The 144179-nt window shown below is 32.9% G+C and overlaps 8 protein-coding genes, 1 long non-coding RNA gene and 1 other non-coding gene across 23 annotated transcripts; 6 read left to right on the forward strand and 4 right to left on the reverse strand.

Annotated features, from left to right (window-relative positions):
- Positions 1-23059: 23059 nt before the first annotated feature.
- On the reverse strand, positions 23060-29663 carry LOC104644504 (uncharacterized). 3 transcript variants are annotated; one of them, XR_003244357.2, is made up of 4 exons: positions 26281-29661; positions 24974-25167; positions 24472-24795; positions 23061-24008 (listed from the first exon to the last, which is right to left on the reverse strand). It is a non-coding gene; the product is annotated as an uncharacterized lncRNA (long non-coding RNA). The 3 variants fall into 3 exon arrangements; XR_738396.4 differs by having other exon boundaries at positions 23060-24008; positions 24472-25167; positions 26281-29663; XR_002026083.3 differs by lacking the exon at positions 24974-25167 and having other exon boundaries at positions 23064-24008; positions 26281-29640.
- A 15025-nt stretch (positions 29664-44688) lies between these two features.
- TRNAT-AGU (transfer RNA threonine (anticodon AGU)) lies at positions 44689-44762 on the forward strand. Its single transcript has one exon. It is a non-coding gene; the product is annotated as a tRNA-Thr (tRNA).
- A 2165-nt stretch (positions 44763-46927) lies between these two features.
- LOC101265699 (probable magnesium transporter NIPA4) lies at positions 46928-60020 on the forward strand. 3 transcript variants are annotated; one of them, XM_004250332.4, is made up of 9 exons: positions 46928-47432; positions 51687-51743; positions 53392-53482; positions 53566-53726; positions 53850-53977; positions 54142-54279; positions 56474-56566; positions 59136-59241; positions 59326-60020. In XM_004250332.4, the coding sequence occupies exons 1-9, from the start codon at positions 47267-47269 to the stop codon at positions 59424-59426; spliced, it is 1041 nt and encodes a 346-aa protein (XP_004250380.2). In that variant the 5' UTR covers positions 46928-47266; the 3' UTR covers positions 59427-60020. The 3 variants fall into 3 exon arrangements, with proteins under 3 accessions (XP_004250380.2, XP_010312833.2, XP_025884051.2); XM_010314531.3 differs by lacking the exons at positions 59136-59241; positions 59326-60020 and adding an exon at positions 58159-58771; XM_026028266.2 differs by lacking the exon at positions 51687-51743 and having other exon boundaries at positions 46958-47432.
- A 5059-nt stretch (positions 60021-65079) lies between these two features.
- Positions 65080-65538, forward strand: LOC104644556 (uncharacterized). Its single transcript, XM_010314623.1, has one exon. The coding sequence runs from the start codon at positions 65080-65082 to the stop codon at positions 65536-65538; it is 459 nt and encodes a 152-aa protein (XP_010312925.1).
- A 6567-nt stretch (positions 65539-72105) lies between these two features.
- On the reverse strand, positions 72106-72720 carry LOC138339694 (uncharacterized). The gene has a single exon (XM_069291595.1). The coding sequence runs from the start codon at positions 72718-72720 to the stop codon at positions 72106-72108; it is 615 nt and encodes a 204-aa protein (XP_069147696.1).
- Positions 72721-76689: 3969 nt separating this feature from the next.
- LOC101265988 (uncharacterized) lies at positions 76690-88167 on the forward strand. 9 transcript variants are annotated; one of them, XM_010314535.4, is made up of 11 exons: positions 76690-76856; positions 79736-79865; positions 79969-80029; positions 80969-81039; positions 81444-81508; positions 81708-81752; positions 81832-81912; positions 83596-83663; positions 84480-84528; positions 84842-85002; positions 85344-85780. In XM_010314535.4, the coding sequence occupies exons 2-11, from the start codon at positions 79757-79759 to the stop codon at positions 85408-85410; spliced, it is 777 nt and encodes a 258-aa protein (XP_010312837.2). In that variant the 5' UTR covers positions 76690-76856; positions 79736-79756; the 3' UTR covers positions 85411-85780. The 9 variants fall into 9 exon arrangements, with proteins under 9 accessions (XP_010312837.2, XP_004250381.2, XP_019066780.1 ...); XM_004250333.5 differs by having other exon boundaries at positions 76724-76856; positions 79713-79865; XM_019211235.3 differs by having other exon boundaries at positions 76771-76856; positions 79969-80034; positions 85344-88167.
- On the forward strand, positions 87213-88070 carry LOC101266292 (protein BPS1, chloroplastic). The gene has a single exon (XM_004250334.5). The coding sequence runs from the start codon at positions 87213-87215 to the stop codon at positions 88068-88070; it is 858 nt and encodes a 285-aa protein (XP_004250382.2).
- A 694-nt stretch (positions 88168-88861) lies between the features above and the next one.
- On the reverse strand, positions 88862-105172 carry LOC101266589 (probable hexosyltransferase MUCI70). Its single transcript, XM_004250335.5, has 7 exons — positions 104229-105172; positions 99796-100584; positions 97897-98246; positions 91248-91459; positions 89706-89962; positions 89438-89616; positions 88862-89352 (listed from the first exon to the last, which is right to left on the reverse strand). Exons 1-7 carry the CDS (start codon positions 104494-104496, stop codon positions 89266-89268), a joined length of 2142 nt encoding a protein of 713 aa, XP_004250383.1. The 5' UTR covers positions 104497-105172; the 3' UTR covers positions 88862-89265.
- Positions 105173-107792: 2620 nt separating this feature from the next.
- LOC101266895 (uncharacterized) lies at positions 107793-112673 on the forward strand. Of its 2 annotated transcripts, none has more exons than XM_004250336.5 (3): positions 107793-108028; positions 109760-109830; positions 111907-112673. In XM_004250336.5, the coding sequence occupies exons 2-3, from the start codon at positions 109762-109764 to the stop codon at positions 112483-112485; spliced, it is 648 nt and encodes a 215-aa protein (XP_004250384.1). In that variant the 5' UTR covers positions 107793-108028; positions 109760-109761; the 3' UTR covers positions 112486-112673. The 2 variants fall into 2 exon arrangements, with proteins under 2 accessions (XP_004250384.1, XP_025884047.1); XM_026028262.2 differs by having other exon boundaries at positions 108012-108156.
- A 24404-nt stretch (positions 112674-137077) lies between these two features.
- LOC101267190 (snakin-2-like) lies at positions 137078-138774 on the reverse strand. The gene is made up of 4 exons (XM_004250337.5): positions 138537-138774; positions 138411-138437; positions 137969-138026; positions 137078-137518 (listed from the first exon to the last, which is right to left on the reverse strand). Exons 1-4 carry the CDS (start codon positions 138687-138689, stop codon positions 137337-137339), a joined length of 420 nt encoding a protein of 139 aa, XP_004250385.1. The 5' UTR covers positions 138690-138774; the 3' UTR covers positions 137078-137336.
- Positions 138775-144179: the final 5405 nt, after the last annotated feature.

Here is a 144179-nt window from a genome sequence, read left to right on the forward strand (position 1 = left end):
ATACAACCCAAACCTACTTGAGAAGTGTTACAATACACTACGAACCCTTGGGTATCCTCCAGTAAGGTCAACATCAGAGCGGAGGTAAGCTTATCTTTCAAATCTTCAAAACTTCTTTCACAAGCTTTCGACAACTCAAACTTAACTTTCTTTTGGGTCAAGGATTTCAAAAGAGAAGCAATTGATGCGAACCCATCAACAAATCTCTTATAATACCCCGCTAAACCCAAGAAACTTCAAATATCGGTTGGAGTCAAGGGTCTAGGCCAATTGTTAATTGCTTCTGTTTTCTTCGGATCGAACTCTATACCCTAACTTGAACAATGTGACCAAGAAAAGCAACATATATCAACCAAAATTTACACTTACTATATTTAGCAAAGAGTTTGTGTTCCTTGAGGACTTGCAATACCACCTCCAAATGGTCCATATGCTTATCCTCACTCTTAGAATATACCAAGATATCATTAATGAAGAAAATTACAAAGCAGTCAAGGTATCTCGGAACACTCTATTCATAAGGTCAATAAAAGTCATCGTGATATTAGTTAGAGCAGAAGACATAATTATGAACTTTTAGAGACCATACCTAGTTCGGAATGCCATTGTATGTCATCACCTTTTACCCTAAGTTGGTGATACCCCAACCTCAAGTCAATTTTTGAAAATTAGTTTGCACCTCGGAGTTGATCAAAGAAATCGTTGATCCTAGGGAGACGATACTTGTTCTTTATGGTAACATTATTTAGTTGATGATAATCAATACACATCCTAAGGGATTCATCCTTCTTCTTTACAAACAACACCGGAGTTCCCAAAGGAGACATACAAGGTCTTATGAAACCTTTGTCGAGTAAATCTTTGAGTTGAAGCTTTAGTTCTTGCAACTTAGTTGGAGCCATCCAGTATAGAGGGATTGAAATATGTTTTTTATTCGACAATAAGTCTATGCCAAAGTCTATTTCTGTTCAGGAGGAACTCCAAGCAAGTCATTGGGGAAGACTTCCGAGAATTCCTCACTACGGGTACTGACTCTAATGGAGGAATCTCGGATTCAAGTACCTTGACCCGGAAAACATGGTAAAGACACCCCTTAGTGATTATCTTACAAACCTTTAGACACAAACCATTCTAAGATTGATTCATTAGGAAATTGGAACTTCATTACCCTTGTCCTATAATCAATGGATGTAAAAAAAACATGTAACTAATCCATCCCCAATATGATCAAAGTCCAACATATCAAGCTCTATAAAATCGACCGAAGTAACTCTATTGGGCAATACTATGGGACAACTCCTGTTGAATCTTTTAGCAACAACTGAGTAACCCACCAGGGTATTAACCGAAAAAGGTTCAATTATAACATCGAGTAACACATTAAGCTTTCTAGCTACTAGCTACTAAAGGAGTTATAAATTATAGAATAGCACTGGGATCTAATAAATCATAGTCATTAATGAAGAACGCTTGTAACATACCGATGACAACATTAAGAGACTCCTCTTGATCACCCCTAGAGAGGAAAGCATAGAAGTGATTCTTCTTAGCAGTATCAAGATTAGGAGACTTGTTTGTGCTTGAGTATTTTCTCTTCCTTGAGCCTTCATCATAGGACAATCCCTCTTTATGTGGTCACTCTTACCATAACTATAGCAATTTCCCGTGCCAACTAAACATTTGTCATCATGATTTCTACCACACTTAAAACAATTAGGATTCTCAACATAGGGACCACTACCTTTCCCCTCTTGAGGCTTGGGTGTAGACCCACATTTGTCACATCCGGGTAGAACCCCCTTAAAGTAACATGGCATACTTGACCTTTTAGAGATATTATACAAGCCCATAGTTATTTTTTATCACATTGACACAGTAAATTTAGCGGAAAATTTAAACTTTTCATAACACATCATATGCTAGAAACTTTACTTTATATATATATATATATATATATATATATATATATATATATATATATATATATATATATATATATATATATATAATATCATATTAAATACTTAGACCTTAATTCTCTTTACCATCTTAGACTCACACAACATTAGAATACATTAGGGACACGACCCTTAAGACAAAATCGTAAGTACAATATTTAAACACTTTACAGTAACTATTTAACATAGGAGATCCTTGGACTTAAGGATTCCTTTCATTGAGCTTGGGAATCATTTATCAAACTCTTCACCATTCAAGACATTCTTTAAGCATCTATAACCTACCTTTGTTGATCCTTGGGGTGGTAGAAGGTTTTTGATTTTGGAACCTCTTCTTGAACATTGACTTATCTTGCATTTAGAAGAATTTTCATCTTTGGCCCTTGTCTTCTTTAATTCCTTAAAAACTTGATTAAGTTTTTGCTCCTCAATTTGTTCGGCATAAACCATAAAATGAGAGATGTCCATGCTATGAATCAACATAGCCGCCCTACATTCATTAACCACAAGATCGAATATCCCCATAACAAATTTGTTCATCTTAGCCCTAGAATCTGCCATAATAGTGAAAGCATACTAGGATAGTTGGGTGAACTTGAGGCTATACTCCTTCACACTCATGCCCCCTTGGCGAAGCTTGATGAATTCTTGCATTTTCCTCACCCTTATTTCTAAGGGAAAGAAACTATCAAGGAAAGTTGTCTTGAAAGCTCGCAAGTAATTCGTCCTTCTCTAACCGACCTCTCATCCTTCCATTGCTCATACCAAACTTGAGCCACATCCTTGAGTAGGTAGGCGGCTACTTACGCCTTTTCTTGAGAAGACACTCCCATAGCATCTAGTACCTTGAAACTTCATTAATGAACCCCTGCGGGTCCTCCTCCACTTTCAATCCAAAATAAGTAGGGGGACTCATCCTTGTAAAATCCCTTATCCTTGATGCGGTGGTGCTAGCATTGGGGTTTACTTGAAGCCTAGCATCCCTAGAAACTTGAGTAGCCAACACTTGATTCAAGCTATGAATGGTGCCTTTATCTCAACATTAGACATAGCCCCTAATTCAATAGGAACTTGGGATTATGAGAAACATGAGGGGAAACCGCCTCTTTCACATTCTCCTCTTCAGCCCTTCGAGCATTGTTCTTTCTTGAATTCATTACTTATAAGCACAAGAAATGTATTAGAAATTAAGGACACGTAGAGTTAAGACTCTAGAAGCATAACTTCAAGAATAACAACTAGGTGAAAATTTCCTAAGCATTACATAGCCTTTAATTCATAAGTGTGGCGCACTTCACAATTATGAATAAGACTCTACATAGACGGGGTTTAGTGAGATAACAATCCTAACATTATTCAACCTCGGCTTTGATACCAAGTTTTGTACTGATCGGGGAGCACCCCCTAAACGTAACTGTTGTCTTCGTCCTCGAAGAGGAGTTAAACTATCACCTAGCATACATTATCTCATATCATACTTAGAAAATGCAGAAAATTACAAAAACTTTTACATAGTGAAGTATACTTAGACTTCTCGCTTATCGTATTTGGAGTTTACATATACTTCTCTTTATGAAGTGTACATAGACTTCTTGTTGAGGCAATATAGTCAACTCATATTAAGAAGTTATTTAATAATTGTCTCACATATAAACCATCTATCATAGAACATAAGAATTTAGGCATAGCCCTTATACTATATAATATGTCACATATAGGCTTACAACAAAGTCTCCAAAAGATAAGGAAAGGAACAATTGTCTTAGACATATCCAATACTAATAAAGATAAATAAGTGGCACCATCCTCGGACTTGAGCATTCACCAACAACCTGGGAAAATGTCTAAGTCTTCCTTGCAAATGGCATAGAAACTCTTCAATGGTTGGAACCTAATTGTTTGGGAATAAGGGAAAGAAATATGGGTTATAAAAATCACATGTACTAAGTATGGAGCCTACGCATAAAATAATTCAATGCATGATTAAAGGCGCAATTTAGTCAAAACCATGCTTAGTATCAAATAAACATACAAGGAAACATCATAAGTAAACCCAACATGATATTAACCCAAGATATAAGCAACCCAAGCAATACTTGTGCATTGCCAAGAATAGAACCCCATAATCCTATTCAAAACTAAGTATCACATTAAATCACCTGCTGCATGCATACAACATAACCTCATATTCTTAATAACATGCTGGATTCATAAGATCATAGATAACTTGACATACATAATATGTAATCAACTTAATCATAAAAGAACACTACCAAAACGATCCCTTAGGATCCACATGTGCAATGTGTAAGAAAAGTCTCATAACCTCCCTCACACTATGTAGCAACCTTTAAGAAAAGCACTAATAAGAGTTTATGTACTTAACTTGTTCATTTACTTTTACATTAGTGAAAGAATTTCAATAACCGACATTAGACTATGTGAGCTACATGGAATCTTGTGTTCTACTCCCACACGCAAAAGAGAGGGTTAACACTTGCCTAAGGTGTAACCTTTCATACGTAGCCATCTATGTGGATCCACTAAACTAGAGTTCTATGTGGACACATAGTTAAGGGTCAAGGAGATTGTTACTAGAAACCTTGAATTGCTATACATGGAGGTTTCTATCTCATGAGACAACATATATCTTGGAATACGTACTTACTAAACGTGAGGAAACCCATGTGGGGAGTCAGAATTACCAAACGTGAGACCCTCATCTCATTTACATGCCCTTTCGATGCTAAGTATTTATTCCGTTTAGTAGTAATCATACTTATCATACAAGTTCACATTAGTCTCTTCTAGACCCTTATGTAAAGATATCATCATAATAGCTCATAGGTATTCATAAGTGAGAACTATCCTTTCACTTTAGAAACCACATACAAGTGATTAAGCCTTTCACTCAACACTCTATTATAATCATGAGGAAATACTTTCAATCATATAATAATCATATCATAACATGCATACATACTTCATAGCTAATTCAATTGTCTAGGGTTAAGGGTGAGGAATACTTTTTATCAACATCACAACCACACATTAGACATAAGAGCATTACTATTTAATTAACTCATATTTCATAATTGAATTCAAGACGAATCAATCTTCATACCTTTTTGCCCTTTCATTGTCTTCATACTTCAATTACCAAAGAATTCATAATCAATACATAAACAAGGTAAAGTCAAGAAGTAATGCATAGATTATCATTCTACAAATTTACATACTCCTCATCCCCTATAATTTTCATAGAATTTCAAGATATGATGGGTTTAGGAAAGAATAAGGGTCCAAGGGAAAATCCCTAGTGATTACTAACAGTTAGGAATCAATACTTAGTTAAACAATGATAAAAGACCATAATTCATCATAATTGAGTAACAATTTATTTTTTAAAAGAGGACCCATGTCTAGATTGCAACCCTAGTCATAAGGAAGTTTGAAAACCATAGTTGAAGCAGCCTCTTGTGGAAAGGATCCCCAAAGTGAAACAAACCATACCTTGAGGATGATTTCGCCACGAATTTGAGATGGATTCCTTTGATAATTCATTCTCTTCTTGAATATCAAGAGTTCCTTCAATGGAGGTTTGAGTTTGGGGAGTGATAAACTAGAGAAAAGTTGGAGTGATTTGGGTTTGGGGAAATTATGAGGTGTTAAGTTAGTTAATGACTTAGGATGGATTATATAGTCCTAATTAACTAATTAAAACCTTCCCAAACCATTAATTAATTAAAAAAAATTCTAAACCTCCTTAACAGAGAAGTAGACAATGAAGTGGGGTTTCAACTATGGAACCCCTTCTACGATTCGTTGACCAAACCACAGCGCCATATTGGTCGTTCGTGGTTCTGGTCAGAGAGTCCATTTTTTGTCCATTTTTGGAAAATGTATAAGTCTTCACCAATGACCACCATCGATGGGTCGTTGAACCATCTACAACTCGTTGTTTGGTTTATCGACTGTCACTGTCCAAAGATAACTTTTAGGGTCAAATGCAAAGGTCCTACTCAAGGACCCTTAGGATGGTCCTTGGGAGTCATACCCGGATGTTTTGACTTAAAGCACACTTTACTATGTGTTTAACACCTTTCTACCAAATTTGACTAAATTTCAACTCTTAAAATCCTTTGAAACATATGTATCAAGGCACACTAGCTCAACTTTCTAAAATCATCACACGTCATGTTCGTTTCTTGACATTTTGACTAACACTTCCTAATTGAGTTTATCAATTTTGTTTATGCTTAGTTTATCTAGTGAGGCTCTAGACCAAGTCATAGACTTTTCGAGTGTTAAATTTTAGTTGTGAAATATATAAATGTGGCGAATTATACAAACGTGACGACTTATACAAACATGACTATTTATACTACGGAAAGTCAGCCCAGTAATTAATGATTATTATTAATCGTGAGAGCTAGTTATACCAAATTATAGCTATGATGAGTAAGTATTATAAGTTTGCTTAACCAGGCAATTTTCCCTTTAAAAATTACTCCAAACTTACGGAAAAAGTTTGAGTTGTATTTTGATTCATAGAATTGAGAAAGAAGAAAAATTTGTGTCTAGTGGGTTATAATTATAATTGAATCAGTGACAAGTTTGACTATGTGATTAATGTATTTTATTGTCTATATTGTTATTTTGTTATTGTTGATTATTATCAATTATCTTATAAGGTTATTTTTAATTGAACATATTCGTTATATAATGATACTTTAAATATATGGATATTTTAAATAATTTTTAAAACTTATGGGTATAAATTATATTTTTAGAAAATTTTGGGACCAAACACATGGTAAATCTTCATCAAAAACTTTACATAGATATGATTTGCCAAGAATATGTTAGAACTTGGGGTCAAACACTCGCTTCGATTTGTTTGTCCATTTTTTATATGAGACGTCTTGTACATAATAAGTAGTTATTTTTTTTAAAAAAAATAATTTAAAAATAAAGATATGTTTATATTCTTTAACATTTTGTATGAAAATTGAAACTAAAGAATTCTCAAAATGGAAAAAATTATTTTCTTTTTGAACGACTAAAAAAATGTAAAACAAACAAAATGAGATGAAAAAGTATTATTTTTCAAATCAATCTTATCGTGTAATACTTTTTAAATATCACGCAATTCTGATTTTTTTTTATCAAAATAAGCCATTGTATAAATCAATTCACCAAGTAGTATGTTTTTAAATTTTTTTACAAAACTAATATAAATGTGGTTCACAGTAATGTTTATGCTTTATTTTATTTTTAAAAAAATTATGGGAAAAAAGTAAAAGTTCACGGAGCAAACAGACAATAACATTTCATACTTCGTTATCTCATATCACGTTTTAGAGGTAAAATGTTTGTAACGTCCCTCTTATTCGTTTTAGAAATTTCAACCATTATTTTTATATTAACCTTTTTAGTAGATTTTATAATTAATTTATATGACTTATTTTGTTGCTAATGATAATGGGAAAAAAATAAAAAAAATAAAAAGGAAATTAAATAAATTAAATAAATAAAATAAAATAAAAAGAAAAAAAGGGCAAAGTGCCCTAAACTTCTAATGCCTGTGACGGCTCCTATGAAAAAAAAATAGAAAGAAATGCGCAGAGAAGAAAAGAAAAGAAAAGGAGAAAAGAAACGAAAAAAAAGGAGGAGCAAAATCATAATTTTCATCTCAAGGCGTCAAGGTAATTATTTCCATCCTTTCTATTAAGTTTTTAATGTAATTAGGAGTAGATTTTAAAGTTAAAACGTGTATAATTTACACTAATATGTTAAACTAGTTTTTGATTTCGTGTACATATATGCACATGTTATTTACATATAATTATGGACTAGAGGGTATTAAATAAATTATTATTGTTGGTGGATGAAACAATACATGTATAAAAGATAAGTTTTATGTTGATTAATTCTTTTAATTCGTTAAGAGTTAGATAGGAAATCGAAGTGGGTTACTCTAGATTTGTAAAGAAAAAAGGATTTGTGAGTTTGTTTTGAAAGTTAATGGTAATGGGTGGGTACTAAATATATAGGTATTTAATGTGTGACATATAGATTCTGAAAATTTGTTGGGGTTTAATTTTCTTTAAATCTTCTTATAATTATTATGAAATTTGTCAAAGTGATAGTGTCATAACTAGTTATAGATATGTAATTGGGTTTTTTTTTTTGAAATTATTGATGGTGTTCCCTTTGAAAGTATGTCAAGATTTCCAATGGAATATTGATATGCCGTCAATAGGCATTTTGGGATAATAATTGGACAATTATATTATATGGAAACTATTAGGGTTGTAGTGTTTGGAGAAATTATGACTTAACTCTTGACTTGAAATTTAAGAAATATGAGATTTGACATATTAGTTAGAATCAGGATTGAGAAACTTTATTATAAATTTGGATAAATTGTTGGGTCAAAGTTAAATAAATAGTAATATGAGTGTTGTAAGATTTGAACTCTTATTGTGGTTATTGATTTGAATAGATTGTATTGATTTGAAAGTACAACAAAGGAGGAAGGCTAAAGTCCCGAAGTGATTGTTCGATAAATTGAGGCAAGTGGATTTCTAAACTCTTGTTAAGTGTATGAAATGCGTGTATATCCTTGTGGTATATGTTGGGAGTAACGGGATTGGTGATGGGTTGACTTGTTCACATTGATTAATTCTAATGATGAAAAGAATGGGGATAACAAAAAGGCAATGTGATTAATTGGTTATGTGTGTTGTGTTGAGAAAGGGTTGAAGGCTTGTTGAATCATTGTTGATGTAACTTCATGTTTGTCTAGTTGTTAATTGTGCGATGTTATGAAAATGGTCATCTCCTCATTATTTGTGTGAACTTTCCATCTGCATTATTCTGAGGCATTGGTTGTGACAAGTGTTATGTGCATTGAGAAAGAATGGGTACTTAAGAGGATGTACCATTTCGAGGGACGTATCGTGCGCCGCGATGGATACTATATTTCGAGGGACGTATCGCGCGCCGCGATGGATACTATATTTCGAGGGACGTATCGCACGCCACGATGGTTACTATTATCGAGGGTCGTGTCGTGCGCCGCGATAGATGCATGGACAGATATGTCCCCCATGGGTCCCGGACTGAGAGACAGCGGGTGTGTATCACTAGGTCAGACATGCATCATTATACTTGACATTGCATTCCATTGCATTGCACATACTTATCATTAGTGAACTTGATATCATATTTTGCTGATCTTCTAATTGCCTTTCTGCGGAACTTGTGATTGATCAATATTGAGCATGTTATTGCGGATATGTAATTCGTTGAAGTGTTGTTGTTGAGGATATGTAAATTGTCTAAGTGTTGTTGTAGAGCTACGTGCTATGTAAACTGTGAGCTGTTAGGTTGGGTTGATTTTAATGTAGGTTGTAGTTGTGGAGGTTTGGTTGGGGGTGGTAGGAGTACCCGTATTTTATCCCCTTAGCTTGTGTTTAGACGTTTTACTTGCTGGGTACCGTGTGGTTTGGTACTCAACCCTTGCTACTACAAATTTTTTTGTAGGTTACTAGCCCGGACTTTGTGATATTTCCCTTCTCCTTGTCTGAGGTTTCTTGGAGATTTGTCAGGTAGCTGTTTCCATCGCAGCAGACTTTCTTCTCCTTAATTATGATCTTGTTCTATTCTAGAAACAAGTTCATTTGAGACTTGAGTTTTTTTTCTTTTGAATCAATTGTAATACTTTAGAGGCTTGTACACGTGACTATCAGGTTTTGGGGGTTTTATTAAGTTACTTATATTTTATTTCCGCACTTTATTGTAATGGTTGAGTATTAGGCTGACTTCTCTTGGTGGGATAAGACGAGTGTCATCACGCCCATTTTTGGGTCGTGATAAAATGGTATCAGAGCCCCAGGTTCCTAGGTCTCACGTGTATACAAGTTGAGTCTAAATAGAGTCTCGATGATCGGTACGGAGACGTCTGTACCTATCTTCGAGAGGCTGTAGTGACTTTTAGGAAATATCTTTAATTCTTGGATCTCTATTGTGCGTACTTGGTCCCATTTGATTCTTATTGCTTCACTCCATTCGCTCTCATTTATGTGATGAATCGTGCGTAGTTCCTTTTGTGAATCAGTGGCATGTCGTGTATTGGTTTGATGTTAGATCTGGTATTGAGGTGGAAATGATATACTTATGAAATGAATGCGTGATCATATTTAAAAGAGTTGAGCAAGGTTAGTTATCATTGTAAAATAATAATAATAAATATAGTACTTATCTGGTATAAGCAAAATATGGAGTGGTTCGACAATTAGAAGTTAAATGTTTGAAGAATTAACTAGATAATAAATAGTGTAACCTTGAAAAATACAATTGATATAGTTGTCATACCATTAATGAATTGCTTAGCAAATGATGTTTCACCAATTCAGGTCAGAATCCTTTATGTGTTTTCACAGATTGAGTGTATACCAAAGAAGGTCATGATACGACTATTACAATGGTATTGATGGGTACTTGGTAGAATTATGGAGTCTGTTACTTTTGTTATTGACCTTGCTTACGAAAGAATACATATAGCTTGGGTTAGATACAAAAATAATCTGGTAATATTTTACAGCTATTTGATGGATAAAGTGTGTGACCTATTTGGAAATGATCTTCTCAATAGATATGATATGTCTTAGTGGTGGATGTAACGAATTTTCACGATGTGTTACTAGTGGTACATGAAAACGGACATGTTGATTGTTAAGTGCAAATACTAACTATTTAAGGAGATATCTATTGTATTACATGCTTATATGATAAGATTTGGTGTTGAATTTATATTCGAGATACCAACTAGCTTGTTAGTACGAGTGGATGCGTTAAGCAGTATTTATAAAGACGCTTTTAGTAGTGGATCTTTGGTATGAAATTGATATGTCCATATTGTGAAATGTATTTTATGAATTTTTAAATGAGTGGTGATTTCATCGTAATGTCCAAGAAATTGGATCAATATTGAATGACAAGCATATGGGTAAAGGAAGTCCTAAAGAGTATACTTATGTGAAGACAATTAAGAGTTTTAGTAAGGAAGTGCGGATAAAAGTGGGTTAGTTCTTTGGATTGGATTGGTATAACTGGGTTTAAGAATTCATGTTGATGAAACAGTTCGACTCGAGTGTGGTGATAAGTTCTTTTATAGTTTCGAATTTGGTAACGGCTACCATTGGATTTTTAAGAAAGGGTATGACAAGGTCGATGGATAGGCGATCAATAATAAGCTAAGATGTCCAAATATGTAAATATTTTCTATGTATGAGCTAATTTCAATAGATAAAAGGATTGAGTTACATAATTGAATTCAAAATTCAAGTTTTTCATTGTGAGTTTAGATTTGTGGTAGTGTGTTTTGTCAAGGTATGAATTGGTAAGGGGTAAGAAATGATTGATCACATTGAGTATGAAGCATTTAAAGGACTTAAAAATAATTTGAGTAGTAAATTTGGTTACTTTTGGTTGTTATACCTAAATGAGATTTCATGTAATGTTTTTATTTCAAGGATAAGATAAAAATACCATAGGTTGTTGGTCAAAGGATAAGATTGGTAAGCAAGTCAGCAAAGACAAAAAGAGTTTGGTGTATTGAAGAGTTCAAGGTATTTAAAATTTGTGCCATAAGAAGAATTTAAGCGAATCGAAAGAATAAGATCTTTCATATAGAATCTTGGTTTGAAGTTGAAGGACATATGAATTTTCATATATAATATCTAATATGACTATGGATGTGAATTTGTTTGGTATAGACTTACTAGGAATTTATCAGCAATTTTTATGAAGATTGAGTGTTGATTTGGGTAAAACCCGTGAGATGTGTAAGAGTATGTGTTATTATGTGGAGCTAAACGGTTCAGATTTTGTTAAGTGACTTATGCATACGTAACAATATGGACCTATAGTTAAACAGGGTTATTAAGGGTTTTGAGGGGATTGAGATTACTATTTTTATGAGACAACATAGATTGTCATGCTATGTTACATAGACATTTGACGGTGATTAGAGGTTAGAGCTTATAGTATACAGAATTATTGGAGTGACCACAGATTTCGTTGAGTTTTGGCATGAGGTACATGATGGTATGAATGGTAGTGGGAATGTATGTAAAATTATGTGCAAAGTTGACATTGGATGTGATTCAATTAGCTTACTTCGATGGAAAAGTATTTTGAAAATAGTGCTATCAGTATTAGGTGTGACTCATATATGTCATGTAATGCTTAAATGGAAAAAGAGAGAGAGAGCCAGATTTTGAAATTTGTAGAGGCTACAATGTGTTTTAAATGGAGATTTTGATACTAGGGACAGTTTCAGAGTAAGGTGAATGGTTGGTGTAGTTATGATTTTTGTTTGTTTTTAGAGTGTTGGCTTCAATGGAGTACTTGAAAAAGTATGTGAAATTTGATTAATCAAGCATTTATTATGTTGTGATGGGAGATCAGACTGGTTGATTGTGGGTGGTTAAAAATCAAGAGATGGAGTCAGATAAGTGGGATTTAACTTATAAGGTTCCTATGGAGGAACATCTTGTTTTATTCAACCTTGCTTCTATATATTCTTATGTGACCAACTACTTCATTCTGGACATGATTTAGAGTATGATTCTGATTCTATGTTCGTGTGAGTTTTCGCTTCTATGGGTGAATTCTTTGTGGTGGATCGGGTGTACCGATCGTTAGATTTTTCTCCTAGTAGGATGACATCCTTGGTTAAAAATTTTTATTTTAGATATGATATATTTGATGTTGTTTGAGAAAGTAGAAGAATACTATTGGTTCTACATGCACGCCATTGCGTATGAAATTTTTTTTTTATAGAGGAGCTTACATGAAGAGTTATAGTTATCTGACAGTGTTGTTAATGGTTTTGCATCCTAGAATGTACCATTTGTTGGGTGCTTACTTTATCTTGTTCTTATTTGATGGATACCCGATTTCTAAAGATCAGATTTTTATAACTTAAGCTTGTAAAAAGATAGTGTTGTGAAAAGGAAATCGTATTAAGAGGTGTGATGGTTTGTGCACTCTGAATATGTGATGATTGGTTCAAGTTCACTCTAATTGTAGCTAGTATCAATAGAATGTTATCTTTGCTATGTGAGAAAATATTTGTCATTATTGTTGTGTTATAGTCCAAGGGGTTTAAATTTAGATTAGGTTCATGGGTTAGTATGTGGCTTGACAATCACTTCTGATATGTAGATTTGTCAAATTCTCTAGAGTTCAATTCTTGGTAGTTGATCTTGATAGAATGATGTTAAAAAATAAGCTTTCATTGTGAGATGAATAACAACTCTGGAAGACCATACGTTGAATTTTTATAACATTAATAATTCTTCCTTCTCCTATTTTATGTTCGAGGACAAACATGATTTTTAGTAGTGGATAATGTAACGACCCTCTTATTCGTTTTAGACATTTCAACCATTATTTTTATATTAACCTTTTTAGTAGATTTTATAATTAATTTATATGACTTATAAGAATGAGTGACATGATTTTTAGATTTAATAAAAGATTATTTTGTTGCTAATGATAATGGGGAAAAAAAGGAAATTAAATAAATAAATAAATAAAATAAAATAAAAAGAAAAAAAGGGCAAATTGCCCTAAACTTCTAATGCCTGTGACGGCTCCTATGAAAAAAAATAGAAAGAAATGCGCAGAGAAGAAAATAAAAGAAAGAGAGAAAAGAAAAGAAAAAAAGGAGGAGCAAAATCATAATTTTCATCTCAAGGCGTCAAGGTAATTATTTCCATCCTTTCTATTAAGTTTTTAATGTAATTAGGAGTAGATTTTAAAGTTAAAACGTGTATAATTTACACTAATATGTGAAACTAGTTTTTGATTTCGTGTACATGTATGCACATGTTATTTACATATAATTATGGACTAGAGGGTATTAAATGAATTATTATTGTTGGTGGATGAAATAATACATGTATAAAAGATAAGTTTTATATTGATTAATTCTTTTAATTCGTTAAGAGTTACATAGGAAATTGAAGTGGGTTACTCTAGGTTTGTAAAGAAAAAAGGATTTGTGAGTTTGTTTTGAAAGTTAATGGTAATGGGTGGGTACTAAATATATAGGTATTTAATGTGTGACATATAGATTCTGAAAATTTGTTGGGGTTTAATTTTCTTTAAATCTTCTTATAATTATTATGAAATTTGTCAAAGTGATAGTATCATAACTAGTTATAGATATGTAATTGGGTTTTTTTTTTTGAAATTATTGATGGTGTTCCCTTTGAAAGTATGTCAAGATTTCCAATGGAATATTGATATGCCGTCAATAGGCATTTTGGGATAATAATTGGACAATTATATTATATGGAAACTATTAGGGTTGTAGTGTTTGGAGAAATTATGACTTAACTCTTGACTTGAAATTTAAGAAATATGAGATTTGACATATTAGTTAGAATCAGGATTGAGAAACTTTATTATAAATTTGGATAAATTGTTGGGTCAAAGTTAAACAAATAGTAATATGAGTGTTGTAAGATTTGAACTCTTATTGTGGTTATTGATTTGAATAGATTGTATTGATTTGAAAGTACAACAAAGGAGGAAGGCTAAAGTCCCGAAGTGATTGTTCGATAAATTGAGGCAAGTGGATTTCTAAACTCTTGTTAAGTGTATGAAATGCGTGTATGTCCTTGTGGTATATATTGGGAGTAACGGGATTGGTGATGGGTTGACTTGTTCACATTGATTAATTCTAATGATGAAAAGAATGGGGATAACAAAAAGGCAATGTGATTAATTGGTTATGTGTGTTGTGTTGAGAAAGGGTTGAAGGCTTGTTGAATCATTGTTGATGTAACTTCATGTTTGTCTGGTTGTTAATTGTGCGATGTTATAAAAATGGTCATCTCCTCATTATTTGTGTGAACTTGTCATCTGCATTATTCTGAGGCTTTGGTTGTGACAAGTTTTATGTGCATTGAGAAAAAATGGGTACTTAAGAGGATGTACCATTTCGAGGGACGTATCGCGCACTGCGATGGATACTATATTTCGAGGGACATATCGCGCGCCGCGATGGATACTATATTTCGAGGGACGTATCGCACGCTGCGATAGTTACTATTATCGAGGGTCGTGTCGTGCGTCGCGACAGATGCATGGACAGATATGTCCCCCATGGGTCCCGGACTGAGAGACAGCAGGTGTGTATCACTAGGTCAGACATGCATCATTATACTTGACATTGCATTCCATTGCATTGCACATACTTATTATTAGTGAACTTGATACCATATTTTGCTGATCTTCTGATTGCCTTTCTGCGGAACTTGTGATTGATCAATATTGAGCATGTTATTGCGGATATGTAATTCGTTGAAGTGTTGTTGTTGAGGATATGTAAATTGTCTAAGTGTTGTTGTAGAGCTACGTGCTATGTAAACTGTGAGCTGTTAGGTTGGGTTGATTTTAATGTAGGTTGTAGTTGTGGAGGTTTGGTTGGGGGTGGTAGGAGTGCCCGTATTTTATCCCCTTAGCTTGTGTTTAGACGTTTTACTTGCTGGGTACCGTGTGGTTTGGTACTCAACCCTTGCTACTACAAATTTTTTTGTAGGTTACTAGCCCGGACTTTGTGATATTTCCCTTCTCCTTGTCTGAGGTTTCTTGGAGATTTGTCAGGTGGCTGTTTCCATCGCAGCAGACTTTCTTCTCCTTAATTATGATCTTGTTCTATTCTAGAAACAAGTTCATTTGAGACTTGAGTTTTTTTTCTTTTGAATCAATTGTAATACTTTAGAGGCTTGTACACGTGACTACCAGGTTTTGGGGGTTTTATTAAGTTACTTATATTTTATTTCCGCACTTTATTGTAATGGTTGAGTCTTAGGCTGACTTGTCTTGGTGGGATAAGACGAGTGCCATCACGCCCATTTTTGGGTCGTGACAATGTTACTCAAAGTCACATTTTATATTTCATTACTGTAGACACGTTTTACCTAGTCACAAGCTCTGCAATTAAAGAATCGAATCCTGCACTTTACATATTATAAAATGTAACTGGCAGTCACGTTTTATGTATAAAACGTGATTGCAGTAATGTTTTATGTAGATTTAATTACGTATCATCGAATTCTTCAAATTAAGAAAAAAATCTTGCTACATTGGAATCTAATAGATATCATAAAATGTTACCGTTGATCACGTTTTTACATTAAATCGTGACTATCAATTACGACATTATGATAAAGTCAACTTCTTTCATTTTTTAAACTGACGACAAATGGTTATAAAATAAACCTTGTTGAAACAAATGTTCTACGCACTCCAACAATATTCAGTCAAATATTTATTTGTGTAACCCGATTTTGAAACAATAATCACAAAGGTATGAATTAAATAAGTCAAGTCAATATATCATATCGTGTTATTATTTTTACCATAGCTTTCAAATTATTTTTCTTATTTATTAATTAAAAAGATTACTTATTTTTATTTGTAGGAATAAAAATGGCAAATTTTGAGCATAATGTGATGGTTACCTTATACTGGGTTAGGAAAATGATTATTGAAATGAACGGATTTAGGTATACTGAATGTGCTATAATGATTATTAGCATGTATCTTTCAATAAACTATGTTGAATTGATTGAATTATTGCATGAAAAAATGGGTACAACTAGTGAAAATATTCAAATAGATATTTCCGAAAAATATCCCTACTCGATTCAAGGTAACCATATAAGGTTCATTGAGTTTAAAATTGAGGATGATCAATCTTTGCTATAATTTTTTTTACCTCAAAACTTTGCGATAAGATTGACATAAATGTTTTGGACATGTATGTAAAGACCAAATCAACAATTCAAAATAATATATTTCAAATTAGTGGTCAACATGGTTATCACATGAATTTATCGTCTCATAATCATGGATTTACCACGGTTAGTCAACCTCATTATGCAGAAATAATTGCTCAACCACCATTATAACAATTGTTGATGCGTGAACAACGATCATTTGACGAAGGTTCAAGTAGCCAAAGACATGTTGACAATAGCCCGTGGAAATATGAGGGCAGGTAAAACAATAAATTTATGTTTTACTGAACTTAAATATAATTAGTTGATAACATAATTTTACACATTATAAATATATAAACATAGATAGAAAATGATATTTTTGTGACTAATTACCTTCATTTTTTTAAGGAAATGAGTATAAATTACTAATTCTACTACAAACTTTTATATCTCATAATTTTATCTAGAATTTAATTGAATTTCTTTTTCAACAAAGAAAATTACACCGACGTTGATTCATACAGTAAGTAAATATTGAAATTAGTGAAGAAAGTTCGGAGAAAGATGAATCTTCAAAAGATGATGGTGAATATGGATCTGATGAAAATATCAATGATGCTAGAGATTTTTCTCAAAATGACATTGGTATAAATCTTACTAATCAATTTAAAAGGGATGTGTATGAAGTGCAAAATCATGATACCCTATTTTAGAACATCAGATAATGAGGAAGACATTTTCATATCTACATGTAGGGGTGGCAGCGGAACCGGTAATTACCGGTTACCAGTCCGTTCCACCCCCGTCCGTTCCGGTTCCGATTCGATACCGGTCAGTCCTGGTATAGACCGGATCTTTCCGCTTCCGGGATAGGTATCGGGATGAAAACCGTTATATACCAGTATTTCTCAATTCCGGAAATTATCGGTTTGGTCCGGTCCGGCCCGATCAATTTTTTTTTCTTTTTCTTTTTAAATATATCTGTTAATAGCCGTTGGATAACGGCTAGTGCCCTCCCTCCCCCTCCACGACTATTTGAGTAAAATTTCAGCGAATAGGAGTCCTACCCCACCCTAAACTTTTTTAATACCCTAAACTTTTAAAAATTACACTTTAACTCATTTTTTACTTATAAATATCCCTAAATTTCATTCTTTTAAATCACAAAATCATCTATTCATCTTCTACTCTCTCAACTCTTCACTCTCAAATCTCTAATTCTCTAATATGTAATATCTTAAATTTCGGTGTTGCCTTATTTGGTCTTTGAAAATTAGATTTGGAGCTTCAAAATTCAATTTTCAACTTTCCACGTTCGGCTTTTGGCGGTCATAAACGTCTACTTTTTTAAAGTAGACGTTCGGTACATTCGTTCCAACTTTTATTTTACATTTCATGTATATTTGAATAATTATTTATTTATTTTGTGATTTGTTATTTGCATTACATTTTTAGTATTATATATAATCTCACGTTTAATTTTTTTAATATGGATTTCGGTAAAAAAATTGTTCAAAAGGAAAGGGAAAAAAAAGTGCATTAGAGCGTGTAAATAATTTACATCCTCCGATAATGCAAAAACCGGTAGTTCTTCTAAATCAAAAACTAAAAAATCTACTATATTAAGAATAAATACAAATTATTATACACATGTTGATGATACGGTTTTTAATATTGATAGTAATTCAGGATTAGATCATTATCATGAACATTTACAACGTCGCTTTGGTAATTTTGATGAGGATTTGCCTAGTGATAATAATAATGATAATGATAATGATATTAATAATTATACTGATACACCTACTTTTGATGATGATGATGATGATGATGAATCTGAGCCACCTACAACTACTAATACTCTCAGTCCCGCTCTCTTTCATTGTCCTGCCCCTCTTCCCCCAGTACATCCTAGGCCTAAGGTAGAACGTGTTAAAAAATCGATTGTTTGGCAATTTATGACACAAAACGAAGATAAAACAAAAGCTATTTGTAATAAATGTAAACATAGATTAAATCATAAAACTGTTGGTAAATCTGGCGGGATGGGACATTTGAGTAGTCATTTAATGTCTTGTTGTAAAAATAAATTTTTGCATGCTAAAGCGGCAGCGGAAGCCAAAAAAAATGGTAACCCCCTTCTTGAAAATGTAGGAGTAGGCTGCCCTAACATGATACAAACACAATTAAATCCGTTTAATATTTCTGCCTCTAGTTTACGACTTTTATATAGTAGAGAAAAAGATCTTGAAGAACTAGCTAAAATGATATGTGTTATGGGTTTGCCATTTAGTTTTGCTGAAAATCCCGGTTTTATACATTATATTCAAATTGTATATAATTCAAATTTTAAAGGTTTTGGTAGAAACACAATAAAAAAGGTTGTATTTGATTATCATGCACAATATTTTCAATATCTTCGTTGTTTATTTTATTTTAATACTTGTAAAATAGTTATTACTTCTTATATGGGTCGTAGTGTAAATGGTAACGATTATTTGACTGTTACTGCGCATTGGATTGATGAAAATTGGTAAATGCAAAAAAGAATTTTAGGTTATAAATGTAGTCAAATGCAAAAAACCGGTAGTTATATTGCTCAAACTATTTTAGATATTTTACAAAGTTATGGATTATGTGATAAAATAAGTAGTATAACCTTAGATAATGTTCAAGTAATAATGTTGCTGTTGAATATTTAAATCCTACACTTTGTCCTTTCTATGGTGATAATTATCATATTAGGTGTACTGCACATATATATAATTTGATGGTTAGAGATGGTGTACATATGTATGATAACGGATGTACGAAAGTTGTCATTTAATATTTAAATGTCAAGTTAAGTCTAGGCGTAAAGATTTTCAAAATCTCTGTTTTGAAAATAATCTTCCACCTAGAAAAATTTCAAAAACAGTGGCTACTAGATAGAATACTTTATATGAAATGCTTGTAGTCACTTATGAATATCGAATACCCTTACAAATGGTTTGGAATGCTCATAATTGTGATATGACATATAGACTAGATGATAATGATTGGCGTGATAGAAATGAACTTATAGATTTCCCAAAAGTTTTTTACTTAACTACAAAAAGAATATCTGTACTTTATAATGCATCAATTTGTACTGTTTTGCCTGATATTTGTATGATTTCTTCTAAATTATATAAATTTAAAAATAAACCAAGTTTTCAACAAACCATTGAAAAAATGATTCTAAAATTTAAAAAATATTATATTCCTATTCCTCAAATTTATTTAACTGCATGTTTGTTAAACCCTAAGTATAAAGATGTAGGTGCATCAAAAATGGTTGAAAAAATGTACTTTAACTTAGATATTAATGATTTATTAGAAGAAATTCTTCGTTGTAAACAAGTTAAAGATAGCATAAAAATTGAAGCTAGAAATTGTATGATTTATATAATGCTAATATAAATTTATGAAGTGAAAATGAACCTCAAAGCTCTAGGAGTAGATTTGATGAAAATAATATTGATGATTATTTACAGGATTATCTTGAACTTTCTCACGATAATAGAAATGATTTTGATGTCTATGTTAATCAAAATACATAACCTACTGAAGATATCCGAGCATGGTGGAGAAATCGCGGCAAAGGATTTCCAAAACTAGTACTGATGGCTCGAGATATATTAGCAATGCAAGCGTTGTCGGTAGCTTCGGAAGGCGTCTTTAGTGCGGCAAGTTTCAACTTGGAGAAGATAGGCTCACTAGCAGCCGATAGCTTGGAGATAACAGTATTATTTCGAGATTGGATTAATGCCGAGAGAAGAAATTTGGGTCGTGAACCACTACCGACCAAATTTCAAGATGACGTTGATGAAGTAATGCAGGATTATAGTGACGACTGGATTGAAGCAGGAAGATATTTCTATTCAACCAATTTCTGAACATGTTACTAATGAAATGTTGAATGATTTACGAAGGGATTTATATGGTGGCACCAACTATTAGTAAAAGTGTGATAATTCGAGATTTAATTCAAACAGAACTCATCCTAGAAAGTGGTTGTGTAGATTAAATATTTTAATACTCTACTAATATTTTTGTAAATGTATTTGTAATATCAAATAAATATTAATAAAAATATAGGTTATTCGCCTTAATTTGTTTTTTAATATTGTTATATTAAATTTAATTTTTAATATTGTCAATTTGAATTTTATAACTTTAAAATTTGAATTTAAAATTTTCAAACTTTTAAAGCTTGAATTTAAATATTTCAAACTTTAAAAGTTTGAATTTAAAATTTTCAAACTTTAAGAGTTTGAAATTTAAATTTTATAATTTTAAATTTTAAATTTGAATTTTCAAACTTTAAAAGTTTGAATTTAAAAATTTCAAACTTTAAAGTTTGAATTCAAAATTTCCAAACATTAAAGTTTATAAAATTTAAATTTGAAACTTTAAAAGTTTGAAAATTTCAAATTTAAACTTTAAAGTTTAAATTTAAAAATTTCAAACTTTAAGAGTTTGAAATTTAAATTTTATAACTTTAAAGTTTGAAATTTTTTTTTTTTTTTAACTTTTAAAGTTTGAAAATAAATAAAGATTTCAAGGTGGTGACATCAAACAAGAGTTTATAGGTTGTAAGATGTAAGTTTTATACTTTATTGGGTTGTTTGTGATTTCTCCGAGGAAGAAAGGTTGGAGATAACCTTTAAAAAAATAGGAAAATCTATTGAAAATAATAGATGTGAGACTGTCGGATTCTTAATAAAATTCAAAAAAATCCTAGAAGTTTGGTGGTAGATGTCATTTTCATGGTTCACAAAAAATTTGGTTATAGAAAAGCGTGGTGTGGACGTCAACACACGTTTGAATTGGTGTATGGTAACTTTAAGAAATTATTTAGTGACCTAGCTAAATTTTTTACGGCTTTTTAACACTTTATCCATGAAACAATTGTGGAACGAAAACAAGAAGAGCCTATGAGTTCACTAGAAGTAAAAACTTTTAAATTTATATTTTGGGATTTTAAGTCATGCATAATGGATTTCGAACATGTCGCTCTGTTATTTCAGTAGATGGAACTCAAATATAGAGAAAATATGAGATCAAATTATTGATTGTTGTTGGAATTGATGGAAATGATAATATTCTTCCTCCAGCGTTTGCTATTGTAGACAAAGAAATATTGACTAATTTGCAGGAGTTGCGCCGATTTCAGAAGCCTCAAGTCTTCCATCGATATTGTATAAGGCATCTTAAGAGCAACTTTCGATCTCAATTTTAAAACAAGGATCTTAGTAGGCTGATGTAGAGGAATGCTTCAGCCCATCAAGTAAGAAAATTTGAATCCTTGATTTGAAAATTTAGAGAAGAAAATGAAAAAGCATATGAATATCTCATGGAAATCCCCTTGGACAAATGGACTGTTAGCCATGATAGTGAAAAAAAATGGGGAGTGTTGACAACAAATTTTTCAGAGTCGTTCAATGGAGTCTTGAAAAAAGCACGAGGTTTTTCAGTCACTGCTATGGTTAAACTTTCAGTAGAACTATTGAGCGATACACTCAAAGGTCTCAAAAAGCGCAATAACTTCTATAATAAGATAAATTGTGGACCGAAAGGTTCAAAATGAAGTGGGAGAAGAACTATGAAATTTTAAAAAAACACTATTTTTATTGGAATATACCCACTGGGGTATATGAGGTTAGGTCTATACAAGTTGATGGTACCGGTGGTAATCCTCATTGTGTTTCACTTAATGAAAAATAATGTGATTGTGAAAAATGAGTTAATTTGCATTTCTCATGTTCACATATCACGAAGGTCACTGATAGAACCGGAGGTCTAGCTAGAAACTTTGTTAGTTAACATTTACAACATATTATGGGTCCTTCTCACTGGTTATCCATAAGGTGAATTGATCATCTCCTAATTTTAGAATAGAAAGTAATGAATTCTATCATCGTCTCGATCGATCAAAAACAACTAGAATACCCAATGAGATGGATCCTGGTGTTGTTGTATATGAGCGAGCTTGTGGATTATATAAATAAATCGGACATGATAGGCGTCGATGTCCATATCATAATTAAGTTTGAGTTGGACAATTTTTTATTAGCGTAATTGTGTTAATTCCAATTGTAAGTCCATGTATAATTATGATAATTTTCTTTCAGTTAGCTATTGTAACATATTTCAAATAATAATTAAACTTTTATATATAGTTTTCTATTATATTCCTAAAATACTTGACTCCATCTAAGGTTAAGTGAAAAAATATTAACCACCAAAATGAAGTTCCTTACCGGAGTTTCAAAAACTAGAGTTAATTTTTACATTAGAAGAACAAAATTAGCAAAACTGTAAATATCCATATAAGAAGAATAAAAAATGAGCTCCAAGTTATCTTCTTTTTTTTCCTATATCCAATCTGCAATAGGAATTTCAAAATGTCAAGAATTGAAGCTAATCACCATTATGAAACTAAAGTAATGCATCTTAAGAGAAAAATAGTAAACTTTTTTTACCATGTTGATTAGAGCTTAATTGGAACCACGTGATTCATTCTTTGCCTTTTTTCTTTATCAACATAGAAAGTTTGTTATCATTTTTTTTTCTTTTGGCCGTGCTGATTAACATGATGACTCCTTGAAAATTAAGACAATTTTCAATTATTCAACTAAAAAGGAACACTTATGTCAAAGAATAATGTAAAGATTTTAAAGTACCGGTCCCACAAAGCTTAGAAAAAATTGTACACTACTTCTTCACTGATGGTCCACCACTTTGGCTTGCACCTTGATTTGCATCCTCAAATCATCACCATCTACTTCATTGTTAGAATCATTCAACTCATTACCTTCTACAGGCAATGAGAAAGTTTGGGACGTTGTCAAAATGTTGAGGTTGATTATTACCAAATACATTTTCAAGTGATGAAAGACTTGGATTCCTTTATATTTGTGGAGTCTGTGGTGTAATATATATCACAGTCTCAGTGTTTGTTAGTTCATAATCCGAGGCTGCTTGGAAATCTTGTGTGACTTGATCATCTTCACTCATTTCAATAGGCTCTCGACCTCTCTCAATAGCACGTACCTTCCTACCCCAACACCACCTTTTCCTCGATGGCGAATAGGGGAATGAAAATGGTCAGACATTAGCTCGTCTCTTCTATAATTGGCTTGCACATGAATTCTATCTGCCTCTTACACATATGACAAACAATTAGATTCTTTCATCCTGCATTATTGCACAAAACCTGTAAAATTCCTCCATTAATGAGTTATCATAGAGTGATATTGCTTTATTAACCATCAAGTGAATATGACGTGTTGTCCAAAATAAATTAATTCTATGAGGGAATCGGGTGCTGAAAAGATTGAGAAACATGGAGGCCAAGTTAACCAAGTTTGTAAACCACACAAAATTAATGAGGGAATCGGATTTTCAACATGTTGATTCAATTTTCATAAAAAATGTGGCAGACCAGTAAATAAGGACACCATGGAGAGAATGAAATCATATCCACAAATTACAAATATGAAGTACAAGTTAAGCAAACGAGGAAAACTTTGATATGTATGCTAACTGGACAAATCATATCCACAAATCCACAAATATGAAGAACAAATTTAGATAGAATTCTCATGAACCAGATTCTACTAATTCAATATGCTAACTAGACAAGTTAAAGTAAAGAAAAATTAAGTTATCAAACTTACCATTGTTTCGTATGCCGTCACATTAGGAACGTAGCCTTGTTGTTATTGAGGACTCGAAATAGGATTACCAATTATAAAACGAGTAATACGTCTACACCAAATAAGGTAGGGATCATCATACTGAAGTGATCCATGAAAGATTGGTGCACTCCATACATATTGCAATATGAATTCAAAAGTGCAACCATTATGCATGCTCTAACTCCCATCTGTGTTTGGCCTTCCTCAGTGATCGTAGTGAAAATACATAGCGTCAAATAGAAATGAAGATGATATCGCTTGTAACAATCCAAATTGCCTCATAACTCGATTGGGTAAGTGAACCTCAAAAAAATCAAAACCAAAAATTAGAATTCTATCACGCCATATATCTCCTCCAATGCGGCAATATTCGGGAAGACTCAATTATGTCAGAATATGGTTCCCAAATAAACTATAACAAAAAAGTGTTCACAATTACAATATATATGAATGTCAAGAGAAAACTAATACAACATCTTACCTGAGCTTCTGTCATGGAATCAAGTGCATCCCAGAAAACTCTTAACACGTGTTTTGTGGTGTCGGTCCAACTAAAATGTGCAAACCATCTAGTAGCATGTGGACCCTAGTTAAACCAACAGGGAAAATATTCTTTGTATCTCTTTGTGCTACAATATGAGGTCTAAGGACGGTAACTCTCTCCCATGTCCAAATCTGAACATAACAGATAATTATAAACTAGATAAAATTTCAATAAATACTAAGAGTAATTATTGGGTATACCTGAAGTAGTGGTAGGAATCTAGCAATCTCATTTTGGGTACTTTCGGAGGCTTTACAAAGAAAGCAATATAGTATGCAAGGTTGCACTACCTCAAGTGTAAGACCCTACTGTAATTATATCTTCCGGCATAGGAAAGTACAAAAGCTTAAAAAACCGCTAGATGTGTCTGCCAATAGTAAACCAGCTATCATCCAAAACATATAACACCTAGTCTTCTCGTTGTCCATATCATGTGTTGCCAAGTCAGGCAACCGTGGTTGAAGTTTCAAGTGTGGATTAAGCACAGAGATCTTGAGACTACTATGTTTAAAGTCTTCAGAGTGTGTAGTAAAACCTAATAATCTTTGACAAATATTTTGTCAATCCACGACAAACCTCTGTGTCTCATACCTAACTATCGGATTATCTTTATGGGTAAGCCATACAGTATCTCCACGTCCTGCTAGGTGATTCTAGTCTCACCATCCTAAAGTGGAATGTTTGAGTCTCAGGACGCCATCTCTCAACTAGTGCGGTGATTAAACTACGATTTATAACAGCATATAATTCGGATAATTTAATCACATCTAAGACTCGTTGATGGATGGGATGTTCATTGACTAGGTCCGAAAACTTCCCATAATATTTCCTTGTGTTTAAAATCATATAATAATTCCCTATCCATATATCTCTTAACCTATGCGTGAGTTTTCAATTTAATATACACAGATCAAGTGGACCGGGATGCAATTGGTATGCATTGTTAGCAGCCATAAAATAAATACATGTACAGATGTAATTAATACAACATACTTAGAAACTTTCCTCAAATACTTCATCACCAACATTTTTAATCATAGCAATTAAAACATAATTTTTTCTATAAGAGTCGCAACTGTTGGGAAAATTGAATATCATCACTCAAATATAGTTTCAAGTACATATAATTTCGTATTCTAAAAAAACAGGAAAAAAAAGAAACTAAAATATTATTTTTTAACAAAAAGGAAAACAACAAATTTATCAACTATAAGATAAACTAAATAAATGTATGACAAAATTACCTCAATCACAAAAAAAATCTTCTTTACCAAAGTTTTTGATCGTTTCTAAGCAAAATTGCATACGTCTTCAAATTTTTTAAAATTTCACCTCCACTCTCTTGCAGTGTGTCTAATCTACAGTACTCAAACAAAACTCTCAAATCTCTTGTATAAAGCAAAAGAATTTCAAATTGAGTAAATATTAAGTGTTAATTATGTAAGATTAAGAAGATGGATTTTATTTTATCGCCATAATTGCAACCTGAAGGTGGGTTAGGAGAAAGAAGAGGATTTTCTTGGGGGTTTTTCTTTCACAATTAGTACAACTGAATTAGGTTTTTTTTGTTCTAGGATAGGATTAAAAGATATATGCTTAAAACGTTATTCCCAATAACGTATTAGAGTTAAAATGTGATTCCCAGGTACGTATTATTATTTAACGCCGTTAGCGGTCCGTGCCTTTTCTCATTAATTTTTTCAAAATAAATTAAACCATAAAATGTTGCTTTGAACCACATTTATATTAGTTTTGAAAAAAAATTTAAGAACATATTATTTCGATGAATTGATTTATACAATGACTTATTTTGGTCGAAAATTCTACAATGCTCATCCAAATATCTATCAAAAGAGTGTTCCATTTCTCTTTAATTAAATTTGGACATTTTCTTTTTGAATTATTTTCTTTTAACAAAATTATTTGATTATACATTATACTTAAATTAGGAAGTCACAACTTACCAACTTGATAGTAAGCTCGTAAAATAAAACTTTAAATTTTACTACTGTTTCCGTTTATTTTAATTGTCATGATTTTTTAGAGTCAAATGATAATAACTTTGACTAATATTTTACGATATATTTTTTATCATATTGATATGTATAAAATTGAAATTTATAGTATTTTTCATATAGTTTTGAATATCGAATTTTTTAAAAAAAATTGTTGAGATGATCATAGAGAAAGGCTAATTAGACTATAAGCTGAAAATGTACAGCCGGCATTCTGTTATAACAGAACGTCCACTAGTTAATTAGAATGTTAATTGATTACTTAAATGTAGTTAGTCTATAAATACTAGCTAGTGCTCAACATGCAAATATCATTTTGTATTCATTATTTTCTATCAATATAACAAATAGTTATTTACTCTCTCTGTGTTAGCTCTATTATTGACCTAGAAGATCTCAAATTTACTCTCCAATGGTGAATTTATCATGGTATCATAGAACTAGGTTAGCTTAATAAGAGCTTAAGAACTGCGTATTAAAGTTTTTTTTTAAAGTTCTTCTTAGATCAGCAATACCGGAACTAGAGATTATAGATCCCAGATATCCATTTTGTTTGTTGCCATCATACAATCCTGGTAATGTAATAATCTCGATTCAGATCAATGGATCAAAGAACTATTCGATTTGGAGCAGAGCAATGAAGATTGCGTTGATAAGCAAACAAAAATTGGGTTTCATTGATGGAAGATGCAAAAATTGTCTGTATAAAGATGATTTAGCAGAGGAATGGGAAAAGTGAATGCAACAATTTTGACCTGGATTATGAATACAGTTTCGAAAGAGTTAGTGAATGGTATAGTGTATGCAAAAGATGCTCATGATGTGTGGATGGATCTGCAAGAGTGATTTCATAAAGTAAATGGATCGAGAATCTATAATCTTAATAGAGAAATTGCTACAGTTTCTTAGGTAACATATGATATCTCTGGGATATCATTCAGGTTTGCGATTGTTGTGGGATGAATATTGTTCATTAGTGCCAACAATATCTGGATGTATTGGATCAAAAATTTTAAAATACATCTAGAGCAACATAAATTTTTCACTTCATGATGGGATTTAATGAGTCTTACAATGCTATTAGGAGTCAGATTTTACTTATGACACTATCTCCCTCTGTTAGCCAAGCTCATGTTATGCTTGTGCATGAGGAGAGTAAAAGAAAGATCTGTGAGTCTAACTCATATACACGAAATGAGTTAAGTGAGAGTGCAACCCTAATGAGTATTCATGATAATCAGTCGAGAGCTATGAGGTTTAACAATTACAATAACTATGGGAACTATAGTGATGGTAACAACTAGAACAACTCATTTTGTGATATTTGTAAGAGAAAAGGCCACAATTAAGGTATATGTTATAGAGTGATAGGTTACCACCAGGTTACAAAGGCAAGAAGAAACATTAATCAAACTTGGTAATAAGGTCATGGGAGAGAATAATTGGGATAAATCACAAAGACAACAACCAAATATGGTTGTACATGTATATGCAAGTGAGAAGGAAGATGCTTATCAACAGAGAGAAATCCCTGAAAGTAATAATCAGAGAGCCAATATCACTTAGACTTCTGGAAGTAGTAACACTGCTCAAACATCCCAACATCATGCAAGAGTTGAGCCTAATAATCATAGCAAACATGGAAACAGAGGGCAGAATTACTTCACTGATGAGCAATACAATTAGATAATGCACATGCTTGATAAAGGCAAAGAAGTAGGGATGACAAGAAGCATGGATGATAATGCTACTAATAACTCCTCACCTATGCAGATGTGTGAACCTTCATGGATAATTGATAGTAGAGCAACAGATCATATGACAAATTACTTGAAATTGCTGAATAATTTGAATACATTGCATGATCCTATGAAGAATAATGTGCATTTGCCGAATGGTAAGACAATGGTTTTAAAGGATCAAGGAAAATGTAACATTTCATGTGATCATACCATTGATAGTGTGTTGTATGTGCCTGATTTCAATTACAATTTGATGTAAATCTCTAAGATGACTAGAGAATTTCAATGCTCAGTGCTTTTCTTTCCTACTTTTGTGTTTTTCAGGACCTATATACTGGAAAAGTGAGTGGATTGGTAAAGAGTAAGGTGGTATGCATCTTTTATTTCAAAAAAGCTTTAACGAGGTTATTGATGAAAGGAGAAGAATTAGCAGTCATGTTGCACAAAAATTACCTGAACATATACAAGTTTGCCATAAAATACTTGGTCATATACCAGCTGCAGTTATGAACAAGTTATTTTTCTTAAAATAAAGTGTCACTTTGTAGTTTAAATTATTGTACGGTCTGTACACTAGCTAGACAGACTAGAAAACCTTTTTCACTTAGTACTTCCAGCACAACTGAAGTCTTTCATTTACTTCATATAGACATATGGGGTCCTTATAAAATTCTCACAGTTATTGGTCATAGATTTTTTCTTATAATTGTGGATGATCATTCAAAAATGATATGGGTATTTTTGATGAAATTCAAAAGTGATTCTGTTGTTCTGTTTATTTCCATTGTTAAAATGGTTAATGTTCAATTTGAAAAGCAAGTAAAGATGATCAAGACAAATGATGAGTTTGAATTTTTCAGTAAAGAATTTTTTAATTTTCTAATTCATAGTGGTATTGGGCATCAAAGTAGTTTTCCCCCACACTCCACAATAAAATTGAGTGGTAGAGAGGAGGCATAGACATATCTAGGAAGTGGCAAGGGCTCTTAGGTTTCAAGGCAGCATACTTCTTTCATTCTCGGGAGATTGTGTATTAGCAACAGTGTATCTCATTAATAGATTGTCATCAGTTGTCTTAGATGGAAAGTCTCTCTATGAAGTGTTTCATGGAATCACTCCATGCTTGCATTACCTCAGGGTTCTTGGTTGTCTTTGTTTTGCTACTATCACAGCGCAAACAGATAAATTTTCACCAAGAGCAATTTCAATAGTTCAAATGGGTTACTCTACTACAAAAGGCTTACAGACTGTATGATTTCAAGTCCAGGAAATTTTTTGTTAGCAGGGATTTTACCTTCAAGGAACATGTATTTCATTTCTTTTTAATGAAAAGGAGAAATGACACTAACCTAGTTGAATTATAGTTGCTTGTACCAACTGAATTACCTCCCATTCCACAACTTAATCCTGCTCCCTCCATAGTACCATCTCAACCACAGTTGAGAGAGTCTACTAGATGGTCGAAGCCTCCAAATTAGCTTCAGGACTTCATTCATCTAGTGAAAGGGAATGTTGCTCGTGCTTATTCTATATCCAAGTTTGTGAATTATTCCTCTCTTTCTTATAACTGTCATTCCTTTTTAGCTGATGTTTCTTCTAAAAAGTTGAGCCTACATCTTATGAAGAAGCTTTAAATAATCCAATTTTCATCCATTCAATAAGAAATTGAGACCTTAGTTCAAAACCAAACTTGGAAGTTGTTTCACTACCTAAAGGAAAGATGCATATTGGATGTAGATGGGTATACAAGATCAAATATCTGTTTAATGGGGAGGTTGAGATATTCAAATCTAGAGTTTTTTCTAAGGTATACAACCAATAAGAAGTCTTGGATTATCAAGAAACTTTTTATCATGTAGTTAAGATGGTAACTGTGAGAGTCGTTATTGCATTAGTTGCTATGAACCAATGGTCCCTATTTCAAATGGATGTATATAATGCTTTCCTATAGGGTGATCTTGAAGAAAAGGTGTATATGAAGTTCCCTCCAGGATTTGGTAGCCAAGGGGGGCATCAGGCATGCAGACTCCTCAAATCCATATATGGTCTTAAACAAACATTTAGACAGTAGAACCTAAAGCTCACAAATGCCTTATTATCCGCTGAATTGTACAGAGTCAACAGGACCACCTTATTTATTTTAAAGAGACATTCTAAGGAGGTGATCATTCTTGTCTATGTTGATGATTTTTTAATTACTAGAGATGACAAAGAACTCATACAAGAGGCAAAAGATGTGTTACATGCATCCTTCAAGATTAAAGATCTTGGACCATTGAAGTATTTCCTAGGAATAGAGATATAAAGATCTCAAAAAGGAATTTTGTTGTGCCAAAGGAAATATGCCTTAGAACTTATAGTTGAGGTTGGTTTAGGTGGCTGCTGATACGCTCAAATTTACTTCTCTAAACGAAGTAAAAGAGGTCACATCAAGTAAAGAACCCTACTAGTAAGGTTGGGATCGTTCCCACGAGGAAAATGGTTCAGACTTAACTTTATTCTATTATTACTTCTATTTAGTCAAATATTTCCCGAAAACAAATAACTAAAGAGGGGTTTTGATCAATGAAAGCAATTAGCTAAATTAAAGTAAACAAGTGACAGGTTCAAGTATTGGAGTTTAATCAAGTAATGAGAGTAACTAGGGCATAAGTGTTCCCCACAAGCTCCTAACTCGGTAATTCTAGTATCTTGCATGCAAAGTGATAAGTTAGGTATCTCTAAATTCTTGGTACGACATCTAGAGATTTCACTCCGTACCTTGGTCCGGTTACGTGTGTTGCTTTACTTAACCTTATCTTTACCTCATATTAAGCATCATATTTGATATTTGACTAAGTTGTTACTTCGTACCAACCAACACTAGCCTATTAGATAGTATACACTAAATCTATGTTGATAATTCTTTTCCTATTATCTACCTCCTTGGTCCGGCAAGTAGAAATAAGGCGAGTTCTAACGTTGGTCATCCGTTAAAAGAAACTTCTAAGCGAAAGAATTATCATACATGTAAGACACTATTCTAGAATCATTATTTTAGCTAGGTTTTACCTTGTTATTTACCCATGGTTCCCACAATCCTAGTTATGGAGTTTAGTTACCCATGCTAATAATCACACAATTCATAATAATAATGTAAGAATTCATGCACTTACTTTGATGAGAATGAACAAAATCCGGAAATTTACTTGAATAAATCACAAAATACAAAGAATTGATTCCGAAAAAGTAATATCAAATCCCAAAATTGAAAGTTCAATACTAAGACAATAAAACTGAAAATTATTCAAGAGTTTGACCCCAAAAACGAGGTTTTAAGGATTATTTATAAGAAACAAAACCTAATAAAAGAGGGAAATTTATTTAAGGAAAAATCTGCCCAAAACGCGTCTGAGTCGACGACCCTCATGATGGACCGTCGTGGTCTTCCATCGCTCCATACTTAGCTCTTTTTCTGTTGCTTTTCTTCATCACATGTATGTTACCCTTGACAGACAAGTGTGATGGACCGTTTCAAGAACGACGGTCCGTCGAGGGGCTACGTTCCACGACACTTAGAATCTTCTGAAGTTGGGTATTGGGACTACTCTCTGTTAGCATTGACGAATGTGCAGGACGGACTGTCGTGTCTATGACGGTCCATCGTGAGCTTCCGTAGTCTCACACTTGGTCATAATTCCCTAACTGCCTTCAGGATCCATTATCTTCTCACGACGGTTGACCCCTACGGACCGTCACAGTCACGACGGACCGTCATGGGGTCCGTAGGTGGTCACTTCTGCAAGTTCAGCTCAAAATCATCGTGTTCTCCTTTGGACAGATTTCCTGTAAATAAATAGAAAACTACATCAAAAATCAATACAAAAAGGCTTTTGACACACACTAAACTTAACGAAAAGGCATTGACAGTGCCGTGAAACCATGATACATCAACACCATCAACTTAAATTCGTTGTTTGTCCTCAAGCGACGCATTATGACTCACTACAAAATCTTTGTACAAGAGTATCCGTATTTTAGCTTTAGCAATCATTTGGCTATAAATCCTGATTATTCTCATTATGTTCATGCATGCTATCACTATTAGGCTTAGATTATGTGGATTAGACCATGACACAGACTCACCACAAACTGACGCCTATCCTCTTCGATTCCTCACCTAGGTGCTAATTTTTTCGGCATTGCAATTAGTGTCCTCACTTCAAAATAACATCCTCATTTTTCACATAATGATTACAGTTTGAGTATAAGGATTACTTTTCAACACTCGCTCTCAGAACAACTTCACAACTCATTTACACATATTGTCATAGGCTTGCCCTTATTTTCACTCCTTGAAGTTCGCCATAACAACTCTTAGGATCACAATTGGACTTTCTTAGCTTGTAACATAGGCTTAGGGTCAGGTAGGGTATATTTAGGTATATTTTAGTGACTTGTTTCCCTCCTTGACATATCGGCTAAGCGTCCTACATTTTTATCATTTTATTTCGCCCTATTTCTCAATTTTCTTTCACCTTGCTATTCTCCCTTTCTTTACCTTATGTGTAAGTGACTCTTCTCTTTTCTTGTGTTTATTTTGTTTTTACTCTTGAGTTACTGTTGTTTTGTTCTTTCTTCCTCTTTATTCTTTCAACCCCACTTTCTATAGTATTCCTCGTAACATCCACCCTCAACTCATGGTTTTGCCATGAGTCAAGGTTCACAATACCCAAGATTGGGTCAGGGCCATGACAAGGTTGTTTTCTGCATTAACCATTTTCAACTTATGCTTTTGGCATAAGCTGAGGTGCACATGTCCAAGGAGGGACCAGGTCCAACACATTGTTCCCAGAAAAGATCAGATGGAGTGAAGAAGAAAGATTTATTTTAAGCTCAAACTATTTGGATCAATAAGGGATTACTTCATTTGGTTTTTCTGTTATATTAGGCTAAAAATGACTATTTCGAACAAGCGCCTATGATCCTTTCCTAATTGTCTATTACGACTTACTTTTAGCAGGACTAACCACGCAAGTTCTAGCTCAGTACCAATGGTGGAATATTCAAATTTTCCTCACTCTCACTTGGCATCTCATTACTCTACCAGATTATCAGACACCTAGTTTGAATCTTAGATTTAGGGTCATGTCATAGTGTGTCTCTATGTCATGCTTAGAGCCACACATTTATCAGTTATTATGCCTAGTCATGCATCATTTTCATTACATCAGGATATCATTTCTGTTTAGCCATCATGCTTCAGAGTTATACTATGTACACAAGATATAGACATGACGGTTCAATAATAAAAATAATCAGTCTCTTGGAGAAAAGGAACACAGGCAAGAAAACCCCAAAAAAAGATCGTGAGTTGGGCTACTCAGACTTCACCCTAGCACTCACTTTCCATTTACCCCACACCTCAAAAAAAAAAGATATGTAGTTGTCCCCAATACATAAAAGAATATAAAATAATTAAGTGGTAGGTGAAGCAAACCTGAGGTGCAAAGCGTCGGCGATCAACAAGCAGGTGGGTCTGGTGTCCCATTTACGGGTTTTGACGCGACGAGTCCTCGTCGATAGTCCATCGCAGGCTCGACGGTCCGTCATGGGGTCGCAGGCTCGACGTTTCGTCGTGGGGGTCCTTCATGCGTGCCCTAACTTAAAAATTTTTGAAAAACATACCTAGGCACGATGGATGCTTGCGACGGTCCGTCGCATGATGATAGTCCGTCAATGGGTCTGTCAAAGGGTGCTGCAGACCAATTTTCTGCAGATTTTCTGGTGATGTGATACTTGCAAATTTAACACCCATTAAGTTATTATTTTTGTATTTTTTGGACATTTTTTTTTGGATACAGACCCTAAAATATGCTCTAGCCAAAACTTCTAACAAAAAGAAAACAAATATTTAGACGGGACGTTTAAGGAAATAAAAGCAAAGAAACATGCAACTATAACTAGAAAATCACGAAAAACCTATAGTTGGCTAGAGGATACATATTGGGTTGCCTCCCATCCAGCGCTTGATTTAACGTTGCAGCACAATGTAGGACACTTGATTACTCAGACTTTATCAAGATGGTATGCCTCGATCACTTCATTCGTCGTTTTAGCGTGCCCCAGATTGATTTTGATTCACTGTCCGTTCACATTAAACCGCACACCCTCCTTGTCCTCCAACTCAACCGCTCCGTGAGGGATTAGTTGGGTGATCAAGTAAGGACCAGTCCATTTGGACTTGGGTTTGCCCGAAACAAATGCAACCTAAAATTGAATAAAAGCACCAAATCCCAAACCATAAAATCACGTTTCTCAATCTTTTGGTCATGGTACTTCTTCATCTTTTCTTTGTAGAGGGCTAAACTTTCATAAGTTGTTAGGCGAAAATCATCAAGCTCATTCAACCCATTTAACCTCTGTTCAGCAGCTTCATTCCAATCCATTTTCAACTTTTTCATTACCCACAAGGCTTTATGCTCTAATTCAACCGGTAAGTGACAAGTCTTCCCATATACAAGTTGGTATGGGTACATACCTATGGGAGTCTTGTATGCTGTTCGGTAGGCCCAAAGAGCATCATCAAGCCTCCTTGATCAATCCTATCTACTAGCATTCACCATTTTTGACAAAATCTGTTTCATCTCCCTATTTGACACCTCAACTTGCCCATTAGTTTGAGGATGGTAAGGAGTGGCCACATTATAGCGAATCCCATATCTCTCCAATAATCCCTTAAACAATTTGTTGCAAAAGTGGGATCCCCATCACTAATAATAACCCTTGGGGTGCCAAATCGGGAAAATATATTATTTTACAAGAACGCGGTGACACTCTTCCCTTCATTATTTGCGAGTGCGATAACTTCCACCCATATAGACACATAATTGACCGCTACTAGAATCTACTTCATCCCATGAGAGCTCACAAAAGGCCATAAAGTCAATACCCCATGTATCAAATAGCTCAATACAAGAATGAGATTTAAAGGGAGCTCTTGCTTTCTCGATATGTCAACATCTCTTGGCATCTATCACATGCCTTAGCGAACTCATGAGCATCTTGGTGGATAGTTGGCCAATAGTATCCACATTGCAAGATCTTGTGAGTGGTCCGGATACTACTAGCATGTCCACCTACGGGTGAAGAATGGCATGCCTCCAAAACACTCAACATCTCAACTTTTTGCACACAACGCCGAATAAGCCCATCGGCACAACTCCTATACAAGTATGGCTCATCCCAAAAGAACTTTTTCACATCATACATGAACTTTTTATTTTGATGAAAGGACAAGTCCTGTGGGACGATATCGCTAGCCAGATAATTCACAAAATCTGCGAACCATGGATCAAGTCTTAAGAGGCGGCCAATACATGATCATCGGGGAAAGTATCATCAATTTCAATCTTATCCCCCAACTCTCTCATTGCTTCATCTTATAAACGGGACAAGTTATCACCAACTTGATTTTCGGTCCCTTTTCTATCAATCACCTCAAAGTCAAATTCTTGCAATAGTAATACCCAATGAATCAACCTTGGTTTCGCATCCTTATTTTTCATCAAATATCTCAAAGTAGAATGATCAGTATGCACTATAACCCTAGTGCCAAGAAAATAGGAGCGAAATTTTTCAAAAGCAAAGACTACTGCAAGGAGCTCTTGCTCATTCTCGGTGTAGTTCTTTTGGGCTTCATTTAGGGGTTTACTAGCATAGTAAATGGGGTGAAGGATTTTTTACCTTCTTTGCCCCAATACCACACCAAGAGCAACCCCACTAACATCACACATTACCTCAAATGGCTTGCTCCAATCCGGCAAAATAATGATAGGTGCAGACACCAACTTTTCTTTCAACTCACCAAATACCTTAAGATAGGATTCATCAAAATAAAATTTACACTCTTTCTCAAGAAACTTGCACAAAGAATGCACAATTTTTGAAAAATCCTTGATGAACCTCCGGTAAAAACCTGCATGCCCAAGAAAGCTTCTCACACCTTTTACAGAGATAGGTAGGGAAAGTCTCTCTATTACCTCGACTTTAGCTCGATCAACCTCTATACCTTTCTCTGAAATGCGATGACCCAATACAATTCCCTCTTTCACCATAAAGTGACATTTTTCCCAATTTAGTACTAGATTGCAGTCTTCACACCTCTAAAGAACCTCAGACAAATGACTCAAACACCGCTCAAATGAGTCACCAACCACATAAAAATCATCCATAAACACCTCAATAGTATTTTCCACTATATCGGAGAATATCAACATCATACATCTCTGACATGTGGCGGGTGCATTACACAACCCAAACGGCATTCTCTTGAATGCAAAGGTCCCATATGGACAAGTAAAGGTGGTTTTTTCTTGATATTCCAGTGCAATAGAAATTTGATTATACCCCGAATAACCGTCAAGAAAACAGTACCACCCCTTTTCGGCAAGTCTATCCAACATCTGATTCATGAAGGGCATAGGAAAATGGTTTTTTTGGTCCATGCATTCAATTTCCGGTAATCCATACACACTCTCCAACCAGTCACTGGTCTCATTGGAACAATCTCATTTTTCTCATTGAAGACCACAGTCATTCCCCCTTTCTTAGGTACACACTGAACAGGGCATACCCAACTACTATCAGCGATTGGATATATCACTCTGGCATCTAACCACTTAATAATTTCCTTCTTCACTACCTCTTGCATAGGTGGATTTAGACGTCTCTGATGCTCAATAATTTGCTTATGATCGGGCATGAGTTGGATCTATGAGAACAAATACTGGGAGGGATCCCAATAATATCCGCAATAGCCCACCCAATAGCTCTTTTGAACCTTTTTAACACTTTCATCAAACTCTCAACTTGATGCACATTCAAATCTGATGCAATAATAACCGGTAAAATGTCATCTTTTCCCAGGAAAACATACCTCAGATGAGGTGGTAGAGGCTTAAGTTCTAATTTTGAAGCCTTCTCAATAGACGGTTTTGCGGGTGGAGATTCGCGATGTTGCATATCTAACTCAAATTTTTTTGGTTTAAAAGGAACATTACCTTGATCAAGTGCCGCGACCAATGACACATACTCTTCAATGCCATCACTATCAAAATTCATGATCACTGCCGCCTATGCTTCTACACCCAAACGCTCTGCAATTTGTACCTCATATGACTCTTCAACTTTGTAGGATATAGCAGATATCGATTGGAGCTCACCACTCCCTCATGGACCTACAAATGTTGAAGGTCACTTCTTCATTGTTCAACCGGAATTTCATATGCCCCCTTTCTATATCAACCAAGGCTCTAACCGTAGCAAGGAATGTCCTCCCAAGAATAACAGGCACCTCAAAATCGACATGACAATCAAGAATCACAAAATTGGTCGAAAATATGAACGACTCCACTTTTACTAGCACATCGTGGAGTATACCAATGGGCCTTTTTACCATTCGATCGGCCATCAGTAGCCGCATCGCAGTGGGCTTTGGGTCACCCGAACCCAACTTCTTGTAAATCGAGAGGGGCATGAGATTTATATTTGCCCCAAGATCACATAATGCTTTAACAAAATGTAATAACCCGAATGTACAAGGAATAGTGAAAGCACTAAGATCTTCTTTCATTTGCACTAGAGATCTTGTAGAAATAGCACTACAGTGCTGCATTTTATCATCATCCTCAAAAGTGACTGATCTTTTCTTTGTAACCAAATCTTTCATGAAATTGGCATAATCGGCCATTTGTTCAAGAGCTTCTACCAAAGGGACATTGATAGAAAGTTGTTTCAACATCGTTATAAAACGCCGGTATTTACCATTTTCGGTCTTTTTACTAACCTTTGTGGGAAAGGATGTGGTGGTCTAGGGATGGGGGTCACCTTTTGGGGCACCTCAACATCTTTTACCGTTTTATCTTCTAACTCACCACTAACCTCCACCACCGTATCATCATCTCTTATCACATTTTTTTCACTAGACGGCATAGGTGTATTAATGTTTTCTTACCACCCCGAGTAGTGATTGCCATACAACGCCCATCATTTTTCGGATTTTAGACAGTATTGCTAGGAAGAGTGCCCGGTTGCCGTGTGTTCACAGTTGTAGACAGTTTGGTCATTTTCAACTCAAGATGCTTAATCGAGATTGCATGTGTATCAACTTTCTGCCCTATACCCGCTAAGTCATTCCTTAACACTTTAGTGTGCTCATCACTAGCATTGAACCTCCTCACCATTTTATGCATCATATCCTCGACTCATGTCATACTTCCTCCACCATCACTAGGAGCAACTTCACGATTTTGAGGTGGAACATAAGGCTCACTCCTATCATTTCTGTTACCATAGTTACCTCGGTTGAAGTTGTTGTCGCGGTTGTAATTCCCACTCTCGAACATAATGACCCTCGCGGTTATAATTACCATAGTTTCGACCTTCGTTTCTTTGACCTTGGCACCAATATCCTGATTAGAGCCTTGGGCGTTCGGTCGGAAACCCCCCGTCTGATCATTCACCACATATGAGTCTTCCTAATAGTAATATTCATCATTTGGCGGTGGTGTTTCAGAAAAGTAGTTCACCGCATTTACCTTTTCCGCACCCAAGCAATATGTTTCAACACCAACCCAAGCTCAATTCTCATTTGAGCCATCTTCTCACGAAGATCATCTGCAGCTAAGTTGTGGTGCGGATCGGACTGGGAAGGTGTTTCTCCCAGTATCTGACTTCCTAGTACTCCAAGCTTTATTATTTCGGGAGATTTTCTCTAACTTTTCAGCAATCTCAGCATAAGGACACTCTCTATAAGAACCACCCACTATCGTATCCAACACCATTTTGTTACTATCTTCTTGTCCCCGATATAAATACTTTTTCAGAGACTCATCATCTATGCTGTGATTTGGGACACTTCGCAAGAATGAAGTGAACCTATCCCAAGAATTGCTAACTGACTTTCCCGGTAGTGCCACAAAGTTGTTCACTCTTTTTTTGTGGTTTAGTTTCTTAGACACCGGGTAGTAACGTGCTAAGAAAGCATCCCTCAGTTGATTCCAAGTGAATATTGAGTTATAGAGAGCTCAGTAAACTAGATAGTAGCCTCTCCCATCAGTGAGAGAGGAAACACTCTTAGCCCAATTACATCCATATTCAAATCGGGCCTCCCTACATAACTTTTGCACACTGCCCTAATATTAGCGATGTGGGCATGTAGATCCTTTGAAGGTAGCCCTGAAAATAAACATCTGGCAGTGAGCATTTGCATCAGACTACTAGTTACCACAAAAGTGTGGTCGTGTGGTAGAGGGGGCAAGACGAGTGGCCCATCAGAGTCTGTGATATTTTCATAGCCCCTATAGTACTCTTGAGGGCGTGGAGCGGGAGGTTGTCTCCGTATTTCATCTTCGCCACGAATATCAGGTAAAACAGGGTCATGAGCGTCGACCAATAGTGGAATTTGCTGGTCGACCACATCACCTTGGATGCCAAAATTCTAATTCATTCTTCTTAAAGTATGCTCTAGCTCGAGGTCAGGTTCAAATACGGGTATTTCTCTACTCTGTGTGTTTGGTATATAAGGAAGTTAGACCTGCAAGATATAAAAACAAAAAGAAAAAGTAAAATAAAAAAATGTTGACTATACTTCGGTAATAAGCTTAAAGTTAATCTAAAAGCCACTTTCCCCGGCAATGGCGTCAAAATTTGATACGCTCAAATTTACTTCTCGAAAAGAAGTAAAACGGTCGCATCAAGTAAAGAGCCCAACTAGTGAGGTTGGGATTGTTTCCACGAGGAAAAATGGTTCAGACTTAACTTTATTCTATCATTACTTCTATTTAGTCAATTATTTCCTGAAAACAAATAACTAAATGGGGGTTTTGATTAATGAAAGCAATTAGCTAAACTAAAGTAAACAAGTGACAGGTTCAAGTATTGGAGTTTAATCAAGTAATGAGAGTAACTAGGGCGTAAGTGTTCCCCACAGGCTCCTAACTCGGTAATTCTAGCTATAACAATCCTTTCCTAGTATCTTGCATGCAAAGTGATAAGTTAGGTATCTCTAAATCCTTGGTCCGACATCTAGAGATTTCACTCCGCACCTTGATCTGGCTACGTGTGTTGCTTCACTAAACCTTATTTTTACCTCATATTAAGCATCATATTCGATATTTGACTAAGTTGTTACTTCGTACCAACCGACACTAGCCTATTATTTAGTATATACTAAATCTATGTTGATAATTCTTTTCCAATTATCTACCTCTTTGCTCTGGCAAGTAGCAATAAGGCGAGTTCTAACATTGGCCATCCGTTAAAAAAACTTCTAAGCAAAAGAATTATCAATACATGTAAGACACTATTCTAGAATTGTTATTTTAGCTAGGTTTTACCTTGTTATTTACCCATGGTTCCCACAACCCTAGTTATGGAGTTTAGTTACCCATGCTAATAATCACACAATTCATATTAATAATGTAAGAATTCATGCACTTACTTTGATGAGAATGAACAAAATTCAGAAATTTACTTGAATAAATCACAAAACACCAATAATCGATTTCGGAAAAGTAATATCAAATCTCAAAATCAAAAGTTCAATACTAAGACAATAAAACTGAAAATTATCCAAGAGTCTAACCCAAAATCGAGGTATTAAGTACTATTTATAAGAAACAAAACCTAATAAAAGAGGGAAATCTATTTAAGGAAAAATCTGCCCAAAATGCGTCTGAGTCGACGACCCTCGTGACGGACCGTCGTGGTCTTCCGTCGCTCCATACTTAGCTCTTTTTCTGTTGCTTTTCTTCATCACATGTATGTTACCCTCGACGAACAAGTGTGATGGACCGTTGCAAGAACGCGGTCCATCGAGGGGCTTCATTCCACGACACTTAGAATCTTTTGGAGTTGGATACTGGGACTACTATCTGTTTGCATTGACGAATGTGCAGGACGGACCGTCATGGCTATGACATTCCGTCGTGAGCTTTCGTAGTCCCACACTTGGTCAGAATTTCCTAACTTCCTTCAGCTCTTTTCACGACGGTTGACCCCTACGGACCATCGTGAGGTCCGTAGGTGGTCACTTCTGCAATTTCAGCTCAAAATCTCCACGTTCTCCTTTTGACATATTTCCTGGAAATAAATACAAAACTACATCAAAAATCAATACAAAAAGGCTTTATACACACACTAAACTTAAGAAAAAAGCATTGAAAGTACCGTGAAATCACGGTACATCAACTTCAAACCAACAATTACACCTCTTGAACAAAATAAAAGACTCACAAGCTTGGAGTATGATCAACAGCATGGTCTGCAAGAAGATCCACCACTACAAGATGTGAGGGGTTATCAAAGGTTGATAGGGAAGTTGCTTTATTTGACACTAACTAGGCCTGACATTGCCTATATTTTTCAAACTCTAAGCTAGTTCATGTAGGCACCTAAGAAGTCTCATTTAGAGGTAGCACGCAGGGTAGTAAGAGACATAAAAAATGAGCCAGGACTTCGAATTTTAATCCATGCAGAAGGGAAGGGTGTATTGACAACATTTTGTGATGCTGATTGGGCAAGTTTCCCAAACTCAAGAAGGTCTATAACTGGCTACATTGTGAAGTTTGGACAAACCCTGATATCATGGAAGTCTAAGAAACAAAATACAGTAGCTAGAAGTTCGTCAGAATCAGAGTATAGGAGCATGGCCTTGACAGTATCTGAATTAACCTGGCTGGTTGGGTTGTTTAAATGTCTGGCACTGAAATTGCCACACCTATTAAGTTGTTTATAGATAGTAAGTCCGCCATACAAATAGCAAACAATCATGTGTTTCATGAGAGGACAAAGCACATAGAGGTAGAGTGTCACTTCATTAGATAGAATGTACAACAAGGGCATACCCAAAGCATATTTCAACAAGTGAGCAGAAAGTAGATTTGTTGACAAAAGGGTTTGGAGGCTATCAACACTATCATCTATGTCCAAGCTAGGAGTCTTGAACGTGTTTATGTCACCTAGCTTGAAGGGGGTTGTTGAGATGATCATAGAGAAAGGCTAATTAGACTATAAGCTGAAAATGTACAGCTGGCATTCTGTTATAACAGAACGTCCACTAGTTAATTAGAATGTTAATTGATTACTTAAATGTAGTTAGTTTATAAATAGTAGCTACTATTTAACATGTAAATATCATTTTGTATTCATTCTTTTTAATCAATATAACAAACAGTTATTTACTCTCTCTGACGTCTCTGTGTTAGCTCTAGGATTGACCTAGAAGATCTCATATTCACTCTCCAATGGTAAATTTATCAAAAATATTGAATCAATGCAATTTGCTTTAACTTTAAAATAGTCAAATTGACTTTTGATAAACGCAATATGATAATTAAAAATGAACAAAATGAATAAATGGATCTAAATAAATTTAAATTCTTTAAATACTTGATATAATGTTATGTATTATGAAGAGGTTCTAAGAAGATTTTGATAAAAAAAAAAGGATTATCAACAAATTATTTCTTCTATCAGATCTATCATTGTCATTATTTATAACATGTTTTTTAAAACCATTACTGCTATTAACATAATAAAGCATACCACCATTAGAATTATTAGTATTACCAACACCTAACATGTTTACTAGTATCACTACTATATGTTACGATTACAAAATTTTCATTATCAATCATCATTATTAAATGATCAAAACGATAATAATTATTTCTAATTACTATCATCAACTATATTTGTTATCAACGTCTATCAATATATCAATTTCTGTATTTTTCATTTGCATTTATATTATTATTCAATTTTTTAATATTTTAAACTCCAAATTTTAATCAATAAAAACAGCTAATATGTGTCTTTCCTTTTATTTCGTTTCCCTTAAATATTCCTTAGTTATATAATTATTGTTGTACCTCCTTTTGCTCATTGAATATGTTCTATCTTTTGTCAATTTATTTTCAATTATTCTCCTATTCTTTTTAACTTCACTATTTTTTTTCTTGTTACCTTCTTAAAAACTCAAATTGTTGACCTGTTGTTTGGTTGACTCCAAATATATAATAAAATATTCTTAAAACATCACATCCCTATTCTAATTATTGAAATTATGTGATTTAAATTTTTATTTTGTTCTTAATAAGAATTTTTTACAATTTTGAAGATGCTACAATTTTCACTCTTTAACTTCTTTTCAAAGATAAATTTGATGTAAAAATATCTAAGTTGACATATATATAAGACTTGTAAATGAGTTTTTTTTTAAAGAAAAAATCTTATTCAATATAAAGTTCAACTAAATTTGAATTATATCATAAAGTCTCACAACACTCCCTAACAAATTCGTATTCAAGAGAATTCGAACCTGACACATCTGATTAACGATGAAGAAATACTTATCATTCCATTATCACCCTTGTCGATAGAAATATTATGAGTTAATATTGATTTTATTTGTGTTAGCTAGACGTGTTAGATACATGCATGAAAAAACAAATATCACAATATTATATATTCTAATTCACGTCTAGCCAATTCAAATTCTGAAACAATAATGCTAGTTTTAATTTTGAGCTTAGTTTTGAAAGGATAATAGAAGTAACTTTAAAATTCAGAATTATAAAACCATTATATATCCAATATGTGAATGAAAAACATACAAGATACAATAAAGTAATATTCTCACTAATATTTATTAATTATCTTTAATTTATTATTTAATAACTTGCATTATTAGACACGATGCATACATATTGGATAAAACTTACATTTTTCCTGCTGATATTTGTTGATTATCTTTATTTGTTTATTTTTTACTAACAATCTTCTTAATTGTCACCAACTTTAAATAGATTATTTATTTGAGATTAGATATTTTAGTTAATCAGAACGTGCAACAGCTCTTGTAGCTCAGTTGGTTAGAGCACCCGTTTAGTAAGCGGGAGGTCTTGAGTTCGACTCTCAACAAGAGCATTATTTTTTTTTTAATTAATTATTTTTCTGTTAAATATATTATATCAAGATTAAATTGTATGAACACTAATTCTAAGTTCCAACACATAAAATAAATATTTAAGCCAAAAACATTTGATCTAATTCTAAGTTCCAACACATAAAATAAATATTTAAGCCAAAAACATTTGATTAAAACTTCAAATAAATACTAGGAAATAGAACTTTAAAATAGACAAAGAGGGAGTTATTTAAATGATAAATATTTTTACTTCCAACCTCGCATAAGAGAAATCTTAATTAAGACATATTATGCCATGTTTGGTATAGTGTGAGTCGAACCAAGATTTAAAATATGGGGCACATATATTATGCCATGTTTGGTATAGCGTGAGTCGAACCAAGATTTAAAATAAGACACAATCAGGATTTAAAAATTGTTAATCTTAATTAAGACATATAGTATGTCAATCTTAACTAAGACATATATTATGTCATGCTTGGTATAGTGTGAGGCGACTCGAAATTAATAATAAGGGACACCCTCAAGATTTAAAAGTTGCTAGGTGCATGCGTACCCTCAGCATGCATGTGGCCGCCTATGTGTTCAATGAATATAATTTGACTTGAGTTCAAATATTCAATAAGTGCCTATGCCTTCAATAAATATCACATATAAGATATGACATTTTTCGTGAATATCATTTTTGAACTATCAAATGTGTGAGTAATTTATATAAGAACTATCATCAACTGTTTATTGAAACACAACTCAATTAATATTTAATGATGTTTCTACTAGACTATTTTCTCTTTTTGTTTAAAAATAATGTCAAGTGATATTTAACGTGAATAAATAATTCATATTTAAATAATTATCAAATTAAAAGTTAAAAGAGTCAATATTTCCATATAATACCTTGTTATGATGGAAAATAATATGATTTGATGCTATTTCTTTATTCTTCGCAGAAGTATATGTTATGTTTTATGAGATCAAAATGAATTGTCACTTTATTAGAGACAAGCTCCATTTCACTTGATCACATTAATACTTGTCATCAGTTGGTTAACATACCATTCATTTAAATATTATATTTAATAAATATAACACGATAAAATATGATATATCATAAAATAATCGTTCAAACAGAGCATAAAATAATTTAAAAATATTTTCCCAAGAAAGGAATTAGTACAAACACTTAAAAAAGAAATAAAATCGTGCAAAAAAAAACGTATAATATTTAAATATTTTTTTATTTTAATTTATGTAACATATTTTATTTTGTGAGAATTAAACAATTGAAAATTTATGCATGAATTTTCAATTTTATTTCTATAATAAAATTTATATATCTATAAATTACATAAATCGAATTATACATGTTACAATAATTTTATGGAAAAATTGTATATAATAGCAAATTAATAACCTAAAATAAATGGAGTAGCTAGGGTTTGATTTAATTGTGCTCCATAGCAAACGTTAGTCAAAGTTTGTCAAGCGCCTCTCTCCCAAAAATCTCGCTCGCCACTCTCCCATTCTCGCTCGCCTCTCTCGCTTTATACACAGAAGTGTATAATTTCTGTTTCTGTTTTGTATAAAGCGAGAGAAAATTGTATATACATATGCAAAAACATATATCTTCGTGTTATACACTAAAATATACAATTTGCAAACATTTTACTTCAATTCAATTGTAGACAAATGCAAATTTTATACAAATATTGCAGAGAAAAAGGCCAACGAATTATACAATTGCAGTGAAATACAATTTTCTCTAGCTTTATACAACAGAAGTGTATATATTGTGTTTCTGTTTTTATATAAAGCGGGAGAAAAACATATATCTTCTTGCTATACAATTATAATTATGCAATATACATACATTTTAATTCGATTCAATTGTATGCAAAACAAATTTTATAAAAATATTGCAACGAAATAGACAGCGAATTATACAATTGCAGTGAAATAGGATAGTGAATTATACAATTTAGGCCAGCAAATTATACAATTTAGACCAGCGAATTATATAATTGTATATGTATAACGAATTATACAGTTTTATATTTGCTATGAAGCGTAATAATGCAAACTTTGCTATATCATACAAATATAAATTTTTTATTTACTATACGAAAAACGTTAAATAAATAGGACAGATAGTCATAAAATAAGAATATTTGCATGTTATTTGAATTAAATTGGCATAACAAGAAGCAAAAGGAAGATCGATCTCTGTGCTGAATCTCCGATCAAAGAAGAAACAGAAATCGAAGACTCTTATCGTCTTCTTCACTTTGATTCCTTCGTCCGTCCACACTTTGTTTTTTGAAAATTGCCCTCAGAATCAACCACTGACACTGTATTTTTTTTAAAAAAATCATATTTGGGGTTTTCGAGTTTCATTGTGTTAAGAATTGTGCCTGGGAAAATGGGTCTCTGATGGAATGGCAAAAGAAAGTTTATGTGTTACTGAAGCTTTTCGGTTATTGAAGAAGAAGAAGAAAAAAACTATATGGGGAGTTCACAGCAGTCCGGTAGCTTTGGGGACCCTCAACAAATCTCCTCTGATAATGTTAATGGTCTTTGCTTGGCTATTTCTTCTAGTTTATTTATTGGGTCCAGTTTTATCATCAAGAAAAAGGGTCTTCAAAAAGCTGCTGCATCTGGCCTCAGGGCAGGTATCTTTACTTTTTGGTCCATGTATAAGAAATTGCTAAATTGAACTTGGTTTTAATTTCTTTAAATATCTAATCTTTTTCATGGGATTTTATGAACTGAGTTGGAATTTGGGAAATGCACTTTATGTATTTATTGGTTCACCCACATCAGAAATGCTTGAAATTCAGCTGGGCTCTTTTTTTATAACCATGGTGTCTGGTGCAGCCTAAGCGCACAAAAATGATATCACGGATACATACCACCTTCCACCAGCAACAACTGAGAATAAATGTGTTTTGTCTCTACAAGTACTCAACCACTTCATTGACCGCTAAGCGTGACTTGTGTGTGACTTTTTCGTTATGTTCTTAAGACTTCAGGAAGTGGTATTTTTGTTTGGTTCAATTGTCATTTCTGGTGTCTAATTATATTTTTTAAATTGGTTGAATGGATTACTTTGGCGACAGCTTAATTTCTTAGTGTTACTTTCTTTTTTTCACTCTTTTCTTTTTTCTGTTTTACTTTATGGTTTTGCTGAATTTACTGATATCTTTGTTGGAGTACATTGTTCCAAAAAAATTCCTAATTTTCTGAAAAGATTAAGAATTTGTGATATTAAGTTGGCAGAAACAATTGTTCAGTATGTTAACAATGAGTTAGACTCTTGTTAATAAGATTCAACATATAATTAGGCAGTAAAAGTTTCCTGTTCTGAATTGCTTTATGACACTCTTTATTGTTTTAACATACCATATAGTGATTGCGATCAATAATTGGGAAACATTGACACTTGGTTTAGACAACAAATCTTTTGGCACTAAATATAAAAATCTTAGTGTGGATTTAAACCTATTATCATGTTTGGTTCTGAGATGGTTTGAAGTATATCCTTAAGATCTCTTTTGTTTAATATATAGTAGAAAACGAAAACCGAAACCGAACATAGGAGATTCATTATTATCTGGGAGACATTGTGGATGATTACAGAGAATATTGATATGAGATCCTTGTCTAGTTCTCATTGTTTTTGGGTTTTGTTTAGTTATCCACTATAGGGAGAATTAGGTGCTAAATTTGGTCCATAGCTTCACATATACTAGACGTATATGCTCAGTTGAGATATTTTACTTTTACCTTATCACAAACAATATACTATATTTATATGGTTAGTTTGGTCCCACAGCTTCAGGTTATAACAGGCCTATTAAACAACAGAGGCTTCACTGTTTGCTGCACTCCTGATAATTAAGGTTTCATTTACTGCAAAAGGGGATAACTACCTGTGTGCAGGATGTTTGTAAAATCAACTTCTTGACTCTATCAATGTCCACTTTTTATGAGCTCTCTTAGGTTAAAAGAAGACGTGACCCTCTTAAGTGGAGTAATTTGACATTATAATACCTTTATTTCATCCATAACAAGAGCATGTTGGATATAATTGTATGTTGGATCCATTGTAATTTAAACATCTTGGTAGGAGTGTTTTTCATGATAGCACCATCCTTGGTGATTAATTATCATGATTCTCATATCCTTTTTTGAGGGAAGACACACGTTAGTCAAAATAATGTCATCCGACTCTGCTTCGTTGGGAAGTTGCATATAAAAACTAGGTCTGGAACGCGCGTTGCGCGTATAATTCCTTTAAAGAACCTTAGTGGATTATACAATCAGTTTTTCTTTATTTTCTTTTTCCTTCCATGAATTATAATGCTTGTGTTGATTGCGATAAGAAAGAAAATTATAAAAAAAGCAAATGATAGACTTGAAGTTTTAAATGAGAGGCTTATAGGTTTAATTTACCCCAAAAAATAATGAAACTTGAGAAGACCAAACACCATGAATTTTTTTTATCCAAACCATCAAACAAATATATAGGTATGGGACTGGGCAGTGATAAAAATATATACTTGCTCTGATGCCAGATGAAAATAAGAATTGAAGTTTATTGGCAAAATCGAACTTGAGTTTCTAAGAAAAAAAATGCCAAGCAATCTGCCATACATGGGCAAAGAATAAAGGAACTCAAGTGAAAATGGGAAATGAGAGAGGAAAGTACATAAGATATATTTAGCATCTGTAAGTCTTTCTTCCCCGTTCACGGTGAAATTCCCCAATCATATAAAGCTCTCAACATTTTTAAATCATAAATAAAGTATTTAAGGACCATTAGGGGGGAACTATGTTGTTCGGACTCTTCAAATATGTCGTTGGGTGTGTGTTAGATCCTCCGAAAATAGTGCATTTTTGAAGTATTTGTCACGGGTGCGACAACATTTTTGGAGAGTCTGTGCAATATAGGTGGGGAATATGAATTGAATTATATTGGTTCATGAATCAGTCCTTAAGGTATTACATGAAATAGTGGATTAATAAATAGATATCATTTCTTGTAATAAAGGTTGACAGTCTAATTAATTACTCCAACAAAATAAATTTCATTAAGATAAAAAGCTTACTAGAGCTCACCATTCAATGAACCACATTTCTTTTGCTTATTATTTTTAAAATATTTATTTGAATGTATATTTACTTTTCTGAAAAGAAAATGTTATGAAAATAATGTTTCCTTGAAGGACAAAGACATCGTTCAATATTTGATGGACATTTTGGTAATTCAACTTTTAACTTTTTTGGTTCCCACTTTTAGAATAGTATAGAAGATATATATAGATAGATAGATGTGCAAAACAATAAATATAAATTAAATGACATCACTTCATGGCGTAGCCTGTCTTTGATGGTCAGTAGCGTCGACTTGTGTAAATGAGGTGGAGGTTTAAGACCTTCTGTGTACATGTTTTGCATATTTTCTCATTGTTTCAATCTCTAACCCTCTTTTATCAAACAAGAATAAAATACAGGCCTCTATTGTCTTAAACATAGAGGCAGTAATAATCAAACCCTGTCCTCCAGCAAAAAAGCTGATTAAACCAACACACCCACTAACATTTGTAACCACAAAGTGAAAATTAAATATTCAATCCCTGAAAAGTAATTATTTTGGTATAACATAAATGGATTTAGAACGATAATTTTGAAAGGAAGTTACTCATCCGTTTTTGTAACTTGCAACTTCTGGGTGATTGAAATTGCTGGTGTTGTTATTCTCAAACTTTTCATCTCTCATGTTCGTATAGTTATTTGTTCACTTCTTTATATGTGGACACTATTTACAAAAGATCATGGGTACACCATTGTGAGATAATATGTGTTCAAGATCTCATCTGTTTTAATCCTCCTGAAAAGATTTCATTTGAATCTGTCCATAGCTTTTGGAAGACAAGTAATCTTAAACTTTCATAAATGTGGTGTTCTACCTACTTTCAGAGTCTTCTCAAAGAAAGTATTATTTGAGCATGCTACAACATTTCTTCTGCTTCTAAAAAAATGCTTCCTTATTTCCCATATCTTTAGTACTCTCAGGCATATCTCATATCCTTGCCCATGTGCCTGTTCTTGACATGGATGCTCTCATGTTTTATCTAGAGCTACAGCTACATAAGCTATTTGTGAAGGTTATGGATAAAAAAATTGTAAGAATGCATGCAATGTGCATATAATCACTAAACCTTTTCCATTGTATTTCAATTTATATGTTGGTTTATTGGTCCCTTTTAATAAGTGGATTCATGATGCAACTGTGATTTATAGTTATTTTGGCATTTGCTTCATTTTTAATCTAATGTTTCATTCTTTTTGTCAAATGTGTGCTGCAGTAGAATTGTCAATCAGATTGACCCGCATATAATCCTTCTTTTTTCATCTGCAATTGTCCACATGACAAGTGCTTTATAAGAAGAAAATGAAGCGTCCCATTTCCCCTTAGCCTTTCCTGATTCTCCAAATAATTTTTTGTCCACAGTGCTTTGATCTAGTGGTAAGATTGTAACACGTGATGTCTGGGCTATGCGAATATCACGGGTTTGAACCCTTCCATAGACAAAAGCCATGTATTTAAGTGGAAAATGGTAGAAGGATGGATTAATTATTCGATATGTTTTGAATGGTCTGGGGCTGGCCCTTAAGGATTTCTCTGTTATCCTAACAGAAAAGGAAAAAGAAAAAAGAAGAAAAATGGATCATTGGTGGTGCTCGGCTTTCAAATATATCATGAAACTGTTGGATAAGAAATGGGTTACCACTTTAAAATCTTACTCATCTTAGATCTTGGCTTTAAACATCGTAATCTTGAATAACAACGTTAGCTTCTAAAGGTTAATTCAATTTCCATACCTAGAGATAATGTGACTTATTTTTACATGCTATGGCAGGCTCTGGAGGTTATTCTTACTTGATGGAGCCGCTTTGGTGGGCAGGAATGATAACAAGTTAGTTATCCTATCACATTCAATCTTCTGATATATGAGGATTTGTAACTGTTTCCTCTGTGGTCCAAAATAATGTCTTTTAGTGACTTGGCATGACTATTGAGATGAGAATTGAAATGTACTGTATTTAAATGTATATAAAAAGAGATTTTTTTTCATAACTCATTTTTCTTTTCTTTTCTTTTCTTTACTTTATATTGGCAAGGAATATGAAAATAGAAAAGTGGTGTTGCAAACAGTCAATTAATGGAACTTATGACTTGGTATCGGAAAATAAAGTTCATCAAGTAAGGGAACTCCTTGAGGAAGTAGATGCTATCTAGTAGGCTATTTTCTACAAAGTAGTGACTACGACATTGGATTGTTACGGGGACAGTATGTTCTTTATGCTTACTTTGCGTTTGAGTCAGTGTAATTGCTTGTGAAGTCTTAAACAGTATAGAGCCATGGTGAAATTCTCGTTGTTACCTTATAAAATTCAGGCATCTATGATGGTTCAAAGGGAAGAGAAAAAAGGAACTTGGCCGTTAAGGAATATGGACAAAATGACTCAGTTGATTTCAACTTATTTTGATAAGGTAAATGATCTTATTAATTTTGGGGGAATCCCCTTGTACAAGAAGTATACCAAAAGGTAGATGAACCTACATCAAAATTTGGTTCTCTATGGAAGTCACGCATTCATCTATGCAAACAAGAACCTCATGGGTGCAATAATATTAATAGCTGATCAAGGGGGAAAGAAAGGAAAAGGAAAGATCCGTCACAGAAAGTACTTGACTTGTGAAAGGCAACACAAAATTCTCGGTAAAAGAATAAGGATAATTTACGGTAATAGACATCTATGTCAAGGATAAATTATGCATATTGAGTTGTCTGAGAGATTACGGATGATATTTTCCCCCATAACTGTCCCTTTGTAGCTCCAAAATTCAACCAGCTAATGATTGGAACCACTTTAGACGCTGCCGTTTTTCATGCATGTTATATAAGCTGGTATTGCTGGTTTTCTTGGTAACTGAACTTATTGAATATGGGGAAGGATAATTTTGTATTCTCAATCCAGGATGAGTGAAAGAGGAATTGAGAGGTGAAAAGTAAAGGAAGAAAAAAATTAACTATATAAGATAGCATTAACATGTAAATTGTTGTTATTTTGCTTCATTAGTGTGAGAGAATAGAAGGGCTTCCAGGATCTAAGGAGCTGAGGGCTCTTTGAAGGCTATGAATATATGATATATCCTAATGTCTTAAGAAGTCCCACTGACTATTCAAGCCACATTATATTTGTCAATTTTCTTAATTCTCTAACCAATGACGCGAGGATATTTACTTCAGTTCTTCGCATTTGCTCTACTTTGATGTGAATAATATGGTCTTTTACTTGTTCAAAAGCCTAGATAGGAAAAAATACATGCATTTTCTGAAAATCTTTCCAATATTGCTTGTAAATAAGTTATATCTCTCTTAAGGCTTTTTCCTCCTCCACCTCTCCCTAAAAAGAATATGTTTTTATGGGGCTTCCATGCTTGTCGTTTTATTTTTATTTGAAGTATTTTAACCATGTACATGTTCTTCTCACCTCTCTATTTGAAAAAAAAAAGAGAAGACAAACAAGGTTGATGTGAGTGCATTGCTTCTGTGGCAGTGATTGTTGGAGAAATTGCTAACTTTGCAGCTTATGCATTTGCACCTGCTGTCCTAGTCACACCTCTTGGTGCACTCAGTATTATTATCAGGCAAGAGAAGGCTGGAAATGATTGTTCAACTTTGCTATTTGTTACCTTCGAGGCAATATTTATTTATTTATTTATTTTTGCAGTGCTGCACTTGCTCATATGATATTGGGAGAAAAACTGCATATTTTTGGAATAGTTGGTTGTGTTCTATGTGTTGTGGGCTCAACAACCATTGTTCTGCATGCTCCTCAAGAACGTCAAATTGAGTCTGTAAAGGAACTCTGGGACCTTGCCACGGAACCTGGTATGCATTTGAAGGCTGACAAAGCCGAGACCTTCTTGACATTTTGTGAGCATGGATGTTTGATTGCTTAGATTGTCAAAACTTCTTGCTGACAATAATTTGCTAATTTCTTACTCATGGCAGCATTCCTCCTATATGCAACTTTGGTAATAGTGGCAGTTGTCGTAATCATTGTCCAGTATGCTCCAAAATATGGACAGACTCATATAATTGCTTATGTTGGAGTTTGTTCACTCGTTGGTTCTATTGGGGTAGGCACTCAGCCATCTGGTTGGAGTTCGGCTTTTCATTTTTACCCTCCCCCATCCGGGTTCTCTTTTTCCCTAAGCTTGTAATTATCTCATCATTCCTACACGGGCTACATCCATGTGATCTAATTGTGATTTTTGGAAAAAAATCTTAAATGATTTGGCAGGTTATGAGTGTCCAGGCACTAGGAATAGCATTAAAATTAACGTTTTCTGGGACGAACCAGTTGTTGTATCCTCAAACATGGGTCTTTGCAGTTGTCGTAGTGACATGCGTGTTAACACAAATGAACTACTTAAACAAGGTAACTGGAATGTACTCTCAGTTCTTTTTGTTGTTATTTTAACTGGAATGTACTCTCAGTTCTTTTTGTTGTTATTTTATGCTTGGATAATATTAGTCATTTGTATGGAAGTTCTAAACATTAACTCGGTGTATCTTTATGCTCTTGGACTTTTAGGTGTCAGCCTATATCTTGTTGTTGTTGCAATTTGACTTACAATAAGGGGTCGTTTGGTAGAGTGTATAAGAATAATGCAAAATATAGTGCATTAGTAATGCTTGCATTAGTTATGATGAGATTTTTTTTTATGCAATGTTTGGTTTGGTCGACCAAAAATATTATGCATTACATAATCTTTTAGAAAAAAAATTTAGAGGATGTAAAAAAAGTTTTTGAGGGTAATTGTGTCTTTAATAATGTTAATGCATGCATTGGAACCCATTGCATTACTAATGCATAGAAATAGATGATATTAGTAATACACTCTTCAATAAACAATAGAGTGTATTACTAATACAAACATTAGTTATATTAGAAAAGTATATCAAACAAATTACTAATAATACATCAAGCTGATGCAAGCATTATTTTTTCGTGCTACTGGCTTTGAACCGGATTGCTAAAGAGCAGATGCCCTGTGCTCTATCAATCTAGTCCCAGTCTTTCCAGCAAGCGAGCGCTCCTATACACTCTATCAAACAACCCTAAGTGTGTTGAAGTTTGTACAGTTAAAACTCCTATGAAAAAATAACTAAAAATAACTTAAGCTACATCAGAAGCCTAGGCTCTCTCTTTTCATGCACACCTCTGTGTGGTCTCCTAGAGCACCAAGAAGGTTGCTTCTTCACTTGGCTAGTAGCCAAAGGGGCCATCCTTACATCTGAGAATAAGGAGGAGGAAGATGATAACATATGTCAGATGGTGTTACATGTGCAAGCAATCTTAGGAAGATGTGGACCAATTGCTTTTTTACTGTCAGGTAGCAAATAGAGTATAGACTATGATGTACTATGTTAAACTTGTTTGGAATACATTAGACTGGACTAGGTAGCTGCTATTAAAAATTTGCTCCTGAGTTGGACATTCAGGCGAAAATGGAGAAGTAGAGCACTGGAAGTAGCTCAATTAAAGCAACGCTAATCTGGATATATAGAAGAGCCAAACAAAAAAATAAATATGTAGAAGGGTTTCTTGAAGGGGTGGAAAATGCAGTTTTGTACAAATCAGGAATGCCTTTTGTTTCTTGTAACTTTTTTGGAGCATCTACGAGGTGCCAGTTATTACCGATGATCAGATAGTGTTCTTGTCAGGGGGTCTTTCTTAGAGACTCAACATAACATAATTGTGAGCACAATGACCTTGAGGAAACTAACATCTCCACGAAAAATAAAACCTTCATACGTTTGTTGTTTGATGGATGTTGAACGTTACTGAGAGATAGAGCTCTTTCTGCAGATCAGTGAACATTTCAAAATTTTATAATGAAAACTATTTGCATCTATCATTGCAGTGCCCCTTAGGTGACTATCTAGATGATTATCACAGAAATATGGATGCCATACAAGATTGGAAAGATCAGAAATTATCACATCACGACTATGCAAGAGGGAATAAGAAAGGGTCGTCTGAGATAAGAAATTTCCTTAAAGGACCTATAATTAGTTGAAATCAACGCAGACTCAACTAAGAATTGAACAAGATGGAATTAAAGAATCCATATAGATCCATACAGGCAAAGAGAACTAGTTTGGATTGATGCTTAGTTTATCGTTGCACTTACAATAAGTTGTTATTAGTCTTTTTAGTTTGGTAAGAGACTTGAATATTACCTGGGGAAAGTTAGTGGTTTAGATAACATCTAGTTTTCCTATTTACTATTATAACAAGGAAATTTGCCTGAGTAGACCCAAATGGATAGACACACATTCATTTAGACGATTTGGAATAGTTTGGGTTGAAGCCTAGTTGATTGATTTCCTTTTTGAACTTATGTTGCTCCATGACTGAGACTGACTACATAGGACTACATTTTTAGCTGCAGAACCTATTTTGGTCATTTGTTACTCAAAGGACATTTATATTTCTGATGATTGTTTTATCTTTTTGCATACCCTTGTCTTTTACTGGTGTTTTCCTCTCTGTTTCTTTCGGGTTGGGGATAAATCATTGTTTTTCTGTACCTTCAGACCAAATTTTCCTCACTTTTCAAATGCAGGCTCTTGATACATTCAACACAGCACTTGTATCACCAATATACTATGTGACGTTTACATCACTCACAATAGTCGCCAGCGTCATCATGTTTAAGGTGCAACTACTTTTCTTTACTAATGTTGTATCCATTAGCTAATACATCACATTGTTTTCTTTGAACTGTTCAAGTTGATTCAATGAAAATATTTTGAAGAAGATAGATCCTAAGATACTGAGCGACAGTTTGTATAGCTCGATAATAAATGATAGTCATAAATATATGCATAGTTGTTGATTTTTCTTTTGGACGAGAATTGAAAAGTAATTAATCTTCTTTTGTGGGTGAAAATTTTCTTTATCATCTCACCTAATTATTTTTTGCCCCTCTGAGATACTCCTATTTTTCATCTTAAATATGGACTTTTTGAACACCTAGTGCATCGTCAGTGATCCTAGACTCTAGTCATCTTTTCCGACAATTCCGCCACCTCGTTAGTATCATGTTACTCATGTAGTTGCCTAGGGTATGCATGAAGTCTAAAAATAGAATTCCTGTAAAGGAAACATAGATGAATCATATTGAACCTAACTAGACATAAACAGGATCAGGAGTGAGTAGTGACAATGATGCAGAGGAATGTGTGGTTGCTAGCCAATGTGAGTGGGGAATAATACAACTTTGTAAGTGTTGTATGAATGCACGCCAGGCTCTCGTAGACCTCCATTTTGGTGCATGAGAAACGTAATTGAAAAATATAAGGGTTGAACTTTAGAACACTCGTAGTAGTTGTACTATGTTAAACATTGATCTAGAGGGGACTGACCTTTTATGATTCCAGCGAGATGACTAGTGACTAGTTAAAGGAATAAATAATTTTACGTACTCCCTCCATCTGGCACTTTTCCGTTTTCGAAATTCAAATAAGTTTATCTTTGACCGGAGATTTTTCATATATCTTTTAATTATTTTGAATTGTCAATTATTGTGACTTATAGTACTTTTTACATAGTTTACAAATATATAAATTTCATTTAAATTTTTTTTGAAGATTCCACGAGCAAATTTCCGGTCAAATTAAATTGTTTCTCTCGAAAAGCGAAAAGTGTCACATAAATTGGGACAGAGGGAGTATTTAAGATTAGTCACAAATGAATAGAAATTTCTAAACATCATTGATGAAATTGGAGCTAAAATGAAAGCAACTATATTCTCTCTTCCTCCCCCTCCCACTGTTGAAATTGGAAGGGTGAAAAAGCAGCAATCTTTCTGAATAATTTTTAACCATTTTAATAATTCTTGAGGACTTCTCCTTTCCTTGATTTTCTGAAACTGCCTAACTAGTAGAGCTTGGCATATAACAGTTTATACCCTTAAACGTATCTAATCAGTAGTTCGTATCACGGGACTTCTCTAGTAATAAAGAGACAATTTGATCAAACAAGCCAATACAAATGAATTGCGAATATAAGTAGAGAATTGATCATCTAATGGGTGAGGGAGGAGACTTACAGTTATAGTTTATATGTTATTGATGGAGTAAAAAGATTTCATTCGAGGCATCAAGAAGTTGCAAAATAGCAAAAGTACATGTGCAAAAAAGATTTTGATTGCTCCTATACATAAAATTAGACTAGAATTTGGGAGCTTACAAAATCCAAAACCTGTTATGTGCTATTTATGAGAGAAAGTTTACACCAATTGAACAGATAAGACATCCAGCCTTGAGGGAGCGCATTAGAGTTGAAATTCCATCAACGCATCTCATGTTCCTCTATGTCCAAAATGCACCAAAAAATGCAGGCAGGTGCCATTCTCTAGATATCCGTGATGGTTTATCAACTCTCCAGACATTCCGGCTTTCGCATGCATTCTTTACACTGAATGGCATGACCAGCTAAGTCCAAAAATCGAGTGAAACATGCTCCAAAAGTCTGCTGCAACAGTACAATGGATCGCTGATGCTTTTCTGAGTTGGTCTTGCACTTGTAGCATCTGTTGACTATTTGAGGAATTCTTCTTGATAGATTATCCTGTGTTAGACAAGCGTCTTTTGAGACCTGTCCAACTGAAACGAAGTACTTGTCAGGCGCTTGGTCTTCCAAATATACTTCCAAGGCCATTTGTCAATCATAGGATTGCTGAAGGAGAAATTATATCCAGCCTTGACGGAGTATAGACCAATGTCAGAATTCCCCATTTCATTCTGTCTATTATCTGCAGCATGTTTACTGCACAACTTTCTAACAATATGAGTAGTTGTAGTTTATATATTTCTTTGATTTTCTGTTATATATTTAAAGTACATGGCAAATAAGTGACTATGAAGTCTTTTTGAGAAAGCAACTACCTATGTTCATAAAAATGGTCAAAAGCTGCATTATTAGGGTATTCAGTGCATTTTATAAAGCAATCATTCACATGCCTTCAAGCATGAAATGCTTATTTACCCTGGCAAACCCACTGGAGCTTGTGGTTCATGGATAAGTTGCAAATCTCTCCATCCTCTCCTGCTTATTGACCATAAGTGCTTGTCTTAATTACTGGAATAGCTGCTTTCAAGTGTTGAGCCATAGTGATTGACAGTAGTTAAATATTTAGATAAGTTCAACTTGCGTTTGAAAGGCATCCTCTATCTTCAACCATCTTATCTTCTTCTAAATTGTCCTTCGTGCTCATGGAACAGGATTGGAATGGGCAAACTGCAACTCAAATTATTACGGAACTCTGTGGATTTGTGACCATTTTGTCAGGCACCTTTCTTCTTCACAAAACCAAAGACTTAGTTGAGGGTATCCTTTCAAATTAACATTAGTAACAATATAATTCACGTTTTGTTGGTTTTGAGTTGATAATTATTTTTGTTCTGTTCACAGTTTCTTCACCAACTGCATTTATGCGATATCCTAAATATGATGGAGGAGGAGGCTCCAGTGAAGAAGGCATTCCTCTTAAGCATCGAGAATCCATGCGATAGCCAAGATTCAGTTGAATATCACAGTGTTTTTCTTAGGAGAGACGACAACTATTGATCCTTCCTGTTCTACTCAGGGATAGCAATAAGATGGAAGAAAGTGTTTGGCTTGCTAGCTAATGCAATAGTTGCTTTACACAGGTTAACATTAGTTTTTGTACATAAAACTACTCCAGGACAAAGTGTAAATGGGAGTCCAGTTACTGGTACATCACTCTTGTCACCGGTAGTGGAACTTACTCAGATACTCGTGACATCTCCCCAGAACTAAAGGAAAGACATTCAGGCAGGTGGTTGAAGAAATCCTCTAAATATCTTAGTTAAGTTAGATATGGATGCATTTGGGAATACCTAATTCTTTTTAAATGGAGAGAATCATATGGAGCTCTCCCATTCTTGTACCTATTTTACTTGTAAAAATCTCCAAATAGAAAGGTAGGGTAATTGATTCTCTAACACTGTTGGTCATCCAATTCCCTCATTTTTTTGTTAAGAGGATAGACCTTTTTTTTTTTGGCTAACTTGAGGCAGTGTACACACCATCCTCTTCAGACTCCACTCGTGGAATTATATTGAATATGCTATCGAGTTTTGAAATACTTGGTTCAAGTTACTAGATGCGAGCTCAAAATAGCACCTTTTTTTTTTGAAGTGTTATTTTGATTTGGGTAAATAATTTTTTTTTAAAAAAAACAAATGAAAAAAAAGTGTTTTTTTAATTGTTTCAGGTCAAATTATCCAAAAATCATCTTGGTACAAATAAACTTTGAACTCACGACTTGCATTTCTTTCAAATTATTTTTAAAAAGAATGAGTTTTTTTATCTTAGGATTTATTGGAAATAATTTCTCTATTTTTCACAGGTAAGAACATGGTTTCTATACACCTACCCATCGAGTCTGGAGTCAAAAGGATAAAAAAAATTGTCAAAAATATTGAAAGAGCATATCAATTTTTTTTTTAACCAGAAGGGTAAAATTGCTTCTGAGCGATTTTATTCTGACAATTTTTTTTTTTAATATCGCTGCAAGTGCAGCGTTTTTAAAAAAAAAAGAAGTTGAAATCGCTGCTTTTCATTAAAAAAGTTAATAGAGACAGACAACATTTTGGTCCAACATTCGGTTTGCCCCTACATCATTTGTTAAAAAAAAAATTGACAAGTCACTGCTATGGCAACGATTTAAGGAAAAAGAATTTGTTTTTCAATGAAATCGCTGCCATAATAGCGATTTTTGTGTTTTTTTTAAAAAAATTAACACGTTAAATTTGTCAGAAAAAAATCGCTCTGTCAGGAGCGATTTTGCCCTTTTGATTAAAAAAAAAAATGTACCCTATTGGAATTTTTAATAATTTTTTTTCCTTTTGGCTTCGAACTCCCTATCTATTTCAAACCTCATTTGTAAAGATAAATAGAGTATATTATTATTGTGTTTGATGATGAGATGTTCATTAGCTCTACTCGATTTGAGTTGCTCAAATTTTGCTCAACCAACTTATTTGACATCCTATTATGTAATATTATCCCTATTATAGTCATTACTAGTTGTGCATTGAGAGATGAAAAATTGTCTCATAGAGTAGCTTTCTTTGTATCTATAAAAACACACAAATAGAAAAATATGATTGTTAACAAGTAGATCCCAATCAAGAAAAAACTTGAGAAGTCTACACCCATACGCTAACCCCCCACCCCTACCCCTCAAATTCAAAAATTAAAACTCGATGAATTTATATAACTATTTCACGTAAATATTTAATAGTAACTAATATTTATAGAAATGTAATAAATTTCTCAATACGTAAATAAGATCTGAACAAAAGCTATTAAATTCAGGTGAACTCAATAATTAAATGGCAGACCCACATATATCCACTTCCAACCTTAACACCACCCTGCCCCTTCACTCTTACCCACCCCACCCCACTCCACGTCCCCCTACTCCCACAATTTAATTTGCATTACATAAATGTATGTAAAATAATATTTTATTTATCAAATACTAAAAATTATACTCTCTTTTTTTTCAAAAAGAATTGAATATTTTCCATGGATAGTTTTTTTTTTCCATATCAAAATCACCCTTAATAAACTTACTTGAAAAGTTACTAGTATTTTTTTTTACTATATATGGTAATATATACAAGAAATTAATTAGTGACATGAGGAAAAGAAAAAGGAGAAAAAAGAAGCAATATATGATTAAGAAGACTAGGGAATTTAGAGTATAAAGTTGCAAATCCAATCACTACTATATTGTTCGTCTAAATAGGTATATGAAATGTGTGAAACTTTGTAAGGTTCATAAACTATAGTATCATAGTCAGAAATTTAATTAAAAATATCTAAAAATAATAGTTTGTAGCAATCAAAATAAAATAAATAAATATTGTGTTATTTGAGGTTCAAACCTCAAATTTCTTCACTCAAACGGACGCCTACTACCCAGCGGTTGATCCACAAGGGGATTCATCCGAACCCCTTTCGATAGAAATTTATATTATCTATACATGGTTAAAATAATTTTTTTATGTATATATAGTAGATGTCGAACTCCCTTCGGCTACTTCGTGGATCTAGTTCTACAGATTTTGAACCCCCTTATTTAAAATTTTGGCTCCGCCACTACTACTACTACTGCTCCAAAGACATAACTTTTGTCAAGGGTGTTCAACTTTAAATATATATCCTTTTAATGTAGAATTTTACATATTTATACAACGTAATTTTTTGACAAAGAGTATCAAGTTAAACACCTTGGTATAGCTCTAGATACACCCCTGTCTATAGAGGGCACCCTGATTAGGTACCTGAATACTTTATCCTATCTTTATGGAGTAGAGAAGTTATTTTCGATAGATTCTTGATTCAAGAGATGTGTGTGTATATATATATATATATATATATATATATATATATATATATATATATATATATATATATAAGAGATCATAAAAAAAATGGAAGTTATTTGAATGTCTTGAATACGTACTCCCCGTCCATAATTACTTATCTGCTTTTGAATTGACATGCCTATTAAAAAATAATTATTGATATAGTGAGTTTATCATTTTATTTTTACTAATTATGAAGTGAATGTATTAAAAACTTAAGATTTTCAAAAAACTCTATCTATTTCAAAATAAGTAAATCAAATGAACAAATAATTAGGAAGACTAAAAAAGAAAAAATGAACATATAATTAGGAAGAGGGTATAAAAGACATATTTTGTTGCTGGCTCACATGTGAAATATTTTAAATATTTAACAATTTATTACTAGTATATCTTTAGACTTGTGAAACACGATATTAAGTAGAAAAAAAATTGGATTTGCTAATTGATCAAGAATTGGAAATATCCTTGTAATAATTTGCCGACTCTAAAACTAATTTCCATTCATATAAATATAATAATAAAAAACAGTGGAAGAGGTAAAATTAATTTCCATTCATATAATAATAACCAAAAACAGTGGAAGATGAATAAACTTTGAAGTATCAAAACTCATTAATTAAAATCAAGTAAAATAAATTATACACACACAAAAAAAAAGGTTAAATTTCTTGAAAATTGGAAATTAATTTGATGGCATGAATTAATAATCCGATAAATCCGGCAGTAATTTCATAAATGTTTGACCATAATTATATATGTTAGAGTTTAGTCATATGAAAGTCTTTAGATAGTGATTGATGGACAATAAGTTTAAATTCCTAAAGAAGGAGTATATTTTGGTCACTACTCATTACTTGAGGTGGCTAATTATCCCTATAATATTTTATCAATTTAATTATAGTGAGTATAGACTATAGTGTGCAAGATAAAAATAGAATATCTAGAATACAAAATTAGTCACATAACATATGATGAAGTGGGAGAGAGGTGGAATTAAAGATCAAGACATAATTAAGTTATACCTAAGAAAGAAAGTTATAAATATTTTAGGGATGTGTGTATAATCAAAGGAATCGGGGAGATTGATTGATGATGATATCGTTCATCGTCGTGATAAAATGAATGGTTCACATTTGGGGTACTGTGATAAGAATGTGTCACTAAAATTTTACTTCTAGAAAATGATGGATAGACCTACGTTGTTGTGTATATGAGGCAGAATATCGGTTAGTCATGAACAAGCACACACAAAAGATGAAGATGGCAGACATAAGTATACTCAAATGGATGTGTGCATATATTAGGAGAGATAGGATAAGATACAAAGTTATATATGACAAGACGTGAGTGACCTATGTGACTGACAAGATGAGGGAAAAGAAGTAAGATGGTTCGAATATATGAAGAGGAGGTGTTCAAATGCACCAGTAAAGAAAGTGTAAGAGGTTGGCTATATCAAACTTTAGGAGAGGTAGATGTATTAGACCAAAGAAAAATTGATGGAAGGTGATCAGATGAGACGTGACACATTTTCAAGTTATTATAGACATGACTCCAAATAGAAAGACATGAAGGTTGGGAATTAGAATAGAAAAGTAATAGTTAGCTGAGCGTCATCGTACTTTTATGCGGGAGAGTGAGGGGCTGGTTTACTATTCCCATCTTTTCATTTTTTACTGTAGCGAATTCAAAATTTTTATTTCATGGATGCTCAATTATTTTTAGTTTGAGAATTGCTATATAAAGTGAGTGCATAGTTAATACATTTAATGAATTATTAGATATTATCAATTGTTTCATTTGCTTTATTCATCTTAATATTTTGTTGTCCTTATAACTTGATTACATTTATTTCGAGTGAAGATAAGTGTATGAGATACAATCTTTCTATCCCACAAATAGTAGGAATAAAATTTGCATATATTCTAATATTTTTTCACTTCGCTTATGAAATTACACCAAATATATTATCATTATTATTTTAGTATGAACTATATTGCAATTACAATATGACAAGTGTCATTGACATGTTTTACAATGTTCTCAAAATAAAAATCATGATTTTCTCTATTTTATAGGTAATTAAGTCCGATGACTTTAAGAATTAATAATAATATTTTGAATTTATATTTACAAATATAATGAACTTTTTAATATAAATATATCTAAGTAAAATTTATTGAACTTTGTGTTCTTCATAGTTAAGCTTCTAATTTTCTACTTCACCCCTCATTATAATAATTTTTAATATTCTATAATTCTTAAAAAAAAAATCAAGGGAGGGGGGGGGGGGGGGGGGTTCTTAATAAACAGGAACTAGCTACTCTATACCTAAAACACCTATAATTAAGAAATAAATAATTAACAAAGGAATGATATGTGCTTGGTGGATATTATTCATAATAATTATTTTTGAAAATTATAAACACCTCAATTGTATGATTATATTAAAATTATGTACATATCAATAAATATAAAATATCTTTAAAAGATCCTCCAAATTCAATAAACGTAAAAAAGAGAATCACGAAAGAAATATATAATATTGTGGACCCAAAAAGTTATAAAAATGGGACCCATACTCCTAAATTTTTCTTTATATAAAAGAAAATATTTGTATACAAAGTTGAAGTGGTTGAACAAAAACTTTTTCCCCAAAAATGCAAACAACCCCCTTAACCTTCCACACCAAACAAAGCCACCCCAATAATATCTCAATTCAAGTAGTCTTATTTACAAACACCATAGCTAACAAAACCATATGGATCCTTCTCCTCCTCAAGATGATTTTAGCTTCCCAACAATCACCAATACACCGCCGCGATTCCTTGAATCACCACCTTTATGGAGAACAACGTTAGTTGCCTCTAGTGACCTCCAGAATAACTCTGATCATGATCATGAAGAAAAATTGGACATGTCTCCATTGATATCCAATAAGTCTAATTACATCAACCAAAGAAAGAGCTTCTCACACATAGAAGGTGTTCTTGCCATGAAGAGAATGATTGAAGATGAAGATGAAGAAGAAGAGAAAATGGACATGTTATGGGAGAATTTGAATGAAGAAATGTCTAACAAAATTATGACAAAGACTTCATGTGGGAAAAATGCAAAGAAGGTGGAATATAAATGTGCTAAATCTTTGAATCTTTCCAAAGCAAGCAAAAGGCCAAGCTTGGTGGTTCTCATCAAAGTCTTGAAAAAGGTGTTCTTGTAATTTCATACTTAATTAGCTTCTTCAACTTCATTCAAGAAAACTAAACTTTGATCAATATTTTGCATCTCTTCCTTTAATTAATTTAGTTTGTTGCACATAATCTCTATTTGAGTTTTCTTTGTATTTCTTATGCCTCATCACTACCCTCTAGTTGTAAGATATTTTGTAATATATAGATGTTTTAAATTAAAAAGATACATTTGTTCATCAAAGAATATATGATAATTATGAAAAATTATTTCTTCAGTTCTATAAATATAAGAACTCTCAACATGCAGCCTAAGAAATATATGTAAGTATATACAAGGGAATTTATTATATCTTGAAAAATTATTTATATTTTTCTCAATATATATAAATAAATATCTCTTTAAGAAAAGTAATTCTTCAGAAAGTCATCTTCTTTCTTCAATTGTGATCTCTATTGTTTTTCTAACACTAGCTAGCTAAAAGTGAGGTGTGAGAGGTTGAATAATTAAACACATTTATTATTATATTATATACACATACATCAAATATATTGGTTTGGTAATTGACATGCAAGTAATTGGACATAGGTTGTTGCAATGCTTATTCATAATTATTTTTTATATATATTTTTTTAAAGTGATCTTGTTTAGGTAATCTTTTTGGTACAAGAAAATTCTTGTAGTATTAATTAAGAGAAGGATTTTTGTATCTTTTATTAGTTGGAAAGCTATAATTGAAATATATATGTCCAAAGAGTTTTTGTAAGATCAAAATGTCAATGTCAAAGATATAAATGTTTTCAAATTATATAGGTAATAGTTGATATTACTTGAAAAGCATGTGCCGTCTACTGATTTAATTCTGTATTGATTGATTTTGATTGATAAATTGATTTTGTTTCTACAAGTAAATGTACAACAAGTGTTTTTTAGCTATAAAATAATATAATTCATTCAGTGTAGCTCTATCCATTCAGTTGAATTTCTAGATAATCATTTAACTTGTAGCAAATAAAAGGTAAAATCACTCAATTTTATTTTATCTAATTAGCTTTCATGATCAATTAGTCTGAAATTAAAAAAAAATTAATACTATTTTAATAATGTGACAAAAAATAACTTTTTCTGGACAAAGTTCTAGTTATTCCTGAATCAATTTTTGATTAATTTTTTGAGTGAATATTCAACGACAAAGAAAGTCGAATCTGCTTTAATTTATTGAATAGAAATGGTTGAAATATAATATGAACCTATTTTGGTTTAATCGTGGTTGACAAATGATTTACTTAAAGTATCATAAAAAATATATGGATGGGTCATAAAACTTAAAAATGGAAAAGGCACAAATATACCTTTGAACCATTTTAATGATATACATATACTCTCCGTCATATTTTTGAGACATTAGTGTCCCTGCCGTCCAAAAATTAGAGTGTATATATATATATATATATATATATATACATATATCTTTTATACTAACACACATACATCATACATGTATCATAATCTTATCCACCGTTCGGACATTTATTAAAGGGAAATATGTCTTAAATATATCGAAACATTGATTGAAATTGTTGTAACAATACCAAACTATGGAAAGGACTTTTCACCCCATGCACTATTTAATAATGTATAGTTTTTAAAGGTATATATGTGACCATATGGACATCATAAATATTGCATAATTATAAATAGTAACGTGTCCGTGTGGACACATATATACCTTTAAAATACATTAAATAGTGCAGGGGGCAAAAGATCCTCCATAAAATTTGATATCATAACTGCAATTTCGGTCAAAGTTAGAGTATTTTTCATACCCTTTTCTCTTTATTAAATATCGGATGAGCAGATAAGATTGTGTCACATGTCCCTATTTAGTCTACTGTTAGAGTTAATGACATATATGCTCTAGTTTTTAGACAGCAGGGGCACCAATGTCCCAAAAGTATGACGGATGATATCTACATACCATTTATAACAGTTTGGGGTATATTTGTCTTTTTTCCCAACTCAAAATAATAAGGGAAAAGGAAACTAAGCAAATATCTCATAAAAGCAAAATAATTACAAACATATACCCTTTATATTCATACTCTACTAAATAATTATATTATATTTCCCAACTAATTGATACTAAATAAGTACATATGTATTGTATTGGTGATACCATAACAGTATACATATACACTTATAGTATCATTGATTAGTGAGTAATTTATAAACAAGAAACATTGACGATACCAATACAATATATATATATATATACACACACACACACTAATTTAATATTAATTAAAAAAATCACCAGCCTTGATGTTACCAATACAATATATGAAGTCAGAGGCGGATCTACGTGAAACCTAGGGGATTCACCCAAACACCTTTGTCAAAAAATTACACCATATATAACGTCAAATTCTGATTTTATGAGTATATTATTTAAAATGAACCCCCTCAGCACTAACGAGAAGGATGGCAGAATGAATAAGTGTAAAGCCTGTGGATTCTAACAAGAATCCATGGCCAAATCTCAGCTGAAGCTGCTCAAGAACACGTAGAAGAGAAGCAATCAAGAATCCATGGCCAAATCTCAGCTGAAGCTGCTCAAGAACACGTAGAAGAGAAGCAATTTAGTTGGGAGAGAAAGAAGAACTGCATTAAGCCACAATGCTACACATTACATGAGTTATATACAATCCACTTACTAACAAACTTGTAACTAACTTCTAACAAACTTGTAACTAACTCTTCCTAATTATAATCTAGTGTGTAATCTACACTATAATCTACTATGTAGTTCAATACATGTTCAATGTACATCAATGCAATTATTTAACTCTTTTACACCCTCCCTCAAGCTAGGAGCTATGAAGATGTTCTTCATTCCTAGCTTGGATACAAGATGTGTATGAGAATCTCGTCCAAGGGTCTTAGTGAATATGTCTGCAGGCTGTTCAGATGACTTCAAATATGTTGTGACAACCAATCCTTCTTGTATCTTTTCTCTCACGAAATGGCAGTCTATATCTATGTGTTTTGTTCTCTCATGGAACACTGGATTAGCTGCTATTTGAATTGCAGAAGTGCTGTCTGAATGCAATAACACAGGAAGGTTAATCTTGATGCCAAGTTCATCAAATAAACCAACAATCCAAACAACCTCAGAAACTGTAGATGCCATTGCTCTATATTCTGCCTCTGCTGAACTCCTAGACACTGTCACTTGTTTCTTAGATTTCCAGGATATAGGTGAACTTCCATATTGTACCAAGTATCCTGTAATTGATCTTCTACTATTAATGCATGCACCCCAATCAGCATCACAAAACACCTTTAATTCACTCCCCCCTGTTGATGCCATCAAAATACCAAGTCCTGGTGCTGATTTCACATATCTAACTAATCTCATTGCAGCCTCCATATGTGAAGTCTTTGGAGAGTGCATAAACTGACTTAAACATTGTACAGCAAATGATATATCAGGTCTAGTAGTTGTGAGATATAACAGCCTCCCAATTAACCTTTGATAGCCTGTAGGATCTTTTAATGTTTCATCTGGACATGTAGATGGGATGTTAGCATCAAACTCAACTGTAGTAAGCTTTTGATTTAACTCCATTGGAGTTGAGACTGGTTTGGCACCTGCCAACCCCATGTCTGATATGAGTTCTAAAGCATACTTCCTTTGGTGTATCAGAATTCCAGCATCACTCCTAGCAAATTCCAGCCCAAGAAAGTATCTTAGCTCTCCCAAATCTTTGATCTTGAAAGACTGTTGTAGCATCTCCTTAGTTTGTTGAATCATCACTGAATCATTGCCTGTCAATAACAGATCATCTACATATATAAGAACTATCATTATCTTGTCCTGTTTCCTCTTTGTGAACAAAGAATAATCTCGTGTGCTTTGATGAAATCCAGATTCAATTAAGGTGTGTGTAAGCTTGATGTTCCACTGTCTTGATGCTTGTTTCAGGCCATAGAGTGACTTTAGTAATCTACATACTTGATTGTTTCCAGTCCTGTCGTTGTTCCTTCTACTAAAACCTTGAGGCAATGTCATATATACCTCTTCATACAAATCTCCTTGTAGAAAGGCATTGTACACATCCATTTGATGAATGTGCCAATGCTTAGCAGCTGCAATTGAAATAACAGACCTTACAGTACTCATTTTGACTACTGGTGAGAATGTCTCTTGGTAATCAAATCCTTCCTTTTGATTATAGCCTTTAGCCACCAATCTTGCCTTGAATCTTTCCACACCACCATCTGAATTATACTTCACCTTATACACCCATCTACAGCCAATGGCTTTCTTGTTCTTTGGCAAGTCTACTAGTTCCCAAGTCTGGTTATCCTCTAGAGCTTTTATTTCACTCTGCATTGCATCCACCCATCTAGCATCTTGTATGGCCTCTGCATAGGTAGCTGGTTCATTCTCAACTGAGAATTTTGAAACAAAACTTTGGTATTTGTTGGACAACCCAGAGTAGTCTAGCACTGAAGCTATTGAATACAGACATTTGTTGGTCCCATTTGTAGTAATGTAATCCTTATGCCAAATTGGAGGTTTAATGCTTCTAGCTGATTTTCTTAGTGGAGGATCATCCTGATGAGATGACATTTGTGGAGCAGCATTATCTGAACAAGAAGGAGGTATAGAGGATTGTGGCACTATAGTGATCAATTCATCATAATTGAATAAGTCTGCACTGGATATAGTATTAGATGAAGATGTAGTATTGTCCTTGAAAGGAAACACTGATTCAACAAAAACTACATCCCTATTAACAAAGAATGTTTTGCTCTCCAAATTGTATAATTTGTATCCCTTTTGTGTAGGTTCATACCCCATCAGGACAGACTTTAGGGCCCTAGGACTAAACTTGTCTTGTTTAGTAAGATTAGTAGCAAAACATAAGCAACCTATCACTCTTAAGTGATCAATTGAAGGAGGCTTATTGTATAGTTTCTCAAAAGATGACACACCATTCAAACTAGTAGATGGTACTCTGTTGATCACATATACTGCAGCTTGAACACACAAACCCCAAAATCTATCTGGAAAACCAGCTTGAAACTTAATAGCTCTTGCTGTCTCTAGAATGTGTCTATGTTTTCTTTCCACTACACCATTCTGTTGAGGTGTATATGGACAAGAACTTTCATGGATAATACCATATAACTTGAAAAGCTCATTGCAATTGTAGTTGAAAAATTCAGAACCATTGTCTGACCTTATCTTCTGAATCCTTTTTCCAAACTGAGTTTCAACTTCTGTAAAGAAATGTTTTAACAAACTAACAACATCTGATTTCAATCTCATTAGAAAAATCCATGTCCATCTTGAATAGTCATCAACAACAGTAAGAAAATATCTCATACCATCAAAAGTTTCAACTCTATAAGGTCCCCAAACATCTAAGTGAACCAGCTGGAAAATACTTGTTGATCTACTAGTACTGTTAGGAAAAGGCAGTCTAGTTTGTCTAGCAAGTGGACAAATTTCACAATTATGTAATGCAAATTTACTACCAAACTTATTAAAAATGGGAATCTTCCTGATTACACTCATAGGCACATGACATAATCTTTGGTGCCAAACAGTAGCCTTATCTTCAGCATCTTGTATTGTTGTTAAACATCTCTGAGGCATATCTTCTACTTGTGTATCTATCATGTATAATCCATCCTTTTCTTTACCAGTCACCCTCACCTTCCCAGATGAGAGGTCCTGAAAAACACAGTAATGAGGAAAGAAGGTGACACAACAATTCAAATCTTTTGTCACTTTTGAAACAGACATAAGATTGAATTTGAAGTCTGGAATGCATAACACTTGTTTAAGCATGTCACCTTTTTCTATAGGACAACTTCCAATATGAGAAACCTTTGCAGACTCTCCAGTAGGCAACTGAACACTACCTGCATTTTCTATCATTCTTTCACAATGTAAATGCTTAGCATCATTTATCATGTGATGAGTAGCACCAGTATCAACAACCCACTGTATTGAAGCATCCTTAGATAAGTAAGAGTTACCTGCCATATTAGCTGCACAATGTGTATCACCAACTGTTGTTTGATTCAACATTTGAATAAGTTTCTGATGTTGTTGTGGTGTAAACATTGGCATTGGCATTGTCTCAGATGCTGCAGCTTGATGAGACTCCTTTTGAGTAGGTTGTGGAGCATGATGATGGATTGATGATTCTTCATAGACTAGGTTCCCTGCAACAACTGAATCTCTCTTTCCTTTGAACTCTGTAGGATATCCAATAAGCTTGAAACAATCAAGTTTTACATGGCCAGTTTTGTGACAATGATCACACTTCAATAATTTGTTGCAATCACTTCTCATATGTCCCTTCATGTGACAATATTCACAGAAAACATTAGGATTGTATGGCTTCCTATTCCTCGAACTAGACCTTGATGTATACATTGCAGTAGGATTTGAATTTGAACTTTCTGGCATTGATCTACTTAAGTTTGCTGCTAGTTTTTGACTTTCATCTTGACTTATCATGGCATAAACCTGATTAATGCTAGGAAGTTGATGCATCAACAGGATTTGGCTGCGAGCTTAAGCATAACCATCATTAAGTCCCATAAGGAACTGCAACATCCTCTGATATTGAAGATGCTCAAAAAACTCCTTAGATTTAGGACAATTACAAGCTGGTGGTGGCATGATGCTATCATATTCATCCCAAAGATCTTTGAGTCTTGAATAGTATACTGAGATAGAAGACACACCTTGAACAAGTGTGAAGATCTCCTTGTGTAGCTGAAACACACGAGAACTGTTGATCTTGTTGAACCTTTCTCTTAGATCTCCCCAAATCAAATGTGTATCTGAACAGAAAAGAACACCACTGTGTAGATCTTTACTCACATTGCACAGAATCCATGAAACAATAATGGCATTACATCGATCCCACAGTTGAGCCAAACTCCCTGAAAATTGATCTCGTTTCACTGTTCCATCAATGAATCCTACTTTGTTCTTCCCAAGCAAAGCCAACTGCATTGCTTTGCTCCACAAAGTGTAGTTATCTGTTCCTGTGAGCATGATTCCAATGTTGAGTGAGCCTGGTGAATCAGATGGATGTAAGTATAAAGGATGAAGATGATCAATGGTCGTGGATGCCATTGATGTTCCTGTGATTTCCCCTGCTGAATCTCCAGTAGAAACCATCGAATTAACAACTCTATTCCCTTTGTCTACAGATTACAGAACCACTCGCTCTGATACCATGTAAAGCCTGTGGATTCTAACAAGAATCCATGGCCAAATCTCAGCTGAAGCTGCTCAAGAACACGTAGAAGAGAAGCAATCAAGAATCCATGGCCAAATCTCAGCTGAAGCTGCTCAAGAACACGTAGAAGAGAAGCAATTTAGTTGGGAGAGAAAGAAGAACTGCATTAAGCCACAATGCTACACATTACATGAGTTATATACAATCCACTTACTAACAAACTTGTAACTAACTTCTAACAAACTTGTAACTAACTCTTCCTAATTATAATCTAGTGTGTAATCTACACTATAATCTACTATGTACTTCAATACATGTTCAATGTACATCAATGCAATTATTTAACTCTTTTACAATAAGGGGTTTAAGTTCTAAGAAGAACCGAATTCGAGTCTCTCTATATTTGCTACTTTTTTCATCTTTTTTTTTTTGCTTTAGAAAGGCTGAGAAGTATTGGGCCCATATTCTCAAACAAATGAAATGCCTCATTGGCTCAATGTGAAGCTTTATCTATAAATTTTAGGAATCACACAATTTTAATATAAAATTACAATATATCCCTCTTTAGTTTTAATTATATTGATTCCTTAAAAAGTAACACAACTCGAATACATTAATATGTAACTTGGATACATTAAAGAGTATATCAGATACATTATAACATAAATGAGATACATAAAATGTAGCTCGAATACATTAAAACTAGCTCGGTTACATTATTAAATAAATTTGAAATATGATACCTAGCTCGGATGCATTAAATATTGGCTAAGAAACATTAATATGTAGCTTGTACATTAAAGAAATAACAGATTTTTAGAGGTTTTTGGAAATAAAGGGCATATTGAAAATAAGGAAAACATAAGACGTATATTTCAGTAATTTTTTCTTTATTTTTTAATTTTTCCGTAGTTTAAATTTGTTAACCATATTCTTTGTAATTTTCATTAATTCTTCTTATTTATATTTTTCATTTTGTTTCTACATACAATATAACCTCTATAAATTAATATAGGTTGGACCATGGAATTTTATTATTTTATAAAGATATTATTTAATTGATAAATTAATATTTATTAATTTAAAGAATGATTTGAAATTTAATAAAAGTTAATTTTGATTATGTTAAAATCATTGTATCTTACTAATTTATGTATCATCTTTATTGATTTCACATAAAAAAATATTATACATAAAGTACAACGAATACATCAAAATCAATGATATCTTACTAATTTCAACATTATGATGTTGCAATAATAAGAGCTTTCAAGATGTATTATCTAACAAATTTTATCGTAGGAATTTGAAGGCAATGAAGTGGGACGGACTAATCTAGCAAATATCAATGTTTAGATGTTATCAATTTTGCAATTCCTGTTTGGACAACAAATGTTCAGCAAGAGACAATAACAAATTGTTGTTGACACTATAAAATTCATTCGAGAGATTCAATCTCAAAGATTTTGAATGAACCTACTTGTGAAAATGTCATTCATGAAATTGAGGTCACGGTTAATGATCTCGGTTACCAAAATAAATTGGATGACAATAATATGTTGAATTATCCGGGTGAAAGTGATACATGTTCAGAGGTCCAAATCTTAGAAGAAATTGTCGATATCATAGGAAAAAACAATGTTATTGATGAATTTCAAGATGTTACTATACCTTTGGAATCAGTCACGCGTAAGAAAACACTTATTATGTTTAAAACTCTTCATAAGTTTATGGTGCAATTCGAAAAGACAACACCAGAGCTCGTGCATGCAATAAGAAAAATTAGAGATGCGCTTCAACTATAATTAATTTTTTTTTAAAAAAAGGAGACACAATAGAATCATATTTCACTAAATGTCTTTAAATATATTTATACTTTTAAAGAATTATTAATTTATGATATTAATGGAACCAGAGGTTTTACAGTAGTTCTCTATCTATGTACTAAATTGAAGAAATGATGAATTTTAATTAAATCTTAAATTGAGTTAAAAAATATTTATATGAAATAAAGTAAATCAAAGACTAAATATAAAAAATGTGAATATTTCTTTAACAAAATCTATTAAATTAAATTTTTTTCTTTAATTTCGTTGTATTTTTTTAGATTTTATTCTAAGGAGATGGAAATTAATCTTATTTGATTTATTGATCATTTATTTTTTTTTACAAATGACTAACCTAGTATATTGAATTAAATGAACTAAAAATGTATTGATGTCATTTAATTATTTTCTGAATATGTCAATTTTTACTCATTTTAAAAGATCTTGGTGATTTTTATAGTTATATATGATTGAGAGGCCACTAATTCAGCAATTATTTTATTAAAAAAATCAAAACTATAACACTGTGAATCATGAAAAAAAAACACAAGAATTTGAAAAAAAAACTCGATGGTGCAGGCTAAAAAGTAAGAAGAACCTAAATGCGGTATGACAAGATAAGTTAAATTTAACGAGTTAAGGTTAATATTTTTCTTTTCCAACCTCACTTGTTTATTATTTTATACTTCGAATTCCCTTCGAGAATATCTTAGCTTCGCTATTGTATAATACCGATTTAATATCAAATTTGAACGTCAAGAAAATTCTATTTTGAAAAATATAACAAAAACTAACGTCAAATCCATGATTCAAAATCTTGATATAAACAATAGTGATAAATTGAAAATGAGCTTGCTTCCAACCGTATAAATTATGTTATAAACGGTAATTTAAAAAAATTACCCACAGACGAGTAGTAATTAACCTAAATCAATACATTCATGTAATAATTTCAAAATTAGAATTCTATTTTTCCATTGGGCATTACTTTTCTTCTTTCTCTTTAATAATATATTGTTTTCATCTCAATATATGTGATGTTTTTTAGATTTCGAGAATTAAATAAATCTATATTTGATCGTAATATTTTCTTATATCTTTTAAGTATTTTGAATTGGTATTTTCTTCGTCTCAATTTATGTATCACTTTTCGTTTTTAGAGAGTTAAACAGTTTAAGTTTGAAAGATAATTTGCGCATAGAATCTTTAATTTTTTTGAAATAAAATTTATATAGTTATAAATTACGTAAAAAATACTATACCTTAGAATAATTGACAATTCAGAATGTATAAAAGATGAGAAAACTACACGGTTAAGCAAACTTATACTACTTAATTACTTATCATATCTATAGTATGCTATAGTTAACACTTGCGACTAACATTAATTATGTGAGCTGACTTCGAATTGTATAATTAGTCACGTTTGTATATGTATAATTCGCCACATATGCATAATTTGCAACAAGTGATTCTTCGTTAGATTTGTATTTATATACAATGATTTATATTTGTATATGACGATGATTTCTTTTAGTTTTTCAGTTTTGTCACTATATACATTCAATCTTTTTGTGTATAACTTTTTAAAGTTTTTATAAATGTTAGTTTTCAGATTTTGTATAATGTAATTTGTATGGTATATTTTGTATAACTGTTTAAAGTTCATATGTTTATGTTTGTATCAATTCGTTATTTCAAGATTTATCATATTTGCATAATTTCAACTTATTATTACTACTCATTTATATAAAAACACGCAAATTATACAAACATAGCCATGAAATATAGAAATGAGATGCGAATTATACAATCCTCTCTCGCGCCTCTCTTGATCTTGCTCGCCTCTCTTCTCCCTCTCTCAATCTCGCTTGTCATATATACAAAGTATAATATACAATTATCTAACTGATGTACATATAAAATTCATATCTCTCTCACTCTCTGCCCTCTGTTGCTAGCCTCTCTCCGCTCTCTTCCATTTTCGCTCGCCTCTCCTCCCTATGGCATATAGCTACAAATTGTAATTATCAAACTGTAATTATGAAACATAATAAAACTAATTTTGAGTGTTGTTCACATGAGAAAGTTCCTAAAAAAGACACTTACAGTCGAAAATAATTCTTTTTTTAAATTTCAAAAAATGTTACACAAAATAAAACCAGATAAGTAATACACAAATATATAAATTTCTCTCACAAATAAATTTTGGATCAGCTCTGAACCATTGCTGATTTTTCTATATTCAGGTAATATCTCTGCTTTTATATACTAAAGCAAACACTGCTGATTTGCTTTTGATCTGATTTTTTGTCTCTCCTTAGGTATCTTTTCTGATTTGCATTCGTTTATAGTCCCTCTTTAAATTCACCTGCTGCTATGTTATGGTATTTTGAGATTTATTCGATAGCACAAATATTCATAATATAGTGAAACCCTGTTTGGATAATGCGAGAATTTGCAGTGTAAATGTGAACAGATAGTTTAATTGATCATAGAATCCTTTCTCTTTTCTGTTTGATCAAATGAGTGTATTCCTTGTCTTTACCATTTCATTCAATCCCCTTCGACGAACAATTATATAAATTATACATGGTTAAGATAATTTTATATGTACATATAATAGATATCAAACCCCCTTTAGGTATTTCATCTGTCTATTTCTACAGATTTTAAACTTCCTTATTGAAAATCATGGCTCCTCCGCCTCTGTGTGAAAGGGTTGGATACCAAACAAATGGAGAGGGGCAAACAAAGGAACTTTGGGGGTTTTGCCTCAATTTTTTTTCATTTATGAATTTAGGGTATTTTTAATAAAAGAATTGAGGCAAAATTTCCCATTATAGGATGCTTTAGATTATAACAAGCTCTTATTGGGAAGATGGATTAGTTTCAGTTTAGTGACCCATTAGTTTATCGAATTAATCCAACATCGACCAAATAAGGTAATCTATTTGTAGACTCTATGCCGCTAGCAGGTTTGTGTTAAAAGACAATGTCTTTTGACACACGTCAAGCTATGAAAATTCCCTACAAGTGTTCATGATGAAGTATTTTCTGTATGCTTTCCAACAGGTAGTGTGATGCACGACATAGTGCTTCAAATCCTAGGTCTGTTTGACTAGACTAGACTCTTGTTAGTAAAAGAACAAGAAAAGCAAAAGCAAAGAAACTAATGGCTTAGAATACCTTGGGTTTTATGGAAATGCATACATATACCAAAGTTTAACTATCGTTTTGAACTATAACAGAGTCCTCAAACATGCACAGCATTCTTTCAGCCATTTCTCAAACAATTCCAATGCAAATTGTAGTAAACCAAATGTAATATCATGGAAGGCAAAAAAAAACCATCTTTTCACATTTTTCAGGATTTAAATAAATTAAACTCATACTCAACTATGGAAGTAAAGCTAAACACTTGAAAAGAGAGCATTTCGTGTGGTAGAAAGAAATCGGAATATACACAGATGTATATCTGATTCAAGATGTAGAACATGAAATTTAATTCTTGTTTGGAGCCTATTGAGGATAATAAGTAAGAAGATATTCAAATTGAAGTCATTTAAAGCTCCATAACCAATTAAAACCTTAATGAAGCATGTAAACTGAAACAACCCAAGAACCAATTATGGGTGACAGCTCATTGAATGTCTCACATTTGTGGGGTTGTATAAGGTGAAAGACCAAATTAAATTGGATATATGTTGTAGGGAACAAATAAGATATATGTGAGCATCAAAGGAGTATAAATTGATGGAGCAAGTCCACTAAAGTTAGTACATAAGTGATGGATTGAAGGGTGAATCTTTAGTAATCCTTTGCATCTTAATTTGGTCACATATTTGAGGAAGCATTGGAGCATATCTATTAGTATAGCTGTTGCCTCTGTTCTTGTTGGACAACATGATATAGGAAAAGATGTAATACTGGAATATGTAATGACTTCGAAGTGGAAAGACAGCTGAACACTTGGCTTTAGATCAGTCATGTGAAGGATTGAATCGTTACTTATATTTGATGGGATTTATTAGCCAAGACCACTGCTGTGGGTAGGGGGAATTATGAACAATCTTATTTTTGAATTTTACTTAGGGATACCAGGTGGGGGGGTGTGCCTATTACTCCCTATTTTATGAAAGGAATGATATGTTGGGACCAAGACGGTGTAAATGATAGCAAGACAAGGACCCCAAACACTATTTATAAAGGAGAAATCAAGTCTTTTGCTGGGTAAAGATAGGGAGGTATGAAGGAGAGAAGCTCTTTGGCTCTCCATTTCATTTTCTGTATAAAGAGAACCTCGAAAGGGGAAATAGAAACCAAGCAGCTACTTGGTTATTTGGAAAAATCACAGCTCTCCTGTGGCTTCACGGGAACTCTCCACACCACTCATTTAAATGGGTAATTTTTGTACTTTGCATATACTTTACTTGTCAAAAGTTCTCTTTAATTTCTTAAGTTTTGTGCCCAGTTTAACACCTTCACATAAAATTAAATGAAATAATTTGTTTTTGTTCTTTCGTTCCCACTAAATCTCCTTTTCTACTCTTCTAGTCCAAGACAACCCGTCAATGTTAGGTGGTCATGATTTCTCCTGATATATCCTTGTAATCTTTATATGTAGTCTTATCACGTCATCCGGTAAGAATAAAGTCCTTATATCTGTAGTGATCTTCACTCTTGAATATATCATGTTTGACACTCAGAATGTAAAATGCAGATTATATAATTATGTGAACATTTTAAATCCATATTTATCATCAGGAAGCAACGAGCAAAAGCAAAATGCAGTTTTAGTACCTAATTTTTTGTCGTGCTTTCTCCATTCTATTTTTTTTTTGAATTGTAAGTAGTAGTGTAAACATGAAACAACACAAAGCTTGTGCCAGATTACACCCAAAAAGCCATCCCATCCTACTTTCTTTCAACAAGTGTTGACAAAAAAAGCTTGTAATGTAGAGGATACTGTTTGTTATAAGGCTTATAGTTGGTAGTATCCATGATCTCCTTGAATTATTGGTGTTTGATTTCTCTTTTTAAAGTACCAATTTACTTACTATAATGGGTTTTAGTAATACTACTCATTTCAGATTTACATGCAGATACACTTCTGTGCTATATGTAGGTCTGCTGGTAAAAAAGTTAAATGGAGTGGCTAGTAATCATCGTTACAGTGGTTGTGCTGTGGGTGGCTTCACTCTTTAAAATTCTTCACGAATCTCTCTCTGCCTCACAAGTTAAAGTTTTGAATGATGGTAGCTTTCCCTGTAGTGTTTGTTGTACAGCTAATTGCTTCCTTCTTTTTTAGGATTAGCTAATTGCTTCCCTTCTTAATATGAAATTCTTTTTATGTTTCAGGTGGGGGTTTTTGCAAGAGAAACGTGTTGTTGGTTATTGCCCATCCGGATGATGAGTCTATGTAAGGTTGAACTCTTAACTTTGAGTTGTTATTTGTTCCTGTCATAATTTTTTTGAGAAATGCAAACTCTTGAATTGCTGTAGAGGGAGTTGCAGGCTAAGACACTTGGAACTGTATGTTACTTTTGATCAAGATTATGTGAGCCCTATGTATGTCTAGTTATACTCTAATGCAAAGTTGCTCAGTTGAAACAAAATTTAATTAGTTGAACTCGTAGGTGCATTCACTGAATAATAACTTAATGAGTCTCCATGAATTCATACGTCCATCTTGAAACGTGGTGGACTAGAATTTTGGTGGGCTAAACTATAAGATTCAATTTTTACCCCTTTGTAAATAGGTCATTTAAGAACTGGATAATGATTTGTCTTTATACAAATAATGATTTCAATCTTTCTGTTTTTGTTTGTTTTGTTAAGCATGTGATGTCCTCATACATATGATACATGAAAAATCTACAGCCTAAAAAAAATGACATTCCTTTCTTTTTCTAAAGTTCATCAAATTTCCTTTATGCTTGTTCTAAGAGAAGCATTCCTACCTTGGACAATAGTTTTTCCTTCCAAGTTGTGTTTAGAATAGTCTCCATCCGTTTCAATTTGTTTCTCTTTAATTGCACGGTCATAAACATGCCATGTGAAAATTTTAGAGTTTAGGAGTTGCCGAAAAAGGAAAGACATTCTTTTTAAAACAGGCCAACAAGGAAAGTAAGACAAACAAATTGAAACAGAGGGAGTAGTTGGTAAGAAGGATCACAACTCTCAATGTTAGCTGATGTGAGTTGATTGTTAACTTGTCTCTAACTATAGATGTCAGTTTCCTACATATGGTATAATGACCTTTTAATGTTTAGGCAATCTTAAGTAATCAATATTGTATCTATTTGCTGTACAAAGTGAGAGGACAATGACTTATGGTGCTTTTAACTCCATACTGCAGGTTCTTTACTCCAACCATTAATTATTTGTCTTCAAGAGGATGTAATTTGCACATATTATGCATGTCAAAAGGTAATGCTCTTAGAATATTTCAATTTATGTTGCAGATGCTAAATCCAAAAATTTCCGTTATGCCTAAGTATTGAGTGGCATGTGTATTTTGATTGCCGACTTGCGGTAAATCTCAAGACGCAAAAAGTAATAAAATGAAATGTTGATTTTTGAACCGGTTGAAATATTTAAGCAATTGATTTTTTAAAGAAGTATGATCCAGTTCAAGCAGTGTTTCTTAAACCTTAGGCTCGCTTTCTGGATTTGACTTATTGCAGCTATTTGCAACTTTTAAGTTTTTAATCGATCAGAACATAAATCACTAGAACTGTTCTTTACTCTTTATCCTAGATAACCAATAGTCTATTACTGATGCTAACTTTCAGTATATTGTTTCTGCTTTGTCGCATTGAATTGAAATATAGGTAATGCAGATGGTATAGGCGATGTCAGAAAAGAAGAACTTTATTTAGCCTCGGTTGTGCTTAAGGTGATGTGAAATTTTATCTGAATAGAAATCTGAGCGATGCATTAATGCTAGTTCTCTGATCTTTTATGTTGGCTTTAATGCAATTGTTAGCGCATTCCTCTATTTCTGTGAATTGCTATAACAGAAATTCTTGTAAAATATTGGAGAAAGCAGTTAGATTTGAGTCGTTGATCTTTCTGTTCTCTAATTACTCATGTAGGTTCCACAAAAGCAAGTGAAAGTCCTTGACCATCCAGATCTACAGGTATTCTCATTGTATCAAAATGGTATATCTCTATGTTCTTAAATGTCTAAGTAGAGTTTTAATGCTTATTTCTCACCAGGATGGTTTTGGCAAATCATGGAACTCTAAGTTACTGTCAAAGATTATCAAGGAGGAAATTGTCAATTGTGCAATTGATTTGGTTAGTGATTTCAGTAATTATCTAGTTCACCTTGACGCCTTTTCAAGTAACCTTCAGTAGCTTGTGCTTCTTTGGTTGTTCTAAATTTAAGCTTCCTCCCATTGACTTCATTCTATAAGTGGCTTTCCTACTTCACTATATTAAAATCTTGATCTCAAGGTATATCCTTCGTTTATTTGTTCATTTTTGTTGAATATTAAAGAATATAGTTTTCATTATTCCTATTTCAGTTGCGATGAACTAATTTAATTTGATTTTCCCTCTACTTAATTGAAGTTTATACGGAAGAATCCGTTATGATTTTGTTGGGGCCTAATATTCTGGATTTTAAATCGAGAACCCTAGAAGGATTACATATTCCTTACTCCAGTCTACCAAATATACCATGTACATTTGAAACGAGTGCATAGTTTTAATGTGATAGACTCTTGTATTTATGCAAGCTTTAATGTTTGGTATACTATAGGACAGTCTTTCAGAAAGGAAGCTGAATCTCCCATAAAGAAATATGGGGTAACCTCATGAAGTTCTGATTTAGGGAATAATGCAGTGGTTACCTATTTCACGGTTCACATTTTAGACAATAATTTTTCGTCAAGAAAATAATCAAGACTGCAAAATGTTGTAAATAAGTGTGGAATTTTATTTCAATACAGTCAATATTACAATCTCAAAAATGATTCTTCTTTTTTCAAATAAATTCAAGGGCCTTCGAGTTTGGTCTTGAACTTTGTGGCTTTTAATCCAAGCGCTTGGAGCTTGATCTTGACCTTTGAATACTTAGAACACTTGAAATACTTGCAACTTATAGAGAAATTTGTACCCTTTGATCTATGAACTGCTCTAGCTTCTACATCGACTCTGCCTGATCAAACACAAGTTATTATCTGCCAAAAATGGGTAGTATTGCTGCCGGTTAAGGATGGAATTGAAGAAATTAGGCTTGAGCATCTCGCAATCATTTATAAGGTTGAGAAGGAAAATTGACGAAAATTCATCATTGATTACTTGAGTATGGCCTATGGGATACTGTTTGAAAATCCCAGAAGAAGTGAAGAACAGAAATCTGTCTTAGTGCACCCACTTCCCTGACTACAGAAATACTTCGTTTAGAAGATCATTCAATGGAGTACTCTTGCAATGTTTGGAGGAGGATGAACCTCTTCAAGCTTTTCAAGAACATATTCTGGGGTGTGGATCACATCAAGTTGCGCTAAAACTCTACTTCCACATAAAACGGATGGGATATTATTGCCAACAATGGTGAAATATTGCTTGGACTATGCTAGAAGATGTAAAACTTGTTAGTTGCATGCAAAATTTTATACATCAGCCACCTGAAGCGTTACACCCACTGTTGCATCTTGGCCATTTGACAATTTGGGACTAGATGGGCAGAAGTTGTTGCTCTCAAGGAAGTAAAGAAAGAAAATGTTGCAAACTCCATTCGAGAAAATAGCATCTATCACTTGGACATTCCTTGTTATATAACAATGGACAATGGCAAGCCATTTTGATAACAAATTGATGAATAAGATTTGTGATATATTTGTCTTCAAGTAGCTTAAGATTTTTTAAGATTTTCCTTTTGTTTGTATTCAATGTGTTGCCTTACGAGTTATTTTTGACCACAGGGAAATGTTATTTATGTCACCTTTCATCTCATGGACACTTGTTTTCCAGGTCATAACTTTTGATAATTATGGAGTCTCAGGTCACTGTAACCATCAAGATGTTCATCAAGGTGTACGGTAAGTTATTCATCATATTCTGGTAGCCGTTGGTAGTAATTTCTGCAAATGAAATTAGCCACCATATTTTGGTATTACTTGGAAGTGTTCTTGCAGATGTTATAAAGAGAGTTATTTAGTATTGACGATTAACAGTGATATTTAATACTAGCAAAGTTTCATAGTGATCCTGTTTCTTTCTAGTTTGATATCTTTTATACATGATTTAGTATTTTAAACAAGCATCATTGTAAGGGATTCTTTACTTTCCTTTTGTTGAATTTATAATTGATTGACATGCCGATAAACATGCCGATAACATGTGTATTTTGTATGACAAGAAAAAGATTGATGAGTTGGACACTCTTCTGTAGATGTAGGACTTCAAAATATATCTTCTTCAAGATTCAACCAATTAACTCAACCGTAATTCTAATTCTCCCATTATGATAGTTAGGTTAGCACGTTTACTTTAGGTCCTATATTCTTGGAGTCTTTTAGTCATATCATAGATTTATATACCAGTATAAACTACACCCAAGGTTCCCTCATCTGAGATCTCTGGGGAAGAGGATCAAGTTGGCCCTTGCAGAGAATTATAGTAGTTTTTGTCTCTTTCCATTTTTATTGTTTAATAATATCAGCATGAGATGAGCTTCTATAGAGCAGTACGGCTAGTGAGAGTCATACGGTCTATTTGAATTGGATTTAGGATTGAGAGGTGTAATTGTCGTTGTAGTATATTTCTTCTCCCATTAGTTTTCTAGAATTTGGTTTGAAATATGTAATGCTTAAAATTAGTAGCTCATCTTTATAAAATGGTTTCTTTATATGCAGAAAACTATTGCAAGATACTTCACATAAAGAAGTTGAGGCCTGGGAGCTTGTGAGTTCTTTCCTTGTCTCTTTACTTTTGGTACTACTTGTAGACTTCTATTTTAGTTTCTTGGGACTATCATACTACAGCAACAACAACTAAGTGTATGTTTTTTATTTCAAGCAAGCTGAAGTCAACTATATAAATTCTCACCGACCATTTTGTTTCATTTAAGCTCATCTTTTTCTTGGGAATATCATAGCTAGAAAAATTTAGATGCTAATTGTTTTTGAATTTTATGACACTCTGATTGGCATCTTTTCCAATCGTAACTTTATGGTCTAAGGTTTAATGTGGGAGCTTCATGATAAATCTTTTTCAGGTTAGCACTAGCATATTGCGCAAGTACAGTGGACCAGTTGACATATGGTTGTCCCTCCTATCTGCCAAGTTCCATTTTAGTGGAGTGGCACATTGCTTTCTAAACGTACATCCCGGAAGGAGCTTAGCTGCAATGGCTCAGCACAGGAGTCAGTGGGTTTGGTATGTAATATCCTTGCTATTTGTCTTGCTATGATACATGAGTAAGGAAAGTTTGGAAAGAACTAAACGGAAATTTTTATTCCCAGTTTCTCTTTCCAGACATTTTTATTACGTTATTTTATGAGTGTGAGAAGACTGAAGACACATCAAGTATAAAGAAAATTATCTATAAGAGACATCTATAATCCTCTTGATTTTAACTTATCACACAGTAGAAATGTAGTTGCAGAATACACTCTTGGGTCTAATGCATCAGTGCATAACCAGATGCTTATAACGTTTGCTAGACTGCAGTTCACACACAAGCCTTGTCGTAACTGCTTTTGGGTTTACCTTTTCAGGTTTCGCAAGCTATTTGTTTCTTTCTCAAGTTACACATACGTTAACTGCGTTAGGAAGATCAACTAGATACATGTTAAGAGTCGTTGGTTCAGGAAGACACTTGAAAGGAAGATCGACTAGACTAGACGTTAGTTTGGTCCAACAACACTTGAAATGGCAATGGTAAGTAAAACCACTTAGTTTTCGATCATCTAAGTCTCTCTTGTGAGTTCTTCTTTGAAAAACTTCCGATTGATTAAAAATTGGAGAAGTGTTTCAATGTTTTTTTGTGGTTGTAGAATAGTTGGAACTACTTCACTTAATTAAATCGAGTATAAATGATTTGAGTTCTTTTTTTTATATATATATTTTTAAGTACCAAAAGCCTAGTGCTTTTGATGAATAATTTGGTTTTGTTGCAATGCAAATCAGTTAAAGATTGATTTTCTTTTTATTACTTCTCTTTTCTATTTTTTTTTTCAAACTGTAGGTATGTCATTCTTGTAATGATTAAGTGCGGCGTAGATATTTGAGAAAATTACGCAAATTGGATCCATTAGGCAAAATATTTACTCAAATTGGACCCAATCCAATACATTTATCCTGAGATCCACGGCCCAAACAATGACCCGACTGCTCTATTGTTCTATTCACTGAACCACCATTTTTATAATATATATATGCTCTGATGGTATCAACCCGTAATTGAGCAGTCTTTTCACTTGAACATTGTATATTCCTTTTGATTCCATCAAAGTATATGTTCTAATGATATCAAAGATTAACTGAATGGTGTTCTCATTGAAACAATATTTCTTCCTCTTATATATATACTTTGATGATATTAAATAGTAAACCCGTATTAATAGTAAAAAACAAGAGGGTATGAAAGTAAAGGAGGTAGCTACTTCTCAATAGTTTATAGTTTTCCTTAAAGTTGTGAATCTTTTTTTTATCTCAAAGACTTTTAAAAATAAAAAATAATATAGGTGAGAAGTCCCTATCAAAATTTTGAAATATTGAAAGACACAAGTTAGAGAAAAGGCCACGTAAAAGTTAACAAATGTGTTTTTGTAAGTAAGGAAAGGGAGAAGCACAAATCAAGTGGCAAAAGGATAAATTCTATAAATATAATATCACTTTGAGACAAATTCCTCCCTTTTCTCCAAAACACATTGCGTGACTTCACCTCATTGTCTTTATTTTTCATTTCCTTTTTGTTTAACAAAAAGTTATTAATTTTCTTGCTTTATCTCCAAGCATTCTTCTTTATTCCCCCCTTTCACCACAATTCCAAACTTTTCGAAACATTGTTTGTTTGAATATTTTTTCATTGTAGTAAAATATTTATTATAAAGGGTGATATATTGTAAAATAACCAAAAAAAATGATTTCCGATAAAACTTGATTGTTATTAAGGATGGTTGTAGAAATTATTATCATGTTAAGTTAACCTAGACTAAGATAGTATTACTTGTCATAACAACCCTAATAAACTAACTCAAACGATCGTATGATAGCCTGTTATATCTTTAAATCCAGAACTTAAATGTGCTGTCAGTATATATAAATTAAATTTATTATTTATTCTTGAGGAAAAAAGGGAACAAAGCATATAAAGTACAAGATTTAAAATGCTAGTTTTGATGGTAAATATTAAACAAGGAATGCATGTCTTGCATCTTTCCCCTACCACCAAATCCCCCCACCCCCACTTTTCCACCTTACTAATTCACCTCTTTATCTACTTCTCCACCCTTTGATAATCTCCCAAAGTAAGCATCTTTCTCTTGTGTTATAATATGTAAGTAATGGGAAGGACATTCACAGCTTGTCTTTCTCCATTTCACCAAAGAAAATGCATATTTCATATTACAAATAGTGAAACTATGGCTCTCTTTGCTTCATTCACCAAAGAAATCAAGAATCTCCAATCATCACTACTATCCAACAATTCTTTAACTCTTCAATGGTGTGTAGAAGCCATGACTCTACTGAAAAAACTCCACTCTCAATTTCTTCTCATCATATTGGAGAAATCAAAGGGAATACATTTTACATGGATCAATGATGACATGTTGAATCTATACATGAATGAGAGTTTAAACATCATGGAGCTTTGTAACATGTTGAAGTCATCAAGTTTTAAGATCAACATGTATCATTTAACAATTGATACTACAATCAAGAATCTAAATCATCATGAGGCTAAAGCATTTGCCAGTATGCAACCAATTGTACAAAGAGACAACAAGAGTATTCTTATTCAAGAAATGCAAAGAGATTGTTGTTCAAGTTTGGTTTGCACAATTAGAGTTGCAATGAGTTTATTATCTTACATTCTTTTGAATGTTTTTATGTATCCAACTAAGAATTATAAGGTTGAAGTTGTTGATAGGATTTGTTGCAAGTACTCTTCTCCAATTAAGTCATTCAAGGACTCAGTTAATGAACTTGCCACTGAATTTCAAAGGAAATATTACAAAGATGGAGAAAGGGGAGTAATAAGATTTTATGAGTATGAAGAAATGGAGAAGGCAATAGTGGAAGCAAAAGAAAAGTTTAAAAGTGGATATGAAGAAGAAGAAATAAAGAGAATTAAAGATGTTATTTTTCAGAAATCTATAGCTCTAAAGCCTGGTTTGGAGAAGTTTGAATTACAAGTTGATCAAGTATTTGAAGAGGTGCTAAAAGGAAGGAATAAATTGCTCCAAATGGTTGGTAAAGCCAATGGAATTTTTAGATAAGTCATACTTTACTTCTTGTATATATTTCTTCTTCATTTTTTTTCAAGGGCAGAGTTGGTTAATATATATATATATATATATGGTCCACTTTATATGACATTATCATCGTAACTTTCTAATTAACTATTAATTATATAATATAACTGAACTCCATGTGCCACAATTTATATATCATTTCTTAATTTGACTTTCTATTTTATCCTTAATGAAATATATATCATACAAATATCAATCACTTATTTCAAATAATAAGATGTAAAAAACCTTTCTTTTTTAATGTTTTTGTTTTATACTAAATCAAACACTACCACATGAATTAACATAAATTAGGACGAAGGAAGTAGTAGTTGTGACCGAGAATTATAACATACTACAAACCCCTCTATATTGTTAAACAAAACCTTCTAAGAGGAAAGAAAAAGAAATCGACTCAGAAAACATTCTATGGCAAAATTCAGAGAAGGATCGCATATCGAGAAGTATGATGTAAACAATCTACCCTAAATCCCTAATGCAAGTATAAGTAGTTGCCTCAACGACTCAAACCCATATATAATTGCTCCAAAGCTCCCTTCTATTGAGGAAAAAAATACACATCTATGTAATTAATACATTGGCAACAAGTTTTATTAAGATACGTTAATTCTCATTCAATAATTTAATTTTTATCCATCATGATTGGTGTAAATAGTGAGTGTGCTCATCACAAAGGGTAAAGCCACTTAAAAGTTGGAATTAAACATGATAAGACTATAAATTGAATGAGTAAATAGTATCAATTGGTCCAAATATTAGAAACAATAAATTGGCACCCTGCTTCATAGAAAAAGAATACATATAGTATCAGGTATTTTCTTCACCAACTCATGTAGATACAATGGAAAATTAATAGGATGCTTTAACACTAGGAGTTGGTCAAGGCAATGAAATTAATAGAATGGAAGCTGTAATGGTGGTAGTATGTTCTTTGCACCAGAAAGATGAGATGATGAGCCAGCAGAATCCACCTTGCGTTGCTTTATATCGATAGGGCTGGCATGTGTATCGCTTTCTCTAGAGAATTTTGGTAATGTACAACAGACACAATCACAATGGCTATGGCACGATGACCCTCTTTCCAGCAAGCAACTACAATATAGTGACGCGTATAACAAAAAAATTGAATCATCAGCCAAAACCAGGAGTCACTCAGCTTTTACTCTGTCTCAGATTGAGAGAGAATATTCCTCTGCTCATCTGATCTGTGACGGAACAGCTTAGCTATCTTTCGCCTTTCACAATCCTACAATGCACATACTAAGTGTTAGACGAAAAGGGAAGGTTGTCTATCTCTACAGTTGCACTTGGAAGGAACTTAAATTTCTCACCTTGAACATGTTGAGATAAAAAGGTTTGTCTGGGTTCATCTTTCTCAACTTATAGTATGTATATGCAAAACTCAGTTGATCACGGGGAGTAAACCGGTCAACCTCATTGAACCATAAACAAGAAAACAAGTTTGACATTGGTGTGTGAGCCCTCACAATAAAAGATCCTTCTGGTACATCTGTCAGAAAAATGTAATGACATTTAGCCAATAAGAACACAGAAGCAGAAAGGTATTGCAAGAAAATAAATATAGAACAGTGAACGTACTGCTGTGAAGAAGCTTGTTTGGATCAGATGCATTAAATCTTTGCAATCCATCAGCCTGGTAAAATGCAAATTGTTCATCTATGACAGTATGATTGTACTTGTTAAGTTTCTTGTTTTGGGCTACTTCTTCCCACACACAATGCCTGTCATAGTGATTGGAAATTGCATATTCATAACCTTTACGCCACAGAAAGTACTCCAATATGAGTAGGGGATCAAGCTGCAGCCGAAGCTTGCTATCTAACCATATTGAATACCTGCATAATTTCAAATGAAAATGCTTGTAAAATGTTTTTGAAAAAATAAAATAAAATTATAAGCTACTACGATAGAAATTCTCCCCTCCACCTCCTCTTTCTTTAGAGAGAGGTGGTTCAGTACGCAATTCACATTCAAGCATCTCAACTTTTTAACAAACAAACAGAAATTTAGAAAGTTCAAGCAAACAATTATATGCATAGAAATGGAAGGCCCAAAAGAGAGGATAAAAGAGCATTTTACAACAGTATCACTAGTGGGTTAGATGACCTCATCATTCACCCTTTGCTACTCCATTCAGAGATAATACTGCATTCTATTACATGCAATGTGGAGTAAATTATATGACAGTGGGTATCCACTACATGTTGGATAAATATGGAAAGGGAAGAAAAGGGGTAGGCAAGCAGTAAGATGAAGGCTGAGAGATGTGTGTCATTAACATTTTAGGTTGTATCTTTCCCAACACCACCACACAAACAAGGGAAAGCAGAAACCCAGGCAAATTATGGAATCCTAAAAAAATAGCTACCAAAGTTGAGAGCACCAATGAGTTGATTCAAAATTAGCACTAGGAATCCTCTGAACTATAGTTATGGAATTGCCAGTTCACATAATTGACTTTTCCAAATATAGTTTAGTCCCCAGTAAACAGAAGGGAAAGGGTAATTATTGCCGATCGATAGTAGACCAAATTCCAACAGTCTCTTATTCAGTACCATCTTAGCATTTTGATTATTTGCAGAAACTAGTACATTTGCACTCATCGGTTGACTTCTGTCTACACAATATCTTTTAAATGGTGAAAACAACACATTGCTGCACCACTCAAAGTGAAAAAACATTAAACCCAAAAGAGAAATTATTTACTTGAAGTTCTGCCACTACAGTGAGACTAATCCCCACTAAAAACCAAACCATCATAAGAAGCTATCCTCAATCTAATATTCGAAAAAAGCACGCAACAATTTTTCAACTAGATAAAAAAAGATGCTAATGGAACTGGTATTTTATGCACTGCAGGAAGCATGAAGCTAATGCTGAGAATGTACCAAATACAAATGATGTCCCTTAAATTAAATATTAAGCTAGTGCAGACAACTAATTGCATTGAGAACGAATTTGTTTTTTCCTTCTTTTGTTCTTTTATTTTTTTGATTTGGTAAACCCCTGATTGGAAGTGAATATTGAGTGCTAACTAACCATAGCATGGTATCATACAAGAAGAATATAAGCAGTAGCATACCACAAACAAATAATATACAAGATTGTAATTCCAGTTACCTGGCTGAAGTAAAGAGTCGATGAGACAATAACTTTGGTATCTTTCCCACTCTCCGCATATCAGAAAATGGAAGATTCTTTACAACTACGATCTTCCATAAACCTACAAAGCCCATGCTGTCTGGCATCTTACCTTCAGCTGTAAGAGTTTTTAGAGTAACTTCATCCACAAACATAACGAAGCAAACATTTTTCTTTGATATACGGGAGACCTGGAAAAGAAATTTAAATTAAGAAAATGCTATACAATGCAGCTAACGATAAGTTTAGGTAAAACAATTCAAAATCTCGTATACACAACTGCAAAAGCTATTGATAGAACCGAAACAGGTGAAACACAGTAGACGGTTTCCCCTTCTTTTTTTGATAAGTAGGTCATCCACAAAAGACTCTACAACAACAACATACCCAATGTAATCCCACAAATGAGGTATGGGAAGGTAGAGTGTATGTAGACCTTACTGCTACCTTCGGAGAGAAAGAAGCTGTTTCCGATCTAGATGCATTATAAACCTTAACTGAAATGAGCTAGGAGCAATGTTTTCAAAAATGGTACTGACAAATCAGTTCAACTGGTTTAACAAAGTTGCCACACAACTGGATGGGCTACAAGTCTATTTTTCACAAAGAAAAAATTGGTCAAACCAAGAAAATCAGAAATCCTGTAGAACCAAGACTGAACAAGCTGTGACTCTCTGAGGTTTTCATGTTCTTTCGGTCTATTCTTCAGTTTTGAGTTAATTCTTGAACATAAAGACGATGATACAAATAAAATACAAGTGTTTAACATGGCTAAGAAATTACTCCATCTTGAAGGAAAGTTTAAGCCTGCACGAGAGAGAAAGAAGAACAAAGCAAGGAGAAAACTGCTTATGATGCTAACATAATACCCTCTCAGCTTCATTTGTCAATATCGAGAAAGCTAATTTGCAAAGATATAAATTTGACTGATCACATCACAGTGATGATGGGGCTTTCACTGTTAGCATGGCCTATAGATTGGATAGCAACCAGCATAGCAGAAGCCAGTAAAGCTTGTGAAGGAACATGTGGAGAAACTCAGCACCTACCAAGGTAAAATGTTTTAAATGGTTGGTTCTGAGGGCTTGCCTAACACATGAAGTCCTGAAGAAGAAAGAAATGACTATACTATCTTGATGTTCACTGTGTGGGAAGACAGAAGAGACCAACAATCATTTGTTTTTGCACTGCAGTTCCACAGCACAGATTTGGGCCATATTTTTCAACTACAGAAAACTAAGTGGAGTATGCCTGTTGAGTTGTTGGATTAGGGGGAGCAGCAAGAGACAGAAGGCTACGTGGAGATTATTTCCCCATGCATATGGTGGACAGTTTGGAGAGAGAGGAATTGTAGAAATTTTGAAGAAACATCCAAGTCCTTTCACAAGGCTAAATGGAATAGTAATGTATCTCTCTTATTTTGGTGTAGACACATAGGTTCAGAGGAATCAGAACAGCTGGTAGAAATTTTAGGATCTCTGTAAGTAGTACTTTATCTGCTCCAACTTTTGAAGGTCCAGCATTAGCATCTCCTTGCAAGAAAAAAAGCTTGAGGATAAGAATAAGGGAGATAGGATTCTGGCGGGGTGATGAAGTTGAAATGACAGGGTGAAAGAAAAGGGAAAGATAGACAAAAGAAAGATAAGAGTTTGATAGGTGGAAGTGGTGTTTCGCATGTTATATTGCATCTTTGGATTGAAATGGGTCATGGCACAGACCATAAAAGAAGCACATATTAAGTGGAGCTTGTGGAGAGATGAAACCATCAAAAGGATCAGGCTAATGATCCCTGCTGCTACCTTCTGGGTTGTTTGGAACGAGAGGAATAGAAGATGTTTTGATGGAACCTCAAAACACCAAATCACTCCTTCAAAACTAGATGCTCGCTCTTACTCTTTTGCTGGTCTAAATTGGCTAATGTTCTAGCACTGAACAATTTTTGGAGTTAATTAATTTCCTTCTCTTAGACTGACATACTGTAAAGGGATTTCCTCTTTTTTTTCAGCTCCTTAATCAATTTTTCTCAGTGTAAGTTGTAATATATGCATCTTCTTGATGCCCTTTTATTAATGAAATACCTTGCTTTATTAAAAAAAATATTTCAATGAAACAAAGGTCAGCAGTTTGCTCATTCACTGGAAGGATTCTTCGAATTTGCAGTCCTTTGTGTTAAATGTGTCTCGAGCACATTGGAAACTACCAAACAGCATGATCAACAACTGGAATTCTATTTTATATGAATACTTTCCACCTAACAGACTAGCACTTGCACATCTTTTTTTTTTGTTGAGAAGGTGACTAGCACTTGCAATTTCACATTTGTATCTTCTAAAACAGAACATATTCCCTCAATCCTATTTTAAAAGACCACAAGATCTATTCGACAATACACCTTTCTATATTTGGAAACACTAAATAGATTGACAAGGAATTTGAAAATGCTAACATTAAGGGTAATTTTTATATGTTACATCTGCTCTTCATGAAGCAAAGAAAGAGCATGTAATTTTTTTGGGGGGGGGGTCTTATGTCTCCAAATAAAGGAAGAAAAACAGAAATGTAAAAATATGATATTAACAATATAAGACAGGAAGGACTTCGATGGAACACTCCAAAAACTTTTCAAAAGGTTCCAACAGCTAGATACAACACAAGAACTCCGTCTAAGAGGTAACATACTACTAGAGAATAGACTTTAAATAATGGAGAAGGATGGGGGTTTTTATCAAGAAAAGCTAAGTTGCTCGGACTCGGGTGCGCGTATCCGATGCAGATGCGAATCCGAGGGTGGCAAGATCTAAATTTTAAGATTCGGGGGTACTGATCCAGGTATGGATACGGGTGTTGGGATTCGGCTAAAAATTCAAGATTATAAAATAGAGCTATATAGATATTCTAAAATCTAAATTATGGAAGATCTTCTAGGCTGTCTTTCCCAAGACCCCCACAACTTCTTTCAAGCTCCTTTGTTCTTCCCCTCAAAAAAAGAAAAAAGAAAGTCATTCAAGACCTTCCACCAACTCTCCTTACAAATCATTGCTATTGTCTACCAAAAGTTAGAACACACCCGCTTAAATTCTTAGTTTCTTTTTGTTTGGCTTGAAACAAAAGGACTAATACTGAAGGTATGCCATTCCTCATGTCTTTAAATCTGTTTTATCTTTTATCAAAATCTTAAATTTCCCCCAAATCCATGGAGTCTGATCAAAGTATCTGATGTGGGTTGATCAAATCCCACACGTATCCTGCACCCGTCTCGTGTTGACACTGGTGCGGCAGAAAAACTAACGGGTCTGCGCAACTTAGAAGAGAAGTAACCGAGATAAGGGTATTGCTAAAAGCGGATGGGCCAGACATATAAGGAGATTACAAGTGGCGGTATCTAAAGTGACTTTTTAAATGAGGATAATATTTTCATGATTTGCTGAAAAGGACATACGAGCAATATGACGAAAAGTAGAGAACCTATAACAAAATGTAATTCTCCGCAAAAGACACCCTATTTTTTATACAAGCATGGACTAATAGGTACACAAAAAGAGAAAAAAACAAGAGGTTATTCTTTATGTACTCATTCTCTAGCCATCAAACATTCCCTAATTCCTCTACTTTCATATACCCTACATGAGGGACTAGAGGAGCAGCATCCCAATGCCTTTTGTCTTCTCCTCCTTCTTTTAAAGCCCCAACTGTGCAAGTGCACCTTCAGTTGTGCCGGATATAGCTAACGGTAATCCAAACTAATTCAGGATGATCAACATAACAGTCTCCACCTAATAATGTAGCAGCAGGAGGCTACATCTTCACCCGAACATGAATCACCAACTTACAAAAGTAATCCTCCTCTTCTTCAGGTTTTCAACAATCAATATTGCTCCCTTTGCTGCCGACATGCAAAGAAGCAAATTTTTCTTGGGACCGTACGAATCCAAATAAAAAAATGTGGTAAGCTTGACTCCTTTATGGTGGTACGAGTTAAACTGAAAACGTGTCATCTATCCTTGCTCCCATCTCCATGAAAACGGATCAATAAGTGATATGCTCTGCTTATATAGGAGCTCCACCAAGCTTGGGAATTTGTCAATTCCTCAGTCCAGTAGATTCCACAATTACCTTAAAACCCAATGAATTCAGCGCTCATGTGTCCGTCGAATCTATTAATACTATCATTTTTCTCTAACTTATAAACTCAGTATAAGAATCAGAAGGGAAATCTCAACACATTCTCTCCACACCAACTGTGACCCTAATAATATACATGCTTCCATCTCCTACCCTAAGGATATTTAGGACCCGTTTGGACATGATTTCAGTGATTTGAAGTTAAAATTTTGTTTTGACTTGCAATTCGAATTTCTTAAGTAGTAGTTTTTTCCTCATAAACATGAAAACCCTACAATTTATGAGAACTATCAAAAAACGTCTTAACCTTAAGGCTATCTTACCAAATGAGCAACCCATATTCATAAACAAGGTACTAGAATATCCTAAGGTGCCACATTAATAAATCGCATATCTCCATGTTCCTTTAAATAAATGCTTGCGATGATCATTCTCAAAAAAATAAATGCTTGCAGTTACATGTTATTACAAACTTTAAAATGCACACAAGTTTACGAAGATCTGCTAGTCCAAAAAATCAATAATAGTAGTAACTAACTATTCTTTAGTATAATCCTTTAACATGGTCCGGGCAATCTATTCACGTCATGCACAGGTCTTTCTATCCCTTCATAATGCTTCTACACTCTGCACCCGAATAGTAGATTGATATTTTATTTTATAAGTAGAGGTATTACTCCTTATGCCTCAATTTATGTAAAGGTGTTCCATTGACACGAAATTTTAAAAATAAAATGAATAATTTAGACACATAACCTGTACAGAGCTTCTAATTTGGTAATAAGATGTTACTTTAGTTGTCAACCTTTTTTTGGCACATAAGCTAGATAACTGCAAAGTACCAATATTGCTCTAACTACCCGTAATTAATTAGTGGTAGTGAGAGCAACACACGTCTTTTTCATTTTTTTCTCTCCTACTAACGGAAATGAAGTTATATATCAAGTGGTCCAGACGTCATGTCATTGAGGGTAACATTAGGATGCTAATTTTGAAAATGTTAAAGGTGTTGTTTCTCCTTGAGACAGTTAAAAAGTGTTTGTTCTCACTTCAGTCTTCACACATCTGGAATCTCTTTCTCAACATAATGGGAGTCACCTTGACAATGCCTAGGGTAGGACAACAAGGAAGTTGCCACAATACTGGCATTTATGAGTTTGGGGAGAGGAAAGGAAGAAAATTTGGAACACCATCCCTTTAGTGATTTGGTGGATCCTATGGAAGGAAAGTAACAACAGAGTTTTTGAGAACAAATTGGGGTATTTTACTGCCATTAAGAACAGATGTATATCCTTTACTAATTTATCGGTGCAACATGGCTATTGCAATAATGTAGGATCCCATGCTTGACTTTCTGAGCTCATTACATAATTCAGTAATGTAGCCCCTACTGTTAATATTTTACAGCAATGGTTGGTGAGATCAATACAATACTTTTAACAATTTAAAAATATCTCTCAGAAAATGGGAAAGAGAGAGTAATAAAAATGAAAGAGCAATATTTTTAGTCCTCCGTGCCCTATTCAGATTGCCACAGCCTATTTCTCAGGAGGTGTCTAAAGTGATAATGTTGGAATATAATTATAACCTGTATACTAGTGGTAAAAAGTTACAAGGAACAAAAATAATAAAATATCTTAATAATGAGTATTTTTTTTTTTGATGAAGTAATTAGTTCTATTGCAGGCATCAAGTAGATGCATAATAGTTACAAAAGCTTAGTTGCAAAAGGTCAGCTCTCCTTACATTGTTAATTGAGAATCAGGGAGCGGACATGGTTCAGAAATGAATCAGGGCAATCTAGAGGGGATAAATAAACCCAACTATACAAAAACATGAGGCAGTTAGCTTTTAAAGATTGGTAGGTAGTTGATATTCCATCAAAGCATCTTCTATTCCTTTCGTTCCGGATACTCCAAAAAATGGCTGCAGGTATCATCTTCCAGATTTTCTCAATAATGAGTATTAGTTTGAATATTTAGGAAAGAGCAATAATTTCATTGAATCATTTAGAAAAAACCCTGTATACCGGAGGTATACCAAAAGTAGGGGAGGCGTAAACAAAAATGTGACTGGTTATATGTTTTCGTTCATTTCTGTTGGATGCAGGGATACTAAGCTATATTCTTGGCTAGTCAACTGCCATAATGGCTTATTACTTTTTGAGTTAGAGAATACGAATTAGGAGCTTCCTTTAAGTTTTTTTTCTTTAAGCAGATCAACATCTTACATGATACATCTTGACAGAGTATATCCTAAGGATCTAAAGGAGATTAAGCACTACTTTACTAGTAAAGCTTCTCTTTCTCCTGTCAGCTTTTGACCAGTTTAACAAAAGGGTGCACAAGTTCCTCCTAGCATCGACATGGAAAATACAATTTTGCTATGTGTGTACCAATATACACGTAGGCAAAGTTTCATGAGTTAGCACCCATGGAAAAAAACATCTAAAATTGTTATCTCATCCAAAATTACAAAAACTAAAGAGAGAAGGATTTGGTCATACCATTTTGCCCACTGGTATTCTCAAGCGATCCGAATTTCCGAAGATGCATGAAGCTACAGCAATGTGACAACTGCTAATGTATTTTGCGTCATCTTCTGCCAAGTCAAATCCGGTACTTGGAGTTTCTTCAGGGCCTCGAACAAAACCACAGTTTATTTTTTGATTGCGTGCAAGAAAAGATTCTTCCCGTTCTTCCATACTTTGATGCCCAGAAAATCTAGGTTCCCAGTTTGCATCGTCAAAAGGTTTGTCCTCTGTTTCTGCGTACTGCAACGAAAACCTTGAAAATTTTCGACTTTCCAGAGGTTCCACAAGAAGGGCACTAGCATTCAAAATTTTCATCTCACAAGCTGCAAATGTAAAGCATGATTACTTAAGTTCTGAGTAAGGGAGTGAGGTGGGCTAATCTCCAAGATTTTGCACATAAACTCATTCTATTAATCAAATTGCAAAATGCAAGAAGTTACAGAAATTTCCTGATGTTTGGAAATCCATAAATCTGAGATTCAATGTTTCATACAAATGACAAAAAGAGCTTGAATCCTGGCATGCTGCCTTGTCAAGATCCGAAGTTTTATGCTTGACATGAAAGACTGCTAATACTCTACGGAACCAGACCATGATGATTGTGACGAGCAAGGCAGAAATCACACTTTTAGCTAGCAGATTAGCAGACTGGAAAGTGAGTACAGTGAGATGGCTAAAATAAAAGATTTTGAGCAACATCACTCTGCTTCTTAGACGCAACTTATCATACAATATTCTACTCTAATACCTTTCTTTTGGGGGAAGATTTTTAGAGATTCGGGAAGACTCTAATCCCTAACTTTTTTTACAACTAACATGCTCTAATACCTAACTTCATAATTATTATATAAATTACTGAGGGGTCGTTTGGTAAAGTGTATAAAAATATTGTTCAATAGAGTGTATTAGTAATGCTTGTATTAGTTATGCTTGCATTAGTTATGCGTAAATTATTTCTTATGCATTGTTTGGTTTGATGTATTAAAAATAGTATGCATTGTATAAAAATATGATTTACAAAGTTATCCTTCACAATTATGGTGGAAAAGATGTAATAGTGCTTTAGAGGGGTAATCAGGTTTTTAACCATGCTTATGCATGTATTAAATTCCTTTGCATTACTAATACCTAGAAATTCATGGTATTAGTAATACACTCCTAATACACAATAGAGCATTAGTTACACTAGCATGAATAAGTGTATCAATGCATGCATTATTTTTGCTAATACGCTCAAACAACCCCTAACAGTATCCCTCCTACTATAATTAGCATCTCAATATGCTTTACATAAAGATGCTCAGCTAAGCTTAACTTCCCAATAATATACATCGAATCAACTAAAATCTTTCTCTAATCTAGCAAAATATCCATGACTAGCCTATATTAACCTCATCACAAAAGCTCAAATTGTAGTTATATTTTATGAGAACTATTCCTAAGTATGATATACTACATTATTTAGTGAATCTGGTTGTCTTAATCCTTCTTATTTACTTCATCAATTATACATATAAATATATATAGGTGAATCAGGATCACTTGCATCCCAGAACAAGTCTCTATTTTTACAGACAGACTTCTAAATTAATTATCCAGCATGTAGAGGTTGAATATCAAAAGTGCCTTTTCTTTAGGCTGAGAGTAATAAGGAGCAAATTTATTAGGTAAAGCATACAAAGCGCGCTTAAGCAAGTTCGCATAAGAAAATGTTCCAATGTCCCCAGGCACATCTTTTCAGTCTTCTCTGTCCATGTTAAAATCAAAAAGTTCAGACATCAAGTTAACTCGAGGAATACAAAATTGTCAGAAGACAAAATAATCATAAAAATAAAGTCACCAGGCACCAACAAAAATAGAAAATAATGTTACCATGCTTCCTTGACTTCCTTCTGGGTACTGGCCGCTTTTCTGACGAAGACTTCTTTGAGGGGTGACCATCAATGAAGCTGACACGTCCAGAGTTTGTGTTAGATTTTTGGTGATGAGAACTTGAAGAGGATTCCTTATTGGAAAAGTCCCTGTACGTTTTACCAGCCTCTTTGGCATGATTTTGATAGTTATTTCCTGCAACATGTGTATCAAGAAAATGTCTGTCATTTATGTCCTGGGATTCGGCAGCAACGGTATGGTTCCAATCTTCATGATCACCATCATCATATCCATCTGTATGTGCATCTTCTAAGTCAATTCCATCATCATATCCATCATCTGCATCCACCAGTTCTGTTTTCTTTCCTTTGTCAGCATCACTCAATTGCTGGTTTGGCAAATGATGTCCATCTTGTGAGTGCCCAGCATTCTCCAAGGAAGCTTGGTATCTGGCTTCATATTTTCTCAACTCATCGCGTCCAGCTTCGTTGTATAAACCATTTCCACCATGATCCAATCCTTTTGAAAACGACTTCTTGTCACCTTTCTTCCCATCTGGAGGACTTTGCTCCTTATTCAAGTCACTATCTTGATTCCGCTCCAAATCCTCCTCGTTGTAATCATCATCCCTTCTCCGGTCATCCTTATCCCAATAACGAGAATCCCGGCCATGATTTACTGACCCATGTCCAAATTGGAGAACCTTCCCTTGTGTCCGTGTCACATTTGTAAGAAAATCTGAATCATTTTCCACATCACCATCATCTTGAAAGTGATTATTATCTAACTCTGCAACAGCATCCAGGGAAACTTTCTAAATATTGGAGAATTGATTATCGAAAACTTCCACTTAATTTTTTTTCACAGGGATTTATTTTATCAGATTCTATATTTTTCATGTACAAAAAAATAGAAAAAGTGATGTTTAATCGCTACATTAGAACATCACTCAATTTTAACAAGACAATTATATCATCAAACATATATTATGATACTTTATGTAAAAGATAAAAATGATTAGATATCAAGATAATATATCAAGATATTTTTAATCAATAATTATATATGTACAATTTTTGAGATATGTGATAATGTCATCTGTATAAATGTTCTTAAAACCTACTAAAATTACTCTTTTTTTTCTTATGTCAGTCCATTATTGGAAAGATGCATCAGATGATGAGCCCATGCGAAAACTCTCTTTTATTGGCGCCCGATAGGTAGGCTATTAGACTGAGTCGAAAGCCTACATACGCATAAAGGGGTTGCTCAAAAGCTTAGAAAGATTATTTATCCACACGCGAAGCGCAGGCAAATTACCTAGTATATTTCTAAAACAGAACTGGAAGATTTAGCCTTAAATGTCCAAAACAATGAAAAAAGATACAGCTGAACACACCGGAACATCATATGCAGACCTTGCTTGTTTGTTTTTAACTAAATATGCAGACCTTGCTTGTTCTATTTCTTTAATTGCCATCCATAGTCAACCATATTTTAAAATTTTTTGACTCTAACAAGTTGATTGGGGCATCTAGCTTTACATTTATGATTATTTATTTTTGTTAACCCAAAAATCTCCAAGGGAACGCACAATTTGGAACCTGGTAAATAATGGGTCCGCCCCTCTACCCTCGGGAATCAAACTCATCACGTGCGTGCAATCCACACATGCTACACTCGCATCACTAAACCAAATCCCTGTGGACAAATCTAGTTTTACATTTATTATGTTGTCATCTTTAGTCCTAAAATTCTAAAAATGTAAAGGGCAAGTTTCAAGAGATGCACAAATTATAGATCATGAAGCCAAATCCATACATCATTCCAAGTTTGCCAGTTCTTCGTTCACAGATACATACTTTGCCTCATAAACTCAAATTATATTTTAACCTCTTACTTATTAAAAGTATCACTAAATTCGTACTTGGAATACAGGATACTTCAACATACTGATTCACACAATTTGCATGCATCCCAAAAGCTAATATATCCCATGCACGTGAGGCTTCAACTCCCACATAATATTACTACTCTCACATTCTTCTATGGAACTCACATTTCACTTTGTTGCATATTTATTAGCAAGCCACTCCTGTAGCACTCTTCAATGTAATCCTCTATGTTAATTATGATTTATGTGTTATATTTTCATCTATCATGTCATTCTTCCTAAAAGTTGAACCTAGATATCTGAATAGCCTGCACTTGGGAACCACAATCCGTGTAATCTTACTTTACCTTCATTTTTCTTGTGACGAAATTTACTGTGCATATGATTTTTTGACTTATTTAAATCACCATAATAATTAAAACTCTTTTCGCTCAAGAGTGCTTCCCCGTAGTTCCAGCATCCGTTTGGTTCACTTACAAGTTCTGTCAATTAATACATCATACTCTACAAATAACAACAACATACCCAATATAATCCTATATGTGGGTCTGCAGAGGGTAGAGTTGTGCGCATACCTTACACCTACCTTAAGAAATTGAGAAATTGTTTTCGATAGACCCTTGGTTCAGGAGAAAGCACATTAAAATAAGTCAAAACAGGAAATAGCTAAACTGAAGAAACCATCGTGGCAAGATACTCTACAAATAACATCTACAGACGTACCGTAAAACTTAATAAGCCCAAATATTGTTTAGTAAGTTCTTACCATTAATTACCAATTCATCGGCATTTTTGTACCGTTCTGGTCCTTTTTCTTTTTATGACAAGGAAAACCCGCAGCCGCTACCATTTGGGTGCACTTAGGATAAAACTCCCACTCTTATGCAATAGCTCACAAACCACACAGGAAAAGTAACCCCTCACTAGGCAAGCCTAGAGCGACGAACTTGACCCAGAAGGAAAACCCCTTGCTTTCACTAGCTAGGGGTTTCAAACTTGAGACCTCCAGCATGGAAGTCTCAAGCCCAAACCACTGAGCACTTCGGAGGATGAGCGTTCTGGTCCATTGTGAACATTCAACCTCATAACAACGTCATAATGTGACATTCCCTAAGTCGGTGATACTTAAATGTAGTCTAAACTAAGAAACAATGTCCAATTAAAAAAACTAATCTTCTTACCTCAGTTTAACTCAATTTCAACTGCCGAAAACCAAACTACTTATAAAAGGAGAAAAAGCCAAATTATTTAATCATTACCACTTTGGCATAAGTCGTTAACTCCCCAGTTCTGGTAAATAAATAAACTATGAAATATTACCAAAGTAGCCAACTTTCAACTTCAGAATCATGTTGCAACCATTTTCCAAGTCATCTACTGTGTTTTCAAAAAGAAAAAGAGTCATCTACTGTTCTTTTTTCTATTTTTTGGTTGATCATGAACTCTTAAAACATTCAATTATTTTCTTAGTTATCTATCTTAATTTTACCCAAGAATCTTAGTTTAACTTCAGGTCAAAAATTAAGAAAACTAAGACTATCCTCAAATGTTGTAAACCTCACAAAACTTAGACTCCCATTTCCACAAGAATCCTTTAGAATTTGCACTATCTAAAGACCAAGACTAACTAGGGCCACAGAAACCCACAAAATTTGGCATTCTTGTGTTTATAATTACCCTAGATCTCCAACTACTCGAAAACAAAAAAAGCTAAAACTGCTAAACCTGTACACAATTTAGCATTCTTATTTTTAAAATCATCAACATTTCAAACAACCAAACCAAAACTAACCGAAACTGTTTATAAGCACCAGTATCACCAAATCCCATTTCAAGAGAATTCTCCGAATTTATACTACTCAAAAATTGCAAACCGTCAAACTTAGCATTGTGAGTTCTGCAAAATCCTCTTAAATTACCTTTTTCATTTCTTTTTTTTTAAAAAAATAATAATGAAGTTATGGATTCCATAGAAAGGCATCAAGGAGATGCATAGTTACAGGAGGACTACAAAGCTAATAAAATACAAAAACTGTGCTGCACTAGTTACTCCGGACAACATTGTCCAACAAAAGAGATTAACTAAACATTTAGCTTTAAAAGAGTGACTTAGGAGTTAACATGCCACCAAAACACCTTCTATATCTCTGATTCCAAAAGGCTCCAAATAAGTAGCAGAATACTTACATTTACTCACAACCAACAAGAACAAACCATAACCTTTAGTACACTATAGCAAGTACAATCTCATTATAGAACTAGGACAAACCCATCCAATTACTACCCACCGGCCAACTTGCACTTCCACCAACCCATACTACATCCTGCTACAAACCACAAGAACAAAAATCCGGCCTACCCATACTAGACAAAATGAGCTCACAGTGAGTGTTGTAGCTGAGTTTTCACCTTTTAATCGTATTACGCTGAACTCCTAAACTTGCAAAAAACTTCCAACTACCCAAAAACCCAACAAAATCTAGCATTATCCAAATGTAACAAAATTCGTAGTCGATGATAGCACAAGGTGCCAACTAACCTTTATTTTGAGATGTGAAATAGAAGAAAGCAGAGACGGAAACAACAAAAGCAACGAATAGAATAACGATGATAGCACCAATCGAGATCTTGCGAGTAGTAGACTTCAATCGACGGTGATAATTCCGCGATTGCTGCTGCTGCTGCTGTTTACTCGAACGAATCCCAACCGATACATGATCCGATGCAACTCCGTTCCGAACAACTCCACCACCACCACCACCATTGTTTATAATACCTATAGCACCCGATTGTCTGTACTGAGCCATTCGAGCATTGTAGAACCAGAAAACTTCGTCTTACACACAAGTTGACAAGGGTTTTTGTAGGATTTTGAGAGCAAAAGTGGAGATCTTTTTCACCGGAAAATGATGAAGATCGCACCGGAATAAGGAAATCAAAAACACGAAACTCGTGGATTCCGCGCCGGGCTTTTTACATACACTTTTTTTATTCACCTCTTATAAATATATTTGTCAAAATCTCTATATTAGATCCAAATTAACACAAGCCATTTTTCTAATGACTTGTTTATGATTTTCATTTGGCATAATTATTATAAGTATCTTACTAAATATATATATATTTTCCCTAATAATTATTTCAATCTTTGATTGGAAAATGATAATAACATTATTTATGACGATTTTTTATTCCAACATCAGTATCCTTTTTAAAATTTATTTTAATTTTAATATATATCAGTTTTCCATATGTAAAGCTGAAAATTTATGAGAGAAAAAATAGTCTCGTTTATTCTATTATTTGATCAAAATATTCAAACTAATTAAAATTGAGTATCTTTGGTTATTTTTAAAAATCAATTAGAAAGTTTTGTTAAAATTATGACGCAAAAAGATCTTCGTTAGGTGCACTTGAAGAAAAGTACCAATTTTAGATGCAGAACAAAAAAGATAATTGAACCTCAAAATACTAATTCTTGTTACAAGACAAATTTATTGTTTGGTTAAATTTAACTAATAAAGTTTATTATAAATTTGATAGAAATAAAGATATATTATTAGTTTAGATAAATTTAAAAGATCAAAATGATTTTAAAATATTTTAAAAGGATTACTTTAAATCTACTCCAACTTTAAGAGACTATTTTTATAATTCATGGGGTAATGAACTTTCTATTAAATTAATTATATATTGTTGCTTGCAAATTCCACACATTAATTTAATTTTTTTACTATTATTGGCCACAAATATAAATATATACGAAAATCACTCAATATACAAGTGATGTGGCAGCTCTTTCTTCACTAAGGATTATGTTTATTTATTTTTTATTATTATTATTGATTTTTACATTATTTTTTTTCATTTAATTTATTCGTTTTAGAAAGATTTTTAAAAATACAATATTAAATAAAGTATTGTTTCTTAAAACTCATATTAAAGTATTCATACGTCTCTATCACAACAGTTTATATATTTAAAATACTTTTAATTTATTAATTTTATGTACATTATTTTCTAAAACTTATATTAATGTATTCATGCGTCTCTATCATAACAGTTCATATATTTAAAACATTTTTAGTTTATTAATTTCATGTATATCGGAGCATCAAGAATAACTTAGCACTTGATCTTCTCATCAAACCACAAACAAGACAATTTTTATCCTAAAATAAATTAAACCTCTAGATTTTCTTTTTCTTTTACTGCATCCAAATAAAATTGATTTAAATTTTGTATTGATAACTCATTAATTATCTCATATGTTTGCTCAATTATATCATTAATTGTAAAATCAGTATACATATCATTGAAAATATTTTTTTACATATATTAGTAATTGATCATTCAAATTGAAAGTGAAAGATTTTAATCTATTTAAAATTTGATCAAATTCTAAAAAGGTGCTTATATTTTCTCCAAAAAAAATAAATATAAATTGCTCATTTAAAATTTTAGACATACATCACTACTTAAATATTTTTGATTGATGAATAAGCAGACCAAATGAGTCATGGCTGTAGAATAATGTGTTAACAATACTAACATAACAAATTTGTTTTGAAGAAATAATTGTTGAGTCGTTGGGTATACTGTATTAGAAGAAATAATGTATGTATTAATTTTGTATTAATAATAATTTATTTGGCATATTTTAATTGATAACTAAAAAATCAAGGTGTGTATTATTAATATACTTGAAGATGATATTAATAATGCTAGCGATTTTAATGTGCATTAGTTTGGTTAAAGACTCAATTATTCCTTAAAATATTTTTTTATATCTTTTCTATCATATTTGTGGAGAATACCTTTGTAAAATATGTTATAAAAAAAATTATGCAATGCATACTATTTTTAATATACCAAACTAAACATGCATAGGAAATAATTATTGCATAATTAATGCAAATATAACTGATACATGCATTACTAATGCTAGTATTTTTAATGCATTTTATTTAGCATTTTTTTCATGCACCATATGAGTGTGTAAAAATCAAAGCAACCAATAAACTGAACAGAGAAAATGTTATTAATTTATTTGGTTAACGCATGTTTGTAATTATATATATAAAAAAAATTATCAGGTTATTTATTCGATTTTGATTTTTTAATACTAGGCTTATTGATATATCAATTAAAGTTATAGTAATTTACTCCTTTACCTCTACATAAAGACTAAAATTAATATCAGTACCTTTCTATTTAGTACATTTTATTGACCTCAATTCATATTATTGTTTTAGTTCTTTTATTTGTATTGCACTAATATTTTTATTTTATGAGCATGATATAAAGTTACATTGGTGTCTTATCACACCAAATTGTTGGAATAGTCATACATATTGGATAAACTTTAAGGACAAAAAATTGGCAAATCAAAAATTGATTATTAAAAATATCATATTAATTTAATTAATTATTAGTTTAACATATTTAAAAATTGAAAACTAATTAAACGAACTGATAATGCATAAAATCAAACCGGGCCGATCTATCCATGCTTCTAATACACCCTATCAACAATCTAGATATTTTTCGTTGGGCCATAGATATTTTATAAAATAATTGGAAAACAATTGAGAAATCTCGTTTGATCATATAACTTGTCATTATTTGATAAATATTTTTTGAAAATAATTCAAATTTCTAAAAAGTAGAAAAAAATAGCTTTTATTTTTTAAAATCTTTTAAAAATAATCACAAAAATTTATATCTAATAAAAACATCCATCATTTATAGTATTGAATTTGAACTTTAGTATCCTAGTTGGTCATATAAAATTTATACAAGTTTATCATGTTTTATTCAAACTAGCTTTTTAAAGTCATTTTCAATTGCAAATAGTAATAATACTTTTTCCATTTATCTTATTCTTATTATTATATAATTATAACTTTTCACGAAAAATATGCTTTTTATAAAATGACAATAATAAATACTTTTTGAATATTTTTAATAGTTTTTTATAAATTATATATTTTTTTTAAAATGAATATTTAATTCAAAATCTATGACAAACATGATAAAACTCAAAAATGATTTGCCAAAAATATTTATAAATTCGTGATTAGATAAGTTTGAAATTTCAAGCCCCCGATATAAAGATGTCTGACTTATTTGTATTCGCACGAATCCAAATTTAATCGAGACATGGAAAAAAAATTTAAATTTTTGATAATTAGCCATTGATGGTCAAAAACTAGTTGAGCTAAGCGAAAGGACATAATTGGTCTTCGTGTCCCAATTGAGTGTAGAGCTCAGCTGTTTCAACATTTTCTTGTGCTTCCCATTCATTTCTTGAAGCAGAGCTGGAATTTGAATTCTGAGGTAGACTTCTAACTTTTCCTTTGTAGTATTTGTTTTGGAGTTTTGGGTGTTCCTTTATTTGGGTTGGATTGAACCCTTCTATGCCTTGGAAGCTTTCTGCTTGTGAATTTGTTCTCCAATTCCTTTTAGTAAGTTGTTTTCCTCATATATTGATTGTTTATCTTTGGACAAGGTTGCTGCTTAAAGTTTGTGCATTTTGGTTTCACTCAAATATTTTAGGGCACTTGTTTAACTGAAAGTTGGGTTGATGCATAAGGAAATTGGTAGGGTACAAGAAGATGAAAACAAGGTTTAATCTTGGTTATGTATTCCGTTCCGAATAAATAACAAGGTACTTCGGTTAGGAGTGGGAACAAGTTATCGTGGGATTAGTTATTCCACCGTTTACATGGGATAACTTATTCCATTACTAAAGTATGAATGGTGGGATAGATTATCTGGAAAAAGGACAAATATACCTCCGAACTATTGTAAATGGTACGTAGATACTCTCCGTCATACTTTTGAGACATTGATGTCCCTGTCGTCCAAAAACTAGAGCGTACATGCATACACTCTAACGAAAGACTAAACAGGGACACACGACACAATCTTATCCATCTATCCGATGTCAGGTCGTTGGATAAGATTATGACACATGTATGTCCGTTAGTATAAAGAGTATATATACGCTGGTTATTTGACAGTAGTGTCCCTAAAGTATGACGAAGGATATCTGCATACCATTTACGATCAAAGTTCGGGGGTATATTTGTCCTTTTTCCCTAAATAATCCCATGACGGCCTAATACCTCCAACCAAACACAAGATAAGATATTACTATACCTTATACCTCACACTATACGACTCCTAATAGTTTAAGAGTGAAAGTTTCTGAACCATTCATGAACATTGCAGTGAAAATGATTATAATGTGAGAAGGTCAAATGATATACATAGACAGACACTAAGCAAATGCTGATTGTGAGTTTGAGTTATTTGACATGTGAGTTATCGGGGGAAAAATTGAGTTAGAGAGAAATTAAGTATTACTACTTGGTATCAAATTAGAACTCATGTATGTATGTATGTATGTATGTATAACAAGTGGTTATTAAGAAAAGACGAAAGAAAATTGGATAATCGACTTGTCATCATTCCAAATAAGAGTAGTTGTTGCAGTACTCTGTGAAGAGGATTAATTGTATAAAGGTTGGGATAAAGTGGTGAGTTTGTTCCAAAATAGTTTACAAAAAATATAAATCTTTGGTCTCATTCTCAACACTGAGATATATACCACAAAACTTATAAGTAGATGACTTGATTCAAAAGGATTGTCTTGGTAATGTGGATTCTGTATGTTATGTTTCTTGATTCTACGTACCTGATTGTAAGTGCTGCAATACCATGATACAACGATGATTCGACTTGTTCTCATGTCATTTATTAGAGAATGTTATTTTATAGTGGGTCCTTACTTTATCCAAACAAATTCAATAGTTCTTCTATTGCTGCTGGAAAGTACAAATTCAGTAGTTGTTTTATACTCTATTTTTTATAAGCGAGATATAGGTTTTGGATTTAAGCAGTTTTATGGCATGAAAATTTCAGTTTCTGAGTGCATTTCTGAAGTCCCACATTGTTACATGTCCTACCTTAGTGTTCTATATGGGCTGCGAAAAGTTCGACGTTTCTTTTAGGTCTTCGAATGTCTTCCATATCTACTCATTCAGCCTGTGCTTTATGGTGCAGGGATGCTAGGAAAATCATTTGCTACTCCTGTGCTGACCTTTAACTCTGCATCATGCTTCTCCTCTCCTGGTGTGAGTATAACTTCTTACATTTTTGTAGTGGCCGTTGAGTGGTTAGATTCGTCACAAGGGGTGGAATTTGATCCCAAGATTCATCAGTTTATATTCTCTACTTCTTACTGCTTATATGAATGAGATTTTTCAGCATTAATAAAATTATTTACCATATCAAAAAAGATTCGTAAGTTATGGCTGGGGTCATTAGATCCAAATTACTATGCTAATCACGTCATGTTCTATTTCTTTCTTTTATTACTCCGTCCTACTTTATGTGACGATACTAGTTTTATACAGAGTAGACAATGCTAATTTGTCTTATATAATATAATAGTAACAAGGATCCTTCAAGGACATCTGATAGCAAAGTTATGCTTATATCAGTTGTAATGAGAGGATATATTACAATATCGGTTGGAAAATAGATACAGAAAACATCACATCAATGGTAATAGTTAAATAACTTTTATATCCTGAAAGTTGTGTATAATAATTGTATTAATGGAGCACCGAGGGTGTTGTATACTAGTCAATGAAGTGGGTAATAATCATGAGAGAGTAGGGTTCAAATGTCAGCACACACAAAAATGCTATGTGTTTTTTCCCATTAGTCTAAGTTTTGGGGGTACAGAGTGAACGATATATGTACTTGGAGATAACAGGTATCCAATGGAATAGTCGAGGTGTGCCAAGTGGTCTGGAACTGCTACAAGAGAAAGTATTAATGGAATGGAGTCAAATAATTTGAAATGAACAAAATTGCAAGTGTGTCATACAAATTGTAATTGAGAGTTTTCATTTTTAAAGTTATGAATCAATTAACTAATTTTATCTTTGTTATCACTCATACTTGTGACTTACAAACTCGGTGAACTTGTAATAACAACAACAACATACCCCGTGTAAGCTCAGAAAGTGGGGTTCGGGGAGGGTAAAGTGTATGCAGACTTTATCACTACCTTGAAGGTAGAGTAATGTTTCCATTAGACCCTTAGTTCAAGGAAAAAAAATCTAAAACAGTATAGAGAGATAAATGACGGAAATGAAGAAAGTCATGGCAAATATTATAAGACAACCTGACAAATCATCCTAAACAGTAGTCATAATAAGATAAAACAATAATCGAAGGGTAAAAAACCAGATATAATAACCAAACTCAAAGAAAAAGAAACTACAAGAGTAATACTATCACTAATAGTACGACTAATAGTATAAAAGAATAAGCGAGACAATGCTCAACTATCTAACTAACTTCCTACCCTTATCCATGTCCTCTAGTACCTCATATCTAAGGTCAGCTGAAGCTGCGTTATATCCTGGCTAATCACCTCTCTGCATTACTTCTTCGGCGTACCGCCACCCTTCTATCCATAGCCAAACTTCTGTGAACTTGTGATGTTACAAAATCTTCAGCTAGTCTATTTTTGTGGAACATCTATGAAATGAATTATAGGGAAGTAAATAGCAATTTTGTGACATGTTTTGGTATGAGAAGGGGCTGAAAAGAGCAGAACAAACAAATTTTAAAAGGTGTTTTATAGCCGACCTCAACTTATTTGGGAATGAGCGTAGTTGATTAATGGATCAATTGATTCTTTCAGATTTGAACCTCAGAAAGAATGCATGCTGTTAAGTTGAGTTCTTTTTTTTGTTGTTGGCCTTACATTTTAAAACCAGTCTCTCAGACTTGAAGTTTGTCCAGCCAGTAGTTAAGATATAGTCTAAGCACTCTCCTATGTGGTTTGCGAGCTATTGCATAGGAGCAGGGTTTTACCCTGTGCGTACCCAAAAGGGTAGCGGCTGCGGGTTTCCCTTGTCATCAAAAAAAAAGAAAAGAAAAAAAAAAGATTCAGTCTAAGGACAGATCATTACGCAGGTAATGTTAATTTAATAGCTGTGTGGTTGATGATTTTTAGCGAATGATTATCTGAGGATTCATATATCCGGACAACTAGTTTTTAGTCGTGGAATAGTTGGTTTTCTTGATAACGGTAAATCTTTCATTCTTTATATGATGTTCAGTCTTCTATATAACCCTAATATATTCTCTGGTGAAAACATAGCTCATACTTTCTGTTTCTTACTCTACAGTGTGAGTCCATCTCAACAACAGCTAACACTCTAGTAGGGTATGTAAATTGCTCGAGTAGCATTACATTTAATGTTACTAGGGGATCTTGGACGTCCAATTATCCATTCAAGAAATGGACGTTGCATTCAACAGCTACTGACAATATAGTATTAACTGAAGAAGAGAAGAAAACGTGGAACGATAGCAGACAAGCTCTTTCTGCGTTAAAATTTAGCCCAGAGGAAGAAGACAAAATATTAGGAAAAGCATTTGGCCACATACATTCGCCTTACTGGTATGAAGAACGGAAGAAAGAGGTTCCACGACTAGAAGTTGTGAACGAGATACTGGATTATCTAAGGAGTTTAAGCCTTACTGATGATGATCTCACTAAACTTGTCAAGAAATTCCCAGAAGTTCTTGGATGTAGCCTTGAAGATGAAATGAAAACCAATGTCGAAATTCTGGAAAAACAATGGGGAATTGAAGGTAAAACTCTGAGAAATTTGCTTCTTCGAAATCCAAAAGTTTTAGGCTACAATGTCGATTGCAAAGGTGATTGTGTGGCTAAATGCACTCGCTGTTGGGCTCGATTCTAGCTGCATTCTTGTGTTTCATCCTCTATACCTTTCTTTATGTATAACTTTCGCCAACCATTTTATCTAATTATTCAAAATCGAAAGTAAATTCATACAAGTCTGTATTGCACTGATATGTGACTCAAGTTTAGATCACAAAGGATGTTACAGAGACAATGAAATGAAAAAAATCAGAGCAATTTTTATAACTGTGATTTCATTTCATGGTTTTTGATTTTTTGAAGTTGTTGTATACCAAACCAAACGTTTCTTTTAAGTTTGGTTCGACTCGATTTTTGATTTTTTTATGTCCAAATTGGAGAAGAGATATTGACTTGATTCATCTATACACATTTTTACAGTTTTTCAAATTTTTGAGGAAATGAATAACAAATCAAAGACCCAAATCCCACTAAAAATATTTGCAATAGCTTTTTTAACTCTACAATTTTTATCTAAAAAAAAACAGAATGAAAAGGAAAAGTTGTGTCACAATGATTAATGAGTCTAGCAATTATAAATGCAGATTGAACATAGATTAAAATAAGATGAGCAAAATGGTTATAAGAGTTTCTAGGAAAATGATTTTCTCATGTTAAAATATCTTTGCAGGGTGGCTCAACAATCAACCTAGTAAAACATTTGCCTCGAAATTTTTTTTATATTGAATTGTGATTTTAATTTCATGTAAAACAATATTACAGAATTTACGTAAAACTAAATAAAAAAAGAATACTTACTTTTATTAAAAAAATATTTTAGAATTTTGAATTAAATAACTTAAATTGTATATTAATATAAATATTTTTTACACTAATATCCAAGGTAATGTATGGCAACAAATGACTTAACTTCTTGTTAACTAGAATTGATCCTTACTTTATAAATACTAAAATTAAAGATTTTATGTCTTTAAAAAATACTACACTAAAACTAAAACTAAAACTAAGTGTATCTGATAACAAAAAAATCTTAAACTATTATTCTTATTATGTATATATATTCCAGTTATCTTAGTAAAATTTAGATTTAAACCATTAATTTTAGTGAGACACCTTTGCTCTTACTTATGTACTGGAAAAAATTAGGACTTATATTGGTAGAGTATTTGTTGAACGACAATGAATAAAAGGTTAGTAATGTATATACACACATCATTTAAACATTATATTTATAATTACATCCTGTATGAGGTAATACTTAGATGCCAACAACGATTATCCTGTTGCGAGAGATTTCATTTCATCTTTTCAAAGAAAGCAATGACTGTACATAATTATAGCAAGTTGAGGTTGATGTTTTTACAAAAATTTTCTGGAAAGTCAGACTTTGAGAATAAGAATGAAAAATTTTAGTTGATTCATATTTTTATACATAATTAAGAAAAATGTGCCTAATTTTGACTAAAATCACACGTACACAAATACTTTTGATTGGAAAGTTAATGCATTTTCAATGGTCATGTTCATTGCATTATGAGGCAACATATGAAGGTTGGTCATCTCTCCTATTTTTGTCAGGGACAATTGATATCTGCATACAATTCAAACTATATATTATTTTCATATAAAAGTGTTGGAGAGAGCCATTATGTTTAGCTTATAATTTGTTTCAGCTTTGCATTTATTTAAGTATAAATTTAAGGAATCCTATAGTATAATATAATAATTACATTTTGTCCCGAAAAATTTAGTATTTACTAATAGTCCCTTATAATTGTTGTGGCGTGATACATTAGTATGTTGTGATACATGGTAAATGATACGCAGTAACTTAAAACTGTTAAGATTAAAAGGGGAAAATGGAACATTTAAATTTGTTATCTAAATCAACTTAAATTACGATAACGGTTCATTAATAAGCATTAATCCAGCACGTAATTGGATACAAAAATCAATTGAAGTAGACAATGTTATTAAGAGGATACGGGCCAAATCTATTTTTTGATGGAAAAAGTATACAACACAGAGTGAGCATAAGTTTTTCCTGGATTCATAATTGTGGAAGGGAACTTTGGATGATTTACAGCGTCGGGGTACCCTTGAGTCTCCAAAAACAATGTTGAACGAGGCTGATACACAAATCCACCTTTCCCTTTTACATTTATGATCCAATTTGCAGTGTAGAAATGCACACAAGGCGCAATCGCTTGGATATTCATTACTCTTCCTGATTTCTTGTCATAAACTATTATCACTGGTTTCATTTTCTTATTGCTGTCTAGTACATAGTTTCTATCATATCCAATTTGGACTTCATCGATCCTGCTCCCTACCTTACATTTTGTCCCGACAAATTTAGTATTTACTAATAATCCCTTATAATTGTTGTGGCGTGATACATTAGTATGTTGTGATACATGGTAAATGATACACAATAACTTAAATCTGTTAAGATTAAAAGGGGGGAAAATGGAACATTTAAATTTGTTATCTAAATCAGCTTAAATATCGATAACAGTTCATTAATAAGCATTAATTTAGCACGTAATTGGATAACAATTTCAAATTTTGAAAATTCAAGATTATATCATCTAGTTTGAAGACATTTTTATGAACATCCAATTATTAAACTTATTGACTGATACATGATAACAATTTTCAAAAACTCGTGATACATAGAAAATCATATGATACACATCAAATTCATGTATCAATGCATCGTCTAAACACTATAACACACTGAGTCGATAGGTATCAGCAAGCACACTTGATGGGGCAGTTATTAAACTTATTGACTGATACATGATAACAATTTTCAAAAGCTCTTGATACATAGGAAATCATATGATACACATCTAATTCATGTATCAATGCATCGACTAAGAACTGAACGGGAGAGAAGAACTGAAAACGTGATGGAGTAAGAACTGAACGGGAGAGAAATTGTCCAGATTTTTGAAATTTCAAATTTTTTAAATTTTGAAATTCAAAATTTCAAAATTGGGTGTTTTAATTAAAATTAATAATTCAAAATTCAAAAACTGATTTAAAAGGTTGAGTGTTTTAATGGAGAAAATTCAAAATCCAAAAATTGATTTAAAAGGTTGAGTGTTTTAATGGAGAAAAAATAGGAATTAAAATGGATAATTGTGTATTATAGGAGAGAGAATGTTATGTATCTATACACTTATACTAAAATTAAAAAAAAAAGGGAATTATGTAATATTTAAAAAAAGAAGGGAAAATTAGAGAATATAAAACTTATAGTTGTGTTTTTAAGTTATTTTTCCTTTATTTAAAGGTCTAATTACTAGTCATTCCAAGTTTCATAAGATTAAAGAGAAACATATAGTAAAAGAGTTCATGTCTAGGCAAAGTTGACAAAATACCAGCGAAAAGTGTGTGGAATCCCTCTGTCACGATTTAGGGGCAATCCTAGATGTAACATGACATACAAAACCTGTGAGGCTTCATATAAGCTACTTAGCATTCACAATCAAGATAATAGAAAATTTATAAGATTTCAAACATAACCAAAGTTTTATAAAACGAATCGCAAGTCTAATACACTTGTCTCAAAAATCATCTATTACTATAGAATCTCGGGACACAACCCATCCAACAATGTTTGAAACTAAAACAAAAGAACATAAGGAAAATAGTGGCCAAATCCTCGGATTCTATGAGGACTCTCCAATCTTCAACTTTGCCTCTACTATAGATCCTAGCCACGAGGATGAGAGTCGGGAACGCCATACCCTACATTTGGATAAGAAATATAGGCAAGAGTATGTGTTAGTACAAAAATATACTAAATATGATAACTTGCATGAACATAATAAATGAGTTAGACAACAAAAGTCATAAAGCATAATCAATGCATATAATAGATCATTTCAACATTTACGAGTACTTCTTGAAGTAACCTCAATTTATACTTAGTCAAGACATGGGTAATCCTCCAATAGTCTTACTTATCATGGAAGGCAAACTCAAGCAACAATCCAAGGGCATCACCTTTCATGACATATCCTATCTTATATTTTAAAGACATGGGGAATCATTTCTTGTCTTACTATAAGGGAACACGAGTAATCGCCTCTAGCCCTTCTTACCTTGGGATCATGGGTAGTTACCTCTTGTACAACATACTTTAGGATCAGAGGTATTCGCCTTTAGTCCATTCATTATGTAACATGTGTATTCACCTCCTTTCTTTCTATCATAGGACATAAGTACTCGCCTCTTGTCTATTACTTAGTTCCTAATCTTAGATTCATTTTAGATGAGCAATACTTTCAACCTAGAATCATTCAATGTGAGAAAGTGCTTCACATTCATGCATAAGAAAATTATGCGGGAAAGATTTCTTCCACAACAATTACATCAATAATCGTCAACTCACAACATATGCTTCACTCTCAAAGTAATTCATAATGTACCTTATTTATCCTATATGAATACACATAAATCCATATATTCTCCTTTCATAAAGTAAAACTCATTTACATCAATTTCTCTTTAGAAACACGGGTTAAGCATGGATACATATAAATTCATCATAAAAGAATGTAATCCTCTCAATTACGCATTATAAATCATAATTCAATCAATTCAACCAACATTCATAAAGACCCACAACTTAGAAGAAAATTCTAATTCAAGTAGGGGAATTTCTACTTTTCAATTGGAGAACTTAGAGGCTCCATAGATGCAAGGATCCAATGGATGAAAAGCCATGAATAATGTGTACTTGACCTTGAGCCCTAGCTTCAACCCTTCTTCTTCTTCAAGTTATAGAGAGAGAAGTATTTGAGAGGAAGAACTTGATATTGTTATTATTTAGGGATTTAAGGGAATCCCTTTTAAATTTTGGAGCAATTTGAGGTAAAAATCTTATATAGATCTTTAGGTGAAGGGTAATATGACATGGTATCAAATTAAAATAATCTAAAAAGACCAGAAGTCCCTGACTTAAAAATTAGAATTGAGACCTGCTAAAGCTCGGTAAGTGCCACTCGGCACCTCACCGAGTGAGCCTTTAGCTCACTGGAAGTTACAGTGAGTCGACTCCTAGACCAAGTCAATTAGGCGATGAGGGACTCAATTTGGTGATTCGCTGAATGGAATGGTGAGCTCGATCCAACTCGCCTAAAGCTACAGAACACTGGACTCAGAAATCAATTCAAAAAGGTTAGGTGGGTCTACTTGGCGAATCACCGAGTCATTCAACGTTCTTGAGCTACTTCGTCGAATAACTGTGAAACGAATATATTTTCCTTTTATGGATCTAAGGTGTTACATTATCTCTCCCTTGGTAACATTCGTCTTCGAATGATATGGTAGACATCAAATGGAGACAATAATTCTATCCCATCAGCACGTTATGCATGAAATAATATAAATGCACATACCCGAGGAGAAAACATCAACTGTAAGCTAGAATATGTTTGACATCATCTCATGAAGTTTATATGAAACTCCTACTCAACACACAACACCATGAGGAAAATTAATCATACAAACTAATTTTCTTTCGAAATTCAAGTCTTTTCATGAACAAGCATAACAATAAGGAAGCATAGGAATATCTAAGACATATGAAACAAAAACAAAGAGTAAACCATGAGGAATTCATTACCTCAAGGAAAAAGATGAGGATATCAGGACATCATATTGGTCTCGACCTTTCAAGTGTATCCAATGATTCCTCTAAAACACCTTTACAGAAGCAACTTCTTTGTTTCTCAACTTCTTTACTTGCCGGTCTAAATTCGCTATCGGAACTTCCTCATAAGATAGATTTTCCTTGACTCGCAAACCTTCTAAGGGAACTATAATATCGGATCTCCAATAAATTGCTTTAACATAGAGACATGGAAAACCGGATGCACTGATGCCAAGTCATCTGACAATTCAAGTTCATAAACAACTTTAATAATACATGTCAAAATTTGATATGGGCCTACATAACGGGGACTAAGATTCCCTGTCTTCCTGAATCTCGTTGCACCTTTCATGGATGAGGTTTTCAAGTAGACCCAATCGTTAACATCAAGCTCAAGATCTCTTCTTATAACACCGTCATATGACTTTTGTCGACTTTTGGTTGTTCTCAACCTTTTTCTAATAAGTAAGACTTTCTCCGTAGCCTCATGAACTAGCTCAAGTCCTATCAAGGCAACTTTATCCACCTCAAACCAACCTATAGGTCCTATCACGACAACTTTACCCACATCAAACTAACCTAACCAACCTATAGGTCCTATCAAAGAAATTTTACGCATCTCAAACCAACCTATATGATATCTACACCTCCGACCACAAAGAGCTTCAAATGGAGCCATACAAATACTAGAGTGATAACTAGTATACTGTAAAAAAGGTTCATTTAAAAGTAATGATCTACCTCACGCTGCCAACACATCCTATATCTGGCCAAAGATATGAACTGCCTAATAGATTCACTAGTATACTGTAAAAAAGGTTCATTTAAAAGTATGTCTCTTTTCTACCTATGGTGGCTACATGGTTTATGGGGGCTGTGAGTTGTCTAAACTCTCCCCCATATCGATGCTCAATACTACTCCCAAAATATAATGGCTCTCTTATGTTTTAAAAATATATTGATTCTGTGATTTGAGATTAGTGCTCAAAATACTTAGCTCAAAGGCTATCTTGGAAATCTTAGTTTCCCTCCTTGCCTCATTTAGAAAGCTATCTCTTTTTAACTGAAAACTAGCCCAAGGGCTCTTGAGAAATCTCAGTTTCTCTTCTTTTTAAATGTGAAAACATTTTAAGTTCTTTTGGGAATACTTAGTTCCCATATATTGGTTTGAAGGAATACTTCACTTAAAACACTTTTGAAAAACTTAAGAAACTTGAAATGAACTTCTCCTTCTTATATTTAGTCCTTACTCAAACTGGTCTTTAAGTCTTAAAACAAGTTTAAAGTATTTGCAAAAGACTTCATGAAAGGACTTTAGGAATTCTCTAGACTCGACTCTAACTTTTCCTTGAATTTGAATTTATGGATATAAGGTTGTAAATTCATGTTTTTGGATGATTCTATAGAATTAGAAGTCATTTAGAGTAGTTAGAATCATTTAGAAGTGTTAAAACACCTTAAAAGGGTTTAATCAGACTGAGTTATGAAAACAAGGCAAATAATGTCGATTCGAGCGCATCATGGGGACGTTGCACCATACCCATTGGTCTTAGGCTCCATCTGGGTAAACTGTAGGCTCACCTCCCCAGACCCTCTGGCACAGATGGCGCGTGCCGCGCCTGACCCTGACCCTGACCTGATGATGCCTGATGAATTTTTCACTCGTTTTTCAATGCTAAATCCCCTAAACCTCCATAATTCTTTTCCCAAACCCTTTGGATTATTAGTAATTCAATAACCAATAAATCTAACTCAAAAACAACCCATAATTATGAATCAAAGCAACCATAGGCATTCAACAACTCAATCAACAAGAATTGAACAATGTCCTTCAAGAACTTCACTATTCTCATTTAACCAAGTCAAAAATCATGGGATTGAAACAATCTTGGTGTGTGGGTGAACTACCTCAAAACTAAAAGATCTCACTACCTTGATAGGTATCACCCCCCCCCCCCCCCCGACGGAATCCACTTGAAAATCTTGACGTTCTTGGAGAATTCTAGACTTTTCTCCCTTTCTTTCTTCTCTTTTCTCTTCTCCAAGCCCTAAGCGTGATTTTGATTTTCCAAAACTTAAAATAAACTTAGTTTTAACCCTAATAAACCCCTAAAACAAAATAGAAAATTAAACGGTGAAATACTAGTTTGCTCTTCCTTAAATTTGGATTGAGACTTTCCTTATTTCAACAGCCCAACTTTCGATTGTCATATCTCCGTCATACGATATCAAACATGCACAAACTCGGCGGCATTCCCGATAGCAGTATCTCCCTTATATGACATCTAAAATACGCAAACTTGGCGGCGTTGAAATGATCTCTCCAATATATTTTCAACCATATCAAGAACTACCTCTAACTCATCCCGAGCTAGAAGTTATGGCCATTAGAAAATGACTAAAACTCATTTTTTTAACTGAGGCAATTTTTCATATTTTTCCTTTCCTTTCCAAAAATGATTATTTTAGTTTCTTAGCATATTCTTAGCCATTTGAAATTGTGAGATGTTACACACCTACTCTTATCATATCTTCCAAAGTTTGGATAGTATGCTCGGCTTGTCCATCGATTTGTGGATAAAATTTTTTGCTAAGCTTAACATGAGTACTAAGACCTTTTTGGAAAGATTTTCAAAACTTAGAAGTAAATTGAGTACATTGATTAGAGATAATGGATAAAGGAACTCCTTGAAACCTTATGATTTCCCTCACATACAACTTAGCATAATCTTTTGCCGAATAAGAAACTTTGACTGGAATACAATGAGCCAATTTTTCGTTCAATGTACTATAAGTCAAATCGAATTATATTGTAGAAGGGTGCAAAGAAAACCAACAATGAAATCTATATTAGAATCTTCTCACTTCCAAGTAGGAATACTTATATCTTGGGACAAATATTCGGTTTTCAATGCTCAACTTTCACTTATTGGCAGTTGGAACACTTAGCCACAAATTCGGCAATATCTTTCTTCATCCCATTCCACCAATAGACCTCTCACAAATCACGGTACATCTTGGTGGCTCCCAGGTCAATGGTATACTGTGAACCTTTAACAAGATCTATTTCCTCAAGTCATTTACATTGGGAAGACACAAATAACCTTGATAATGAAGCACACCATCTCTCCTTTAGAAGAAAGCCTCAATGGACTTTCTAAGCACTATTTTTTTAATTCTACTAAGATTGGATCAAAACATTGTTTGACTTTCACATTCTCCACAGAAGATTATTCTGAACCATTTTGAACCGCAACACCACCCTTGGTAGAGTACCGGACCAATCTATGTACATCTTGTACCAATTCTTTTTTACCCTTTTCTATATGGGAAACAATTCCCATTGATAATCGGCTAAGAGCATCCACCATCACATTTGTCTTACTGGATGAAGGAGAACGTTCATATCATAATCCTTAAGTAGCTCAAGCCACCTTCAATGGAAAAGATTTATATCCTTCTGATTATGCACGTATTGCAAACTCTTATAGTCGGTAAACACATATACATATACACCATACAAGTAATACCTCCAAATCTTTAAGGCAAAAACCACACCGCCACTAATTCAAGATCATGAGTTGGATAATTTTTCTCATGAACCTTAAGTTTCCTTGAAGCATAGGCAGTAGTCTTCCTATTTTGCATAAGTACACATCCTAACCTAATTCTCGAGACATCATAATAAACAATTAAACCATCAGTCCCTTCCGGTAAAGTCAACACCGGAGTGGAAGTAATTCTATCTTTTAATTCCTAAAAGATCTTGTCACATGCTTCAGACAATATGAGCTTGACCTTCTTTTGATTCAAAGTTTTCAAGGAGAGGCAGTGGAAGTAAACCCCTCAACGGACCTTTAGTAATAAGCAGCCAAACCCATAAAACTCCTAATATCCGAAGGAGGTAAAGGTTAAGGCCGACTCTTAACGACATCCGTCTTATTAGGATCTACCTCAATATACACACTTGAAACAATATGACCAAGAAAAGCCACATACCTTATCCAAAACTCACATTTGCTAAATTTTGCAAAAAGTTGTTGGTCCTTGAGAATTTGCAACATAATCCTTAAAATAATTAATGTGATCATTTTCATTTATTGAACAAATCAACATATCATCAATAAACACAATTAGAAACATATCAATGTATTGTCTAAACACTTTATTCATTATATCCATAAATATCATTGGAGCATTGGTTAAGCCAAATGACATCACCAGGAACTCATAATGACCATACCGGGTTCAAAATGCCATTTTTGTAATATCATCACCTTTCACCCTCAATTAGTGATAACATGACCTAAGGTAAATCTTAGAAGAATAACTTGCTCCTTGGATCTGGTAAGATAAATCATCTATTCTCGGAAGAGGATATTTTTTCTTAATGGTCACCTTGTCCAACTGCCGGTAGTCAATACACATATGGAGTGAACCATCTTTCTTTTTAACAAATAAAAAATTGGAGCAATCCATGGAGAGATACTCGGTCGATTGATACCTGTATCTAAGAAATCTTTTTATTGCTATTTTATTTCCATAAGTTCTAACAGAGTCATTCTGTAAGGAGAAATAAAATTGGCTGCATATTTGAGAGAAGATCAATATCGAAGTCTATTTCTCTTTTCTAGAGGGATACCGAGTAATTTATTTGGAAACACTTACGAAAACTCATTAACAATGGGGAACAACTCAAGAGTACGGGTTTCAAAATCCATATCCATCATCCTAACTATATGGTATACGCAACCCTAGATATCATCATCTTAGTTTTAAGGCAGGAGATAAAATGACTCTTAGGCATATAATTTTCCCCCTTCCAAACTCTAGGATATGCTCATTCAAAAATGAAGACCTATTACCACATCCTTGAGGTTTAGGATTAGATACCTTATCTTTGTTCAACTTAGGAGCATTAAAGGAACCTTGCCCGGAAAACCTTTGTCGAAACCTAGAAAGACCATGTGTATCTGATCTTGCATGAGAGAAATTACCATCATTAGTTTTAGCCCTCTTTGTCTCTCTAAACCACTTCTTAAGTTTCTCTTCTTTAATCTGTTGGGCATGAACCATGAGACGAGAAATATTCATGTCATGGATAAGCATAGTGGTATGACACTCTTCACCACTAATTCAGACACACCTAAAATGAATTTTCTCATACTTTCCCTAGAGTCATAAACTATTGAAGAAACATATCTTGATAACTTTGTGAACCTTAAAGCATATTCGTCACACTCATGTTCCCTTATCGGAGGTTAATGAACTCAAGAACTTTTGTATCCCTCAAGACGAAGAACCTATCAAGGAAAACAGACTTGAACCTTTCCCACTCTAGGGGACCCGCAACATTTGGTCTTGTTTCCTTTCATTGGTTAAACCAAATTTGAGCAACACTTTAGTTGATAAGCGGTCAATTCCGCCTTTTCCATGGGCATCACTCCCATAATAGTCAACACCTTGTAAACCTCATCAATGATCTTTTGAGGATCTTCCCCAACCATAAAATCATAGAATTACAAAGGATTCATCTTAGTGAAGTCCCTCACTCTAGATGACGTCGTACCTACATTTTGATTCATGGGGACCACAACCTCCCTATTGTCTTGGACCGCCATGGCTTGAGCCAATACTTGAAAATTCAGTCCTAAACTCTGCATTAGTCACTTGCTTGGCCAAAGGATCAACCAGAGCTTGAGGAGGATCTTCTAGACCAACATCTTCTCTCTCATTCATTCTAGCATAAGCCCATCGAGTAGTCATATCTTGTAGACCATTGGGTAAGGATTAGGAGAAGGACTTTATAGAGTTAAACTCTAACACACATATTAGAGTAATAAAGACGTGAAGTTTCCTAAACATCTTGTAGCCTCTCATTCATTAATGTGGCATGCTTCACATTCATGGACAAGACTCTACTTGATGTGATTTTGAGACATCCTAAAACCATTCTAAAACTTGTGCTATGATAACATGTTTGTCACGACCTAGGGGCAACACCTAGATGTAATATGACATACAAGACCCAAAGAGGCTTTATATAAGCCACTTAGAATTCATAGTCAATATAAGAGAAAATCGATAAGATTTCAAACATAACCAAAGTTTTATAAAACAAAGAGAAAGTATAATACATTTGTCTCAAAAACCATCTAATACTATAGAATATTGGGACACAACCCATACCACAATGTTAAAAAATAAAATGAAAATAACATAAGAAAAATATTGGTCAAATCCTCGGATGCTATGATGATTCACCAATCTTCAACTTAGTCTCTATTATGGATCCTAGCCATGGGGATGAGAGTCGGGAATGTCGGACTCTACATTTGAATAAGAAAATGTAGGCAAGAGTATGCATTAGAAAAAAAATATACTAAATTGATAACTTGCATGAACATAACATATGAGTTACATAACATAAGTCACAAAACATAATCAATGCACATAATAAATCATTTCAACATTTAGGGGTACTTCTTCATGTAACCTCAATTCATATTTAGTCAAGACATGAGTAACACGCCATAAGTCTTACTCATCATGGAAGACAAATTCAAGCAACAATCCAAGCTCATCTTCTATCATAACATATCCTACCTTTTTTTAAAAAGGTATGGGTAATCGTCTCTTGTCTTAATATAAGGGAACATGACTAATAGCTTCTAGCCTGAAGAAACCTTACCTCTAGAACAAGAACCAGGTTCTTGTAATTTTGTCGTAACACAATAAAACAAAGATTTATCGTGGAAACCTTCCTATCTCAAGGAAGGGAAAAACCACACCGAAGTTTTATATTAATTCAAGATTTACAACTCAGTTAATCAATGAATCTAACTGTAAACTTCTACCCTTTTTTATTAAGTATAATCGAAATCTCTCCACTCAACAAGAAGTCAAACTCGCTTCTTGTTTACAAAAACTCTCAACTCTTCATAACTCTAACCACCCAACAAGTCAAACCCACTTCTTGTTTACAATTCTCACAACCTCTCTCCCAAGAAGTCAAACCCACTTCTTGTCACAATTCTCTCAAGACTCAACTCCCAAGAAGTACCCACTTCTTGTTACAAATCTAGAAATTATTACAACTTAATAATAAACCTAGAACAAATTAACAAAGACTAATAACTCTAGACTTTAATTAATCAGACTTTAATATCCAATAGTTCTGAGTAGAACAGGTTTCGTGAACTGGTCCTTATTTTGTTGTGATGAAGGTGAACCTGGTCCTTGCGTTTCTGTGACGAAGTCCTACGTTTTTTCTCCAGAAAATACTGCTCTCAAAATGATATATTTCGTGAATATGCAATGGCAATTGTTCTGGCTAAGTTGATAAATTCTCTCAATTTTTTTTATGCAAAGATACTTTTTTCCTTCAACTTCTTGATCCTTTTATAGATTTGATTTGCCTTCAACTTCTACAAGGAAAGGAATTACAAATCCTTTTTCTTCTTGAACTTGTCTATATTTATTTCTTTCCTTATTTGACTTGAATTGTAATTTCTTTATTTCTTTCCTTCTTTGACTTGAATTGCTACTTTTTTATTTGTTTCCTTCTTTGACTTGAATTGCTACTTTTTTATTTCTTTCCTTCTTTATTTATTTCCATATTTGTTTCCTTCTTTTCCTTCTTTACAATTCTACACTTTTTCTTCTTTGCCTCAATACTTTTTCTTCTTTGCCGCAATCTCTCATAATTGTACACATACGACATCATGTCTTCACTTTATCAATCATCAAAACTACTTTATTTGTTCTCCTACTTCCCAATATTTTCCCCCTTTTTGATGATGATAACCAATGATTTATTACACATCAAGACTATTTGTTAGTCATCAAAACTACAACTCTTTGTCATCTATCAAAACTACAAACTTCATGCTTTCTCATTCCCCAACAATTTCCCCCTTTTTGATGATGACAAACTATGCATATGTCTATCCACATTATATAATTTCCCCCTTTTGGCATTATTGAAAACCAATAACCAAAGAACTTGAATAACATTCAATGAGTGCAATATCATTTTTAACTCATAGCCACTTGGGCAACACTTTCAAGTACACTTCTTCTAACAAAATGGTTAGTTAATCTGAGGATATTGGTCACCTTAAACTCATACACAATTAAGATCTTCAATAAGAAACGAAATAAATAAATATGTACCAGTTTATGCCCTTAATAAAAAACATATGATATCATGAGTATGAGACAGACATAAGCACATCAAAGAGTCAAAGAGTCTAAAATTTGAGGATGAGGATTGGGACAAAGATTACTAAAGTGAGAAAGAAAAGTATGTTTACTGCCATTGATAAATTTTTTTAGTATGCCCATTGTGCACCAGCTCCTTCGTTCTGATCAGCTTTCTTAGAATGTGAAATTTCATCAAGAGAAACATGAGGTACATCAACAATTTTTCATTCCTCCATGAATTTTTTTTATTAGCCTTTTTTTCATTTTTTTTGAACTCTACTCCATAATATTTTTATTCCTCCATGATTATTTTTTTTGATAGCCTTTTTCTTGAAGGAGTATCAACTACAAGTAAGAGATCCACCACATTTTGGTGCACAAAGAGATGTGTTTATCAATAATGAAAGCAAGCAACAATTTATTTCTGTGAGAGTTGTTCCCCATGTGAGATAGACAGGTTATACACTTGGAATGGATGAAATATCAATTTAGAGTTTGTGAACGTGGTTCAGATGTGGGTGGTAAAGCAAGGTTCCCCCTAAATTAAAGCATGAGTGACTTCAATACTGAGATTTTCATCATTAGAACAGTTTGAGATTGAACGGTGCTTATTGTCAAAGAGGGTTCTTGGTGATCTATAAGAAAATTGAATTTTTGATGATCGACCAGGTTCATTAGTGCTTATGTTTGACCCAATCTCAGGAAATTAATGCATTGAAAAAGGATGGTACATACCTGAGTATTACAGAGAAACCAGGTTCTCCCTTTTTTTGTGTTTCTCCATTATTTACTTAATGGTGTTAGCAAAGAGTAGAGATAACATCCGCAGACTTTCTAAACATTGTTTGAGATGTGACTGGAGTGTGTACCTGTTACAGTACGAGGTTGAGTTAGCAGATATTCATTGTATAATTACTCAAGCGTAAGATTATTCTTTTACTAGCCAATTATTAAAGGAAATCATGATAATGCATCAACTTGTTTCGATAAGACCATGCTTTGACTGATTTTTCTCAAGTTCTTCATATTCAAGGCCTTCACGAGAATGTCGCATCATCATATTCTCCCAGATCAAATGAATCTCAAGCTGATTCACAGAGAATCAACCCTTGTCAATTTTCAATACCTTCCAATGAATAACAAGGACCATGTTCACACAATGAAGTTCCCCCTAAAGATGTACCACACTCTTACTATCCCGATTGCTTAATTATTCCCCCAATCTCCAGAACCATAAATTAGTAGTAATTCATGTTGCAGGTGCATCAATGATTATTAGATTTAAATCAGGTTCATATGCAGTGTTCCCTGAATTTGCATCATCAAATATGTTTGATATCAGGTCACTTTTTTCAATTTTTTTTATCTTGCCTCTTTCATTTTTCTCATCTTTTTCAAGAAATAAACTGCCTCCTTGAAAATCAAAGAGCGAGGGGAAATTTTCTACCATTTTTAACACATGTTTGGAGCATGCACTATTCAGTACCAAGTTGGCCTTTTCCCTCTCACCTTCACCTGAAACACTAGTCAAAGATTAGTTTTGGGAACCCAGATTAGCTTGGGCCCCTTTATGTGAGTAAAAGGACGGATAAGATTTCTTCTAGCCCATAAAGGCAAATAAGAAAACCTTTTATTTGGAGCATTTTTATTTCGAACTAGGTTCTTAGCCGTATCAGTCTTTTCCCTTTTGGTGAACTTAACATTTTTCTAAAAAGCCTCAAATAAAGCTTTACATTGATTCTTTAAATGACCTGAGTTCCCACAATGAGTATAAACTTTTAGACATGTGAATGGTGTGTGACACAAGATTATTTTGTTTTTAAAACCTATCCCATTTCGACTAGTGGTTTGCCTTTCTTGAATCTGAGTTAAAATTTCAGAGGACCTGGTCCATCTAAGATTTCGTTCCAGATTTAGTTTGGTATGATCAAGATTTTCTTGTAGCAACCTATTCCTTTCTGTTAAAGCTTGACAATTTATTGTTAACAATTTTATTTTTTCTTCTAGAGCTAATTGAAGTTCACTAACAGAATATTTGCCCTTTTGACTTAACTTTGAGATTTTAATCTGTTCTTTTAATTTGTTTTGAAGAAAGTGATTGTGTTTCTCAAGATTGTCATTGACTTCTCTTAAAGATGCATAGTTTTCCATCATTTGTTCTCTTTCAGAATTGATTGACTGATATGCATCTATAAGAGTACTCAATAAGGACTCTAGTTCCTTTTTAGAATATGATTCAATATTTACTTTGATGTGATGAAAACTTACCTTGCTTTGTTGGTCATCTTCTTCATCATTTTCAGATTCTGTTTCAGCAATGAGTGCAAGAAAATCATATTTATTTGATTGTTCAGTTGCAAGTAGTGACTGATTTTCGAACCTTCCATCCTCAAATTCTTCTTCTGATAAATCCCCCATAGCGGCAAAGGCTCTTTTCGTTAAAATATCCGCTTCTTGATTGGTCATTCTTCTGGTTGTGGGAATGTACTTATCATTCTTTATTTCCTTCTCTTTTTCCAAACTATTCCTCTTTTTCTCTAGAGCTTTTAATGGACAAAATTTGACAAAGTGATCCACACTTCCACACTTGTGACATACTTGATCTATTGGATTTTCAGTGATTTTTTGAGAGTTCCTTCCGTGGAATACTTGTCCCTTTTTTAACATTCTTGAGAACCTTTTGGTCATTAACACAATATTTTCATCCTCAAATCTGGTTTTGTGCCTGTAAGAACCAGGTTCTTCTCTTTTCTTTTACCTCCAATTTCCTTTTCTTGTTTTTTCTTGAGTTCATAGGTCATGAGATTTCCAATGAGTTCATCCATAGCTAACTTATCTAGATCACGGGCTTCAGTAATGGCTTCTACTTTGTTTTCTCAAGATTCTGGAAGAACACTCAAAAGTTTTTTGACTGCTTTTCCATTGGGAATTATTTCACCTAGTGAGTAGATTTCATTAATGATAGCTGTGAGCCTAGTATGCATCTCGTGGATTGTTTCACCTTCTGTCATTCGAAACAGTTAGTATTGTCTGTTCAAGTTATCTATTTTAGACTTCTTTACCTGAGTTGTTCCTTCATGCGCAATTTGCAAAGTTTCCCATATTGCTTTTGCATCTTGACATAATGATATTCAATTGTATTCATCTGGACCTATTCTGCATATCAAGATCTTTTTTGCTTTAGCATTGTTCTGAATTGCAAGTTTATCTACAACATTCCATTCTTTCCTATCTTTTGGTACTTGAGTGGTTCCATCAAAATTCCATTCTTCATGGGTATGGTTGGACCGTCCAACACGACTCCCCATAGGTCTAGATTTTCTCCTAGTAAATGATCCATAATGCGATTCTTCCACCATCCATAATACTTTACATTAAACAGTGATGGTCGAGTTTGAGAAGCTCCTTCTTGTGGTGTAGGTGGTGCAGCCATTGATCCTTTTCAAGATGTTAGTATTTTAACGAAAAGACCTGCTCTGATACCAATTGAAGAAACCTTACCTCTAGATTAAGAACTAGGTTCTTGTAATTTTGTCGTAACACAATAAAACAAAGATTTATCGTGGAAACTTTCCTAACTCAAGGAAGGGAAAAACCACACCGAAGTTTTATATTAATTCAAGATTTACAACTCAGTTAATCAATGAATCTAACTCTAAACTTCTACCCTTTTCGATTAACTATAATCGAAAACTCTCCACTCAACAAGAAGTCAAACTCTCTTCTTGTTTACAAAAGCTCTCAACTCTTCGTAACTCTAACCACCCAAGAAGTCAAACCCACTTCTTATTTATAATTCTCACAACCTCTCTCCCAAGAAGTCAAACCCACTTTTTGTTACAATTCTCTCAAGACTCAACTCCTAAGAAGTCAAACCCACTTGTTGTTACAAATCTATGAATTATTACAACTCAATAATAAACCTAGAACAAATCAACAAAGACTAATAACTCTAGACTTTAATTGATCAGACTTTAATATCCAATAGTTCGGAGTAGAACAAGTTTCGTGAACCCGGTCCTTATTTTGCTGTGATGAAGGTGAACCTGGTCCTTGCGTTTCTGTGACGAAGGCCTGCGTTTTTTCTTCAGAAAATACTGCTCTCAAGATGATATATTTCGTGAATATGCAATGGCAATTGTTCTGGCTTTGATGATAAATTTTCTCGATTTTTGTTTATGCAAAGATACTTTTTTCCTTCAACTTCTTGATCCTTTTATAGATTTGATTTGCCTTCAACTTCTATAAGGAAAGGAATTACAAATCCTTTTCCTTCTTGAACTTGTCTATATTTACTTCTTTCCTTATTTGACTTGAATTGTAATTTCTTTATTTCTTTCCTTCTTTGACTTAAATTGCTATTTTTTATTTCTTTCCTTCTTTGACTTGAATTGCTACTTTTTATTTTTTTCCTTCTTTATTTATTTCCATATTTGTTTCCTTCTTTACAATTCTGCACTTTTTCTTCTTTGCCTCAATACTTTTTCTTCTTTGCCGCAATCTCTCATAATTGTACACATACGACACCATGCCTTCACTTTATCAATCATCAAAACTACTTTATTTGTTCTCCTACTTCCCAACATTTTCCCTCTTTTTGATGATGATAACCAATGATTTATTACACATCAAGACTATTTGTTAGTCATCAAAACTACAACTCTTTGTCATCTATCAAAACTACAAACTTCATGCTTTCTCATTCCCTAACATAGCCCTTTTTTTATCTTGGGATCATGGGGAGTCGCCTCTTTTATCTCTTACTATAGGATCATCAATGGTCACCTTTTGTCCAACATGCTTTAGGATCATGGGTATTCACATCTATTCCTTTCATTATTTGACATAAGTATTCACCTTTTGTCTTTCAATCATAGGACATGAGTACTCACCTCTTGTCTTTTACTTAGTTTCCTAATCTTAGATTCATTTTAGGTGAGCAATCCTTTCAACTTATAATCATTCAATGTGAGAAAGCCTTCACATTCATACACAAGAAAATAATGTGTGAAAGATCCCTTCCACAACATTTACATCAATAATCATCAATTCACAACATATGTTTCACTCTCAAAGCAATTCATAATGTACCTTTTTTATCCTATAAGAATACACATAATTCCATTTCTGTAAAATTCATTTACATCAATTTCTCCTTAGAAACATGAATTAAGCATGGGTATATATAAATTCATCCTAAAAGCATGTAATTCTCTAGATCCAAGCATTATAAATCATAATTCAATCAATTGAACCAACATTCATAAAAACCCAAAACTTAGAAGAAAACCCTAATTCAAATTGGGGAATTTCTACTTTTAAATTGGAGAACTTAGAGACTCCGTGGATACAAGGGTTATAGATGAAAATCTATAATAGTTTTAACCCCTCCTTCTTCTTCTTCTGCTGCTTCTTCTCTTCCTCCTCTTTCTTCTTCTTCTTCTTCTTCTTCTTCTACCTCCTCCTCCTCCTCTTCTTCTTCTTCCTCCTCCATCTAGAATTTCTCCTTAGAAACATGGGTTAAGTATGGGTAAATGTATATTCAACCTAAAACCATGTAATTCTCTAGATCCAAACATTATAAATCATAATTCAATCAATCGAACCAACATTCATAAAAACCCAAAATTTAGAAGAAAACCCTAATTCAAATTGGGGAATTTCTACTTTTAAATTGGAGAACTTAGAGACTCCCTGGATACAAGGGTTCCATAGATGAAAATCTATCATAGTTTTAACCCCTCCTTCTTCTTCTTCTGTTGCTCCTTCTCTTCCTCCTCTTTCTTCTTCTTCTTCTTCTTCTTCTTCCTCCTCCTCCATCTAGAATTTCTACTTAGAAACATGGGTTAAGCATGGGTACATGTAAATTCATCCTAAAAGCATGTAATTCTCTAGATCCAAGTATTATAAATCATAATTCAATCAATTGAACCAACATTCATTAAAACCCAAAACTTAAAAGAAAACCCTAATTCAAATTGGGGAATTTCTACTTTTAAATTGGAGAACTTAGAGACTCCGTGGATACAAGGGTTCCATAGATGAAAATCTATCATATTTTTGACCCCTCCTTCTTCTTCTTCTGCTTCTCCTTCTCCTCCTTCTCTTCTTCTTCTACCTTCTCCCCCTCCTCTTCTTCTTCTTCTTCCTCCTCCTCCTCCTTCTAGAGAGAGAATATTTGAGATAAAGAACTTGATCTTCTTTTTTAGGGGTTTGCGAGGATCCCTTTTAAATTTTGGGGTAAAACTCTTATACAGGTCTTTAGGTGAAGGTATAATGAAATGGTTTGGAATTAAGACTTAAAAACTAAAATTGAGACCCACTGAAGCTCACCACACTATAACAAACACAAGTTTTAGCGGTAATAAATATTGACATTAATAAAGAGTGTTAAAGTCTTTACCGATATTAGTTAAGTGTCATTAGAACCAATGTTGCTAGGCTTTAGAGACATATACAACGAGTGTTAATTGTCGGTAAAAAAATATATTTAGCAGCAATTATGAATTAAATGCTGCAAATGATTGCTTTTTATGTAGTGCCAAGAGCCACTCGACGACTCAGTGAGTGAGACTTTAGCTTGTCGAAAGTTACAGTGAGTCGACTCCTCAATAAAGTCAACTAGGCGATAGGAGACTCAAATTGGCAATTCGCCAAATGAAACGGCGAGCTTGATCAAGCTCACCTAAAGTTATAGAACACTGTACTCGGAATCAATTCAAAAAGGCAAGATGGGTCTACTCGGCGGATCACCGAGTCATTCAGCATCCTTGAGATACTTCGCTGAATGGTTGCGAAATGAATATATTTTCCTTTTCTGAATCCGAGGTGTTACACCCTCGCATAGAGTGGGCAATAAAGATGACAAAAAGAGGAGAACAAGGAAAAGAAGAAGAATAGTTGAGAGGAGGAAGAGAAGACATATCTTTTGGTCCTACATCTAAGGATTGTTTTGAATTTACTGGTGGAAAGTTTGTAGATAAGATAGGGAGATTAATATATATAAATAACAATGATGATAGTTGGATAAGACTGAGGAGACATGCCTCACTGAAAAATAAAAATGAAAATGAAGATTGTTCACTCTAAAAAATGGACACATTTAAGTTATGTATCTTTGATGGTAAAGTATAAAAAAATGGTATTACTTTGATACTACTTCATCTTTAAAGTACAAGAAAATGGTATTTACTTGAGTACTAATTCATCTTCTTTACCTTTATTTTGCGTAAAGTAATATGCTAAACTTACTTTGTATCTAGGATCTGAAATTTGCATGTCCAATATTCTTAAATTTTTTTTTGATGGGGGTGGCTTAGGTGGGGGTTCCGGGGGGGGGGGGGGGATGGGGGAGTTGAGATGGTAAAAAAAAATAATTTTTTAAAAAATTTGAAATTTTTTAAAAAATTTGAATTTTTTTTTTAAAAAAATAATTGATGGGATGATCTAGGAGGGGAGGGGGGTGTAAAAAATAAATAAAAAAACTTAAATTTAAAATATTTCCCAAAATATTTTTTTATATAAAAATTGAAAGGGCGGTGGGGGTGGGAGTGGCCTTGTTGGGAGGGGGGAGGGGGTTGGCATAAAAATTAAAAAAAGAAATTGAAATATCTTTCAAAAGCAATTTTTTTTTTGGGTGGGGGGAAGGGGTAGGGATTAGGGATGATAGGGGTAAGGTGAAAAAGTCTTAAAGTTTGAAAAAATTTTCATAAATAATTTTTAAATTATTTTTTTTTTTGGGGGGGGGGGGGGTTGGTGGTGCTAATTTGGTGGTAGGGATATAAATATATTTGAAATTTAAAAAATAAGAAAATTTTGAATTTTTTTGAATAGGAAAAGTCAGTTACGGGGTATGGGTAAGGTTAAAAAGAGTTAAAGGATGAAATAGAGTTTTGAAAAATGTTTTTCTTAATTTTGGAAGAGAAGTCATTTTATTTAAATTTGAGGAGAACGAGTTAATTTGGAAAACATTTTTCAAATATTAAAGTCAACCAAACATGAAAAAATTAAAAAAATATTTTCGAGAAAATATTTTGCTCCATACCAAACACACCCTGTAAAGATCCCTGTACTTGGCTCCGTTTATAAGTTGAACCCTTATACTCATCACTTTGCCAACTAGACCCTTAAATTGATAAGAATACAATATTTCAAGCCCTTTTCTCCTCCAGTCAGTGGGAGCATAATGAATGCGATTACACGTGGAATTTCACATCATTTTTAGCGCAACATGCGAAATTAAGTGCTCAAAAAATAAAAATAAAATAGATCAATTTTTTAATTTCTTAAACTTTTCAAATATTCATCTTCTTCATATTTGGTCACAAATTGAGCACTAGATTCATACCCATAGATCAAATTTTTCTTGATTTAATTTGTAAATTCAACTACAAGTTCACCAAACAAACTCAATGGACCGCAATCAAAATTTTTAATTAGTTTTACAAATTCACAAGACCTATTTATTATTTTTAAAGTTTTATCAAGCTTATCAATCGAGTTTTAAAATTTTCAATAGTCACAATCATCCTTCACATTATCCACATCTCTTCGTTGAAACTATCTAATAAAAGAATAATACCAATATTTTTTAAACCTAAAACACAAAAATTTTAGAAGAAGTTGAAATTACGAATTTGTATTAAAAAAAAAGAAGAAGAAGAGGTAGAGAAAAGTGAATGTGGGATTGGAGAAAGAAGAAAGTTGAGGGCTATGCTGAGGGGTAGAGGAAAAAGGGCTGGTGGAGAAAAAGAAAGGGTGGGTGAGTGGGTGAAGCAGGGTTGAAGAAGATGAATCTTATATTTTAATTTTGTTAAATTAATTTTTTTAAAAGTAAAACATTTTTTTAATTCGCTTTGAAGCGTGTTAATCACACGTATTTCCAACTCACCAGTATTAATGTCACATAAACTCGATCAATGGTCAGTGTAGTTAAGAATAATATGTTCCGACGAGTTTAAGGTTTTGATTGACAAAATGATGTGTAGGAGAATTCAACTGGCAAACGGAGCCAAGTACAAAGATATCCATGCAGGTAATTCTGCCTTCTATTTTCAAGAATAAATTATTGAAATCCTAAAAGAACCTCATCAATCTTCTTATATCGTCACAAGTCAAATCTATTAACCAAAATACTCTTAATAATTCAATTTAATAATATATCCCTCATTTGTCATTTTTATATATGTTAAATACCGATACCTTTTAATTTTGTTATTTAATATGGAGTTTATTGTATAAAGGGAAAAATTCGATATATTTCTTAATTTTATCATTTAAAGCTCATACATTTTTATTATAAAAGTTGTTCATATTATGTCTCTTATGTTATATAAATGATTCATATATATTATTTTCTCTAACAGAAGTAAAAAAATAATTTGAAAGTAATATTTTTACGTAGGGATATATGTAATCCTTCTCTCATGTATTTGTTTTTCCTTTTTTAATTCAATAAATAATTTGAATTTATTATTTTCATGATTAAATTTAATTTTTTACTTTTCTTGTAAAATTTATCATATATGCCCAAAATTTTTATTTACAAATAAAAAAAAACAATATAGCAGCAAAAAACATTATTTTAAATAATTTTCTTGATTTTTTTCCACTCACACTTCTTTCTTTTTATTTCCATATTTTAATATTAAAGAATGAAGGGGGAAAAAAGAATACGAAACTCAAAGAAGTCAAAAAAAAAAAATTAATGCGTGAGAAAAATATATCCCAAGTGAATTTGTTAAAATAAAATAAAGGGATAATGTCCAATTACCCCCTCAACCTATGCCCAAAATTTCAGAGACACACTTATACTATACTAAAGTCCTATTAACCCCTGAACTTATTTTATAAGTAGTTTTCTACCTCTTTTCAGTCTACGTGGCACTAGTTTGAAGAAAAAAAGTCAACTATCATTGGATCCACAAGATAGTGCCACGTAAGCCGAAAAGGGGCAGAAAAATTATTAAAAAAATAAGTTCAGGGGGTAATAGGACCTAAGTATAGTATAAGTGTGTCTCTGAGATTTCGAGCATAGGTTGAGGGGGTACTTGTGCATTATCCCTAAAATAAAAAACAAACTTATATTTTCACTTTTATTAGATGAAAAGGATATATAAGCCAATTTAATTTTATAACGGTCAAAGTATATGTGAGTCACTTTTATACTGATAGAAAAATATGTGAACCGCTTTTGTAATAAGGTGTATATTAGTTCTAAATAACAAAGTTTAGGATTATATATAAAACCCTTTCCCTTGTTTAATTGGTAACTTAAATATTCTTGTATCAGTGTACAAATTATTTATTCTTTGTTATTTTATTTATAAAGTCATTCAAATTAAAAAGTAATATATTCGACTACTTTTTTTTTATATCGTAACACTCTATTTTTAAGCCAACAAATAGAAGAAAAAAATGCTCAAATATTTACCGATATTAGTTAGTTGTCATTAGATTCAATGTCACAATAAATTTTACAAACATTTATAAAGAGTATAAAGAGTGATAATTACAACTAATAAAAAAAATATTTGTCGATGACAATTAATTTATTATTGTTAAAAATCATTTATAATATAGTAAACTCACTATTCGACTCGATTTTTACCACCCATAAAATTTTTTTTCATACACTAAAATAAATGATGACCTAGTGATTGATAAAGTAATTTTTATTCTTTCCTTTTCACTAGTTACATCTCAATGAAATTTGGAATATAAGAATATGAGAAAAGGTAAAAAGGACAGCAATCTAGGTATAAAGGGAAAACAATAATTAAAAAAAAAGCATCAATAATTTTATCAAGAAAATACATAAAATACATTTATATGTATTAATTTTATCTCACAAACAAAGGAGTCATAATCAAATATTCAAAAGCACACTTGCATACACTCATGCAACAATTTCTCTCATTTTATTCCCTCAAACCCCACCCCCTCCTTCCCAACAGTATTAAAACAGAAAAATGGAGAAATTAATTAAAATCTATAGCATTTATTTCATAAATAATATGCATTGTTTCTTTTTCTTAATTTAAAAAATTATTAATTAATTAAGGGCACTTAGGCTTGTTGCCATGAGTCCTAAGCCTAGCATAGCAAGGGCAAACTTCCTTGTTTCCATAAGTGCCTGGTGGAACACACTTGCATCTTGCACAACATGTCTTGCATGCCCTCATGCACACCTTCTTTCTTGACGACTTCTTGCATCTCCTCGCACATGCGTATCCACAGTCTGTAAAAATCAATTCAAAATAATATTTGATTCCTCAATTATAACTTCTCTTTATTTCACCGCTAGAAAATAAGAAATTAGTAACAGATAAAATTTTATACTTAAACAACAAAAATTTCAATCCATGCTAATCTCATTTAGCTACAACCTTAGAACAACAAATTAGCTAGGGATTATCGACAAAATCATTTCAAAATAATATTTAATATATCTCTCACACATGTGCATACACACACTTACATCCTTGAAATATACTTACTAAATTTGAGTTATGGATTCAGTTCGAACTAGTTTAATCTAATAAATTGATTCTCAATCTATGTCAAAAGTTTTTTAAAAAAGCACAAGTCACTAAGGCCTAAAGTACATGTCCTTGTATATAAGTTACTTATAAAATTGAGATGACAAGTATTACTTTTAACTCAAAATTAATAATATTATACAACTTACGTATCCTCTTAATTGGGTGAATTTTTTTGTGAAGAGCTCCTTCATTGCCTGCCTCTATCTGCTTAACAAAAAATGTACGTTACATATCAAAATGTTTGCATAAAATTACATTTTTCCTTTCTTTATTACATTACATTAATTTGCGATTTATTTTATTGTTGAAAAAATTACATAAATATATAAATACATAACTTAAGATATCATAATCTCTAAAATTCATCTAACCTTTTTAAAAAATTACAAAATCTCCTCTCGGATACGTCCCTCTCATTTAGTAATATATCATTTGCAATGTATCAGAAAATCAATAAATTTATTCGAAAGCAATGAAAAATCCAATATTTTTTTTTGTAAAATTGGGGAAATTTCGGGAGATAGATTGTAATTAGCCTCCAAATATATGAGATTTCTGTACTTTATACAAAATTATACGAAATAATACCTGTTCAGTAGCAGCATTGGCGAAAACCTAAAATAAGAAATTATGTTTAGGATTAGGATTAGGAAAACTAATTAATGAAAAATAATTAAATATTAAAAAGTGTTTATTAAAAAAAAAATTAGCTACCTGTATGAGGAGGATGAAAATGAGAAATAATGTGAAAATCTTCATGTTTTTTTTTAAAAAAAAGTAAATTGTATAGAAGAATGGAAGTGAAATGAGGAGAGAAGAGGGATAGGGTTTTATATAGGCATATTTTATGCAATTGGGCAAAGGCATTTAATGTGCCTTTTGAAAGTTGATCACATGAAGATATGGTTTATGGCAAATATCACAGGCTTTGAGTTGAGTGCTTTTTAAAACAAAAAAAAAAATTGGGAAACTTTATTTTATAAATTTTTGAAGTCTTGTTTGGAAGTGTATCTTTGATCACTTTAATAATAACTTTTTAGCTTTTGTGTGAGTTACACAGCTGTGGATTCCTATGCTTGGATATGTAGAAAATAATAAATGGTCCCCATAACAAAAGGGAATAACCTAGATAATATTTGAGGTCGGCGAATTAAAGATTTTAAGTTTATAGATTTTATGATATAATAATTTATTAAATTTGAAGAAGATTATGTTTACACGTTAAATGAAGGAACAGATGCAAGTTCATTCAGCTTGAGGGATAAATTACGTGGTTGACCTGTCAATTCATTAAATATCGAAGTTTATTTTTAAAAGCACAGTGTTTCAACTTTTTTTTACTAAAAATATAAAATTTAGATCAAAATTGTTAAATTTTATCGAATTCATAACTAATGTTCACGTAGATTCGTCACTACTCACGTAGACTTTTGGCTATTGAATTTGAAAGGGTGTTTATCAAAACTTTCCTTAGGAAAATCCACATTGGAATGGAAGGGGAAAGTTACTCTCTCTCCCTCCACTTTTACTTGTCATGTTTCTCTTCGTGTGAGTATCAATATTACTTATCTTAAGAGCTATATTTAATTAGTTAGATTAATTCAACATTTTAAATTTAGATGATTGAAAACTATATATACAAAAAATAATATAAGTCGTAATCCTTTTTAAATTAATTTGATTAAAAAATACATCACAAAATGTTGCTCAAAATTCATACAAATTAATTTTGATGAAATATTGACAAATAAAAGTGAACAAACAGAGTGGTTACGTAGAGACACCCTAGCTAAAAATAAGAAGTTTCACATCGACAATACACACAAAAAAAATATTGAGTATATAAGTAATTATGCAGACCTAATCAATCCGTTTTAAAGTTGTGTAGGCCTAAAACCAAATCAAACAATATTACTAGCGGGTTGAGATTACAATAGTAATAGTAATAGCTCGTCACACAACTTTCGTAGAAATAACACCCAATGACCACTTTTGACCATCTAGTTGATAAGTAGCCATTGTCATGGTGTAATACATTTAACAAACAAAATTCAATTATTATATCTTCGAGTTTCACTTGTAAAATTTAAAACTTAGGTCATGACAATAACTTAATTTTAATCACATAAACAATTATAACTTCATAACAACGTCTATTTCTCAATCGCCCAAGCTAAAATAATGTAGTTACTATGAAATTGTCCACGTCTTTTTCAGTTAAAATCCAAGGGTGTTAAGGGCAAAAATTTAGAATTTTTAACCAAACTAAGTCATTATATAAAACAATTTATCAAAGTAATATATTTTTCTAAAACTTTACAAAATTAGTATAAGCGTATTTCACGGTAATGTTTTAGGATATATTTTATTTTTAAAAAACTAACAGCATTAGGTTGATATACGTTACTGTAAGTAAGAGTAACGTTTTAGGAGTAAAATGTTACTGTGAGTAACGTATATCAATCTGACGCCATCAACTTTTAAAAAATAAAATCTATCCTAAAACGTTACTGTAGAATACGTTTATACTAGTTTTGTAAAATTTTAGAAAAACATATTATTTTGGTGAAAGACTTTATGTAATGGCTTAGTTTGGTCAAAACCTCCAAAATGTTAAACGTTGGACACAAAAACGTATGGCTAAAATAGACAATACCTTGGGTGTGACACTCCATTTTGTGAACAAGACAGTTTGCCAGTAAACATATTACTCCATTTGTTTATTAATTTTTTTTTTTAGTTTGTTTCAAAAAGAATAATTTTTTTTTGTAATATTTTAAGTTTAATTTTTCACGTGACATATTTAACATTATAAGATTAAAAAATAATTTTATATAATATTTGACATAACTTTAATTTAAGATCACAATATTTAAAAAATTCTTTATTTTCTAAGATATCGTGTAAAATTAAACTAGAACATTTTTTTTAAAAACGGAAGAAGTAATATATGTTCCAAAGGAAAAGAACACGAGAAATTTAGTGTGCATGCACACCATTTGTTGTCTAGCACCAATTGCTAGGCTGGCTATTTTTGTCATATAATATCATTATTCTTTTTTTATATGCATCTGTCCTCCATAACATCAAGCTCACAAGATGTGGAAAAAGAAAAGTCACTAAGGCCAAGCACAAAAAATAATGACAATGACAACAATGGTAAAAGGTAAGGTAAGGTAAAATAACATACTTTTAAAGGATGTTTATTTGCTATTGGATTACAAAAACAACAATAAATGGACTCCCAAGGAAGTTTATTTCCGTTAGACCCTCGGCTCTGGTATTGAATTATTTGAAAGAAATATAGATGACTATGTATTACCATTGTTTAATATTAAGCCTTTTAAACGACTTATTTATAAAAGATTCCAAGATGAATTACTTAGCAAATATGCATAGGTTATATGGAAAATATATTGTGCAAATTTAATAGTCACACACTTATAGGAAAGAGATATCTACAAACAATCCACAAGATTATCATAACAACTCAATGGATTTTCAAGGCTCGAACCTGAGATTGCTATAGTTAAGGGTGAAACGGTCTCATCTCTGCACCACTAACTCCTTGATTTCATAAAGTCAATAATCAAGGTATAAACAACTTTCGAAACAAGATAATATCCTTTTCACTTCCTCATGTCAATGTGCATGGGATACAATGTGAAACACAACAAATTCTACACTAGATTCAACCCTCAACTCATAATTCTAGAGATGAAAGATTGAATATTAAACCCTTGTGATCAATAGAAAATCAAGTTCTTATAACTTCCACATAATTTCATTAATACTCAATTTGCATAAATAATTAAAGAGTCTTTGAGTATAAAACATGGTAAATCAAACAACAAGAGTACTATGACAATTGACACATGACCCCATCAAGTTTTCTTGTTTAATAGAAACTGTTATTGGACAATCTTTTTCTTTTTCAGTTTACTGCTACTTAACTGGACAGAAAAACCAAAATCCAACAACTCACGTGCATGTCTTGGATGATTAAACATTTCTACTAAATTTTATTACGACAAATGGACGTGAATTTGGGTGTGAAATAGTAAATTATCAATTCAAATTAAATGTTATAGTCATAGTTTAATTTATTTATGATTCACAGCAAAAAAAAATTTTGTCATCTGGTTCGATATACAATTAGCCATTTTCGGTATACAATTACGCATTCCATATATAAATGTATAAAATGCGTTTGTGTTTGTATAAATGGAGAGAAAAGTGTATATACAAATACATATACATGTATTTCGTTCTATACACTTATAATTATGCAAATACAAATCTTATTATATTAATTACAATGTATAAATGAATTTATACAAAACTAAATAATTTGTATAAAATTGGATATATCTAGCGAATTATACAAATCAAAAGCTTCATAACAAATATAAAATCTATTATGGAGCATAATTATGCAAACTACAAATATAACATACAAATATAATTTTTATGTTTACTATATGTAAAAATTGCTCTTAAAAAATATTAATATTAATTAAAATAGTAAAAATTAAATAAAGAAAAAAAGTTAAAAGTCTATCTTCTCGGTAGCAAATTAAACTATCACAGGATAGTACACTTTTCTGAGTAGTTAATTTTATTCTCAAACACCTTTATAATTAATTAATTATATTCTCAACGCTTTTATCAGTTAATTATATTCTCAATATTTTTGTTTGTTAATTGTATATATATTTGTAATAACAATGCATGATTATTTAAAACAAATATAACTACTTCTCTATGATTAGTCAAACCAACAAATGATGACATGGGTTGATATTCTTTTATTTATTCTATATGTTGTATCACAGACACAATGTCTCAAACAAGGGTTGTAGTGGTACTTTTTTTATGCCTAATTAAGAGATTTCATGATCGAGTCATTTTATTTTTATGCTTAATTAAGAGATTTCATGATCGAATCATTTTATTAGGAAGTACTTTTATGTTGAATGTGGAACTTTTTAGTGGAATTTTAAATTTAATCGGGTTCTAATATAGATATCGAATACTAGTGAGAAAAAAAAATAAAAAAAAAAATAGACTCAATATCTGCACAAATCTTAGAACATATTATCATCTTAGCATAGTTTGGTTTCAAGTATCAAAATAAACAATTTGTATTAGCTTTTTAAATCTATGAATCAAATCAAACTAACAAAATTTGAGTTTTTCAACTTGAAACTTTTTCGGGTTTTTTAGATTTTCGAATTTTTTCGATAAGGAATTTATACAAACATATAATTAACTTGTGCTTCACATATTTATACAACTATATGTGTAAAGTGTTCTTTTAAAAAATAACATAAATGATGAGATGATTGAAGACGCTAAAATATTCAACAAACAATAATAATGAAATCGCATAAAACAAATATTACAAATTAATAAGGTATAATGAAAATGACCATAATTTAAAAATAAAAAATCATGCTAAAATAAGTCTAATAAGTATTATTAATTACATGACTACATTAAAGAAAAACTAAAATTAGGCTACGAATCTCAATTGACTAAGGCGATGCAAAACTAAATAACAAGTATGCATTGTCATTTTTAGTGTTGAATTGAAGTTTTATTAACATTATTATCAATTTGATTTTGATTTGAGGTTCATTAGAATTACTAACATCTAAGCACTATAACCTTTATAGGACAATTCAATATTCTAAGTCTCAAATTTGAAATAATTTTTAACTTTTTACATATTATTATAAGTTTCAGACTTAGAATTTTGAATAATCCAATAAAATTCATAGTCCATAAATATTAGTAATTCTAATAAAATTCAAATCAAAATCAAATTAATATTAATCATGTTTTCTAAAAAAAAATCAAATCAATTCAATTCTAAGAATGATAAAAATTGTATTTAAGTTTACATCTACCTAGACAATCAAAATGCCTAACCGAATTTTAGTTTTTCTTTAATAAATAACTAATATTTATTAGACTTACTTAGCATGATTTAGTACTTTTAAATTATAATTATATTCATTATGACTAATAATTAATTTGCAACATATATTTTATGCAACATTTTTTTTGTTGTTGTTGAATATATTAGTCTTATTTTCTTAAAAAGCACCTTAGATAGTCATATTTTGATAGAGCTAAATAAATATTTGAAGAACATGTTAATTATATATATATTTATATGAATACTTTATGGAGAAAAAATCCAAAAATCCCAAAAAAAAAAATCTGAGGTTGAAAACCCCTTAATAATTTGATTTGCTATATCAATTTAAAAATTCAACACAACTAATTTAATTATATATTTAAAAAATTCAAATCAATCCAATCTATATATACTGTCATTGTTTCACATTG

Source organism: Solanum lycopersicum, chromosome 11, assembly GCF_036512215.1.
Source record: "Solanum lycopersicum chromosome 11, SLM_r2.1".
Taxonomy (NCBI): domain Eukaryota; kingdom Viridiplantae; phylum Streptophyta; class Magnoliopsida; order Solanales; family Solanaceae; genus Solanum; species Solanum lycopersicum.

Bases quoted from the DNA above. Each gene is read 5' to 3' on its own strand.
- LOC101265699 (XM_004250332.4), top strand. From the start codon at position 47,267: ATGGGGAGTTCACAGCAGTCCGGTAGCTTTGGGGACCCTCAACAAATC. The intron at 53,727-53,849 runs GTATGCATTTGA...TACTCATGGCAG, and splicing joins GGACCTTGCCACGGAACCTG to CATTCCTCCTATATGCAACT. The intron at 56,567-59,135 runs GTGCAACTACTT...CTCATGGAACAG, and splicing joins CCAGCGTCATCATGTTTAAG to GATTGGAATGGGCAAACTGC.
- LOC104644556 (XM_010314623.1), top strand. From the start codon at position 65,080: ATGGATCCTTCTCCTCCTCAAGATGATTTTAGCTTCCCAACAATCACC.
- LOC138339694 (XM_069291595.1), bottom strand. From the start codon at position 72,720: ATGGTTTCTACTGGAGATTCAGCAGGGGAAATCACAGGAACATCAATG.
- LOC101265988 (XM_010314535.4), top strand. From the start codon at position 79,757: ATGGAGTGGCTAGTAATCATCGTTACAGTGGTTGTGCTGTGGGTGGCT. The intron at 81,509-81,707 runs GTGATGTGAAAT...TTACTCATGTAG, and splicing joins TAGCCTCGGTTGTGCTTAAG to GTTCCACAAAAGCAAGTGAA. The intron at 81,753-81,831 runs GTATTCTCATTG...ATTTCTCACCAG, and splicing joins TTGACCATCCAGATCTACAG to GATGGTTTTGGCAAATCATG.
- LOC101266292 (XM_004250334.5), top strand. From the start codon at position 87,213: ATGGCTCTCTTTGCTTCATTCACCAAAGAAATCAAGAATCTCCAATCA.
- LOC101266589 (XM_004250335.5), bottom strand. From the start codon at position 104,496: ATGGCTCAGTACAGACAATCGGGTGCTATAGGTATTATAAACAATGGT. The intron at 100,585-104,228 runs GTTAGTTGGCAC...ATGCTGTTGCAG, and splicing joins TTTCACATCTCAAAATAAAG to AGTTAGATAATAATCACTTT. The intron at 89,963-91,247 runs GTAACTGGAATT...GAAATTATGCAG, and splicing joins CGACTCTTTACTTCAGCCAG to GTATTCAATATGGTTAGATA.
- LOC101266895 (XM_004250336.5), top strand. From the start codon at position 109,762: ATGCTAGGAAAATCATTTGCTACTCCTGTGCTGACCTTTAACTCTGCA. The intron at 109,831-111,906 runs GTGAGTATAACT...CTTACTCTACAG, and splicing joins CATGCTTCTCCTCTCCTGGT to TGTGAGTCCATCTCAACAAC.
- LOC101267190 (XM_004250337.5), bottom strand. From the start codon at position 138,689: ATGCCTTTGCCCAATTGCATAAAATATGCCTATATAAAACCCTATCCC. The intron at 138,438-138,536 runs GTAGCTAATTTT...TTCTTATTTTAG, and splicing joins TTTTCATCCTCCTCATACAG to GTTTTCGCCAATGCTGCTAC. The intron at 138,027-138,410 runs GTATTATTTCGT...TTTGTTAAGCAG, and splicing joins CCAATGCTGCTACTGAACAG to ATAGAGGCAGGCAATGAAGG.